This window comes from Lepisma saccharinum, chromosome 1 (genome assembly GCF_977018435.1).
Source record: "Lepisma saccharinum chromosome 1, izLepSacc3.1, whole genome shotgun sequence".
In the NCBI taxonomy this organism is placed as follows: Eukaryota; Metazoa; Arthropoda; class Insecta; order Zygentoma; family Lepismatidae; genus Lepisma; species Lepisma saccharinum.
Genome location: NC_139229.1, coordinates 4,607,118 through 4,751,296, shown reverse-complemented (window position 1 = coordinate 4,751,296; position 144,179 = coordinate 4,607,118). Strand labels below are relative to the sequence as shown.

Here is a 144,179-nt window from a genome sequence, read left to right as displayed (position 1 = left end):
GAAGGGAGTGATGTGATTTGTTACAATCATCCACTCCTAACTTTGGTAAAAGTTCGTTATATCGGAGACACATTTCTTCATTTTTACAGAAGAAACTACTTACGGAAATGAGTTTCTCTAAGGTTTCCAACGTTCGTCGAGGTATTTTCTTTCATCGTGGAATCTATTTGACCGGGAAATCGTGTATTTTTCAAGACAAATATCTCACCGACGCCATTGCTTTCGCTACGTGAACCGGATGCTGCATATGTTTGATGACGTAACCTCCCGATCAGTGTTTCCAACCACTTTCTTTTTAAACTATGCTTGCCTACCCTAACCAAACCTAACCTAACCTTATCGAAAATGGTTCGTGGGGTTATCCGTGAATGGTTCGTGGGGCTATCCGTCAGCTACCCGTGCATAATGTACAATTTTTCACACGTGACGAACACGATAGTAGGTATTTTTGGGTGAAGAAGGTTGGAAAGACTGCATACCTATAACTTTGCCCGACATATTGTGTGTTACGGAAGCGAAAAAAGGAATATCAAAAACGACTCTCTATGTAAAAAATTGTGTTTGTTTTCGTGTAAAAAGCATAATGGTACCTTGAAGTATGTTCCGCAATACACAATTGGTAAGTACGAACCATGCAAAACACAAAATATCCAATTGTAATGTGTCTCCGATATAACAAACTGTTACCCTAACTTTTTCCTGACTAAAGATAGGTTGAAGAAACCTTCACCATTGCATTTCTCGTACAATTCCAGCCTGATTTGATCCCAGTCTGACTGTCACGCGGGAAACCCGGGGTGGGTGATCCAAGGTCGGAATTTTACCGGCTCTGTCCCAGCATAAAGCGGCTCTAGGGCCCACCCAGCCTCAAAGCAAATGGTACCATGGGCGAAGGGAGATAAATGTGGCCGCAGCGTGGTGCTGATCACATCACCTCTAGAGGCCAGCATAGTCTGCATTTTACCTACCCACTGCCCGCTTGCCCGTGAGGACAGGTATACCTGCTAGCCTGCCCACGGCAACGAGTCGACTTGCGTCTTTACCCGGGCTCTTCGTCTTCCAGGCGCTCTGCGCTTACAAGGTAACTGGGCATTCAACAAGACCCGGGCGCCTGCAAAACCTGCTGAAGGAAACAGCCCTCCGGCAGCGTGTCGCTCCAGGCGTTTCATCACCACGTGGACAGCTTCAGCCAGTGTTGCCTACTTACGTAGCTCGTAAATCCTACGAGGTCCTAGGAGGAGCTCTCTCCTCCAAGGAGAATTTATATACTTAGCGATTTCAGTTCAGCGTAAGCAGTTTTTATCTTATTGCCAGGAAATGCACGCAGTATTACAGCTTCATTTATTTAAATGAATGATCGAGCAAACAAAAATCTCCTCACTGAAAACTAATTGCTTTTCATTGCATGGTGCCTTAACCAGGCACGCAGTGGCGCAACCAGAGGGGGTAGGGTGCATTGCTCACAACCTTGGACGGAAATTAAGTCTAGCGGAAGGGTCAGGGTGGGGGTCAAACATTAAAGTACAAGAAAAAACAGACTAGCAGAATTTAAGAGTAGCAGGGCTAAAGGGTACTCAAGATGGAATTAATTTTCATATTTTTCTTGCATTTTTCTTCCAGACGGCCAAGGGCACCTGCAGAGGGGGAATGGAGGGGTAATTGCAACCCCTTGATTTCAAATTTTATGAAAGTAGAAATATATTATAAAATATTATCCAGTCTCATCAAGTTCAATGCCGTAGCAAAGGGGTAGCGGGAGTCGGCCCTGAGCGCCGAACGATCTAAGTGAGAAAAGTTTTAAAACAGAGAATGCTATGGCGGCCCGTGATATTATTTGCTATTAATGTTGGTTTGTTACGAGTTGGATGAATTGATTATGTAATACGTCGCTCCATGTGAAAAGAAAATATTGTAGATGGAAATTTTACATGCCATATGTCTGTACATTCGGAATGCATTTATCATGCATTTATCATATCTTTCTTTCAAAAACAGTTTGTGTGCTTGTTTTCCATTATTAGCTAATGTGAAATTGACGTGTTGAAAAAAAATATTTTTAATCCTCTGTTTCAACACAAATGCGCGTGAGAACCGACTTCTACCCCCTTTTTGCGTGATTTATGAGGATTATAATGCCTTTCATGCTACTTTATTACTATTATTGTGATTGTTGTTGTTGTTACGTTTATCCAAGTACTTGCCCCCCCCCCCCCCCCAAACGAGGGTAACGGCAATGGCCCTGGCTGGCTACGGCCCTGGTGTTCGCAGTAGAACAGTGTGTTGTTCGACTCGCGACCTCAGCGTCGAACGTGACATGTTTCAGTCCTGTCCTATATCACTATATATACGTATATTGGTTGTTTACGACATATACTTATGGATCCTGTGCCACAGAAAACCTATTTCAATGTGTGTGTGTGTGGGGGGGGGGTAGCAACATTCGTAAATCTAATTTCATTGGTGATGTGGCTTACGAAGCTTAGAGTTCCCTTTTTTAAGTAGTGAAAATCTATTGCAGTTGGCAACACTGCAGAACGGTGTGGGCCCGGTGCAGTTTCTACTCGAAGCAACTACGTCATGTAGAGGGAGGGGTCTGCAGTTGATGGAAAGAACGAACTGAGACCTACTAGGTATCGTAAGACTGCGGGTACCCGCCGGGTCTACAATGCCTGCCAGGAACGATCTGTGCAGGTGGGCATACAAGCTGCTCAAGCGAGGGTGTTGCGCAGGTTGCATGGCATTTCAGGAGCGATGTCTCGCGAACGGGTCTGCTCCAGGTCTTGTGCAGGCCTTTAATCACCTCCAAGATGGCCAACATCGAAAATATGTGCGGCCACAATCTAAATGTGCCTTAATGGCATGGTGATATATGCACAGGGATATTTACCTGTATAGCTATATTGTATTCGTTTCTGCACCCCTGAGTAACTGAGTTAAATTTTACATACGCATTTACGAGCCCTCTACTATGACAATGGCTGAGGGCCCCCTAAAGGCTTAGATGTTTCCGGCCCCCCTCCCCGCACTGCGGGGTTTTGCGGCTTGTAGATCTGGCACTGACTGTGTATCAGAGACAGTTTCATATTTTCAAGAAATGTTCCGGTCAGAGCGTAGCAATCCAACTTACATTTGGAACACTTAAACAGAAATTTCACCAATCCACTCTCTGCAGCATTTTCAATTTGATCCCTCCATTCCTGCGAAATCGTCTTTGACACATTTATTGTTCCCGGTCACTAAACCATCCTCCTGCAACTCACAGAAATAAACTTCAGGCCGAAAAATGCAGAAATGCTGAATATATCGGAACACTGCCCAACTTTCATCCTGGTTCACAAGCACTTATCGTTACCACACTACTAGTAGAGAGAGAGAGACCCACGCCCACCTTCCAAACAAAATCCAAGTAACACGTGACATGCAACGAAACATCGTCTACAGTAAATCACGCCCCGTGACGTAACACCAGGATTGCCAACCATCAATCTCCAATACTTCAAATACCGCTCCAAGATACAAACATAACGTCACAACATGCCAAATTCCGTTCACATTTATTTGCAATTCTTCCATCCAGTCATGACTTACAAAACCAGTACCTTTCTACAAAAACATTAGCAGAAGCAATGGATAATATACAAGTCCACAGTTTAGTTCATACCACAGGGAGATGGCAACGGTGAAAATGGTGTAATAAATAGTACCACCAAAAAGCTCTCATTAACTAACTAACTAACTCTCTAGCCTTCTTAAACCCGAAGGTTCATGGCTGCAGCAACACAGGCCTTCCATCTGTCCCTATCTTGAGCAAGATCTATATACTCTTTTCCATCTCTACCGATTTCCTTTAGGTCCATCTCAACGTTGTCCCTCCATCTTCGTCTTGGCCTTCCTATAGGTCTCTTACCATCAGGTTTCCCAACAAGAATCCTGTGAACTCCTCCTTCCTCTCCCATTCGTGCCACATGGCCTTCCGTCTTTCTCTTAATTTAGCAATTACTAAATAATAGTCACTGGCACAGTCAGCACCTCTATGTGTACGGACGTGAATTATACTAGTATGCCTTCTCTTATCAATGAGAATATGATCTAACTGGTTATGAGTTTTACCATCTGGAGAAGACCAGGTATATTTATGGGTATCTTTATGTTTAAAAGTGGTACTTTTCACAATTAAATTCTTTGAGGTTGCAAAAGTAATCAATCTTATACCATTATCATTACTTAATTCATGAAGACTTTCTTTACCAATCGTGGGTTTAAATGTCTCTTCTTTGCCAATCTGTGCATTACAGTCACCTAACAGAATTTTCATATCATACTGAGAAAATTTATCAAAGACCTGTTCTAACTCTGCATAAAAATCATCTTTAGTATTATCATCTTTATTTTCCGTTGGTGCATGTATGTTTATTAAAATAATTTTACACCACCTACCCTGTAAAACTGCATATGATATCCTATCATTAATAAATTCTACTGTTTTAAGAGCCGAGATAATTCTATTATTTATGAAAAAGCCTGTTCCAAAATTATGATTTTCAGTACCACCATAGAAAAAAAGTATAATTTTTAGTTTTACAATTCCCTTCTCCAGGCCACCTAACTTCCTGGACAGCTACTACATCTAATTTATACTTGACTATCTCATTAACTGTACACTGAAATGCCCCAGGCCGATAAAGGCTCAGAACATTCCAGGTGCCTAATTTGATATCCTTATTCCTAATGTAGATCTTATCCTTAGTCCAGGGACCTCCCAAAGTAGTCCCCACCCGGAGATCCGAACGGGGGACTATTTTACCTCCGGAATATTTTACCTTGGGAACATCCATGGTCTTATATTGCTGTTTCTTAACATGTCTTTTTACAATGCAGAGTTGTCAGCTCTACGGCTAACTCCCAATATGAATGGAGGACCGCACCTGTCGTTGGTCAGCGGATCCCTCGGATCTAGCTGGGAGGATCACATTGTAGTCCATCAACCATACCCCACTTCTGCCGATTGTGGGACGCTCATAGAGCCATGACAGGACAGCTCTGTAAATCCCAACAGAGCAAAATATTGACCATTTCATTCTGTTGGTTGACTAACTGCAGTGAACAAGTCACTGGGCGATGAGGTCGTCACATTTACTAAGAAACAGAATTTTTGTACTGAAACAGTTATGACTAATTTTATGTAAAATATACTGTTATAACAAAAAAAATAATTAAAACAACATCAAATTACAATTACCATTTTTGTATGTTGGAATCACATTCAACATGCATGGAAAAGTTTTATTGCATTATTTGCTCTCATTACTCCACTATAATACCTTTCCGCGAGTTAACAACAACAGAAATCGTTCGTATGGAATATAATCTTTATAAACGACGCGAAAATTTACACTTTGTCAGGGAGATACGGAGGATTAAGGGTATCCCAAGAATCGGTAAGGATGGGCAGGAGAGAGGACAGACCAGTTCTCTGAATTATTTGATTGATTAATTGAATTACCTTATTTTACTTCGCTTTTCTGCCACTTTTGGCTAATCTCGACGATGAGAATGGTGAGAAGATGAGGTAGATGAAGGGACAATCACAAACAGCTAGGGACGACACAACACGAGCCCCACAGAGGATTGTACTGGCTGCGAGCCCAGACGCCAGAGCCTCGCTAGTCTTCAAAATGAAGTACATTGAAGGGAGGTTGACATTTTGGTGTATTCTGAAATAATTACCTCCTCCCCTGAATAATTCAGAAACCTGGTTTCTGCGATCGAAAGAACAAATACTCGGCTCTATACATGTAAGCGATGCTGAGTTGGAAACACTTTTGAACTCGATGCCAAAGTAGTTTGAGGGAGGCAAGAAGCCTACATTGCTACCAAGGTCATCCATGCAGCGAAGTTGTTGGTTTCCTGTCTTCAATGAAATAAAGCTCGAGTCATTTGTCACGAGTAAAACAATAATTGTTCATTTATGGTTCGAAAGAAATGAACTTTTCGTGATGGAAATTTGCCTTCAAGAATGTTCTGAGATATTTCTTTGTCCAAATGTAGGTACTTTATTATTTCGTACTGTTATCATCACTTGAATATAATCACCAGGGCCGTATCAAGGCTTGCGGAGGCCCCTGGGTAAAATGTTTTGTGGGGGCCCCCCATTTTTTTTATTTTTTACTAGGAGCTTTATTAGCTCAATATGTTACCCACCAATTTTCTGCAGTTGAAATGGTAGACGTGATTTCAGATTCAGTAGTCATTCACAATCGAACATATCGCAGATAGGTTTGCAGGGAGAATAGCGCAGGAAAATAAAGTTACAGGATGAAAATTGTATCGCTATAGCAGCAGTAAAATTCTGCGTCTAAATGTCTACAGTATATTATGAAGAGTGAACACCGTAACTACAATATATAGTAAATACTAAGGGAGTTCAGACGGAAACAGAGAACTGAGCAGTAGACTGTACTTACGTACATTATTTATTATAAATGGTATTATTTACCATTAAGAGTAAATATGCACTACATATGCACGGTCCATCTACTGGACAATTACCGACAGGTTCATTGAGGAAATTGTAGTAACTACACTTTCTTCAAGAACATTCCCAAAGGCATAACACTTACAGTAGACACAGTTTTCTTGCCTTTTAGCCGAAAATTCATCTACTATATCATCGAAGTCCAATTCACGAAGAAGTTCATGTTCAATGCTTAATAAACAAAGATTGGATAAGCGATCCTGTCCCATGGCAGCACGAAGCCTGTTTTTCATTAATTTCATTTTTGAGAAAGATCTTTCTCTGCTGCAATTTGTTACCATTAAGACCAAATACATTCTAAAGAGAATTTCGACATTGGGAAATGTACTGCGGACGAAAACACGAATTGTGAAAAAACACATTCTAATGATAATTTTTCATGTTTCTGAAAGGTGTGAGGTGCATTTTCCTACCCTGTTTGTCATGAAATGATACAAAATGAATTGCAAAATGCGAAACAGACTCTTAAACACGAAATTTACCGTTTATATACAGACGCGACACTTTCTGAAGTCCGAAGTATCCTGTGAGTTATGCAATTCACGGAAATTTGATTAATTCTGCTGTAAATATTTGAGAAGCAAAAATGGACACCTTTGTACAGGAATAAACTTAATATTCTGGTATTTAATGTGCTATTAGAAGGGATATGTTTGTTTTGTGTAATAGTGCAGTTTTTAAATCAAATTTCGGATTATATTCACATTTTTAAAACCAAAATGTCATTTTATATACCGCCTTTCCACCGCTATAACAGCGAAATTTCATTTTATTTACCGCTCTTAAACCCGAAATTGGCTCTGTTTTTGTACCGATATTTTTTTTTTATTTAGCAAAAATATGTGCCTCTAACATTATATATACAGTTCCTGATGTTTGACATTGCTACAGCTTAGAAATCACAGTTAACGAAAGAAATTTATGTACTTCGTAGGATTATGTATTATCTTAATCGTATCTGAGCATTGATTGTTTGAATAAGTGTGCCTTTTTTTCCGCACCACAGCCAAATCAATCCATGGTATAAAGTATACTGAGCTTCAGATATCTACAAACAGATCAACTGAGAGCTGTGCTACAATTGGATCCAGAAGAGTGTAGACATACGACAAATTGAAGTTTTATTTTATTTTTAAAATACAACTTCTTATGTAATTTTTCACAAGCATAGCCAGCTGGTTAAAAGATTTTTTTGGTGGAGGCCCTTCACAGTTTCCTTTTGGTGGGGCCCCCGGGGCAATTGCCCCAGTTGCTCATAGGTTAATACGGCCCTGATAATCACCGAATTTCAACCATTTTATGTTTTTATGTGTTTATGTTTATATTGTTGTTTCATTGACCCAGCCAGATTTTTACCCCCCCCCCCCCATTCAGCTTTCTGGTCCCAAGGGCGTCTGCAGATGCCTATGCGAAATACAGGTTGATCAGTTTGGGGGGCCCAAATGTCAAAATTATCTCTATCAAATCATTAAGGAAAAACTTTAATACGAATAATAAGCGTCGGGTGTTCCATTTACAACGCAACCAGGAGTTGGGGATAGTACAACTTTGAACCGGAAGTGGTACACATGTAATCCTTATGCCGAATTGAAGCCTTGTTCATCAGTAGCGGCTCGTGCCTAAAATAACAGGTGAAGAAGTACATTTATAGGCAATGAAAAACAAATAGTAAGTTGAACTGAATCATGCTTGACTCACCTACGTTTTGTAGATTAAAACGATCCTTCTATCTTTCAGGGCTGCAAATCTATCGATAATGTCTTCATGGAAGGGGTGACGTTCAATAAGTTCGTTCAAGAGCTCCTTTTGGATTGATACGTTCGCCAAAGATGAAAGTCGGTTCTGTGATGTAGCGCTTTTTGAGTAGGTTTTTATTCTCTTGAGGCACGAGAAACTCCTTTCCACTGATGCACTGGTTGAGGGTATTGTTTCGACCAGGGAGAAGAGTTTGTAAGTTTCCTCGAATACATCTCGATTTGCCCTCAAAGAATGAAGAACTTCTTCAGGTGTGCAATTTTTGTACTTTAAATGATCATTGTAAAAAAGAGACAGCTCATTTTTAAGGCGCTGAGGCTTATTGAATATTTGGGGATAACACTGTTGTAGCTGGCATAGTGCATCGGAGGGGAAATTAATGGAATGTGTCTGAAATTTCGATGTGTCTACAAGACAGAGGAACTTCAATTTGTCACAGTCTTGAAACCGAACAGTTATTTGCATCAAAATATTATCAAGTATTTCAAAGTAAAGGATTCTATAATTAAGGAAAACTTCTGATTGTTCCCTTCCGGTAGTCACACTCGTGAGTTTGGCTGTGTTTTCAAACAATGTACCGAAATATTGTTCGTTCCTTCTTGCCGTTAGAATATCAGTCGTACTCTTGATTTTAGCCACGCAGAAACTGATGTCCAACGATCTTTTCTGAAGAACATCGAAAAGAACGTCAGTCATACTAAAAATGTCATTGAAAACTACGGCCAGGAAAGTGAACTGAAAACTGTTCATTTCAAGAAGAAAACCTTTGCTTGATCGAATGGCCTTTTCATCAGATTCTGGATCGTCCATAATTATTTCAAATACATGTTTCAGCCTGTCCCAGTCTTCAATGATCACACGAATGAGTCTGGAATGGGAACTCCACCTCGTCTCAGTTAAAGTTCGAATTCTTTTGGCCAAAACTGAATCAAGAACATGCGTTCGTTTGGCAGATTTGTGAAAAAAATTTGGAAAACCACTGATACTCGCAAAAAATATGCGGCATTTTGAATTGCTATTGCAACTTTGTTTCAGAACTATATTTAGCCGATGGGCTAAACAATGGACAAACATTGCTTGAGGTGCTTTATCCTTAATTCTTTTCTGCAGTCCGTTTAAGTGCCCTGACATTACACTTGCCCCATCGTAGCATTGCGCAACTAATTTACGTTCATAATCAAACTCTTTCAATACACCGTCTAACAAATGAAAGAGTGTTTCTGCAGACCTATCAGCACTTACGTCAAAAAAACCTAAAAATCGTTCAACCAGTTTCCCCTCTTCATTAACATATCTCACAATAATGGAGCACTGTGATATCTGGCAAATATCTGTGGTGTCATCCACTTGAACAGAAAAAAAAACTGAAGCTTTAATTTCATTCCTAACATATTCCTGTAAGTACTCAGAAATGCATGCAATGAGTTCGTTTTGTAATGTCTTAGAGTCACCACTGAACACGTTTTTTATTTTCTTGTAATGGTTCTGTATTTCTAACGAACTTCTCGATATTAATAATGCAACAAGTTCCTTGAAATTCCCACGATTAAGCGAAGACACGCTTTCGTCGTGACCCCTGAACGCAAGTTCTTGTTTACATAAATACAGCGTTGCGTCAACTATTAATTGTAGGAAAAGCCTATTTAATCTTACATTTTCATTGAACCGTACATTTAAAAGCCTACTATTTTCTTGAAGGGCATCTGCTATGGTATTCCTGTTTTTTTCAAAAACTTTGAATTGTAATTTACACTTTAAATGTTCCACCGAATCATTGTGCTTATGCAGAGAACGCGTTACATTGACAAAATCGTTATACCCTTCTTTATTCCACACATTGTATTTGTTACTAAACAGTAAACAAAGCCAGCAGAACAACGATTGCAAATATCGACTACTACACAACCAAGGAAAGTCGACAAACCAGGAACTTTTAAATTTAATATTGTACGATTTCCCTGCCTTTTTGTTCTCTCGCTTAACTGATATTTGAAGAATGTCAGTGGGCCGCCCACAATTTAAAACGTCTTTTTTGTCTTCATCCGTCCATCTGGAAAATGGTGTCTGCAACAAATTACACACTAAGGGCCGGTTGCACCATCTCCGCTTAACGTCTTATCCCCCACTTAACACCATTTTGCGGTTGTTCAATGTCCGCCTAACGTTACCTAGCACTTAAAGTCCCGTGTAACGTAAGTGGCGGTCGGGGCTCCGCCTAACGCGTTAAGTGCCAGGTAAACATGGAAAAGCAGTACACTGTGCAGCCAACAGATACGTGCAGCACCTAGTATAATCTGTGTTTACACTTTTATAGTTGATAAAATGGCAAAGTCTCGATCAGCTGTTGCAAATTGCGAAAGTTTGCTGCATGTTTTGCATTACCAAATAACAGCAAAAAAGGGCGGATTTGTTAATTATCCCAGGAACGGCAATAAATAAAGCAACGTTTGTAAATATATGTGTAGAAATGAATATTAGATGGTCATTTTCGTGTGTGTTCCGAAAATGTTGTATATTGATATTAGCATTAGCAGTTTCACTGTAATTTCGTATGTAGGATTTGAGTGCATGCGGGTACAGAAAATAAAACCAGGTTAAAGTAATGCGTTTGATGCTTGCAAAATTGTATTAAAATGCCGTTCCAAATAAATGAATGTGTGTTTGCTGTAACAATTTTTTTCAACCAAACGCAATACACGAAATGTACACCATGCATCAGTTGCTTTTTCGCAATCCTGGTAATTTCTAATCTTTAAGATTAAAACACGTGTAATATTAGAGTCACTTCCGTCTCCATTGGTGTGAATGTAACATTGCAAATAAACAAGTAATGTGTTGTTTCCGAATAACAACTGGCAAAGAATGCACGTATAATATTTAGCAGTAGCTACTCTTACCGTCCAGTTCATACATATGTACGTACAAGGAACAATTTCCGAATGGTGGTGTGTTTTTTACAAACACACACATTTACAATAATAACCTTGCAAGAAACTACATACCTAGTAGTACATAAGACGTAATACCAATCTTTTAAGAAACTTATACATTGTATATGTGTGATTTTGTATGTTAACTTCCAAAATTGGCAAAAAAAAGTTTACTGTTAATAAGCATCCTTACGATGTTGACATGCATGTACAAGGAACAATTTCCTACTGGTTTTGTACCTAACCTAACCAACCCTACCCTAATATTCATGGGAGAGCATAAGACGTAAATGCAAAAGTTTTTTTTCGGTATTTACTACTTAGAGGAAACGTTTTATGCAAAGTAACATATTTTTCATTACATTGTGCGAGATTTTGTACTTTAACTTTAAAACTGGCAAAGAATAATAATAATAGAGACAGGTACAGCAGTATCTTTACGGCGTTGATACGTATATACAAGGAACAATTTCCGAATGGTGTTACGTTTCGTGGATACAAAGAAAATGCACCATTGTAATAAACCTTGCACGAATCTACATGCCTGAAGATGCATAAAACGTGCACTCAAGTTTTTTCTGTTGTTTTTTTTTAACATTCATATGCAATACAAAATAACTGGCCTAAAAAGACGAGCGGCTAGGGGCAGCATTAGCACCTTGGGAAATACATGCTAACAACACCAAACCTGGCCTGCCTAACCTATCCACGTAGGCATATAATAGCATAAATAAGCATGTAAATATGTTTGGCAAATTATAATTTGTTTATTTAAGCTATTATATACATACGTGGATAGGTTAGGCAGGCCATGTTTGGTGTTCTTAGCATGTATTACCCAAGGTGCTAATACTGTCCCTATCTGCTCGTCTAAAAAGGAACACAGCTTGTACGTATATACAATGTATATTTTCCTGGTGAATATTACTGTTTTTTGTAAAGAAATATATACGTTCTTGCATTACACTAGCATATAACGTTGCACGTAACTAACTATCTGAAAGTATATACAGCCTGGAGTTTCTTATTTTTTCTTAATAAGAACAAATGCGTAAATACAGTACTACGGTACTTTACATTACTATTTGATTCGTCCTTTTGTGCTAAGATGATAGTAATTCCCAAAATGTACCTTGTACATGAAACCGTTGATTAACGATTTTTTTTGTGCTATTCGAATTTGTTTTGAATACAAAAATTTAATTTTCATCTGCATCGTTAACCAACTTTCACAAAAGCTGCATTATAAATAAAGAAGAAACCTATAAGATGGTCAACGTTGATAATACTAATACTCGCTATTCGCTAAAGAAGGGGTTACGGATTGATAAATTATTAACAGAAACGAATGATAAATTAGTAAGAGCAGAATAGAAGATTGCTCTTCTTTCTGAACAAAATTATCTTGTTACACAATGAATGTTTTCCACCTAAACAAGTAAACATATCCACCGAGTGTAAACCATGGGTCACAAACGGAATCAGAATCTCAAGTAGAAAACTAAAAATGCTCCATTCTGAAAGTAAGGTGAATCCCAATCCATCTTTTCTGAAATATTACAAGAGGTATAAGCAAATATATAAAAATGTACTCCACCAATCAAAAATTAATCATAATGACCGTAAAATCAATAATTCAAACAATAAATGTAAAACAATGTGGGAAATTATAAGAAATGCATCAACAAAACACCAATCTTTAGGTAATAATATGGTGATATGCATTAATGGAAAAGAAGTCCAACATCCCCCTAATATTGCGAATGCTTTCAATGAGTATTTTGTAAATGCAGTTCCAAATAGAAGGAATGGGTTTATGGCTGCTCCAGAAGAATGTTCTACACACATAACAGTGAATGACAAATCCTTGTTCATTTCCCCCATTACTGAACAGGAATTAAAGATAATCTTCAGGCGTATAAAAAGCAAACGATCTTCCGGCATTGATGAAATACCAGACTTCCTAATTAAGAAATGTTATAGTTCCCTATGTCAACCATTACTACATATAATAAACAATTCCATTGAACAGGGTATTTTCCCAGACAGGCTAAAAATAGCTGTTGTTAAACCATTACTGAAGAAAAATGACCCAAAGGATTTATCAAATTACAGGCCCATTTCCCAACTCTCAGTCTTCTCAAAAATTATTGAACATGCAATAATGATGAGAGTAGAAAATTTCTGTAGTAAACACTCAATCTTAAGTTTGTCGCAGCATGGTTTTAGGTCCGAACGAAGCACAAAAACAGTGTTAGCAGACTTAGTAGAATGTGTCACACAATCTCTGAATAATTGTAATCACACGGTAGGAGTCTTTTGTGACCTATCAAAAGCTTTCGATTCTGTAAATCACGAGATATTGCTGTGGAAACTTCAAAAACTTGGTATTCGTGGACTACCACAAAAGTGGTTTCAATCTTATCTTACCAATAGAAAGCAAATTGTAGAAATCGCTCGCACCACAGCAAAAGGATACGTAACACATCAACACTCCACCATGAAAAGTGTAACATGTGGGGTGCCTCAGGGAAGTATTCTTGGCCCTCTTTTGTTTCTTATGTACGTAAATGATTTACCAAATGTTATACCTGAGGCAAATGCAATATTATATGCTGATGATACAAATATTATAGTAACAGACACTTCCAAAGATGCTCTACAATCTAAGGCTAATAACGTATTAAACAAATTAGATGACTGGTTTTTAAATAATAATCTACTCCTCAACAGCAAAAAAACAAATTACATTACATTTTCTACAATCCAAACCAGAAACCAAATAAGCCTCAATCTAATATCTGGGAATACACAACTAGAGCCTAACAAAAATTCAAAATTTCTGGGTATCATTCTGGATGAACACCTTAGCTATACAGAACACATAAACACGCTACAATCAAAATTAAGTAGTGTGTGCTATGCCCTTCGAGAAATGGTAGACATCTCAAGCACCGAAACTGTAAAGTGCCTTTATATGGCAAACTTTGATGCTTTACTAAGATACGGGATTATGGTTTGGGGTAACAAGGGCCACTCCAATGTCCTTTTTATGCTTCAAAAAAGAGCTATAAGAATCATAGCTGGAGTAAAGAAAACTTATTCATGTAGAACTCTTTTCCGTAAACTTAATGTGTTAACTCTCCCCTGCATATACATTTATGAATGCTTAATTTATGTTAAGCAAAATATTTCCAACTTTGCCACAAATGAGGAAATACATGGCCTAAACACAAGAAATAAAGACAAACTTCACATAAAACACTGCCGCCTCAACTTATGTAAGAAAGGTCCCTTAAACTCTTCCATAGATCTCTACAATAAACTACCACAAGATGTGAGGAAAGAACCAAACTTGATGATATTCAAGCACAAGATAAAATCAATGCTTCTGAAGCATGTTTTTTATTCTATACATGGAAGCGGCTTTTACATAAGACAAATGTACATAATGTAGTATAATCACATATTATTCTTGTAAAATTAAATGTCAAATGAAAGTGGGTAATTAGTATATCTTCTCATGTTATATTTTTTTGTGATTTTGATATAATAGCAGAGTAAGACCCAATTTTTTACAATTTTTGGCTATATATTTTGTATTTGTAAAATCTATTAATGTACCTGTATTGTAATGTAAGTATTGACATGTCCTATATTACCATGTACTGTAATTTGTACACACCGGTAGTCCTTGGACGCAAATAAACTAAACTAAACTAAACTATTCCGTATATTTACACAAACTCAGATATGTCAGCCTTGCATTAAAAATTGAATAAATGTAACTTGCATTTGTTACGACTTCGTAAAATTTTGGTCACTCTTTAGTAGTGTTTAATATTTTTAAAAAAGTGACCGTATGTCTTACTGAAAGATAAGACGAGGAATATTCTTTTTTGCATTATGTTAATTGGAGTACGTGAAAAATAAATTGAAAATTTTGTAAGCTTCCCACTACTTCGAAAGATTACGGGTTATATTGTATCAATTAACATACATTTGATATTATATGAGAGTACGACACATGCATTACCTACTTCTATCAGCTGTTTCATTTTATTGCAATAAATATTTAGTTTTTTAAACATATTTCAGTTGAAAAAGCATGCATTTGGAATTGACAAGCAGATATTAGCACGTAATAAACAAACAAAACACAATCGAAAACACAACTTTCTCCAGTTTCTGTTGCCAGGTCGTACGGCAAGCAGGAGAAAGTTCCACCTTACAAGGCCGAGGATAAAAATGCTTGGTGCAACCCACCGCCGCCTAAATCTCCCGCCTGTCGTTATCCAACACTTTGTAAAGTGGCAGATTAAGTGGCGATGGTGCAACCGGCCCTTAGTCATTTACTGGGTTCATTGTAGAAACCACAGCTCAACACATGAACACAACACACGATAGGAAACGCGAAACACACACGCGGAACAAGATCTCGCGAGAACGCAAAGATTTTGCCACAATCACTGGATGCAATGTTTTCTCCGACGAGAGAACTGCTTCACGTAGAAGGCGACACCCGTTCAAGGCCAACGCTAGGTGACGTCACCGTTGCCATGACAACCGGCTAAGTTTTCCGCAACCTGGCGGCGTTTTCTCTTGGGTTGTTTTATGCTACGACGAACTCTTCACGTGCGTAGCGCCGAGCGGCGTATTATTGAGTATTATCGTGTGCGTTCTGCTGGGAAATAGTTTCATTTAACAAGCAAATGAAAAATGTCAATATTAATTTGAAAATTAGGTGAAAACATCTGCACTTGTTGCACTTGGCCAGCCGCCACTGTTGTTCATGTTGAGATAATCCACGTCGAAATTCGTAGAAAATCATTGCTCGAAAATGTTCTCGAGTTAATTCCATTGTTGGCCTCCGATGAAATTTTTAAAGCATCAGTAAGCACAACGTTCTAGGTACATATACCACACAAATGTCCAACTTTACGATGGATATATTAGATGTTACCTAGCAACATTAGTGTTGCCATAAATAGCAACCTACAGTATGTACCGCCATCGGACAATTCGACGCCCCACGCTGCCTACTAAAATTGACTGTCCGACAGCACCATTTGTCCGACGACCAGAACCCGCCCGACAGACCTATGGGAAGCCCACACCAAAACATCAGAAGCCTTCCAGTGCTCCGCTGATTCGACAGGATGACTGCCAACTGCCCACTGCCATGCTGACGTCACCTCCACAGAACTTACTCGACGTGCTTCAGATGCTCTCAATGCCCGACGTATTACCGGCACTCATTGTGCTGCTTCAAGGTCTGAACACAATAAGGCAGACGTCTTCAATCGACCAGCGACAAGAAGCCATTGCAGCTCTTGCAGCTCAAATTTGATGTTTTTTTTTTTGTTTGTGATGTTTGTACTGTATGTTTAGGGAACAACAGAGATTTTTCCTCCCTGCGACAGTATAATAATTATATATAATGACAAGAAATTCCTGTAATTAGCTAGTATAATGAATAATGAGATTTCATTTTATGAATAATAAAAACAATTTATGTTAAAACCGCCCTCCCAACAAACAAAAATAAAAGGACAATACTAATATTTTTCAAGGCAATGTTGATCTTCAACCAAGTGTTCCGTTTTTTGAAAAGACTTCTCCAGGTTGAAATGAAGCTTACATTAATTATAAACATTGACATACTTCAATCACAACAGTAAAATAAATAATAATATATAATTACTACGGTTAAAATTATTGTTATACACTAATAATATATACCTAATTAAATAAATTTTATTATTATTGTTGTTGTTTATTATTATCATGTTATTCGATCCACAAGCCGAGTGAATATCCAGCCAGCACAACTATTTTCCACTAAGCCTAAGACAGAAGGTTGTTCGCTTTATATCTGACCATTTTTGATGGGTAGTCAGTCACCTTAAGAGATACCACGCCACCACCACCGATCATGTTCTATTGGACCCCCAGCATTGTGGACTATCACCCGGCATCGCAGTTTCCATTGCACCAAGCTCTGGCGCAGGACAGGCATGGGAATTCTGTCCCACTCCTCCCTGCAAGCTTTCCATAGATGATCCAGGGTGCACGGGCGGCGATATTGAAGACGACGTTTCAACAGTACAAATGCGCAAAAATCCATTGGACTGGCATCTGGGCTTTTCACAGGAATGTCTTCAAACGGAATGACACGAATTCCTAACTCCTCTGCCATTTCCTGATAAAAACGTAGTGATGTTCTGGCGGTATGACTCGAAGCCTTGTCCATATGGATCATCACCTGGTTCGCGTCCATTCCATACAATTGTGGGATGTCTTTCTGATGATAGATAGGTGTCAGAATGGAGTCTTGGAAGTATCTGGCATTCACCTTCACGTTTTTGTCCACCTTGCGTATCATCAACTTACCCCCATATCCGAGTCCCGTCACAACCATAAAGCCACGAGGGAAACTTTCCCTGCACTGACCAACAAAGTTGATGCACCCCTTGCCGTCAATGTCACGGTATGTGACACTTTGCTTGCAGCCCTTCTCCTGGTGGTTTTCGTGGGTGAAAGTTTCGCAAGCAGAGCTTGTTGTGTGTAACGGGCCACAATAGCTTTCGCAGTAGTCACCCCCAGTGTTTCACAATGCATATGTATGAAAACTTAGCATGGAAAAGGGCCATTACGTAACCCTCCCAATACCGGTTGATTTTCGGCGCCATTTGATAACATTCACTACAAACACTCACGCACCTACAAGGTCAGACACAACACTGCTCCCGCCAGCAGACCCATAGTTCTAGCATGATACGCCAACTGGCAGCACCGAATCGACAATGGTCAGATATAAAGCGAACAACCTCTGTACTTTTACTCAAAACTTACATTTCATAGTTACTATACTGAAATGCACAGTGATTGTATTTTGTTACAAAATTTTGCAAGTGTCATTCAAGAAAGGACTTTGGAAGTTAGAAAAAATACTGACAAAGTTTATATTGTGTGACCTCATCTAAAATGATAATTTTTTGAATTCTGAAAACTGTGGAACCATTTATTCTTTAAATTAAATAGTAGAATATGAAAAAAATTCCTGGTACCTGTATTTTTCACTCATTTTTTCGATCTATTGCATATTTTACATTAATTACTCTATTCGAATACAACCAAGTGAACTTTATTTCTTTTATTAACAATAAAAATAGCATACTTCCTGCTTTTTTGCAACTTGAAATGAAGGCTGCCAATTTCCAGAGGTGGGATGAGGGGTCGACTGACCTACCGATGCCCATGGAAAGAGCGCTTATCAACAACCAAAAGGCAAATGCATTATAATATGATTATAAATAGATCAAACTTTTAAATTTAATCAACACATGTACGTTAGACAATTATAATTTTCGAAACATGTAAAATATTTTCATTTCATTTGATGAAGTGCCGACTGAAGAGCCTACTCCCTCGTGTTTGTGTCCAATCTTTTCGCTTTACTGCCTAAATCCACTGATCCTTCCGTATCGGGTCTGTCTGAAAACTATTCATAGATACCTGAGAACAATTGTTTGTTCCCTCTCATATGTTGAAACCAAAAGCCGTATCTGAAGACACTGCCTTTACACCTATAAATCCAATGTTATTCTTTTCAAAACCGGAAGTGCAGTCCGTGCCAGTGCCAAGGAAGCACAGAAATGTAAACATCCGGTGAATAGCGCCCATATCTTTAAACCGGGGAACAATAATTGGATTTCATTAGTGTCCACACAGTGTTGCCAGATGTAACAGAAAGTGTAAATGAAATTATTTACAAAGCATGAAAAATGGCACATAACACACATGTACGAACATACAGTCTGTAATTTTCAGATTGGTTAGGTGGATTAGCTCTGCATCTATGGCAGTGAAAAAAGAAAAACTTCATTTACACTTCCCGTTACATCTGGCAACACTGCATGGACACTAATAAAATCAAATCATTGTTCCCCGGTTCAAAGATATATGCATGAACAAGGCTTCAATTTGGCATAGGGATTACATGTGGACCACTTCCGGTTAAAAAGTTGCAAAGGTAAAAAAGGTAAAGTGCTCCCCTGTGCTTAGCACCACGCCATGAAGGCGTATAGGGGGTGTGGGGGTAACGCCCCACACTTTCTTGATCCAGTCGTGAATGGGGGTGATGTGATCAGCATCACGCCCCTGACCGCCTTTACCCCCCAGGGTTTCCCCCAGGTACCCATGTCATTCGACGCTGGGTGGGCGCCGGGGCCGCTTCCAACGTTAGAAAAGTTCCCGGATTTGAACCGGCCGGGGATCGAACCCGGGACCTTGAGCATGGTAGTCAGACGCGTTACCGACTGAGCCACCGCGGCCACTACTTTAAGTTAAAAAGTTGCACTATCCCTAACTCCGGGTTGCGTTGTAAATGGAACACCCAATAGTAGTGGTGGTAGTAGTATGTTTACAAATATTATTATAAACTAATAACCCAATTTATCAGATATGCTAGGGAAGACTTTTCAACTCGATCCACCGCACGAATGATTGTCCAACACAACTGTTTTTTTAAATATTTTTTTGAACATTTCCATTTTCGGGATATGGCAGAACTACAGATTATTTACCTTCCTTGGGAAAAGATTAGATACTTCCATATTAAAATACATTTAATATGCAAGTTAAAATTTTAAAGAGATTTTAATTTTTTTAAAATGATTTTAATACATTTGATTTCAGCGTCATCATTGGGAAATAGCTGAACTACAGATTATTTACCTCACTTAGGAAAAAAAATGGATACCCTCATGTTAAAAGTGAGATTTTAGTATATTTGATATCAGCGCAATCATCGGGAAATGGCTGAACTAAAAAATCATGTACCTTCCTTTGGAGGTATCATGAATGTATCATTTTCCAGAGAGAGGTAAATAATCTATAATTCAGCCATTTCTCGATGATGACGCTGGAATCAAATATATGAAAATGAAGCTTTTTGCATAGAGGTATCCAATATTCTTTCATGGGACATAAATAATCTGTAGTTCTCACACTTCACGATGATGGCGGTGGAATCAAATTATAACACCATTAAGCCTTGTTTCCATGATTATGAAAAAATATAAATATGCTGACCAAGGAAGTAATTTATTTTATTAAAAACAAACTAAACGTAACGTTTCAACCTTCTAGCAAGGTCTTCATCAGACTCTGTATCAAATACAGAGTCTGATGAAGACCTTGCTAGAAAGTTGAAACGTTACGTTTAGTTTATGTTTTTAATAAAATAAATTACTGCCTTGGTCAGCATATTTATATTTTTTGGAATCAAATATATGAAAATTACGCTTTATACATGGAGGTATCCAATCTTCTCCCATGAGACGTAAATAATCTGTAGTTAAACCATTTCCCGATGATGGCGCTGGAATCTAATATATTAAAATCACTCTTTTTAACATGGACGTATCCAGTCTTTTCCCAAGGGAGGTAAGTAATGTCCTTCAGCAATTGCTGGAGAATCAACTATATTAAAATCACTGTTTTCAACATGAAGTATCCAATCTTTTCCAATGGGAGGTAAATAATATGTAGTTCAACAACTTCCCGGTGATGCGGCTGGAAAAAATATATTAAAATTATGCATTTAACATGGAGGTATCTAATCTTTTCCCATGGGAGGTAAATCTGTAGTTCCCCCCATGCCCAAGTGAACCCCCTCGTATTTCCAAATGCAAAAGCTTACTGAGGCAGAATGATAAAAGAAGCCCTAACTAACTCTCTAGTCTTCTTAAACCCAAAGGTTTATGGCTGCAGCAACACAGGCCTTCCACGTGTCAATAGCATGGGCAAGATGAATCCAATCTTTTCCATCCTTGCCGATTTCCTTTAGGCCCATCTCAATGCTATCCCTTCATCTTCGTCTTGGCCTTCCTACTGGTTTCTTACCATCAAGTTTCCCAACAAGAATTCTGTAGACTCTTATTTCCTCTCCCACTCGTTCAACATGATCTACCCACGTAAGTCTTCTTGATTTAATCATTCTAATAATATCTGGGAATTAATACAAATTATGTAGTTCTAAATTACGAGGGCCGTACCGAAAGTAACGCAAAAGTGGTCATAACCTCTTTATTAACTGATGTAGATCGTTCAAATTGCACATGTAGTTGGAGTGACTCTTCCTCTATACAAACCAGCTACTCAACATAGTTCCCATTTAAAGCAACGCATTTGCACCATCGTTCAACCCAACTCTGGTTCCTGGAATGCAGCCATACCATCAACAGCGAGAGGTACATTGAGACACTCCATAAGCTTAGAGAAGCCATTAGGAGGAAGAGACCACACAAGAATCTGAAAGCGATCCGCATTCACCATGACAATGCACGACCACACACCTGTTTGGCAACAAATCAGGTGATTGGCAAAATGGGCTGGTCCGTGGTCCCCCATCCATCGTACAGCCAGATCTGGCACCCTTAGACTTCCACTTGTTTGGTCCCATGAATGACAGTCTTCGGGGACAATGATTTGATGACGCAGACGAGGTGAAAGTGGCTGTGAAGAAGTGGATGTCTGACAGTGCACACCGGACATTTTTCAAAGAGGATTCTAGAGTTGGGTTCCAGAATGGCGGAAATGCATCACTTTAAATGGAGACTATGTTTAGTAGCTGGTTTGTATAGAGGAAGAGTCACTCCAACTACATGTGCAATTTGAACAATCTACATAAATTAATAAAGAGGTTATGACCACTTCTGCATTACTTTCGGTACGACCCACGTATGTAACCTTCTCCACTCACCTGTCTCCTCATCCCTTTAAGTTCCAAATACTTTCCTAAGGATTTTATAAAAGAAGCCCTGGGGTAAAAAAAACAAAAAACAATAGGGATGATGGATTTCAACTTGTTGACAAATAAAATCGCCTTTGTTGAGTGGACATGTTTCGGCCATACTTGCGTATTCTGGACAAAACAAATCCAGTTGATGAAAATGTGAAATCGACACAGTGTCACTTGTAAGCCGGTTCCTGAATTCCCAAACCAAGTGACATCTTCAGATAATTCCTGAGGATGATGGCTATGTCAGTTCTCAAAACGTTGAACACAAACTTCAGTCTTGCATGGCTGATTACTCAAGAATCCTCTGTTTGAATCCATACTTAACCCTTTCCTGACGTGCAATGGGGTTTTGTCCAATAAGATAGGCAACTGTCATAGCCTGCTCTTCGCTATGCACTCACATTGTAAATGAACGACTGGCTTTAATCACACCGCATCTTTTCTGCATGTGTGTTGTAACCAACTTTTTCAAATTCTAATTGTTACATGTTACGTTTTATTTGTTGCTGAATTTTACTTGTACTCATGTCGAATTATGTTACACTTACGCTAATACTCTTGAAAATAGCATTTATCAATTTATGTGAACATTGTGGAAATTCTCTACAAGGATCCTGCTTCAGATTTTGCAGTTCGCGACGATTTCAATCTGAAGAGGAAGTTTTTAGGTTATTTTCATTAATTATTTCTATATTACCTATTGAAAATATGTTCTCAGTAACATTTATTACAATATATTTTAATTTTTCTCTTTCAAAAATCTGTTCCAAAAAAAATTCGGAAATATGTATAAATTGTAACATTATATATCTGTGGAAAAAATGATATTTGGTAGATTTCAGAAAGATTTGGAAAATAATAACAAACTTCTTGGCAACACATTTTCTATGATTTTCTGAAAGACAGTAAAAAAAAACAAACCTGGTGTCAGGTGAAAAACATGGTATTTTCAGGCCTGTCAGCAAAGGGCTGGTCACCTTCATTGGACACACACAAAAAAACACCCTGTATTCTTTTAGGTAAACATATTTTATTCAAATTAATATAACAACTGTACAGATGGTTATGTATGAGTTGATTCAGCCTCACATATATACTTTACACAGGCACACCCAACACACATGCACACACATACAGTATGTAAACTCACAAGTACACATTATATTTAATCTTTTTTTTTACAAACACATGTCCAACCAGTCGCTGGCAAAAACTATCCAGTGGCACTTTGATAACGTGTTTACAATTAACACGGAAGAATAATTGACGTGGACCGAGATGTCCATTCCACAAATTCACAGCTTAAGACCAGGAAGACGACAAATCTAATTAGTAATAGGAAGAACATTTTGCTATACAAAATAAGAAGGAAAAAAGGAGCTGTAAGAAAAAAAACATCACTCACTTCTAATTAAAATTTATACAATCTAGAAAAAGAACATTTCATTGGCAAATACTTTCTAGAAATGGATGGACTCAACTAATACAAAACAACAATCCAAATATTAATATCAAAGATGAGATGACTTTGTCTTAAGGTAACTCACGCTCCACTCATTCTCAACGTATGTCCATGTTAGAAAAATCCTTTTAACAATTTAAAACATGCATCGCAAGTTTTGAAACACTTTGTAGTTCTATTACGAGAGAAAAAAATGCGATAGAACAGTATTCTAGACTTAAAATTGAGTAACAGTCGTTGGATACTGAATAAACAGTTTGCTCCATGATCAAACTTCTTAAAAGCATGTTGGAAGACTCATTCAGAGACAAAAAAAAGATCTGGAAGTCTCAATACGATGATAAACCTATGAGATTACTAATGGCAATGAGGATAGCCAAACTATCCACTATTATAGTTAACATGGTATATTTTCTTACATATTTACAATATTTGTTCTTAACCCAAGTTAACCTTCAAAGCACCCTACTAATAAAATTATATAAACAGATCATCTTGAAATGGCACTAACATTAAAAACAACCACAACCATATTCTGTACACGAAAACCCAAAATTAAAAATCTGAGCATTTTTATCGTTATCTTACGACTATCATAGAGTATGCTAACAGAGCATGCCTAGCCTAGATTCACACATGGTTTACCAAATCTGCTAAACCAGGGAGATGAGGGAGCATGAGCCATCTTAAAAGATGTAAAACTGTTTCTCCAAATCGTTCATAAAAGGGGGCAATAACGTATAAAGTACCGTATATAAATCTGTATAAGGCCATCAAATGATTTAAACGAGTATTCTCAAATCTCGAGATTCTCAGAAAAAAGTCACGAAATATCAGTCTCCAAGCCACGACGTGTAAAATAAATTAGTACACCTACAGATCTGCTAATTTCTATCAAAGTTTGTTATTGTTAAACAAATTATTTTTTATACATATATAAGATGCAGTTAACAGGACATCACTGCGATGTCCTCTCGTCTTCGTTTACCATTTTAAATCTATGCCAAAAAAAAAAGAAAACATTTTCCACTGCAACGTTATGTGTTCAAAAAATGAAACTGTAAAAAGATTACATTCTACATCTAATACGTTCACTTCGTTATTGGTTCAGGCACTTCGGAGGTATAAGGTACAAGTCCTTTGATTTCTATCAACATTGAGACGAAGCAACAATATGCAATGCACGCTCATCCCCACAAACTTGGGCCTCTTCTGGATTCTACTTTCACCTACTAAGTCTACAGACCTCACACAAATCTTTCGTATCACACTGTAACAATGGCAAGCAGCGGCATTTTCAGATGGGGCGAGTGAAGTTGGCCGGGAACATTCCTTTTTCTCCGGTGCTCTCTTTAATTCCCATTAGCCATCCTTCTTCCTGCAAGTACACCAACAGAAAGGTTGGTTACCACATGCATGTGACGGCAGTAACATTAATTTACTATTCTACTTGAGGCATCTTAATTTTATCATTTTGATGCAGACTGTTTATTTTTAATACATGCAATAAAACTTAAGATATGTAACGGAATATGCATAACTGAAAAAAACACCATAAAAAAACTGCAAAGTTTTTAACTTTTAACATTCCACAGTTTGTCAAGTTTTTAAATCTTATACGTACTGCATTTTGGAACTTTTATTACGTAATGGAGTGCAATCAATAGGACTAGGATTTTCATAGTAAAAAAAAAAGTAAAGCTCTCTCCTGTGCATAGCACCATGCCATGAAGGCGTATAGGGGGTGTGGTCAGTCGTGAGTGGGGGTGATGTGATCAGCATCACGTCCCTGACCACCTTTACCCCCCAGGGTTTCCCCCAGGTACCCATGTTATTCGACGCTGGGTGGGCGCTGGGGCCGCTTCCAACTTTAAAAAAAATTCCCGGATTAGAACCAGCCGGGGAACGAACCCGGGACCTTTAGCTTGGTAGTCAGATGCGTTACCGACTGAGCCACCGTGCCCAACCAGAATTTTCATGACTTAGCATATTTTCTTTGGTAAGGATGATGTGTTCCATACATAAATAGATTTTGGGTTCAAAAGCGGTAAATAAAATAAAATTTCGGTGTTATAGCAGTGAATAATCACATCAAAAGTGCTATATAAATGACATTTTGGTTTTAAAATTGTGAATATAATCCTAAGTTTGATTTAAAAACTGCACTTATTACACAAAATAAACTTATCCCTTCTAATAGCACATTTATGAAGTTACCAGAGTATTAACTTTATTCCTGTGTAAAGGGGTTTATTTTTGCTTCTCAAATATTTACAGCAGAATTAATCAATTTTACCGTGAATTGCATAACTCACAGGATACTTCAGACTTCAGAAAGTGTCGCATCGGTATATAAACGGTAAATTTCGTGTTTAAGAGTCAATTTCTCATTATTTCATGACAAAACAGGGTAGAAAAATGCACCTCAGACCTTTCAGAAACATGAAAAATAAACATTATAACATGTTATTTCATATTTCATGTTTTCGTCAAAAACGAAATTTGCATGCCTCTAGTGATAGAGCATATTATGATAGATTACCATTGGAAATTTGCTATTAAAATCCACTCTTCGCCGTATAGTTAGGCAACAATCTGTTTTCATGTTATCCACAGCCAAACTCCGCAATATGCTGCAAATGATCTTTCAACAAAAAACAGTCAGTAGTGCAAACTGCAATGTTAGTTTGCAAGGCGTGAATGCCACAAAGCACCGAAGTGACGCGAAAGTGAGCAAGACCACACAGATCACACCACTTTGGATTGTACTTACAGGCTTCTCTCTGGTACAGGTAACAGAGGCACCAGACATTTTGCTTTGTTTAGAGCTTTGAAAAATCACCATGGACTTGGAGGAAGGGAAATCGACATAGAGTACGTTTCAAATACGTTTGTTATTGAATTTCTTCATGACCAAACAAAGCAAATACCTCTGTGTGGCATAAAAATCCTGTAAAACCTTTAAAAATACATAAAAACCTAAAAAAAGGCTAAAATAGGTTCTAAGAAGCAAAATAGGTATTTTAGGCACTTAAAACTTCATCAGTTGTTGCATTTTTTGACGAAACGATGACATAACTTATTATTTCTTACATACCTGTAAAGGAAAAAATAGGTTCAAAGCCTAAAACCTGGGGTCTAGTGATGAGCAAGATTGAAACAGATTGAGACAAGCCCTTTCTACAAATACAATTTACGTTTGTATACTTTTGATGGAGCACTTATCATCATTGAAACCTTAGCACAATTGTACAGAAGAGCTCCTTTACTTGTAAGTAAATGATTTGCATTAGGACATATTTCAACAGAGAGGAGAATATTGAAGGAAAATTTCAGAAATATTTTGCGAAAAGTAGACTCCTCAAAGAAGAATCCTTGAAACTAGTTATGTGCAGTTTTTTGGGGGGATCTGGTAAAAAAAAAAAAATTCCTGGCCCGATCCATACTTTATGAGTTTAAGGTTTCCAAACAATCTTAGAATTTAGAATGGCTGTGCATTAAGAGTGCTTAATTTTCTAACCTTTCTTAGCACTCTAACTGTTGAAAGTATCTTGGAAATGACAAGTTCCATTCCAGAAATTGTGAAAACATAATTTCATGGAAAAATAGCTTGTAGAATTTGAAGTTTTGTCTGTGTCTCGAAATTGTGAATATTGCCCATACCAAAACCTAACTCTGGACATGGTGATCTTTACCAATTCTGAATGCTTGGATTTTTTTAATTGCTGTCCAGATTCCCTCCCTCCATCCAACCCCTTTCAAAACACATATTGTTAATGATTACGAGTTTTGAATATTGAACTCCAAGTAATGATTTAAAAGATAATTTTTGAATTGAAAATGTGTCATTTTAACATTATTTGCTAATATTTCTAGTAATATAGCATATTTACTGTAAATGTTATTGTGCTCTACACTTTTCTTATACAGTGAGTATATTGTACACAATAACTGGAAAAACTAAACATGTATTGTTTAAATATGTTGAACTTTTCTCTGCTGTGGCTGTTCATGATTTAACCATGCATCAGAATTCAAACTCAGTATCAGCACAATAGGTAGCTATGGTGCTATATTGAAAAGGAAATTTCAATTTACATATGCTGATGAATAGTGTTTATGTTCAAACAATAATAAATACCTTTATAATTATTATATTGATAAAAAACTAGAGATAAAAGTTACAAGAGCATCAATTATGCATTTGTTTAAAAGAACACTTATAACATATAAATGTTATTTATATGAATAAAACATTTCTATATTATCTACTTGTGAGGTAGAGTAAGTCTTTTTCTTAATATTTTTACATGCATCAGTTCTACATCTGAGTATACTCAATATGTCAATTTCTTCAACCAGGTTTACAAGATGGCTTCCATTCTTCAATTTTTAAAACTCCACATACGGTTAATTCACATCCAAAATGCAGAAGATATTTCTCTCACTTTTGTCTTATTTCTCAAAACATTCATTTGAGGTAATGCAATATTCATCTACAAGCTTGATAATGCAGATGCAAGCAGATAATAATTTCCTGCTTCCAATTTTTAAACTTGGCACTTTTCACAAGTTCCAAATCTTTTTTAAAGATTATGCCATTATAAAAGCATTTTTAAGCTTCTGTTATGAACAAAATGTCTCTATATAGTTTAAACAAACTATTAAAGATTAACTTGCAAAGCATAATCTTTCAAAATATCAAGATTTATACAAATACACTGGTCAACATGAAATTTGTTACAAGGAATGTGAATGGTGTTCTAAGGTAAGTCGATGGTGCTGAATTAAAAAATGAAATCAGTTTTTCCTATCGGGCTCATTTTTCTTGTTACACACTAACCTGTACCTAATGCAATTCATGAAAATTCTGCCTATTGGGCTGTGGTTTAACCTATAATTACTCTACAGATATTGTTGAATAACAGTCATTATATGACCATAGAATGACCAACACGTTCCTAAGGCCAGGGACTGCCTTTGATTAGGTTGTGATTCGAAGTTTCAGAATTCGTGTGTAGTGTTAGTGCATAAGAAAATGTCTTGTACCTGTGTAAATAGCCCCAATTCGTTTTGTTATATATGTGGAAAGTTGACATTTAAGTCACAAAAGCGACGAATTACCCCTCTTTTAAAGAAGTGCTACGAACTTTATTTTGGGTGTAAAGTTGGGGACCAAGACAAAACATACCCCCCCCCCCCCAATATGCTGTTTGACCTGTGTTACACTTCTGACAAGCTGGTTAAAAGGATCACGTCACATGTCGTTTGCTGTTTCCATGGTTTGGAGGGAACCATCCGATCACACAACAGACTGTTATTTCTGCCTAACCAAAATAGCTGGAATCACGTCGAAAATAAGGAACACTGTGCAGTACCCAAATTTACTATCAGCCATGAGACCTATATGCCACAATGAAGAATTGCCGGTACCAAAGCCTCCTGAGAATGTGACTGAGTAAAGATGAATGTCAAGACCAACACGGGGAAGAAAGTGCAAGAGGTGAAGAAACTGCTGACCCAACATTTAAAGTATCTGGTTCATCAATGGAGCCACACTTTTTGTCACAAGGGGATCTGAACGATCTTACGCGGGATTTAAATTTGTCTAAGCAACAGTCTAAACTTTCAGCATCGCGACTGAAAGGTTGGAATCGCTTCGCTTGCAATACGAAAGTGTGTTTTTTTCGTGACCGCCATACAATTTTCTCAGAATATTTCTCCCACGAAGGAGACATGGTTTTTTGTAATGACATCTCATCCGTTATGGCATGAATACAGTTCACACGATTGGCGTCTTTTCATCGATTCCAGCAAAGGTAGTATGAAAGCTGTACTTCTCCATAATGGAAACAAATTCCCATCAGTACCAATTGCTCATGCTGTTAACATGAAGGAGACGTATGAGAATTTGAAACAGCTTCTGACAAATATCCAATATGAGAAATACAAATGGAATATATGCGGAGATCTGAAGGTAATTGCAATTCTGCTTGGCATGCAACTTGGGTACACAAAGCATTGCTGCTTCTTATGCGAGTGGGACAGCAGAGACAGAAAAAATCACTATTGTGGGAAAAAATGGCTTCTTCGCAGTGAATTAGTGCCTGGACATGTGGCGAACACTCCTCTTGTTGACCCCAAAAATGTGTATCTCCCTCCAATGCACATAAAATTGGGACTAATTAAAAACTTTGTGAAAGCCATGGACAGAACTTCACGTGAATTCATGTACTTGCAACAGAAATTCCCAAGAATCAGCAAAGCCAAAATTAAAGAAGGAATATTTGTAGGGCCTCAAATAAGGGAATTGATGAATGACGAGAATTTCATTCAACATTTAACAGATGTTGAAAAAATTGCATGGTTGTCTTTTACAAGTGTGTGTAAAAACTTTTTAGGCAACCAGAAAGCATAGAAGTATCGCGATATTGTGTATGGACTAATTAGATCATACCAACGTATGGGATGTGACATGTCTCTAAAATTACATTTCTTGAATGATCAGCTGGACTTCTTCCCAACTAACCTTGGTACCGTTAGTGACGAACACGGTGAACGGTTTCACCAAGACATTGCTCTAATGGAAAAGCGGTATCAAGGCAAATGGAGTGCCGCAATGCTGTCCGACTACTGCAGGAACTTAACGAAGAGATGCTCCTGAGGCAAAGTTTCTTAGGAAATCGGGAAGGAAACATTTTTAGGTATGTTTATACACTTTCATGTTACTTATTTACTTCATTCCTTCGTATACTGACACAGATTTATTACCTTTTACGTTTGTAGCACTTTTGTGAAAGCGAGTCCTTTCGACCAATACATATAGAACATAGGCTGAGGTAGGAAAATACAAAAACATTTTTGCAGGAAATCTGAGCCCGATGGAGAAATTCTGAAATTAGATCTGCATTCAGGGGCTCAGCAACTTCTAGAAACAGCTTGTTTTGTTGTTGTAACATTCATTTTTTGTAGACCAGTGATATCAATCCTTCACCAATAGCCACATTTTTACTTATCTTTCATCCATCATGAGATTCCTCAAAGTCACAGACAACTAGTATTAGAGCTAGTACTAGTTCAAGCCAGATTTTTTAGTATGCGTTATCTTCAATTGTTTTTGTTTTATATTTTTGTCCATAAGTGCTTAACAGCTTGAATGTTTGTGTAGTAAATGTACATATTTGCTCTGTTACAGCTATTTTACTATGTATATCACAATATACTTATCTAATGATTACAATTGCCATTTTTTGAACGTTGATACAAAATACCAAGTATGACATCATATTATACATTGAACAATTTTAAAGAGTTGACCTTTGTATATAAACCTTGATGCCAATGCAAATGTGCACAATTTCAATAAATTTAATTATAAATTTGAATGTATCATATCTTTCTTGTCTGAAAGAACACATATGATTGAAGATATTTGTTTTTCATATTGCCAGTCAAAAATAACTGTTATGACTAAATTATAATAAATATTGCACACATGTGGAACTTTGAACTTAGCCTAACCATTTTCAATTGTTGTTATGACAATGTATTATTTTTATTGTCATAATGAACTTTTGTCTGTTCAAATTAATTTATGCAAAGTATACATCATAAAGGGGTGGGGAGGGCACACATTACTTTTTTTGTTGGGAGATCGTTACACCGGACTATGGTCGAGGATTCATGTTTCAACTCTGGATGACAAGATTTTAAGCGTTGGTTGGGATATACATAAAAGACTGTTCCAACTCAGAGTTCGGATTATTCTTTTCAATTGTTGCTGTTCTTGAATTCAAGTCCACCTTTTGCTTAGATAGGCTAATCTGGACTGGGCCTACAGTTCAACGTGGGTGCAGAAGTGTGCATCCACTGGGTATCAAACCAGGAACCTATGGATTGTAAGGCAGAAGTGCCATGAAGTGCCACTATGCCATCAATTGATAAACTAATGTAATAATGAAAGAGAAAAATACATCCTTTCTTTACCTTAGACCTTACCATTCAGAGAAAAATTAATGAAAACCAAAGCTCATACAATGTTTGTACGAGAGTGAAATCTTACTCATTACTTTGTAGTACGTATGTGCTCAAATGAACTGTACTGGATTTCTCGGCTCTTAGTGATACATACCTGTTCCTCTGGGTCTTCATACTCAACTACTCGGACTATTTCACCAACATCAAATGACAACTCGTCTGCATCCTCCTGATTATATTTGTACGTGGCCTTCACTCGGTACAGCACCCCAGGTGGGAGATTGTCTGTTGTGGCACCTGAAGTAGAAAGAAATAAAAGTTACTCAAATGAGATTGTTACTTATTAACTAACTTATAATGAAAAATAGATTCTTACTTTAAAAAATTTCAAACATAGATACATTAACTTGCTGAATTTTCATTCACCAAATGTAACTCTAATGAAATTGTTAATTTTAGAAATTAGTTGTCAAAAACAAATAATTACAAGTTAAGATACACTTCAAAATGCTGAAATCAACTTGCTTCATGCTAATCACTTCAAAACAGTCCACTATGAGCAAACTACAATATTCATTTACATCTACAAGAGAAAGAAAATTACAATTTGTTAATGTGTGTGTGTGATCCTACTTACCTACGGGTATATCATAGAGTTCTTCAATGTTTTTACGATCGCTATTTGTAGTAGGGAGTTTAGCATTACCATTTTGTGTTGCTGTATTCTGAATCTGGGAGTTTACCTCCGAGTTCTCCTGCTTAACATTTGTATTGTTGACCTCTGTTTGGGCCGGAACCACTAGAACATCACGTGACAACAGAGGTTAGACACATTTTCTGATAGTATGATTTGTTTAAAACTACTATGACTGAATTATGTATTCACACTATTGAACAAAAGAATATCAGTAGAAATGCTACAGAAAAAACTATTACTTCATTTGAAATACTAATCTCAAGATTGTTTGCAATTAAGAAAATACAAAATGTTAATTAAAAAGGTACATCATAAAATAGCTAAAAATGAACTTACAATTACATCATAAAGAAGAAAAATATGAAATATATTTCTGTAAAAATAATAAATTGTGTGTTTCTTGTTCACAAATAAACTTCACAGGAAAAAATCTACGAAATTTGCCAATTTGAGCATCTTACGTGGAGAGTGTGTTAAAAATTTGGTAAAATACTTTCAGTTTACACACAATGAACACATTTGCTTCAGGGGCCTGGGGAAGATGTCTGAAAACATACATGAGGAATTTTCCTGAGATCAAATATGCAAATGAAATGCTCTGAAGTATCACGAGAACTTCTGGTTTTAGATGTGAAACAAGATGAATACACATGGTGTTTGTTACGGCTTCTGTCCAATTTGCTTCATCAGTGTGAATGAAAAATATGATTTGTCAAAGCTATTTGGAGGAAATTTAACATTTTTTTGATCATCACAGCTGTCTGCTATAGATCACATGCCACAGACTAAATATTTATTATATTTAGTTCAAGACTTTCAGCATCTATATGAACCTCCAACACTCACTCAATAGTGATAAGGTATACAAACCACAGATAAAACCCTATTAAAAGGTTTTTCACTCCATGTAGTTTATTTTATTGTACATTGTATGTTTTATGTAACTATTTCCACTTATTATACTTCTTTATCCATTAACATACCTAAAGATTAGAAGATTGATCTAAAAACATTATGGATGAAAAATGTACTTTGAAACACTCTTCTAAAATAAGCAATTTGATTGTAGCTAATGTTTACAGTTTTCATAAGTTACCATTATCAGTTAATAAACTTGGCACATACTGTGTGCATAATATTGTATGACCTCATATAGTGAAAAACAAATTGTATTAACTCACAGTAATGACATGTATGTTTAAAAAGTATAATTATTTAATATTCTCCATTCTCTAGATGGTTTTCATTGGTAAGTGGTTATTAAAATTTGAGCTGAAAGTTAAAAACTGTTAAATATTATATTCATATTGTTGATTTCCTGCAATTGCCACCTTAGTGTATAGTGTGTACTACATTTGAAAATTTAACATTTGATTAGTGTGTATGCAAATTTGTAATTGTAGCGAAAGGGGTCTCTGAGTATGATATCAGGTGGAGGCACATACTGGTTCAGATCTCACTTAAAACTATAGGCCCAGTCCCGATTAGCCTATCTGAACAAAATACTTTTCAAGTAGCTATAACTATCCTCACAATGCAGAGTCAACAACAAAATTCTGGGGGCTTCCAACAAGAATCGAATGGGACCATTTTCATCAAAGGCAGGAGGGCTAACCATTTGCCTGCACTAGCTACATGCGTGAAGTAATTTTAGGTGATTCAAAGTTACAGATACATACTCACACACTCTAGAGAAGGTTATACACTGTAATCTTGATTGTATGCGTTTCAGGGGACTGTGGCACTTTACCTAATACATCACATGACAACTTTTGCACCAATACTGCATAAATACTTAAATAGAGTGGAGGGACCTTTACATTTTTGAAGGGACAGCAATGAAAACACTTAAGAAATGGAAAATATTGGAAAAAATTGGGGTACATCAGATACATCTGTACTGTATCCACCTTAAAACCACTGCATTTTATGAGATATTCACATTTTATCATTAATAAACTCCAGTGCGAGCCTCAGCTACTGGACGGGTCACAGGTAGCAGAAAGTGAAACCTCCCTCAGATATGAGGAAGGAAGGGGGGGCTGCAAATAAGGGGAAATCCAAATAAGCAGTCCCGGACCGAGGCGGCAAGGCTATCAGGGTGTGGAGGGTGTGGAGGGTGTCCAGTGGCATGGACATACTCTGCAATTACCAGATACCCATCGACAGCCTTGCGTCATGGAGAATAAACACTGCCAGAAAAGTGTTTGCCCAGAGAGGCTACGTGAGTTGGAACCCTGACAGAAAACAAGAGTGTACCTGAGGTGTACCCACAGGTGGCAGCTCCACCACTCAGGTGTAAGCTGTGATAGGCCCGATTAGCCGACAGCCGACAACATAAACAATTTGAGATAAGAAAGAAGCAAGCCAGACTGGAATGCCGACCCAGCCAGAAGCAGGAAACGGCAAAGGATGATGATGAAGTGTATATTTAGGATAACCTCATGTGCCAAAAACATACTTGTTGAAAGCATAAAATACACAAACAGCATGATAAAAGACACTAAGAGTTTGTCCAAACTTTCGACTCCAATCAATCATATCAGGGATCTTCAAGAGATGGCAAAGGGGATGGACACAGTTGAGGTTCCGCTAGTGCTAAAACTCTTAGTGTTTTTTATTGTGTTGTGTGTTTTGTGTCATATTCAACAAACATTTATCTCATGTTGTGTAAAAGTTGTCAGCTCTCTGAACTTGAATAGTGATAAATCTATGTGAAATCATAGTGGCCTGCTGAAATGTATAATACACATAGCACCATCTATTGATGACTTTTTATAATGTAAGTGTTTCCATGTTTCTAGGGCCATGGGTTTAACCAGTAAACGAATAAGAAAATTTAACGCCCCCATTTCTCCCCCCTTACGGGTTGAATTTCGGAAAATCTCTCCTCAGTAGGTGCTAACGTCATAACGGAAAGTCGTCAAATAACATGGGTACCTGGGGAAACCCTGGGGGTAAAGGCAGTCAGGGGTGTGGTGCTGATCACATCACCCCCACTCACGACCGGATCAAGAAAGTGTGGGGCGTTACCCCCGCACCCCCTATACGCCTTCATGGCATGGTACTAAGCACAGGGGAACCCTTTACCTTTTTTTACCCCCTAAACTTTCAGTTTCTACGTCCAGAGATTTAGGCTGTACAATGACGAGTCAGTTACTGAGGAGACACTATAAGATGAGGAAAAATGGGAACACCTGTATTATTAACATATTATACGAAGAAAAAACTATGCAGTTAAATTTCTTGGAACTTATGCAACAGTATAATTTTAAGCTGCTAGCTTGTAGCAAGTAAAATTGGAGCAGTTAGCGCATTTTCTCCTTATTGCATCACTCTCTATAAGCGCAGATCTTGAAATATTAATGCATACTTTCAAATATCGCAAGAGATACATATTAATGTATTTATGCTCAACAACAACTTCATAATACAAACACTGGCGCTACAATACCTTTCAAAATGTTAACTACACATAGTATTCAGTATTTGTATCTTGCTGTATGTAGTATGTAAAATTATCTAAACACCATTCACTAATCACAACTCCAGAGCAAAAATACTGAAGCATAAGTTTGCAAAGAATTAACATAAATGTTAAGAAAATGGTAGCAATATGTGCAATCTGCATGGCAGATGTGTGAATTGTGTAGTTTCAAAAATTTTGGCAAAAGGTATTTGATGAAGACTGCTGCTTAATTTGTCTATTGTTTCAACAATAGGGAACATATTAATTTCTTTTACACTATTACACTTTTACACAATTCCAATACTGATATCCTACTATTATAATGTTTATTTTTAACCATTTTTTAACACAAAAGACAACATAATGAAAATATAAACTACAGAAACTTACAAAATTAAATTTAACAATATCAAATATGAGTGATTCTTGATGTTTAATAAAAAATTAGTGTTCATAAGATGCAAAATCTTCTAAAGAAAGCAACATGCAACGTTAACTGCAAACTATGTTAGCTAGATCCATAAATGAAGAAATGCACAAAAGAAATGCATGCGCAAATTATTAATTTTTTGAAGAAAAAATGTGACACAGACTTTGTATTTAAAATTCAGATGAATATATTACAATGTACTACTTCATTCATTGCTATGTGCCTGTACTTTTTAATGAAGCATTGCACAAATATTTTACACTGAGTTTTTAAGTATATATTCCATTAGCATGTTTTCCTACAATCTCGACTGACTGATGTTACACACAAATTACGGAAGATGTACCCTAACCAAGTTAGTGATGAGAAAATGAATTTCAAAAAGCATTTGAGAAAGAGGACATATGATGAGAGAGGTATCACACAATTGACAATAACACATCTTCAATGTGCAAGATGTTTGTTGCTAGCCACTTCATTCTGACTTCATAGAAGTTCCACTTAACAGTCACTCTTCACATTTCTGCTGCAATTACTGGCTATTACACTATATATTGCTAATATTCATCTTTCTCCTCATATTTATACTATTTTACCACTGAGTAAATTTTCTTTACTGTCACTCTGTAGTAATATATTAATATATTTCTGGCTCTAATAAAAAATTGATGCAATCATACACACCTAATAATTATCTGGTGATTATTAACTGATCTACATAAAGTCTCAATTTAATTGATATGTAAAGAGAAAACCATCTTAAAAACTTAACATTAGCATAGACATCTCTATTTCAACTGGTTCTGCAAGGTTGATTATATTTAATCTGGTTAGTGCATGATGACGAGCAGTAACCAGTGAAATATCATACCACTCAAAAGTAATGTATGAGCAACTTGGGAGTAAAACATAACCCACCCACTGTTCAAAATTGAGTTAACATTGGATTCAGTTGCTATACAATAGTGAATAAAGTTCCTTCAATAGCTGCTGATGTCCAGAAACACATGGGAGCATCTGGGAAACCCATAAGCCACAATCCAACTTTCACCTACGTTTTTCTCAGTTTCATATTCTTGTGAGTTATCAAGTTTTACTCTTGAGCCACTCGTGTAATAGTATTTCACGAGGTTAAGAATTCTTAAGTAAAAAAAAATATATAACATGAGCACAAAGCAATGACAAAAAGAACTGTGTCACATTTCTTTCTCTTCTCTTATTATTGTTGTTAGTGTGAGCTATTCAACAGTGCAACAATACAAATGTTCATTTTGCTTACCTTTTGTTGGAGATGCTGGAGGGTTTATCAAGCTATGGGGAGAGAAAAGAAGGAATTAAAAATAATAAACATTTTTTAAGTAGCTGAATGTTATGTATACAATATTATATTCAAACACAACTACAACAAATTGATCACAGAACCAAATTGTACACAATCTAAATGCATAACCAATAAAATTTTAAATTACATTCATGCTTTTGTGTGGAAAATCTCTCTTTCATATGCTTTCCAGTTTTCATAATTCAAGCAAATGCAATAAGGTGACTTGTCTAATAATAAGCACTAACTCTTAAAATATTAGAGGGCCTCCCCGATGGTGCAGTGGTATCGTCGTCGCCTTGTAATCAAGGTGTTCCGGGTTCGATACCCGGTGGAGGCACATGTGGTTCGGATCCCACTTTAAACTGTAGGTCCAGTCCCGATTAGCCTTACTGTGAATAAAGTGGACTTACAACACCAAATGAATCAATCAAAATATTAGAATTAGTTCTTCATTTTGACAACAAAATGCCCAAAGTTTATACCCATAGATGGAGAAAATTTTACAAGTAGTCAATACAATGTCAATCCTACACCTAATAACTTCACAGCCACACTTCTTTAACAAATGCTTACTACTAAAATTACAAAATATCATAATTCACCTTTTTGTGAATTTGCTAAGAGTATAACTGACACCACAACTTTGATGTGTTTTGTGAACTTGCATGCTTAAAATATTGGGAAAATACTCCCAAGGGATGTTCTAGACCACATTTTAATGATGTCAGTTCCCTCATATCTATATCATAAGAATCAGTAAATTTAGCAAAAGACAAGAGTTATAAAAAGTCATAGCTCACATTTTTATGCTTTACACTCTTTTTAAAATGTTTAGGTAGAGGGCATTCCATTGTCATGGGTGGGACGCACAGATTACATTTTTGATACAGTTTCTGTGGAATGAAATATGAAACTTAACACTGTTGATTAAACATAAGTACCCTTAAAATACTTGCCCACATTTATATCTATAAGTGAACTATTTTGTGTCACGGGTGGGAGTATGGGACAGATAAAACTCTGCATCATTACTTAAGAAATTTATTTTAATTTCTGTGAATTGCCAAATGATGAAAAATAAATTATTTAAGACAAAGAGAGAAGATAATTGACCTTTGAATATTCTAGTGGATTGAGGGGGAATGTTAACAGTTAAAAGAGAAATTAATTGTGTTTTGGTGTTACGGGTGGGATGCAATAGAAAACAAAAGTAAAGCAAAAAGTTAAAATAAACGAACAATATGTAAAATACCTTCTAACTCGATTTTGTATAATACTTGCATTTTTTATACAAATGACAATTTTAGATTGTTTACTTACAAGATAAATGTAGTGCTGTAACTTTATTCTAATTTTAAAAATTTAGATTCAGGGGCACTTTTGATATGCATGCCCCATAAATGACCATCAAATTCTACAAATAAATAACATTGTTTCATCTCATTTATAAAAACAAACTAGTCTATCAAGAAAATGATATCTGGAGATTTAACAATATATTTCACCAATAAAGAGAGAAGAAATATGAAAGGCAAATTAAAAGAAATGTTCATGTGCCACTTATTGTACTTGAAATATTAGAATGTACTAGTAATTACTCTCCTCAGATATTGGGTGCACTTTGTTACCAGACCAATTTAAAATTTTGCATGCAGACTTGCATACACATGAATATGTAGAAACTATACAATAATCACCATGACTAGGAAAATCTAACTACTAAATTATAATTTTTTGAACTGCTCTGGCTCAATTGTTGAAAGATATAGTGCTTATTTTAACTGTTAAATATTGCTAGTAAACTCATTCTGTACTTTTATTTGGTAATGAAATTGACTACTTGAACACTTATTTAAAACTCAATAATTTTTCATTACTTAGCATGTCTATTGATTTGTTACAAAACGTCCTTGCACGGCCATCATTGACATTCCTCCTTGATAATTTTACTGATAAACCGATGCACTAAGATGACCATATCAGCCGATACTGATAATGATACCAATTAATCTATCCCATGTACAAAGCACACCAAGTTTGTTGTCAAGCAATTCATTTGAAATGTTGAACTACTTCAAGAGAAGAAAAAGCTTAACTGTTAGGCATCGTCTGGTTTACTAGACCAGAATCTGATAATATTTTGTACTCGAATACGTAGATATGATACGAGAAAACAAAGATGAAAATTAACTCTCGGGCTGCCGAACAAAGGAAGAACGTACAGGAAACTCCTACATAAACATTCCATACAGATAAATTTCAGGCATTAGTGTCATTAGCAACAGAATGTTCAGAAACGAATATGTGGGATGAAACAAATTGATGGAATAAGAAGAACCATGCGATTTCTCAATATCACATTGAAAGCAAAATAATGTCTGCGCATGAAAAAAATGCAAACTTTTTGGCGAAAGTTCTGTAATGAAATCAAGGAAGAGGCATTATTTAAAAGGGCAATTTTAAAAATTTGTACAAATTATTATATACTTACTTAGAATTTGGTGATGATGGGCTTTTAAGAGGTTTCGGAGAAGGTTTCTTTGTGTATGCTCCACGCTGACTCTCATTAGCTAGTTTGTCTACAATGGCCTCAAGCTCTGTGTACACCTACGACATGGAAAAGTGCGATTACACATGGGAACACAACTGAATTATCTACTGTAAACAATGGCAATATTAATTTAATGACAGTAGGGTAGCTGGCTATATATCTGTTAAACCAGTGCATTTGGATAACATGTTAAAACTGACATGAAATTCACAATCATGGTACAAGGAGCAATTTCTAAAACAATCTTCCATGTTGTAGAACAGAGACTTTATTTTAGCAAGCACAACTAGACTTCAAAGAAATACTACAGAATATTCACAAAATGGGTGTACCCCTCCCTTTCTTATTCTCGACACTATGGTGGTCATAGCTGAATGCTTCATATGAACACATACTTGATGGTTTCAGAGTCCAAAACATCAGTATGGAGACAGTAATTTTCACAGCACAGATGAATTCTACCCCTTGTTCTGGCAGATGTTTTTCGGAAATAATCCAGGCTAATGTGGGTGAAGGCATCTACCACAGCAGCTCATGACTGTTGCGTTGTGCAATACCGGTTAGTTCTGACTTTGTCATTGATGAACCCCTAGAGGTGAGGTCGGGACTTCTTGGAGTCTAGGAAAGGTCTTATTCAGGTGTGTCAAAACATGGTGCAGAATTCAGCTGTGCTATGAAAATGACTGCCTCCATAACAATGATCCAGACTCTTGAACTGTCAGGTACGTGTCCATATCATAGTGTTGAAAATAAGGAGGATGAGGTACACCCACCTTGTGAGCACTCTGTATAATGTAACCACTTTTTGTTCATAATATGTATTATTCTCTAGATAATAAGTTTATTTTTGCTTTATATCTACTTTCAATGTATTATATGTATGTTGATATTTTTACATCATTATCTATTCCCGTAGGTTAACTGAAAAAATGAGAATGATAATTATAAGATGGACTTAACAAAGGGGCAAACACAAAGAAACACTCATGCTCCAGAGGCCAGGAATTGAACCTGGAGCCTTCAGACAAGAGATCATGAGCTGCCAAGGTAGTAATAAATATTTTACACCCGAGACAATTATTAAAAAAAAAAAAAAGGTAAATTGTTCCCCTGTGCTTAGCACCACGTCATGAAGGCGTATAGGGGGTGTGGGGGCAACGCCCCACACTTTCTTGATCCAATCATGAGTGGGGGTGATGTGATCAGCATCACGTCCCTGACCACCTTTTCCCCCCAGGGTTTCCCACAGGTACCCATGTCATTCGACGCTGGGTGGGCGCCGGGGCCGCTTCCAACGTTAGAAAAGTTCCCGGATTTGAATCGGCCGGGGGTTCAAACCCGGGATCTTTAGTATGGTAGTCAGACGCGTTACCGACTGAGCCACCGCAGCCAATACAATTAATACAACTTCCTATGTAGACACTTGAACATTATAAAAATTAAATTTGTTCACAATAGGCATAAATATTAGGATATAGATATTACATTGCAATTATGCAACAAAAGTGTCAGGCAAGGTTCGTAAAAGAAAACAGCTTACAAACAAAAGAACTGACTGCCATTACACTGGTATTGTACACAAAAAACAAACCTGACTACACTGAATAGTACAAGTGAACTGGCCCTGCTTCCCTGACCCTTACCATCTGCTTCCATTTCATCCATTTAACTCAGAATGCAAGGGGGGAAACATTAACTTTTTAATTGTTTGTGTGCTGTCTATTCTTCTATGGACCTGGTCTTATGCAGGTAAGAGTATGCAGCAATGTTCAAAGTGTAAGAAGTCCTTTGCATGAATTCTATATATGGTATGCTTGAATATACAGGCTATCTGATAAAGCAATACCTATTTTTAATTTGGTAACACATAACGTGGAAACTATTGTATAATGGTAACTACCACACAGAATGAAACCTAACTCTGTACCATTCATGTTACAGGTATCTGAACAAACGCACCATCAACGCTTAGCACAGAAGAGTGAGCAAGAATTGCTGCAAGGTACAAGGTATGGAAATTGGTAGAGGATTATCTTTTTCCATCCAACCAAGATTTCTGCAAATTCGATGTGGTGGTTTTACTGTAACATAGTCCTCAGGAAAGCTTTGCTGGACGTAATGAGGCTTCTAGGAACGGAAATTGAATTCTTTTTCAAAACAGTCTCGTTGGCATACTGTGTTAGCTCGCTCTCTCTGCTGGCCTGACTGATGGACTTTTTAGGGCTTCTTTCAAACATTTCCCACACGTGTGCAACATTCTCCTCAGACCGTGACATTATGGTCGACTAGTACATTACGCATCCAACACAGACACTCTTCTCATCAATATACTGTAACTTTTTTTTGATGATTTTGGGATTCAGCATTGCATTTCGATCATTCTCAGATCTCCACCAATGCTGGACTAGAACTACCCATTTCCATATCTCACACCTTGCAGCAATTCTTGCTCGCTCTTCTGTGCTAAGTGTTGGGGGCGTGTTCAGTTACCTGCAATTCCCTGTGACAGTTACCATTATACAAAGGCTTCTACAATATATATTAACAACTTAAAAATAGATATTGACTTATCAGACACCCTGTACATATGTGACTAGCATATATAAATAGAGATGTTATTGAAGCTCCTTTGTGGCACAGACTCACACATTTCTCTGACAACAAAAGAAGCCGTTCTGAACAGGAAGCTACTTGAAAGCAATAGCGTCGGACTCAGCCTATAAACCAGAAACCAGCCATGATGGAACCCAATCACTACCTGACAAGCCTTGGCCTTCAACGGGCTGTTGCACAGTGGAGTTTTGTTTTGTGAATGAAGAGTCAAACCTGCTAAAATTTTGCAAAAGCTAACAGAACAATTTGGAGAACATATTCTGTAGGAGACACAAACAAATGATGTGTGGGTGTGTGTGTTTCAAGAAGGGTGCGAATTTATTTGTGACAACTCCGAAAGAGGAGCCTTAGATGTCATAGTAGTGAATAATGTTAATATTTGACCTGATGCTGTGATTATTTAGTAGGATACAAACACTTCCTGCCCTTCTGAGCAACAAGTGTTGGAAAACATCATAAATATTGGAAGTATTTGTTTTTGTTATTTTGCATCGTTCTCCTGCCACTTCTGGCTCATCATGATGATGAGGATAAGTGATGACTAGATGAAATTGATGAAGAGACATGCAAAGAATATCCATGCCAAGACCTGAGTCTGGGAACTTCAGTGGCAAGATTAAAAGTTGGCCATCTAACATGTCAGCCACTCGGACAACGTAAATATTAGAATGTCTGTGCAAGGTATTTGCCACAGGAACTGTTGTCGAAAGGAGTGTTTTCCCCCACAGAATAATGAAGGGCCACCACACCTTTCAGAAAACCAGGATTTGTTTGATTTGGCTTATTTTACTTTGCTTTTCTGCAACTTTTGGCTAATTGTGAAGATTAGGATGAGTGATGATATGATGAAAGTGATGAAGGGACAGACAAAGAACACCTATGCCCAGGCCGGGATTTGAACCTGCAACCCCCGGCCTCATAGCACAAAATAAAATGTATGTGCTACAGTGAGTCAGATGATAGTACAAATTCCTCTACTCTACCTGTATTAATGGATTGGTATGTTCAGGATGATTTGGGGTGACCTTTGGAGAGGGGAGGGGGCTACAGCCCTAGGGGCTCCACTGGGAAGGGCCACAACAAGAAATAAAAAAGATATTAGAGAAAATATAACTAAACATTTGACATAACTGGGTTTTAAAATTATAATCTTCACCATCCAGACCTGGGTACATTTATGGTAAAAATGCTGTAATGTTGAATAACAAATGCTGTTAGTTAGTCAATTTTGTCTCTTGCCCATTTTTTAAAAAAAATTGGGTTTCGCCATGAATGATCCTCACATCATTTATATTTTCTCATGAATCTGTACCAAGTTTTCTATAATTTTAGAGATACAGAACTACATTTTCCCACAAATAATTTTTTTCAAATGTAGAATTGAGTTTTCCCCCTTGAAACTATAACACATTCTGCCATCTATGAACACGTAACAAAACTATATATATATATATATAGGAATGTCTGAACTTTGATTCAGTTTTATGCTATATGGCAAGGTAAATCATCGTTGTTCCTGTAAAAAAAACAATTTCACAAAAAAAGGCACTTATTTACTTCAAGTGTACAATTGTTACTAAATGATCCTTTAATAATGAATGCAATAAGCTCAAATCATTACACACACGTGAACATTCACTTACCTTGGCAGTTTCTGCATGGAAGACTTGCTCTGCAGCAAACAGCGTTTGGAGATTTGTGACCAGGAACAATACCCTCGAGTCGTACAAAGCTGGAAGCTCATCGTGCAATTCACTGTTGAGAACCTCGTATGTCCTTTTGGCATCCTCCATCTGCTCCTTTGACTTGGCAATTTTGATCTCATCCCTCTTCTTTGGGTTGTTTTGCAATGCCTGGAAATTGTGCCTCTGGCTGTCGTAGTCAACCAATTTCCTTCCTCTCTTGTCAATCTTTTTCTGTAACAAAATAATGATATGTTTAGATTATTTTTCAACTCAAACTTCACATTACATGTAGGTATGGAAATTACTGCAAAAAAATTAGACCCATTGGAATTACAGAGGAATGCAGATTTTACATTATCCCACGTTACACATTCATTCTTGATGGTCCCAACAAAGCAAAATGTTATATAAAATTTTGCTTGGTTTTACATTTTCCCACATTTTAAGAATTTTCAGCTTGGTCCCCTAAAAAACATAAAATCGAGATTCGACTGTAATTTGATCACAAAATCACAATTTCTGTGTTTTTTTTAATGAATCAAGTAATAAATAATGAAGTATACACTGATAAGCAGGGCTTTGTTCTAACAGTACACCGAACTGGCACCTTTATATAGGTTAGAATAAAACAAATACAATTTTATATAAAGGAAAGAAATATATGTATGTGTGTGTGTTTTGGGAGTGACTACATGGATGCAAGATCATTTATGAACATGACAATATTTTGAACAGTTCTTATGATGACTACAATAACAAACCAACTTGAGAAATACTGGAATCTTTCTTTTCAGAAAAAAAGGTGATAAGTGTGTATGAAGTAACTTCTACCACACAGAATTATAGAGTAAAAAACAATTTCTAAAATTTTCACACAACTGCCACATTTGTCATGAGAAAAAATATTCAGAACCCTAAAAAGTATAAATACAGTATGTACTAAAATTTTAAAAAAGGTAAAAAATTACTACACTATTATTGAGGTATTTACGCCATGAAAAAATGTGGAAATAATTTTCAGAATAAACCTGCAATTCTTTGCTTCATTAAACTAAAATTTCGGTACAAATAATGTTTATTTTCTTACACCACTTCAAAAATTACATTCGCTTTCATCCCACATAATAGTTAGTCTCTTAAAAAAATTTTACCGCATTTAATAGCAAGAAATAAAGTGTAGTATTTGAAAATCATGTAATTTCTTTTGTCACCACAGTGTAATGAACTATTGACATCAACACCACATAAAGTATGAATCAGTCTCAAGCAAAACAGTCACTCTAATTCAGAAGATGGCAAACTCGTCAGCAATGGCGTGTCCAAGATTTTCGAAAGGTGGTGGAGGGGGGGGGGGGTATTTTGCCTTATTTGCTATATATTTCAGAATTTAAAGATATCAACGATTAGATGACCACTTACCCTCATTTCTGGGAACTGGCTCTGGTATGTATTCAATGGTATTAACACTTGGTCTCCTAGTTTATGACTGAAGTCTTGCCACAACATTTCTACATTCTGTGCTTGTACGTAAAACAACTCACGTCCTACCCAATTATTTTCATATATTTCATTTATTGAGTCCATTAACGTCTTACTGGCAGTTTGTACAGCTGCAAAACAAAATGCACTAATTACACAACAAATATATCTTGATACATATACATGCAGTCATTAAAAAACATGTAAGAAGGTCACATACTTTTTAAATATGAAACAACAATGTATGGCATAGTGTTCCTTGGCAATATACAGGGGAACCCTGATTTTATATTCCTGAATTTAAATTTCAATCTTCATGGTCCAAATAGAGGAACATTAATAAAATTTTCTTGGTTTCTACATTGTTCTGCATTATTGAATTGAGGCAAGTTCACTAGCTAATCGTGACTGGACCTACAGTTTAAAGTGGGATCCGAACCACTGTGTAACGTTCTTCCACCATGTATCGAACATTGGTCGCCTTGATTACAAGGTGACAGCGTTACCACTATGATGCCAGCAGGGAGGCATCTTCATGATCCCAACAGTGCAAAATGTAATAATTTTTTTGGTATTTTACATTTCCTGGCCCCCCTTTTTTTTACTTTGGTTTCCTGAAAAAATATAAAATCAAGGTCTAACTATAAATTTTTAAAATATTTACAAAGCAGAAGAAGCCAATTATAAAAAAAATTGGCAAACCATGATGGAATAAAAGTAGAATCTGTGTCAGTGATAAAGGTAAAGTTCCCAGTGCATATAGCACCGTGCCACGAAGGCACATTTAGGGGCATGTGGAGGTAGTGCCCACACATTCTCGATTTGGGTTATTTTGGAGGTAATCAGCACCACGTTTTGATTGCCTTTAAACCACACGTACCCACTGATTTGAGGCTGGATGAGCCCAAGAGCTGCTTTATGCGGAGACAAGGCTGAAACAATTATGACATATCACCCATTGCGAGAATCAAACCTGGGTCTCCACGTGGTAGTCAGAAAACCTACCGACTAAACCACCGTGATACACAATTTTATTTTTGTGAGAGCTGGACCTCGTCCTTGAGATTTTATAAGATTTTGTGTTTCTCCTCGTAGGTTATTGAACAACAATTAATTTTCATTGATTGTAGAAAACTTCAATGAATCAAAACAAAGCACTGTTCTAGAATCATTTCATACTTTTCACTTCTATAAATTGTATGTAATGCTTCAAATTAATTTTCTCAAAAAATATTTCTTGCTCATGTATTTGGAGGAAGCATAGCCCCATTAGCCTCTTCCTTAGGGGCACACCATAGACCTGCATCGTGTTTGGAAAATGGCTGTCATGAATTTTTCTCTAAATATCTTGAAATCTTGACTTATACTAGCTATATTGCAGTCTGACTGAAATTATGCCTACTGTGGTGTCTCTTTGTGCACATTGCAGAAAATTTCGGCAAAGAAATCTAATAGAAACACCCTCTCTCTCTTCCGTGCACCAAAAATTGTGTTTACTGGTATTGTTGTAAGATACTTGTGAGAGATGTTGTTAGCTTTGCGGACATTGCAACTGCAATTAAATTTTTTCCTATTGTGAGCAAAAGTTTTCCAAGATGTGTTCATGATCACTTATTCTAATTTCTGAGAACTGACTCTGGTACGTACAGGGTGAGGCAAAAATCAGGTTACAAAGGAAAATAAATATGTGCTTAGAAACATGCACACGATGGATATGTAATGGTTACAGTTACAGTACATGTTCAATACGTGCATCATCTGCATGAATTCGATGCTCCCAGTTGCGTAAGGCATCTGCTAGTGCAGTGGGAGAGATTTTGAAAGATGGTGTCTTTCTTTGTGATGGTCCGGCCCCTTAATTTTCTTAGCACACATGATGGCCTTCGTGCATTCCCACAAGCAAAAGTCCAGAGGTGTTAGGTCTGGTGATGGTTGTGGCCATTCAACAGGAGCTCTGACAATATCACCTATGTAACATACTTTTAGTGGCTGCGGTGGCTCAGTCGGTAACGTGTCTGACTACCATGCTAAAGGTCCCGGGTTCGATCCCCGGCCGGTTCAAATCTGGGAACTTTTCTAACGTTGGAAGCGGCCCCGGCGCCCACCCAGTGTCGAATAACATGGGTACCTAGGGGAAACCCTGGGGGGTAAAGGCGGTCAGGGGCGTGATGCTGATCACATCACCTCCACTCACGACCAGATCAAGGAAGTGTAGGGCGTAACCCCCACATCCCCTATATGCCTTCATGACGTGGTGCTAAGCACAGGGGAACACTTTACCTTTTTTTTGTAACATACTTTTGTGTCACCCTGTATTTATGAGTCCATTAATATCTTACTGGATCAACAACCGTATTAACACTTGGTCTCCTAGTTCATGACCGAAGTCTTGCCCCTATTTTACATTCTCCAGCATTATACATTGAATCCTGATGGTCCTAACATAGCAAGATGTTATAAAATTCTCCTCTATTTTTATATTTTTCCGCATTTTAAGTTCTTTCAGCTTGGTCCCCTAAAAAACGTAAAATCGAGGTTCCACTGTATTTGCAAAATGTTTGTGTGTGGTGTGTATATCAGCAAATCATGATTTTTGAACAAATATGGCATCACCTTAAGAAGTATACACATGGTATGTCCATCTTGGGAGTTCTGATTTTGAACTCTTGCTCAGAATAGGAAGAATTTTAATTGCAGGTGCAATGTCCACAAAAGCCACCTTGTGACAGACGAGGTAGACAAACTGCAAAGGAACTCTTTGGAGAACAGCCAAATGATTCCGCACATGCTTAGTGCTTGAATACAATGTTTACCAGTCTAAATTCTGCCTACAACATAGCCTTTTATAACTATTTTTAGGGACACTCTCTCGCCACATGGAGCCTAAAGTTCATACTGAAAGTGCAGTGTCTAGCTAAAGGACAGAGAGACATTGTTGTTAAATCATGGCAATTTCATTTTCTTTGTATTTTTATTTGTTCCTCAACCTCATTAGATTAATTGCAACAACAAGGATGAATGATTAGATAAAAATACATGAATGACGAACACAATGGAACATGCATGTCCAATGCAAGTGTTGCCAGTGTAGGCGATTTGTTGCAATATTATTTGCAATTAAAATAAAGAAACCAACGAGTTTACAAACTGGACACAAAGTACGAACCTTTAGTGGAGACACACATTCAATGTGTCCAGTCACTGCAGATCGTCTCCACAGTCACAAAGCCATAGTGAAGCTATTAAGTTATAATAATAATAATTCATAATGATGCTGATGATGTTTAATATACTCAAGCTACCACCTGCAAAAAGGAAAGGCTGTAAATTGTAGCTTTCCTGGCGATGTGATTCGAACAAGTGTTCTCGAGTTACCAACCAGGTTAAACTGGTGTTAGTGTCCAACCTTTTGAGCACATACATTGCTCTCATCTTCAGGAAATATTGGTTAGAGACCAAGGGTGAGGTTAAGTATGGGTGTATTAAAGAGGTGGAGCTTAGATCCTGTATGCGCTCAAAACATTGGATGATAACGCTGATTTCACCTAGTTGGTAATCTGAGAACATTTGTTCAAAAGCAAATGCTGTGAAGTCATATGGAGGGGGGAAGTAGATATCACCTACAGCTGCCTATAACCCCCTATGCAGGTTATGCCTATGTAAAATATTGTAAGGGGTGATGATTTATGAGAATTTTCCCTACTTTGAGACCTGCTGCCCTCTCCCACTCAGAAAAATCCTGCAGGCAGCCTTGTAAATGCACGAGACAAAAATTTGAGATGAGAAAATATAATTTTGTGCAATATCTATTATTCATTATATTTAAATAGTTGTAACTTAACTGTCCACAGTTTCATGTAGATTGGGGCACTAGAACCTAATGTTTATTTTGTAAGACAAATTAATATGAAAACTTACTAATAGTCTTGAACTAGAGGAATTTCACAATGTTTTAAACGATTCCAGCTGTTTGGAATGCCTTGTTTACACACCGTGCAAGACTTCTTGACCACACAAGTTGTAAATAAGATAAGAAACATTATCAGTACCAAGAGATCTTTGAACTGCTCTGGACTGTCAATCTGGTTTGGGATGTAATCACTATGAGCCAGAAGCAAAAGAACCGGAGACAAATGAACTAATTTTATTGTTGAGAAAAAAAAAAACATCCTGTTGCAAGGAACAAATACATAAATGTGCCAAATTCTTAAAATTTGGTAGCTTCATGAAATTACCATCAAACTTTTACACTGCAGTATGTTTAAATTTCCAGTCCATATATAAAATGAATTACTGAGTGATCACGTCACATTCTTCGGTTTACCTAGCATTGTGAGCATGCAGAGAGTTGAAGTTTGGGGTGGGCGGTAGACCCCCATTTAAGAAAATACTCTTTGCATAATGATCGACCTCAACCTCACCAAAATAGTTCTTCTTTCACATTTCACCTAGGTGTCATTAAAAATAAACATGCATGAATATAAGAACTACAGGATCCTTCTTTTCCCTGTGTGCGCTAGGCAGCTGCCCAGATGCCAACTCCCATCAAATTGCAGGCGATATCTCCGCTATGGAAACCGCTAGCTTCGAAATGACTTCAAGTTCTCAGAATTATGGTTACAATTATATATACACAATTATATATTTGAATTCAGCATGAAAGTTCTATTAGGATCAGTTTCATTTTATTGACCAGTGCAATTAATTCAATGTAGAGTTATCAAAATAAAATCACATGTGTTAAACTGAACACCTAGGAATGTTACACAAAACCTCCTTTTGCATTTTTCAACTCTATGTAACACAGGGAACCATGGTATTTAAAGCAAATATTCATGGCTTGGTAATATGTTGTACAGTGAAAAATGCATCTGATGCAACAAAAAAAGGCACACTGGAATCAAATGGACATCCGATTTTAGCCATATTTGTCTTACAAAACTGGACTGGGCCAAGCCTCTATTGGGCTTATGCTTGTAGGTCACAGGATGTAATACAGCTAGAAACATGCATGATTGTCAGTTGTTGAGACACTCTCTACAGCCTCACTCCCACATACCTTCTCAGCACAGGTGAGAATCATCCAACCAGTTACGGGATGATGTGTGGTTAGCACGAGGAACCCCCCGGTCGTTGTTGTAACACCTTGTGCACATCTAAATTAACTCATTCCACAATTTTCAAGCTTGAATGCTAAATCTCACGTCAAACTCCAATAAATAAGAAATAAGTTACCTACCTCTTATACACCTAATGTAATTATTAAACTCCTTCTGCAACCTATTAGCTGCATTCTGTTGCCTTGAGAAGTTTTGCAAATGTTCTTCAAAAATATCATCAACTGTCCGATCTACTTTACCGAGGTTTTGTAGCACCTGAAATTAAATAAAAACACAAGAATTACTAAAATTCTCCTCTAGCATTGTCCTAGCACATGTCTAAACAGTGCTCGAAGTGGAAATTGTTAGGTGGGGGATGCTCCTATGTTTTAACATGGAGTCAATGTGACAGCTGGGGGGCGGTGTATTATATCATTTTTATTAGTCAAGGGGAATACCATCTCCCCACATTCGACTCCACTTCAAGCACTGCATGTAAAAAAATATAAAAGCAGTAAGGTATGGGTTTAATTCCCAATGCTAATTTAAATCATTTAAAAATATATAAAGTCTTATCTCCTTAGATTATTATTAACAATATAATTTGTTAAGCCAAAGTAAAAAATGCACTCCTGTCCTTTTTACACTTACAGACTCCCCATCAGCGCCGTTTACTGAATGATTTCAATTATCTTTACAAAACTGTCAATGGCAAAATCAGCTGCAACACATTTCTTCAAGAATTCTACTTTCAACTGCCTATGCGCACAACATGCAACACAAATCTATTTTACACACAAAAGCCTAGACTAGAAATTCAAAGAAGATCGTTCTTCAACAGACTTCCCACTCATTACAATGACCTCTCATCAAGTGCTGATGTATTTTCCCACGAAGTACACCTTTCAGTCTACTATAGAACATATGTTGCTAAATAATATTAAATTGTGCCATCTTGGACTTATCTCTATTAATCTTTGGAATATTTTTATATTTGTTCTTTTCATTATTCATGATTTCTGTGTAAAATGGCCACATGCTGTATCTGAAATTTTCTCAATAAATAAATGATATATTTGTGGAGCAGGTGCAAATTATTTTATTTTCACATTTGTACACTCCTGTTCATACAAAGTGGCACATTCTTCAACTGTTCGACCCTACGAAGTGTGCCACGTAAACACGAATGTACAAAGAAAAAGTACTGCTGCAACATAATGGAGTTCTCGTAATGGAGAGCTGGTTTGCAACTAGGTCATGGGTAGATTAAGATGGGTGGGACCACCCTCATAAGTTTGAATGAATCATCAAATAATATACAAGTTAAGAGTATTCACTCTCCCTGATATGCCTATACTGTTTAAAGAACATTACAGTGAAAGCTTGGCCTTCCTGAGAGGTCATCATTAGCTGACTTGTCCACTGCCAATTCTCCCCAATAAAGTGGTTACAGTGAAGGCATAAATACTGTTCTCTTGCGGGGACTTATACCTTCTCACTTTCAAAAGGGGTGCCCACAGGGGTTTTTTATGGCACAGGTTGCGCCATCGAGATATTGGGGGGGATTTTTCCCTTCAAATAATATAAAATTCAACATTTATATCTTCTAAAAAAATATGTAAAAATTTTACACCATAAATGCACCATATTTAATCCATTAGATGAAGAAATGAAAGTGTTTAGGGCATTATCGAAAGGGGAGGGGATATTGAACTCATACATAATAGGCCTTAATTGAGGGGGATTCTGAATTAAACTTTTGGGGGGACAGTATCAAACTCTAGGTCTTAGATTATGGTGAGTGCTTTAGTTAGAGGGGGATTGAGCATTAAATTGAAGGGGGGTATCCTATTATTGTGTATTACTATTGTCTTAAGACTGTTGCGGAAATTCTGGTGTGGAAACTGAATTTTTTTTTTGGAGGAGGCAATATCCACTCTTCAATATTAACAGTAAGTCTAAAATTGGCATGGAAATTTTGATGGTAGGATTGAGTATGAAATTTAAAGAGGGAGTTAGAAAGCTCTTGATAAAGTGTTAAATCATAGATTGTCAAGGGATTTCTGTAGTGGTGAGAGAGTTTGAACGTTACATTTTGGAGATCTATGGTCTATGGCTGCAGCAAGGCAAGCCTGTCCCCTATCCTGGGCAAGATCAATCCAATCTATTTCACCCTTACCCATTTCCTTTAGGTCCATCTCAACGTTATCCCTCCATCTTTGTCTTCGCCTTCTCCTACAAGTCTCTTGCCATCAGGCCTCCCAACAAAAATCCTATAAACTCCTCTTTCCTCTCCCATCCGTGCCACATGACCTGCCCACCTAACTCTTCTTGATTTAATTATTCTAATAATATCTAGACATGATTACAAATTATGTAACCTTCTACATTCACCTGTCTCATCTTTCTTTAGGTCCAAATATTTTTGAAAGGATTTTATTTTCAAATGCTCTTAAATTATGTTCCTCTGTTAATGTAAGGGACCTACTACAAGCAAAATCACTGTTTTGTACATTTATACATTTTATAGATAAATTGGATCAGCATGGAGAAAATACAGTGGTTAGGGGGGGATGTCTATGCAAATTATCCTAGTGGGGCATGTTTTATGAGAATTTTCTTAACTGGGGGGATATCATCCCCCCACTTTAGCCACTGCTGCCCCCCCCCCCGAGAAAAAAAATCCTGTGGACTGCCTTGTCGATCGCCATAATTGATTATTTATGACGTTTCTGCTGATATTTCTCGATTAGAACACTGTACTTAGGTAAACTCAGAAGAACACTAGCATACCCACAAGCCAAGATTTTAAAAGGGCGTTTGCACGTGCCTTGGTGTTCCCACTTCATTGGGGGGGGGGAGGGGAGGGTAATGGGCCTCGAGGGAAAGTACAATGCCGTTTCACAAATCGTCAGGCGGCACCTGAACCTAACATGACGAGCAAATGTTTCTCGCACTGAGCACGAGTGGCAGCATCTCTCTCTCTCTCTTTTTTTATCGCGTGGTGGAAAAATAACGGTTTGAGAACAAGTTGGAAGGCGTCCTTGTTCTGACGTCACACGATCGACAGCGGGGACCTTATTTGGATGCATGCAAACAACAGGTTGCTAACGCCCCGTCTACTATTCGAGTGGTGGGAGGATAGTAGTGGTATTTACCCTATTATAAACTCGAGAAAGTACGAGCCCCCCTCAAGCAGATTTGCTACACTTAAAACTTGCTCAACATGCCCATATGAGCTTTTTGCTCAAGTGTGGAACCCTTGCCTAATCCAAGATTTTTGTAAAAATGCCCTCATGGATTCCATGAGAAAGTACGAACCCCCTCAGATTGATTTGTCTATACTTACAAAAGGCACTTCTGTGAGATTGTTGTCCATAAACCTGTCAAAAATATGCCCCTTTTGGGCCATACTTAAAACTAGGCTATACCCACCTATATACACCCACACCCACCCACACCCACCCACGCATATTTACTTCCGGTCCACTTCCGGTCCACTTCCGGTCCACTTCCGGTCCACTTCCGGTCCACTTCCGGTCCACTTCCGGTCTACTTCCGGTCCACTTCCGGTCCACTTCCGGTCTACTTCCGGTCCACTTCCGGTCCACTTCCGGTCCACTTGTGGCCTATTTCTGCTTTTTTTATCCAGCATAAAGTTTTGAATTGAATCCCAAGAAATTGTATATAAATACCAAAGCCAAAAATATTAAGTGTATACACACATACACACGTACACACACACACACAGCACAGTGTTGAACCCAACTGATATTTTTATCCAGCATAAAGTTTTGAATTGAATCCCAAGAAATTGTATATAATAAACAACAACAAAAATGCCGAATCAAAAACATTGTAATCAGTGCAATAAAAATATATCCAGCTCCAATTGGGCCAAGCACCAAAGGAATTGTAATCCAGACAAATGCAGAACTCCCACAATAATTTGCCACAAATGCCATAGAGAATATAACATGGAATATTTCACATATAAACATAAAGATACTTGCTCTGCACAATCATCAACATCTGGTCTGAAAAGAAAGCACGAAGCACCTGTTAATGCCAGAGCAGCAAAGCAGCCACGCCATGAACCTATCCGTAGCAGTTTTAACGGCCAATTAAGGGATCACCGGTTTGTATCAGAGCCAAGATGTGGCATTGAGAATTTCTTGAACAGTATAAATTCTGATCTGCAGGCAATTCTTAATGCACAAAATGGATCTTATAAGCTCTCTCTCAAATTGTTTGTACAATATAAGAAACCAAACGGCACAAAATTTACACAGCCCCACATAACAGAAACTCTACCGGTATATTCAAATGCAAATTTGGACAGAATAATAAGCAGGTTGATAGATCAATTGAATATGAAACACTCTGAATTTGCGGCAAAAGAGTCAGGATGGAGCCTGTGCGGCTCTCCACACAAGTTATATGTTAATATTTCCGAATTCAGCCCATTAAAAGGTTCTACATATCTGCCATTACCTGATAATATTAAAAACAGAAGAGCCGTAGTTAATATTGAAAATACCGACCAGAAATGCTTTTTGTGGTGTATATTAGCTGTTTTGTTTCCAGTTTCAAGAAATCCTCAGAGAATAAGTTATTACAAACAGCATGAGCACGATTTTGACGATGCAATGGAGGGTTTAGAATATCCAATGTCTATTCCGAATATTGATAAATTTGAAAAAAGGGCCAGGCACATCAACGGCAAACAATTATCTATTAATGTATTTATTTGTTCCACTGGCAATTGCCCGATAGCACCTCTCAGAATCAGTACAATTGATGATGAAGCTGCAATTCCGATTGATCTGCTCTTAATTGAAGAGGATGATACATACCATTACACTCTAATACATAATCTTCAAGCTTTAGTGAGAACACAACTAGACAAATCCAATACAATATTCAAGTTGTGCAGAAGATGTTTAACTGTATTTGATGGTCAAAAAATGGTAAATGGGATTCGTGAAAAAAATGCAGAAATTGCAAAAAACAAGTTAATTGAGCATCTGAAATATTGTGGCAACCATAAACCTGTTCATATGGTGATGCCCAATCCAAGTGAAAATTGCAAATTCAAAAAGTATGAAGCCTTGTTGGAACACCCTGTATATATTGTCTGTGATTTCGAATCGAACCTCAAATCTCTTGCATTCTGTAGCCCAGATCCAGAAGAATCTTCAAGTACACCATACCAGCTACATGAACCTTCCAGTTTTTGTTATATGGTTGTACAGGATGGTGTTGTTACTAAAGAATATTCATACATGGGACCAGATGCCATCAAAGAATTTGCACATAGAATAGAAAATGAGTGCCGTGACATAGCATCTAACATCTTAATAATATCAAAGCCTATGTTGCCTTTAACAGAGGAACAGATTGAGGATTTCAACAATACAGAAAAATGCCCGGTATGTGATTCTGAATTTTCAGATACAAATATCAAGGTACATCACCATTCTCATACAGATGGTAAATTCTTAATGGCCCTGTGTAATAGCTGCAATATTCAGATCAAGAGACCAAAATTTGTCCCCATATTTTGCCATGGAGCATCCAATTATGATTTCCATCATTTGATCAGGTACGAGGGGTTTGAGAAGCAGAATTTAAATATTTTAGCTGAAAATGATGAGAAATATATATCTATTAGCAAGATAATTAAAGTTGATGGTGTTCCTATTCACATAAGATTTCTTGATTCTTACAGATTTTTATCTGCTAGCCTGGCCACACTGACCACTCAATTATCTGATGATGACTTGAAAATCACACGTGCCTCGTTTCCAAATCAGGACCTGAAATTAATTAGGCGGAAGGGTGTATATCCATACGACTATGTTACAGGATTTTCTAAATTTGATGAGTGTTCCCTGCCACCACAAGAAGCATTTTATAGCAAAATCAGAGGATCTGGAATTACTGATGAAGATTATCACCATGCCAAATTGATGTGGAAAAGTTTAAAATGCAAGACATTTGGTGATTATCACATGGCTTATTTGAAACTTGATGTGACCCTCTTAGCTGATATAATCCAGACATTCAGAAAATCTTCAATGCAAAATTATGGACTGGACCCAGTGTATTTTTTCAGTGCTCCGGGCCTAGCATGGTCTGCAATGTTTTTCAAAACTAAAATGCAATTGGATCTAATCCACGATCAAGAGAAGTATCTGTTTATGGAGGAATGTATAAGAGGAGGGATGGTGCAATGTTCCCAGAGATATGCCAGAGCAAATAACAAGCATATGCCTGATTATGATCCAGCACGGCCATCAAATTATATAATTTATATGGATGCAAACAGCCTCTATGGTCACGCCATGATGCAAAAACTGCCATATGCAAGGCTTGAGTGGGTTAATAATTTCAATATTGAAAATCTTCAGGATTTTGATGACAGTGAACATGGCCTCTTCTTAGAGGCTGGTCTGAAAATTCCTGATCATTTGCACAACAAATTTTCTGATCTGCCCCCAATTCCCGAGGTTCAGTGCCCACCTGGCTCTAAACAGAAGAAGCTCATGATGACCCTGGAGCCGAAACAAGGCTATGTCATATATTACAAAACCCTCCAGTTCCTGATGAAACATGGTGTTCAAGTAACCAAAGTTGGCAAAGTCTTGAGGTTCAGGCACTCAGAATGGCTGAAACCATACATTGACACAAACACAGAGCTTCGAACATCTGCAAAAAGCGAATTTGATAAGGCCTTGTTTAAATTGATGGTGAATTCTGTCTATGGCAAAACTATTGAAAATGTCAGAAAACATACCGATGTTAAAATAATTACTGACCCCAGCCGGAGCAAAAAATTGGTTGCAAAGCCTAATTTCAATTACAGAAAAATTTATGATGAGCACATGGCACTTTTCAACATGATGAAAACAAAGATTAAGTTTGATAAACCTATTTATGTAGGGGCTGTGATATTGGAATTGTCCAAATTACATATGTTAATATTGTATTATGATGTGCTGAAACCTTTTTACGGTGATCGTGTAAAATTATTGTACATGGACACGGATAGTTTTATTCTTGAAATTCAAACAGAAGATGTTTATCAAGATATGTCACAGCCTGAATTGTTTCAATACTTTGATACCAGTGAACATACATTAGTTCAACACCACAACAAAAAGGTGCCTGGCAAGTTAAAAGATGAGACACTTGGCGATGTTATTGTGGAATTTGCTGGGTTAAGTGCCAAGATGTACAGTTTTAAAACATGTAGTGCTGTTGTCAAAAAGGCCAAGGGCATTGGCAGAGTTACTGTGGAAAAAGAGCTTGTATTTGAAGATTATAAAAATTGCATCAAATCACAGAATTCAATTAGAACATCAGAAAATAGAATTCAGAGTGAGAATCACTTGCTGACTTCAAATATTGTAACAAAAGTGGCCCTGGACCCACATGATGATAAGAGATGCATTTTATCATGTGGCACACATACTTTGCCTTGGGGGCATTGTGATTTGAAAAATGGTAATCAATGCCCAATTCCAGAGCATGATTTGAAATAAATAAACATGCCTATGAACTTATTTGGGTTCAAAAAACAGGCTATTATGGACCTGCCCACACCACAACCCTCTCCTGATTTACAATCTGTAATGTCTAAACTGAGTGGCTTGTTAATTATTCATCTGAACAGCATACTTACAGATGTTGATGAAGAAACAGGCAAAACATTGTACATATTTAACAATAATTTAAATCATTACCAATTACCTGTAGGTGGGCAATTACAATTTATTACAACCCCTGAGGGTGATGTCAAGATTTCAATAGGGAGAAATATTTATAGAATTAAGCACTCAAACATGGTTTCTGGCACTGTATATACTGTTTCTGCTGGTGACTGCTTATATATTGAGGTCCCTGGATCATATGACAAGCTTATACCTTTTTTTATAGAATTAAGAATCAGATACTCTATAATAAATAACCATTAAAAGAAAATGCCTAATGATATATTTGGCCATACAAGGCATGAAGATCACAGTGATGAGATTCTGATGCTTGATGTCAGAGTCAAGAAATTAAGAAGTGATTTACAAGCTTTACAAACCACACTCAATGCCAGTCTTCAACTAGAAATTACAAATTTACAATCACAATGCATGGACCCTCTTCTCAAAATTGATTCCGAACTCAAGTTATTGCTTCAGAAATATACTGATTTGGCAACATTAGATAATTTTCAAAGTTTGGAAGAGGCTGTAGCAGCTCTTCAAGCCAAATTTAAGACCCAGGCCACCAACTCTGAGCAATTGAAACAGCAATTGGAAGAGCAGATAAATAATGTCCAGGCACAGCTCCAAACAATTGTCAAAAGCATAAAATCACAAGAAGATTTTGATCTGGTCATTTCCACTCTGAAAGAACAGATTCAGTCACTCCAGATACCTAACCTGGATCCTCTACACAATGCCATAGCCGAGGTTAAAGAAAAAATTGAGACGCTTGAAAATTTTATGAACAACTTGCCATCTTCTGATGCTTTGAGTGCAATAACTCGGAGTGTAGCAAATATTAAGCTGCAACTTGAAACATATGAAGATTTTGGAAAAATTCAAAGTACCATAACCCATCTTGAAGGTACAATAGCAGCAGTGCAAAATGATTTGGCAAATGTACAAGAAACTCGCCTGCCTGGGATTGTAGATACACTTGTCAGTGTCCAGCAACAAATCACAAAGCTTGAAAACCTCAACACTGAATCTGAACTATCTCATTTTCATCACTTGATAGATGATATCCAAACAAAACTTGAAATTTTACAACAATCAACACCCTCTCAGGCAGATATAGCCCTGCTCCAAAATGCTATGCAAAATGTGGCTGATGCTTCTGAATTAAACAATGTGAAATTGGCACTTGAATATTTGCAAAATACAGTATCAAATCTTCCCACATCACAGGAACTTAAAAATATTAAGAGGGCAGTGAATAGGATATTGAAATCAGAAGATATCAAGAATATCCAAGCAGAGATCAAACAACTCACTCAGACAGTGGCCACTCTACCAACCAATCAACATATTAATGAACTGCATGCCCTGTTTGAGGATATCAGAAGACAAGTCCATGATCTTACTGCTCAAAATTCAAAATTGGCAGTTGTTGAAAATTTACAACAAATTGTAGCTAATATCAAGCAACAGCTAGGGACCATGGAATCCAATCAAGCAAATGCTCTGTCTGTTTTTGCCACCCAGCTTCAAGAGATTGTGCAACAATACAAGAAACTTGTTGTGGACATAAAGATCAAGCCAGGCCACGATGATGTTGTTAGGACCATCAATGAGCACCTTGAATCTGTAACAAGCAGATTGCTTACAGCAGAAAAAGAAATAACAGGCATAATCGAGAATCCAAAACATACAGTAATTCTTGAATTGTACAGCATCCCCAACAAAGAATATGATTCACCATTTACACCAGGTGGCAAAATATATATGCTGTCCCCTGCACAATTTTATTACCAGTTTTTTGTTGGGGGCACATTGAGACCAATCAAGATCAAATATTGGCATCAGCCACAGGCACACCACTACCCTACCTTATCAATAACAAATGCTGAGAACAAAGTGAAAATCACCAGTGTAGAATTGGAGGATTTTACAGATCCCAACACATTAGAAACAGCCTATGTTGAAGATGATGGATTTCTGGAATTTAAAATACAAATAGGGGACAAATTATATTTAGAAAATCCTGCAGTATCAGCTGCTGAACACCCCATAGTTGCAATATTCTTGTTTACATATTATGTCTAGACAAATTATTGTTGATGAATTACACAGACAGGCCAGACATAATTTTAAGAGACTCCCAGTAGTCACAAAGGGTATAGATGATTTATGGCAAAGCGACTTGATTGAGTTGTCAAGTGGACAGTTGAAAAACTTAGACAAAATCAACAAGGGCTACAAATATCTACTCACTGTCATAGATACATTTTCAAAATTTGCCTGGGCTGTGCCACTCAAATCCAAGACTGGAAAATGTGTTACAGAAGCCATCAGGACAATCATCAATCATTCAGGAAGATCCCCGCGCTATTTGCAAACAGATAATGGCAAAGAATTTTATAATTCAGTGTTTCAACAATTTATTAAAAGCCAGGCAATAAAACATTACTCGAGTTACAGTGATCTCAAAGCCTCAATTGTAGAGAGATTCAACAGAACCTTAAAAAATCTTATGTATAAACAATTTACACTTCAAGGTAATTATAAATGGCTTACAATCCTTCCAGAACTTCTACATAAATATAACAACTCTGTCCATTCCACAATCAACATGAAACCCTCTGAAGTAACTTCATCTGATGAGCAAAAATTGATCAGGACTGTTTATTATCCTAGATACCAGGCAACAACAAGAAAGGCCAAATACAGGGTGGGTGATCAAGTAAGAATCAGCAAATATAAGCACTTATTCAAAAGAGGCTTTACAAGAAACTGGAGCACCGAATTATTTACAGTGGTTCAAGTTAAACCCGGGACCCTTAACACATATATAATAAAAGATCACCGAGGAGAAATTCTCAAAGGCAGGTTCTATGAACAAGAGCTCAGCAAAACTAAACAGCCTGACACATATCTCATAGAAAAAATTATCCGCAGAAAAGGCAACAAGTTACTTGTCAAATGGCTGGGTCATCCAGAAAACAGCTGGATCGATGCAGACAAAGTGATAATATGAGCACCTGGGATGTTATAAAAAGGCTGCCAGAACCTGAACAACAAAATAAGAGAAATGGCAACTTGCTGCCTGATAATATTAGGTGTCTTATTGTTGGACCATCTGCTTGTGGCAAAACTACACTAATGGTTGATAATTTTTTATTGGCACCCAACTGGTTAGACTGGAAAAACAGGCACTTGTATATCTTCTCTAAGAGCTTGGAACAATTAAAATATCAGCAGCTGATGAAGCTATATGATGGATTGGATATAGCCACTTTTGAATCAGATGTTAAGCCACTCCATGAATGTCTCGATAATTCTGTTGTTGTGTTTGATGATGTTATACTGGATAATCAAAACAAGGTTAGAAATTTCTTTACACAGGGGCGGCACAAAAACATTGATTGCTTCTACCTGGCACAGACTTTTTCTAAAATTCCGAAGCAGCTGATCCGAGACAACAGCAATTTTATATGTGTGTTTCATCAAGATCATACCAACCTCAAACACATACATGATGAATATGTAGGTGGGGACCTGAGCTACAATGACTTTTCCAAGTTTTGCAGCAGGTGCTGGAACCAGGACAGTTATGGGTTTGTCACAATTGATATGACAAGAACACCTAATAGTGGCAAATACAGAAGTAAAATCAACGATTTTCTAGACGTAGAGACGTATATAAACAACCATGAAACGACCAATCATTGATGATCTTAAGTTAAGAGATTATCTTGTAAAAAGATTCAAGGGATGGAAATCAGAGAACCGGGGAATTTATGAAAAACACAAACAAACAGAACAGCCTGTAATTGATGCTATTAATAATTTAGGTAAGAATATCAAAACTGTTACAGAGCAAAATCAAGATTTGATCACAGAGCTTGTACCTGTAGCTGCTAGGAACATATTAGATTATCCATTCACCCCACTTTCCAGTATTCATACACCTAGTCCTGTTGCTCCTAGAAGAATTGAAGCTACTCAGGATCCTATTGAATTGGGTCTTCTTGCTCAAAAATATTTAACCACACCTAAAGACAACAAAGATGAGGTTTTTGGCTTATATGCTGACACAGAGCTTGATGGTAGCATCATACATAGAATTGGCAATTTCAGAGTAACATTTATGGGAGATGATATAATTGTATATTCAGAATCTCGTCTCGGAGAAAAAGGTGGTTTTGTTAAGTACCCTGGAACACCTGGGTTGTGGGAACTGATGACTAGGAAAAGGCCTGGCAGCTATACAGATCAAGATTATGAACATTACAAAGAAATATTAATAAAATCAGATGCTCTATACCAGAACAATGATCCCACACAAAAAAGAGTCAAGTCGAGCAGTGGGGCAAAGTATAACAACTTAATCAAGCCCATATGGTCACAGATCAAGACAGGTAGTGGAATCAAACAATACAACACCCTGCCTAAAGAATTTGTGTGGGTTGATGATGTCAGGAAACTTGTAGATAGGTTGCTGGTGATAGCTGGGGAGGAAAATGCTGGGAACCACAATTTTTACAATGAAAAAGTTGGAATTATGGACATGATAAGCACCAAATTGTCTAATTTTATAGTGAATGACCCTAAGGGGATTGGATATCTCATAAAAATTATTAATACTCTACCACCTAAATTTTGGAATATTTCTGAGGGTCGGGGCCTGGTTAATGACATTATAAACAAGTTGCCATTTGAACTACATATTCCAGGCTATCAGTATTGTGGTCCCGGTACAAAATTGGATCATAGATTAAACAGAGGGGACCCTGGTGTAAATCCCCTAGATGCTGCTTGTAGAGACCATGACATAGCATACAACACACATTCTGATCTTGACAAGAGACATGTTGCAGACAAGAAATTAGAAGAGGCTGCATTTGGTAGATTTGTAAGCAAAGATGCTTCTTTAAGTGAGAGAATATCAGCATTGGGAACCACCATAGCTATGAGCACCAAACAAAAACTGGGGTGGGGGTTGTGAACATGTATATAATAAACCTACAATGAAGGCCAAGGGTGTTATGTATCAAATACCTTATGCAGGTCTTAAATCTCTTAAAACTATTGACAGTCTTTTGACCAAAAAGCAGCGCAAGAAAAAAAGCTCTTGTATTGCAAAGGGACATGGTATGAAATTGTTGCTTAGTACCCCCCAATTAAAAAAATTACAGCAATCAAGAAAAAAATTGCATACAGGGGGATTCATATTTACTATCCCTGCCATCTTAGCTGCTCTCGGGGCTGTGGGGAGCTTGGCCGGGGGATCAGCTGCCATAGCAAAAACAGTGATAGATGCCAAGAAAAATAGGGCAGAATTAGATGAGCAGAAGCGCCATAACCTGGCCATGGAGAAAAAAGGCAAAGGTGTTAAGAGAGCCATGAGTAAGTTTAAAAAAAACAAGAGCCGCTTACAAACCAAGATATTGAAGCTTTAATCAAGCCACTGGGCATCAAAAATTTTAGAGGTGTGTACATGTCTGATTCTTTACCGGAACAACCACTCAACAAAGAGTGTGGCATTGTTAATTTGGATGAGTACAAAAATCAGGGCACTCACTGGATCTGTTATCTTAAATATTTAAACGATGAGGCATTTGTATTTGATTCATTTGGAGGTGTTCCACCTGAAAATTTAGTAAAATATCTAAAATCAGCTAATCTTTATTACAATAATGCCCGTGTTCAAAACTTCAAAGATGTTAATTGTGGACATTTGTGTTTATCTGTTCTCAGATATATGTCTCAAATAAATAAACCATCAATTGAAAATTTTCAAAAGGCCTTGTGGTATCTGAAACATCATGGGGGTATTCCATCTCACCAGCCAAAATTCAATATTGAAACTCAAATTGCATGATGACATAGTGTATCCCAAAACAATAGCTCTCAGGGCATTTTATGGCATGTACCTAATCCCTAATATTACACACCACAACAACACAATTGCAGTAGGGGATCAAAAAATTGTCATCACTCCAGGGCAGTATAATCTGTCAACTCTAAATGCTCAATTACCCAGAGGTATAGTATTAACTCAAAATTCTGTCACTCACAGAGTAGAGATTGTATCTGCTACAGAAACAGTGCATCTGGGTACTATAGGAGAGCTGTTAGGATTTGAGAACAACACAAAACTTGAACCGGCCATCAAACACACTGCTATGAATATACCCAAATTCTTAGCCATAGAGACTCTGAATATTCACTGTAATGTGGCCGAGGGTATGATCACCAAATCAAATGGCATAGGCACTCACAAACAAACTGGCATCATTGCAACATTCAAACCTAATTCCGAATTTATGGAGCCAATCATCTACAATCCATCACCAACATTATATTTTCCTGTGTGTCATAATAGAATAGATTACATTGAATTGATGGTCACTAATGAAAAAGAAGAATTAGTTGATTTTGCTGGAGCCACAACAACTGCAATCATAGAGATTAATATTTAAATAAAAATACATACAATGGAAAATATTGAGAGTTATGAGCTACAATCATTCCCTCCAAACAGGAGGACATTTGCAAATTTAAATCAACCCAACACAGAGATTGAGGTTGATCTTGATGTAGGGGATGGCTTTATACACCCCCACAGAGCAGATCTGTACATCAAATTTGATGTTGTAAAGCTCGATGGTACAGATTATCCGGCAAATTCAAATATAAGACTTGTAGACAATTTTGTGCCGCATCTGTTCTCTGAAATTGAGATCAGAAAGCATGGCGTTGTTATAAACAGAGTGGATTATCCCGGCATTACCTCCACGGCTTTGGCCACATTAAAATTATCCAAAACCGAGGCTCCATACTACAAAATAGGGGGATTTGAGGCTGGTGATAAAATATTATCTAAAAATCACACTGTACTATTTCCCATGCGCCTGTTGCCAGGATTCTTCTCGGATTACAAAGACATTATGTGGAAAGGCGGGTTAAGAATTACATTTAGAAGAGCTGCAAATGATAATAATGCTTTGATGAGATACAGCACATTAAACTCTACAGGGGAAGCTTTGCCTAATACCTTACCTGATGCAGGAAAATGCATTATTCAGACTATGGAGTTAAGAATCCCAGTTGTTGAATATGAGGCCAGTTACGCTCTTAAACACAAAGCAGATATAGTAAAAAATCCACAGATTCCTCTGCAATTTTATACATATCAATGTGTACAGAAGCCCGCAACTGGTTCTTATTATGAGTTTGATGCTACAAATTCATTCTCCAGTATACAATATGACATGCCTGATTTTGTGGTGGTACTGTTTCAGACTGGAAGACACAACAATCAGGAAAAAAATTCAAGTAAATTTGATAACTGCAACATCAAGAACATATATCTTAAAAATGGCAGAAATGAGGTATTCCCTAGAGAAAATTACAATTTAGACATGTCCAAGGATGATTTTCTTAAATTATATGAGGCTTTTTCGGCTTTCAAAAGGGTTACTACTGGCAGTACTGACATGTATTATTCACCAGATGAATTCAAGACACAGAGACCCATGTTTGTAATCAACACTTCAAAAAGGAAACAGGTTGTGGTGAATGACAGGACAAACATTAAAATTATCTGTGAATTCCATGAGGCATTACCAGATGACACCATATGTAGTGTCATTCTCATAGGGGAAAAATCATATGTTTATGACGTAAGAAATGAGCGGGTCACGGAGCAATTCTAGAAGAATTGCATTGTTTTAATAATAGATAAACAAATTGAATGGTATCCAGTTGAACTTAAACCGGAAGTAGACCGGAAGTAGGCAAACCGGAAGTGGACCGGAAGTGGACCGGAAGTGGACCGGAAGTGGACCGGAAGTGGACCGGAAGTAGACCGGAAGTGGACCGGAAGTGGACCGGAAGTGGACCGGAAGTGGACCGGAAGTGGACCGGAAGTGAATATGCGTGGGTGGGTGTGGGTGGGTGTGGGTGTATATAGGTGGGTATAGCCTAGTTTTAAGTATGGCCCAAAAGGGGCATATTTTTGACAGGTTTATGGACAACAATCTCACAGAAGTGCCTTTTGTAAGTATAGACAAATCAATCTGAGGGGGTTCGTACTTTCTCATGGAATCCATGAGGGCATTTTTACAAAAATCTTGGATTAGGCAAGGGTTCCACACTTGAGCAAAAAGCTCATATGGGCATGTTGAGCAAGTTTTAAGTGTAGCAAATCTGCTTGAGGGGGGCTCGTACTTTCTCGAGTTTATAATAGGGTAAATACCACTACTGAGGATGTCCAGAATTGGGTAGATCGCAGCACGCTTTGCTTTTTAGCGTTCCGAAAGATCTACGCTTAGTGCTCCCCCGAAACGCCTGCTTTCTGATGCAGCAAACATCTTGGCAACAATCGCTTTCACGAATTCATGGTGTCGTTTCAGTGTTGCAGACTCTTACAGGATAAAGTTACCAAACACTGACGGCGCAAAACTTGATATTTTGTTACTTAGCGCCGTTTTTGGCTAATGGCGACGATGAGGATGGGTGATGTGATGATATGATGAAATGAATGAAGGAAAACTCACAAAGAACGTCCAGGTCGGGATTCGAACCTGGGACCCCTGGCGTTCTAGCGTGCCAGTAGCGCCAATTTATATGGGACAGAGCACTCCCAATAATTTGTCGTGTCATTATCATGAATTATTATGTATTAGTTATCGTGATTCGTGGTGGAATGCTAATTAATTCAATTAATTGAACTCTGTAAATAACATATTTTTAAAAGGATGCATTGTTGGTGCGCGTTAATATCATAGAAGAGAGTTTTGTGAACTTACAACTCAAGTGTTTGAGCCTAAATAAAATCACGGAGGTCGACGTGACGGCGCAAGAGGAAAAAGGAAATTAATTGAAGCCCACTTTATGGACAGAAAAGCTAATCGGGACTGGACCTACAGTTTAAAGTGGAATCCGAACCACTGTGGCATGTGATTCCATCGCTATCGAATCCGGGACTCCTGGATTACAAGGCAACAACGCTACCACTGCACTATCGGGGAGGCCCAAGAGGAAAAAGGTGAGTGGTGAGGCAAGAGGAAGTACATACTTTCTGGGGGGAGGGGTAGTAGTTACGTTTAGCATACGTCAAAATACAACGCAAAAATGCATTTGGGTTAAACGATCTTCATTTATTTAGTTTTTCTTGTCTTCTGAGAAAATGAGGGGAGAGGAAGTCACATTTAATGCTTGAATTCCAACATCAAAGTACAGGTGGGAGTTGGAACATTTTCCCATATATTTTATAAGGCTCAATTAGTAATTCTAGTGATAACCGTTCTGAGTTGGCAACCACGTCTTGCACGCAAACCCGTTTCAGTAGGCCTCGCTTTCAATTTACACAACCGCGTGAGAATCCTTTAATGCATGCATTCACGCTGTCTCCGACGAGGAACCTTCGAACGTACCCCGACAGATAAAACTCCCGCGAGAGGGAAGGCGGCTCTAAATATGGAACAGCATAAACAGGAAACGCGGAAGCTGAGAGAGGAGAAAATCTCATTAGGACCTTGACACAAAGTGCCTGTTTGACCCTGGCTGTGCGTTCTACTTATTTTCCTCCAAACCTTACAAGCGCAGGTCGAAATCGAATGATTTATCTTCATCTTGCAGGTTCATCACAAAATACAAGCGCCGAGCCATAACGATTTGGGCGTGTTTACAAAATCAACATTGAGATCGCAACTGAGGCGCGGGTGGAAAGTAGCGGATCCAGATGTTTCTGTTGGGAGGGCAATTCTAACTTAAACTTGTAGTTTTATGAAAACAATATATGGTACTGAAAAGACAAGGACGTATTTAGGGGGCTACGGGGGGATCAGGACCTCCCGAAAGACTTACTACGTACAAAAATTAAATAATGAAAAATAACTAAAATTAAATAATAAAAATATAATTGTTGATTAATTGAACTTATTGGAAGGCAAGAATTGTATTGACATCATACGACTTTGAATGACAGAGTACCAAAGAATATTTATGCAAGATTTATTACTACTTATAATAATAAAAAAGGTAAAGTGCTCCCCTGTGCTTAGCACCACGCCCTGAAGACGTTACCAGGAACTTTATTTTCCGTCAACTGGATGTAACATCCTTTCTTGATATTCAATAAATATTCAATTCTTTATCTATTTGACATTAATTTCCTTCCTAGGGCTAGTGTTTTTTGTTTTCTTTTTACAAATTTTGCCAACCTAAACTATACGTAAGCTAGATAATGAATATGTGCTGTTATATCACTATTCTTATACAGTCTTTTAACCTATTCATGTAAAAATATAAAATTGCAATATTTAATTAATTTAATTATAATTATTATAATTTAAACATTATTATTATTATTATTTTGAGGCACTTGGTTCGGACCCCTCCCCCCGAAATATATTTCTAGATACGTGCCTGTGAAAAGAGGAACCAAGCTGACTTAGAAATTAGCGCAATGTTTTGCAAAAATAAAGGTTCAGGACTACAATAGATAGTTAATATTGCATGCCGTTATTATAATTCCTCCTACTGTCATGGCGAACTGAATGATAAGACGAGGAGTAAAGTGATACAAAGAGACAGAAACATATTCTCTGAAGAGCCTGTTAACTTGGTGATAAAAAAACAGAATATTTGAGTCTTCAGAAATATTAGGCAGAATAATATATATACAAAAGTGGTAGCTGGGAGGGGCGATTGCCCCTATCGGCTCCCCGTGTATCACGGATAATCATAATATACGAATAATTCGGATAGAACAGATTTGATAAAGGATTTGTAGAAAATCCGTACAGTGAAATACGAAAATGACGAATAAAACAATATGTGGATAGCCCGTAAAACGGATAAACGATAGAACTGTCCGGATAATGCACACACTCGGATATCCGAATATTTGAAATGCAGCAAATTATCCGATATTCGGATAAAATTTTATCCGGATTCGGCCATCTCTTGTATCAAGCAACTTGAAGCCGCCGGCCTTTGCGACGCGTAACGCTTTACGAAAATGGGGAAGGAACACTACGTTCGAATCCTTGACAAGGTATGGGTGATTTTTCTTGTATTTATATTCTCATCCATTCTACTCACTTCCTAAGACACTTAACGTAAAATAACTAACTATAAACGATGTTTGTTTTTATATTTTATGTCGCTTTCACCGCTCTAGGTTTATCACGCCGGGATTGATTTATTGATTTTAAAAAAATCGGACCGTCGGCACGCATAGTCATTTTACACCCTTCAGCGTATGCGGGGAAGATCCCTTTACCTAAAACCCTTACTCAAAACTAAAAAAAAATGGGTGTAAGCCCCTTGGGAAAGTTTAGAAATGCAGGTTGTAAATGGACCTGCATAGGACAAACACAACACATTAAAAAAAGGTATAAACATTGGCTAAAACACTGTCATCGTCTCTCTACATAGATGACAAATCGTTGAGGTAATGTCTGAGGCAATTCAATTCGGTTCATTGCAGAAGAATGTGCCCAACACTTAAAAGAACATTGCAAGTACGGCACAGTGGAGGCTCCAGTCATTGCGGCAAATGACGATGTGTGAGGCGGCAGAGAAGGGATGGAAAGGAAGCGAAACACTTGCCCAAAGTGCTCGCCAGGACAGACCCAGTGAAGAAATAAAAGTAGGGGAATGTCTGAAACGACAACTGACTCCTGCATTATAACGCCAGACATTAGGTTATCAACTGCATCCCCTTTGAACGACACCTCCCACAGCTCCTTTTGTTTAAAATCCTCCATATGTTCAGAAGGAGCTACGGAAAACAAAAGGTCGGGAAAAAATGAACAGGAAGGCGATTCAGGATGACTCACGGAGAAGTCTGGATCGGGCAAATAAAGTAGGTGCCTCTTGGGCTGACCGCGGGATCTTCCGTACGAAGTTCAGTGCCCAGGCAGAAATGAATGACTCACACAAGAACAGCTCCCAAGGAGGTCAATTGCTCATGTTAACATGTTGACTTAACGAATCTGTAACACTGACATAGAACAGCCTTCGCTGTGAAGGGAATACGGCTATTTATCAACACTTTACAGGAGATTCCAACATTGTATTGAACGCAATACAATGAAAATACTGTATGGGATCACAGTTCATTTTGTTTACAGTTTTGCAAGGTGTACCTTTTAGGAAGTGGTTCCAAACTAGGGATGGCCACAAAATCCGGATTTCATATTATCCGATATCCGAATATCCGGTTATTATGATATCCGGATAGAACAGATATGATGAAGGATTTGTGGAAAATACTTACAATGAAATACGAAAATGACGAATAAAAGAAAATAAAAGCCTGAAAAATGGATAAGCGATAAAACTGTCCGGATAATGCACACATTCGGATATCCGGACATTTCGGATAATCCTAATATACGGATAGTTAGGATAATTTGAATATCGGATATCCCATTCCTATTCAAAACCCTCCTTCCACTCAGCGCAATGCAAGGTTCTGCGAGAACTATATCCTCCACGCGACGCCATTATATTCTGAAAAGTGAAAATATTAAAACTTCGATTTGTAGTAAAATTCTACACTACAGCTAGCACAGGTATCAGTATTGCTTCTATATTTTAAAAACAGTACCAAAAGGAGATCTCGAAAGTTTAGTGGTTACATAAGCCTATCAAACTATTGCGAATAGCGAAAACCATGCGAAGATTTACGTCAATGTTCTGCAAGAAATTCTAAGCATATGTAATTTTTCAGATTTTGTAATATCATAGAGGAAATTTCAAAAACGATTTTGCTCGCATCGGCCGCAGGTCCAACCAAGCGTTAGAGACATGTTCTGCGTTGGATTTCTTTGAAGTAATGGCCCTGAAGTTTGATCCAAGTTTGCAAGATATGACCCACACTAAATATCTGGAAATTCACGCGGCCGACCCAAAGTTATTTCACTTGAAGCATTTTCTCCCAAGAATACAGAAAGAAATGAAGGTCGACAGTGTGGCCAGGTGACAAGTGTAGGAACGCTTCCACGGACCGACTCCCACAGGTTACTTGAATGGAATGCATGCCACAACAGAACAAACGTGTTAAATGTTAAGAAGCTATTTGTAAAGAATGTGCTTCAAGGGCGAAATTAAAACAGTCAAGTGGTAAAGAAAACGTGGCCAGGCGATAAACTATTCAACTTAAATACAAAAAAAGACCATTAAGCTTCCAAATTCAACGTCCCATCGCTCGGTCCGTTAAAGAGCATGGGCAATGATAGGGTTACTAGGGCAACTGTTTACTGAAGTGTTGCTTACAAGCAGTATGTTTCGACCCTTCGAGGGTCAATCCTTGCAAGGTGACATTTTCGTTGTGATCCCCGTACTCTAATGGTTAGAGTTTCGCGGTCCCGGCTTCGATTCCTGGTGGAAGTCCCGGAATTTCGGTATTGACACAGCATCGTGAGGACACTGGGGATCTACTTGAAAAGAAGAAGTAGCGGGTTCAGATCTCGAAAGATAAAAACGACAACAAGCGTTCGAATCGCCCTGGCATGGGTTGGCAAATTACAGAGTGGCATTTGTGAGTAACCCTTTGTCAATTTCATCGTATCATCACTCATCCTCATCTTCGTGATTAGCCAAAAGTGGTAGAAAAGCGAAGAAAAATAAACCAAATCAATCAACTGTCGTTGGGGCTCCATGCCCAGACCACGCGTCACCCAATGAAATAGCTGATTGGCAGGCCCTGGCTCTGGGCTGTTGCGCCATAGCAGCGGCTTCTCATTTTAATATTTACTTTACGCCGACTATTTTGTGGGTACGTAAACTATTGCGAACATCCAGACAACAGCGAATGCAAACCACACGCAGATTCATGTTTGTTCGATTTCAAGTCCAGTTTATGCACAGAAAGGCTATTCGGGACTGAACCTACAGCTTAAAATAGAATGGATCCTCCACCATGAACCGAACTCGCGACCTCTTGATTACAAGGTGACGATGTTACCACTATGCCATCGGGGAGGCATCAAAATTCGGATAATGCTCTAGAACAGGGGTTCCAACACTTTTTCGTTTCACGGCGGCCTTAGCGTTTCAAGATCTTTCCGCGGCACCCAAGTCAGAATGTAGGCCCAATCTATCACTTGCAACGCTCAGTGTGGTTAGATGCTTTAAATTAAAAAATGTACACATATTTCATATTGAGAAATATTTTGCGTGTAAAAAGTACTACTAAACAAGCACATATCTAGATTGATGCGATGGTCCGTGGTCCAATTCTAAAACCATACGTAGACTAAAGTGTCATTTCAGTGAAAATATTTCGCGGTGCCCCTGTAAGCCAGTCACGGCAATCCAGGACACACATTTTGGGAACCACTGCTTTAGAAGGAATAGTTTGGAATGTATAGCGGTTTTCCGAAAGGGGAGAAAAATTAGAGAACTGCTTCGATGGCGTCGACTAATGGTCTAGCCGCACCGTAACTTGTCTGGTCAGTCATATGTTCTCGTAGTCGCTATGAAGCCAAGGTTTTGCCTCATCTCCTCCTCATCGCTGTGATCAACCTAGAAAGGTAGAAATATGTAAACAGAATACGCGTCACGCGCAGATCCTCGAGACGAGGAGAGAGGGTGAACTAAGGAACTGCAACATTGCACACACTTCCAACAATAATAAACGTGTACGGATGGTTGTCGTACTGCTAATTGTTACCCCCTCCTCTCTCTCCTCACAGAACTCGCTAGTCACGCAACCACTCCAAGGCCAGGCACGCCCATTTCTACTCGCCGTGTATCGGAGGTAACCTTGGATCCACCCTGACTCCGTATCAGAAAACAGGAACACCTTCCACATCACCCGAAATAGTTCTAGCCTTCACCGAATCTCTCTATAGTGTGCGAGGTGTAACATTTCCCCCCTCAGTTAGCCAGTCGTTAATAAATTAAGCTGACGCTGCTTCGTTTTATTTTAAATCGCATTTCTGCCACTGTAGCTTTACCTTGTCTCTGTTATCTCTGGAGCAAACGAATTAAAACAAGCCTCTGCGCAAGTAGTGACGCGGCACGGCTCCAGCAACGAACACGTGAGACGGAACAGGATTGCGACTGCGGTTACTAGCCTTCGCAGCAACGTGCACTGCTTCGCTCTGCCCACTCGATTGCCCCACTTCTCTGACGCTATGCGCAGCCTTGCCCCAGAGACCATTGGGACAGAGTTATAATAGCGAAGATGAGGTTGAATGGTGATAACAGAAAATGGATCAAGCCGGGGCCGTAGCCAGGCAGGGGCCAACAGAGGCTGATCCTAGCTGACACCGTCGTCAGCCCACCTGAAGTTAGGTAAAAGCTATTTAGTAACATTTGCTTGCAGTGACGAGTGAAATTGTAGACATATGCTCGTAACTTGATGAAGGATAAATTCATAGAACACTAAGAGCAGTTATCACGTTCAATCATCTTGTTTTTTGAGCCGAAGTCCAAGTAGCGGGATGTAATTGCAAGATTCTCTCGGCTTCAGTTATGACGGGGCGGAGGGGTGCACGCAATGGCTTGTTTGTCTACTTCCATATATTCATTGCTTTAACCATCGGTTACATCTCGTTACTGCTAAATGTGTGGATGAAATTCTATTAGCAATCAATTAACACTTCTATATGTTTTACGGATGCATTTGATTGTATTTCAACACTTCTCGGTGTGCCATAAGAAACTTATAGAACCTCCAAACACACCCGCACTTTATTTACCTTCATTTAGTACTGTTAAAACTTTTTGAAAAATTGACTTGGGTTTATAAAGCTCCCCCCTCGATAACCAATGAGCCGCACTGGAGATCAATTCTAGCAACGGGCCTGGATGAAAGGGTCAATCGCTACCGTACCTGGACGACATAACACAATGCCCCACAGAGGATTGTAATGACCAGAGTTAGGATTTTTAGGTGCGCACCTTTTTTTCGTAGTGAAAGTGAGACCTCTCTGGAAGGACTCAGTGTGAGAAATGTTGCCTCAATGTGAGAATGGAGCTAATTTTCCAGCACCTTTTTTCCCCTTTTTTGATAACCTTTCCCCTTACCTCCCTTTTCTGGGACATTTATCTATTTCCCCCCTTTTTCGTGTTCTTAATCGCTTTTCCTCCCCTTATTGTGTCCTTTTACTGGTGTTGTTAAATATATTTCCTCAGCAAATCATTGAAGTTTTGTTTTCTTTTTTCGCGACACTTTTCTCTTTAAGATGTTTTCACATTGTTAACTGAAATTGAATGTATTTAAACTGTGCTTGATTGTTGCCTATTTGAAATCAACAATGGAAAGACCGTTACTGATATGCACCAGATCGCCGTTATTTTTTTCCTGCTTTTTCACTCTGTTAGATCCTGTTAGTGGATGTACTTTACCATGCCGAAAGTGCCCAGATCCCGATTTCTCAGTCTGGCTCAAGACTTTAAGCACGAGTTCATAGAAAGTGATGGAACTGTTATTCGATGCACGGTTTGTGTACATTAGATGAAAAACACCAGAGAGATCGCATCCAGCAACATATTTCCAGCTCTAAGCATCAAAAGAACAAGAATCTGCAAGGAAGTAAATCTCGGCAGCCTCTCTTACGCAATGCATTTGAGCAGTGTTCTTCCAAGAACCAAAATTTAAAGGAATTTAATGTTGACTTGTGTGCATCTTTTACACAGGCGGGGATTCCACTCAACAAGGTGAACCATCCGGCCTTGAAAGGGTTCCTTGAAAAGTACACACGGTTGTCAGTGCCCCATGCGAGTACGTTAAGGAAAAACTATATTGAACCTGTGTATGAAGAAACTGTTCGTAAAATTAAGGTGAAAGTGTCAGATTGCGATATAGGTGTCATTTTGGATGAGACGACAGACTCAATGCAACGATATGTTTTGAACATTTTGGTTTTTCTCTGACAGGTGAGGAAGTTACTAATCATGTATGAGTTGCAGAAAACCAATGCCAGTACAGTGATGCAGTCATTTATGGATTTCTGTCAAAAACTGTGGCCCGGTGGAATTCAGTTCGAAAAAGTAGTAGTTGTAGTTACTGACCAGGCTCCCTACATGCTTTTGGCATTTAACCAATTGAAGCCGTTGTTCCCTAAGTTAAAGCATGTAACCTGTTTGGCTCATGCCCTTCACAGGGTTTCTGAATCTATTAGGAATGAAACAACATTGTAAATGAGTTCATATCTGATCTGAAGAAAATACTCCTTAAGGCCCCGAGTTGCATTCTTGCCTACAGAGAAACTATCTGCCTGCCCCTGCCACATTTCCCCATCATTACTCGCTGGGGATCATGGATTGAGCGTGCTGCATTTCTGTGTGAAAATTTTGAAAAAATTAAGGAGTTTGTGCTTTCCCTGGATTCAACCGACGCAGGTGCAATTTCCAAGGCACAGCAACTTCTCCTCCCAGACAATATAGATGATTTGCAAAAAGAACTATTTTGTGTACATTCCTACAAGTACCTGTCGACAGCCATCAAAAGCTTAGAAGAACAAGGCGTCAAAAAGGAAAAACAATGGGATATCTTTACTACTGTGAGGGGGCAGTTAGATGGTTTTGCCAGAGACAAACTTGAGGCTAGTCTTGACAAGAATCCGGATGTTGTGGAAATTGCCACTTCCAGAGTTACCATTCAGAGTGAATACTAAGTTTGCCCCACTTGTTTCTGTGGATGTAGAGAGAAGCTTCAGCTTATATAAAGACATTTTATCTCCGAAAAGAAACAAACTCACTTTTAAAAATTTAGAAATACAACAGCTTTGAATTTTTTTTCCCCGACTCTGGTGAATAACTGTAACACAACCTGTGTGTGTGATGTGTACACAGCTTCGAGTGAATAGCTTAGACTAATAAAATAGGAGGGAAAGTTTTAATAAGTAGTATAATTATCAGCACCTTTTTTTGCCCCAATCAGCACCTTGTTTGTCCCTTTTTGGGTCTTATTTTAGCACCTTTTCCCTTCCTTTTTCCCAATGAAATTTTCCCCTAAAAATTCTAACTCTGGTAATGACCGTGAGTCCAGACGGCAGAGCCTCGATGGTCTGCAAACCCAGGGCGTACTAAGTGGAAAGGAGGCGTCTTCTTGGGTGTCTTCTGGATGGGTCACCCCTTACACCCCGAATCTTTGGTATAGGATGGTGCGAAGTATCGAAAAACAACACTATGTTCCAGGTATATCTGGAGCAGGCGAACGAAAACAAGTCTCTCGGCAAGTAGTGACCAATGAACACATGAGAGGGAACGGTATTGCGTGCGTACTGCTTCGCTATGTCCCTCAATTCCAGCCCCCCTGATGTTATTTGCAGCCTTGCTCCAAAGATAACCGGGACAGGGTATACCGGTCTTTGAGGCGCTGAAAAAGTTTGAATACTAATCGCATCAGTACTTTTACTACGGGTGAAACCCTTGTCCAGATTCTGGATCTGTGCCCACTCTGCGGGCAGAGTCGAGTCAACCTTCACTGGCGACCCAGTCTGGCACCAGGCGCTTCAGCGAGATGTCTCAGCTGAAACGCCAATTAACGTCCGTCCGTCTGCCCGTTTGGAATAATTTGCACTGACCACGACTGTTTAAACGACTCTCGCATGCCGGGGGAACAGCACGCACGTCCAATGCCAACCAAAATAGTGGGACAAATTATTACTACGTGCAGGCAAGAACAAAACTGATTTCAAAGTTGTGGATTTTGGATATCAGCTAGCCACCCCCCTATACAGTCATGTTCATATATATTTCCAGGTTGCTGTTAATGGGAACGAGCCAAAGGTGACAAAGTAATAACTGAATGTTTCTTTTAAGCATCCTTTATTATTAGATGGGCTGTTCGAGACTGGGTCTACAGTTTAAAAGTGGGATCCGAAAAACTTTGCAATGAGCCTCCACCGGGATCGAACCCGAGACACGTTGATTGCAATGTGCTGTTATTGTTATCAGAAGTCTTACGAATTGTTAATACTATACAACCACGGAAGATGAGCCACGGAGGTCGGCATGAGAGAGAGGCAAGGCAAAAAGCAGGAAGGAGGGAGGGAGAGAGGAAGGATGAAAGAGGAAGAAAGAGAGAAGACAAAAACAGGTGGAAGGAGGGAGGGAGAGAGGAAGGATGAAAGAGAGAAGAAGATGAAGAAAAGGAAGAGGAAGAAAGAGGAATAGGAAGACAGAGAAGAAGAGGAAGAAAGAGAGAAGAAGATGAATAAAGAAAGGAAGAAAGAGAGAAAGCATACATAGGGTGGAAAAAGAGGGGCAGAATATAGATATAGGGCACAGATAAGAAGGGATCGAAGACAGATAAAAAGAGAAACAAACCGGGAGATGCAGGAGGAGGGAATGAGACAAAAGATGGGGAAGAAGGAGAAGGCAGCAGAGAGAAAGAAAGGATAAGAAAACGAACTTCTCCAACAGCCTGGCCCCATTTCTCAAGGAGCCCTCGACTATCAACTAATGTACTGGTCTCTCTTATTTAGGTTGCGTCTGCTTCCGTCAACCGCTTCCATCGGTCAGTGAACGAAAACAGGGACTTGGGTTCATCATCTGGCTGCGGAGGCTCGCCAACACATTCATCCTCCACCCACAGCATCTGCACACAAGTCTGATAAAATCTGAGCGCTGTGGAAGGAAGTCACGTGTTTTTCTTGTGCATCTCTGTTACATTATTAAAATTTTGCATTCCTCAATGTCATTACGTGAGCATAAGGGTGGGATGTATTGGGGGGGGGGGGTGTCTTGAAGGGGAGACACCAAACAAGACACTCATTTTGTTCTCACGACGATAAAAATCAAAGGAATACTAGACAAAAAAAAATGGTTACCACAGATTAACGCACAATTGAATTTTGAAGTAACTCGTTTTTACGTTAGTTCTATTGGTTAATTTTTAATTGGAGTCCAAACTCGGATATCCATAATTTTTGAAAGGGCGAGGAGACAAGTGAGTGGAGAATGTTGCATACTGTAGAACTGTACAATTTGTATTCATCTCCAGATATTATTAGAACAATTAAATGAAGAAGACTTAGGTGGGCAGGCCATGTGGCACGAATGGGAGAGGAAGGATTACAGGATTCTTGTTGGGAAACCTGATGGTAAGATACCTGTAGGAAAGCCAAGGCGAAGATGGAGGGATAACGTTGAAATGGACATAAAGGAAATCGGTAAGGATGGAAAAGATTGGATTGATCTTGCCCAGAATAAGGACAGATGGAAGGCTTGTGTTGCTGCAGCCATAAACTTTCGGATTTAAGTAACCATACTTCTTCATCCGATAGTAGTGTTTGTAAATGCGAGTGGAGAATCTGTATCGTATGAACAACCGATCTTTCACAGATAACGCAGATCCACACCCAGTTAAAGTGTTCTCAATGGCACGCAAACCGGCTTTACAGATTCCGTCCACATACTGAACATCGTCGGTGGAAAAGAAAGGACGAAGGAAGAAGGGAGGGAGTGAGATAGAGAAAGGCCTTGACGCTGATGGAGTGCTGTGTCTCTCTGGCCTTGCTCCCGAGGGGGCGACAGGAGAGCTTGGACGTCTCCCAGCGAGCACCGCCGACGGGAAGAATCCAAACTGGATCCCCTCCAATGCGCGAGAGTCTGCTGCAGATCGGAATAACCACTGCCCAGTTCAACGACTGAAGCCTTTACTTTCTTCGCCCGAACACGTTTTGCCACCGAGGAAAGGGAATCGACCCTTTCAGCATTGGCATCCAATCTTGATTTCGAATGCCATCAACTCCTCTGCCGATAGGAATCATTACGGGTTACAGCAGATGTAACAACAGATGCTAAAACCTAAACAGACGCTAGCAAACACCAGCCACAGAAGTAACCTTTAAATAGTTGGTCTGAGACGTGCAAATACGCCCTGTATGTCAAAACGAATTTAATTTCACCATTCAAATCTGACGGCTCACCAGATCCATTTTTTTTAAAATTTCAACTGTGAAAATTTTATAAAAATAGAATTAAATTACATTGGGTGTTCCCAATATTTCTATTACTTGTGTTCATAAGAAACATAAATGCAAAGCAAAGATAAGGCAAAATACACTAGGTTGGCCTAACAGGCGCCAAATTTGAATACGTGTCATTTGGGGCATTCATGCCAGTGAGATTGTACAATTGGTTGGTTATGATGGTAATTTTTGTATTTATTGTAATTAATAAATAACTACACATATATAATCAACAAAGAAAGCAGTGGTTCAATAACAAAATAGTTTCTTGAATTTTAATGATAATGTGGGGCCTGTGAACCCCCTTGTGATCTTGTAGCAACAGGTTTCCAGTTGGATATTTGCTTTACTAGTCTTTCTTCGGGCATTCTTTCAACTCAATCTTTGAGCTTTGATATACATTCTAATATTCCTATATTTTATAAATATATCCAGGTCTTCGTTTGTGTTTATTCACTATACGCCATTAGACTGTCTCGTTGGATCGTCGTCTTCGCCTTGTAATCAAAGGATCATAGTAATTCGGATCCCACTTTAAACTGTAGGTCCAGTCCCAAATCCTAGTAAGTTCCGACGACTGTTACGCATTCTGCTTCTGTCGCAAAAGTACAAACTACGCCTCCGAATTGCGCGTGCGGTTGTCGGACTTGATTCTCAAACCAGTTTCGTTTAATAGGATTTCTAGGTGATTGACGGCGTTGCAAAGCTGTCGCAAGTCCACAAACACAGCAAAAAGGGCTTCCCTCGCTTAGCCTGCAGTGCCAACCGACTACGACATTCGAATCTGGTGTTGACTGTGTCAACACTTGTCCGAGGAGATCAGGCGAACCTTTTCCCCTCGTAATGATGCCAATTTGCTGGATTTTAGACACAAAAAAGGGGTTGGTTGCGATATCAAATATTGTTTTAGGGTAATCAAGTGCAAAGCTTACTGCAAGGGCTACTGAGTCACTCCACATTCTGACGGATGCGGCAGTTTTAGACTTTTTTAGTTGACTTGTAAATTACCACAGGCGTGCCCAGGGGGAGCTGATGGGGCTGCAACCCCACTGAGATTTTGAGAAAATCAAAATTTTCAAATGAAAGCTGTAAACAACTCGGGAAAACCAAAGTGGTAAATACAAACTCCCGACTCAGATTACCTTTATTGTCACTGGACAACTTTTAAGACGAAGGTTAAAAATAGAAATTACGAAATAGTTTATAGTGTGCAACGTCCACCCCTTGGAACACAGCTATGTAATATCCACCTTAACAATCCCAACCCCCTTAAAAAAGAAAAAAATCTGCGTGCGATAGTGTAAACGGCACTTGGCTAGCTTTAACCAACTGTTGAAATTAAAGTTTTAGTGAAGTTTAGTTTAGTAAAGTTTTAGTAATCTAAGTTTTCTGTTTGACTATGATATTATCTGTTCAAGCCCACTTTATTCTCACATACGCTAAATAGGACTGGACCCAGTGATTTATCCACACACCCATAACATCCCTTCAAAATATCCTCAACATCCCCCTAAAGTTTTCCACATTTCCACAAAGACCAAACTTATGGTCATTTTACCTCTAAATGTACACTTAGACTCCCATAAATACGAAAATTCTGGATAAACCCCTGACAGAACCTACATTTAGAGATGGAATCCAAACCACTGTGCAACGTGTCTTCATGGGTTTCAAAACTGGTCCCTTTGATTGCAAGGTGACTGTATTTTTCGAAACGAGACTAAGAAAATAGACAGACCTCTGTAAATCGAGACAAGCCAGACACACACTGCAAAACAAGATAGGCTATGTAGTATGTGAAATGTAACATACGCCAAAATTATTTTATCATCAATATTAAAACATTCTAGACAGATAGAGCTAACTGATTACTTACAGACGGGTCATATAGTGTTAAAGTTAATTAATTTGTGTCAACTGTGAACCTGTACAGCATAGTGTAAGTAAAGTCGAAGAGAGGCGTCAAACAGAAATATGTGATTTAGACACGTTGATTATCTTAATGAACTCTATATGCTGCGAAAATTTGTGCTGTGTACATACGTTGCTGTATATTTCTAGACTCTAGACAAAACGAGATTTGCCCTTCTAGATCGAGAGACTGCTAGTTCTCGCGTAGACACTACACTACCCCTAGTTGATATCACCAAAGAGAAGAACATGGTTATTGGAAAATGTGGAAAAGGCGGTATCTTTAACCAAGACACTCCTTTCGATGTCATTCATCAGATAAATGTGACGTCATCGAAGACCGTCCCCTAAACATGACAACACATTCAATGAAATGCAAGACTTCATCCATATCACAGAGCACGACAAGTAACAATCACCTTGAAACAATGCGTTCCAAATTCTTAATCAACCTGAAAAATCCAGGACCGAACAAACAGGGGAACATAATGACCCCCTTGCATTGATTTCTTCGGAACGTCGGTCTCAAAACTATCAATGGCGTCATTACATTATTTTTACATAACATTATTATGTAACCGCTCTGAAAACCAAGTCACAGCCCATAGGAGGAAGGCACGGCGCATGCGCAAAGTTCGAATGACCTATACAAGAAGGACACCACACAAGAACCTCAACATACCGCATTCCACGGCAAGGGAGTTCTCTGCTTGGTTCCTCCTCCTTCTTGATATACGAACGTGTAATATCAGAGCGCTACGTTTCACAACCACGGAGGAATTTCTGCGGTGCCGACAGAGATACGGGGCTCTGACTAGGGAAAGTACTGAGATTTGCTTTCAAAAATCGATGAGATCGAGAGAGATACTGGTAAACTGTTTCTTGTCGACCTGCTGATTTCCTTTATTTTACTTCGCTTTTCTGCCACTTTTGGCTAATCGAGAAGATGAGGATGAATGAAGGGACAAACACACAAGGACAGCACACATCACGAGCCGCACGGAGATTATACTGGCCTGAGCCTCGTTAGTCTGCAAAATGCGGCCCAGGGTGTACTACGTGGAAGGGAGGTTGACATTAGGGTGTCCTTAGTAAGGGGTTGGAAGAAAGAGTGAGATGAAAGAAGGATTTGATTCGAAATTTTTGCGTTGCGCGATGGGAATTATTACCGCTCCTCCGCCCCCATCCTAATGGTAATGAGTAGGGCTAGGATTTTGATGCAAATGCATCTTTTTTTTTTGGTAAGGCAGAAGCATTGCATAAGACCCCGTTCACCGGGAAATACAAGCGCAGACGCCGGGCCGCTTGCCGCCGAGTCTCGTAGCGAATGTCAGGGAATGCTCTGTAGATAGAAACGTGTTATAAAGTCAATTAATTGGGATGCCTTTGTTAGGGTATTTGTTTGCATTTTTTCACCCTTTTTGGAGTAAAGGTCATTTTTTTAAACTTTTTAAACCGTTTGTCATTTTTCGGCCTTTTAATTACATGCAAATGCAACCCTTTGAAGGAGAGAGGTTCCCTCTTATTGTGTCGGTGGAAGTCGAGAGAATTTTTTCCGTGTACAAGGCCCTCTTGTCCGACAACCGACAATCGTTCACTTTTGAAAATTTGCATATGATTTTCGTTGTGTACTTCAACTCAGTACTTAAAGTGTAAAAGATGGCAAAAAGTGAACTTTCTTACTTGTACTACCATACGCAATGAACACGTGATAGATACTGTAACGTTAATTTGTAATTAAATTTTTGTTGGTAATTTATAAATTTGTTTTACAAATCTTTCAGAATTTTTAGGTCATTTTTCTAAGTTTATAGAGCATTTTCTTTCATGTATTAGGTCATAAATGCGTTTTTTAAAGTTCATTTTTTGGCAATTTTAAGGTCATCAAAATCCTAGCCCTAGTAATGAGCCTGCAAGACTAGTTTTCAAGATGAACTACGTGAAAGATGAAATGGAAAAGAAGTAAGAAAATAAGTTAGTTGGATCATTCGCTGTGGCCCTTCTGACAAAGAAAAAAAAAGCATAAAAGGACAGATGAGGGTGAAGAAAAAAGGAAAGAAAACGCAAGAATCCGCTATGAATTTGTCCAAAACCCAAACATACCGTCGTGAAGTTAGTTCCCGAAAAGACAAACAGAATCGTTGTGAAGTTATCCCCCACTGAACCTTCTGTAGAAGAAGTATTTGCAAATAAGGCCAACATCTGTCGAGAATCCTTCAAGACCCCAAGGCAGTTTCTTCCCCGATCTTCTACCACCATCACTGATATGCTTTAAATGGGTGTAGAGGGAGAGTAGTCATCGGCTGACAGATGCAAGCTGGAACTGTGTCACTTGTCGCTTGAACATCGCTCAGACTGGACAGTTTTCTCAATATCATGCATCTCATCCCCTCGGTCTGCGCGGTGAATGCTTGCTTGTAGACTGAATGGGTCCGTATCGTTTGTCTAGCGGGTGAACCTCTGCTGCCGCTTGTCCCCTGTCGCTTTGGTCAGAATCTCCCTATCCGACAACTGCATGTGTGAGGCAACTACGGCACCCACTTTCGTGCTTTCCTTTTAAGAGTTCCTCCATTGTGACAGAGCTCCGCCACTGGTGAGGACACTTTGGTTTCCTTGAAAGTGACGTGGTACCTTCCCCTTCCGCCTACGGCTACGCATAACGTTCCGCCCTTAATCGCACGCTGTTTCGTATCAAGAAACAAGTGGGAAGGAAAATTGGCGGAGTATATGTGTTTGTAGATAACACTTCTATTGGGTGCCTGGCAGGCTGCCATTCGAATCGCATGACCGGACAGGATAAAGGGAAAATCTCCCATTACGGGCGTCTGCTTCTCGCGTAATTTAACAGCCGAATGACACTTCCTGGCTGTTCCTTGCAGCGTCCTTCGGTAGGTACTGTGACAACGGAATTATCTTCTTCAAAATGCTATAGCAGAGTCTGAAACTAGTATTCCTCGCATCACAACTGGGTACAAGGTAGGGATGGCCAAACTGATCCGGATCCGAAAATTCCGGATCCGGGTCTGAAAGTTTCGGATCTGGATCCGGAACCGAAAATCCGGATCCGGAACCGAAAATCCGGATCCGGAACCGAAAATCCGGATCCGGAACTATCCCAATCCCATTATAATATTACCACACCTTAAAAGGTATTATGATCTTCGATTACAAAGAAATTTTTCATTTTTGTTTCGTCTAAAAATCTGTTCTAGGTGGAAACCCCCCCTCAAATGTCAAGATGAGGACAAATTGAAGTGGGGATCTGACCCCTGTGTTCCCCTCCGATTTCCATGAAACGTGGCAGGTGTATAGAGGGGCCCAAAGGAAGAAATACGTGTTTTTTTGTTTCAGCTAAAAACTGTTTTAGGGGCCAAATTCCCTCAAAGGTCAAGATGAGGACAAATTGAAGTAAGGATCTGACCCCTGTGTCCCCCTCCGATTTTCATGAAACTTCGCAGGTGTATAGAGGGGCCCAAAGGAAGAAATACGTGTTTTTTTTTTGTTTCGGCTAAAAAACTGTTTTAGGGGGCAAAACTCGCCTCAAATGTCAAGATGAGGACAAATTGACGTGGGGATCATCTGACCCCTGTGACCCCCTCCGTTTCCCAAGAAATTTGACAGGTGTATAGAGAGGCCCTATGCCCCCTGTTTCTTCCTATGCCATATTTACGTGGTTTCGGGGTCAGATCCCCACTTCAATTTTTCCTCATCTTGACATTTGGGGGGGGGGGCCTCTATACACCTGCCAAGTTTCATGGAAATCGGAAGGGGAGACTTAGACCTCCCTTGTAAGTGTATTAATTAATTACAAATCGCGCACGCGCGCACACACACTATATATATATATATATATATATATATATATATATATATATATATATATGTATGTATGTATTAGCAGGTAACAATATGGTATAAGCACATTCTTACTTTCCAAAGAAGGGCATGTGGAATGGCAAAACGGATCCGGATCCGAAAATTCCGGATTCGGATCCAAAAGTACCGGATCCGAATCCCAAAGTTTTGGATCCAGATCCGAAAATTCTGGATCCGGATCCGAAAATAGTTTGGATCCGGATCCTTAGGATCCGGATCTGGCCATCCCTAGTTTCTGTGCTGAAGTGCTATTTGGTTCGTTCCCATCGACAAAATCTACGAATACATATGCATCTGGTCTTACCAGCAACTTTAACATCTCTTAAAAACACTTATCTATCTTAATATCTCTCTCACGTGATAGAACTCCTACATCAAGTCTTACTATGAAGGTATTTTCTACTTTTGGGATTAATCGCGACGATGAGACTGCATGATGAAAATTTAACGTTTAAAGCTAGTTTTAAGTTCTCAGAATGTAAGTAACAATGGTTCTATATTAGCATTCAATATTAATCGTACATTATGGTGGTCTCGTCGGTAGGGCGTCTGACTGCCATGCGGGAGATCCGGGTTCGATTTCCGGGGTGGTTGATCTAAGGTCGGAACTTCTCTGGTCTTGTCCCCGCATAAAAGCGGCTCCGGTGCTGAACGCAGGAGGGTACAGACGGCCAGAGCGTGGTGCTTATCACATTACCTCCAAAATGTCAGAGATCGAAAATGTGTGGAGCCCTACACCCAAATCCCCTACATGTGCCTTCATGGCACGGTGCTATATCCCCGGGGAACTTAACCTTGTCCGTATATGAAGAATAATTTATAGTAAAATGAGATGTGTCTCGTAGGTTCGTCCGTCAACTCACCATCGGGGGAAAAAATGAAATTTGTCGAGCTGAAGACGAGAGAAGGTGCTCTTTCGAATAAGTATGGGTAAAAGCACTAGACAATGGATAATGTCCAATTAACATAGCTTGATAAGACGACTAGCGATAAACAAGGTTTGTGTCAACAAGAATTTTGTTGCATTCCACCAACATGAAAAGGAAATACATTGGAAGAAGAAGCTCTCCCGGAAGCAGCCATCGAACGGGTGACGAAGGAAGTAAGGGGAGAAACCTCTCTCTGCAATGCCCGTTATCGCCACATGGTGTCACGTGACACATACACCACGGTGCAAAGATTATGTCAAGGCTACGAATAAGTTCTACTTTTGTCCAGTGAATGAAGCCAAGCTTAGCAGCTCCTGATTTGACGTTCGCATTCTTCCATTGCATTCAAACACTATGAAATAAATACTAGGAACGATACCGTACTACTTACACCTCTTAAATTGCAGAATGTGCGAAGGAATTCGCAAGTGATGAATATGTTGGGTTAGATATGACACTTGGCATTATTATCTAGAAACAAATTATGCTTCCAGAGCTAATGGCACCTCTTGCTTGCTTGTTCCTTCCGGTCGCTACATGTCTACAGAAGCAAACTATGAACTACTGAACGCAATACAGCGTTTCAAATGGGCTTAAGCCCCTTCAAAATATTCTCGATCTCTATAATATATTACTTACAAAACAGATTAATTTGCGCCAGACGTGACAAAATATGCATTTGAAATCCCAAAATTGCATATTTTCGCATAAGTTAATTTTTACCGTTCTTGGCGAACATGCATAACAACCACATATTTTGTTTTCTAATTGTCTTTTAGATTTATATTACCGAAATATGTCATTTTAAAATAAGTACATTTGTATTTTTTTACTTGTTATATTACGTCGCATTTTCCTCTCTTTTGGCTAATGGCGACGATGAGGTATGATTGGATGAAATTGATGAACACCCATGCCCAGGTCGGAATTCGAACCAGAGACCGCTGGCTTCGTAGCTCTCTGTGATACAACCACTTCGCCACAGATGTCGCCTTACACATTTCTAATTTTAGCATAATCGCCACAGGCAGAAAATATATAATAAGGTTGCCTGACCTGCAATAAAATATTAAGCACGCTACTGTATGCAATCAAAAATTGCGTAAGGAAAACCTCAGAAACCAATTAACACGCTCTACGTAATCTACTAGGCAGTGGTGTGCCCAAGGGTGGAGTTGGTGGGGTCATAACCTCCCCCACCTTTGGCCCAGTATTACTTCTGGGCACGTCACTGCTGCTAAGTCTCGATACTATAGCACGGCCGAAGAGCTACCCATTGCCAAAAAGCAGCCGTGCCGTTAGTGACTGGAGCGAGAGGCCGAATAAAGCCCCCGGGGGAAACGAACCGGCCACGCAGCTTGGCCAACAGCCTACCGAGATTCGTCGCATTCCTGACTGCGTCCCAAAGGCTCCTTTTTTTCTCCTTTTTTTCTTCCTCGCAGTCTGAATCTTCCCAAGTTCATTGTTGTATCACGTTTCACCGAGAGGTGATCAACTCTTCTCTTCTCGGGAGGTTCTTTCGCAGGGATCTTGCTTGATTTGACTTTTGTGTTACTTGGTGTAGCTTTTCCGTCACTTTTGGCTAATCGCGACGATGAGGATGAGTGATGATATGATGAAGAGACACTCACGAAGACCGCCCATGCGCGCTGTGCTAACCACTACACCTCGGAGAAAGACAGCAGGGGACTTGAAAGCATTTTACCGGCCATGTAAAATTAGCGGCCTGTTTTCCACATTTAGCAATCACGATTATTTTGTTACCGCATTTGAACTTCACTCCTTCCTTTATTTATTGCAACTATGCAGTCATTAAAATTAATATGCATAATGCAATATTGCCATTTTAAAAGTTACAACTCAATACGCAAATTACTGTAAATGTTTAATAAAACAGTAGTTGTCAGTGAAACACTACAACCCGCCTAAAATTGTTCACGAAATCCAATTTATGGTCAATGTGGCACCAATCATGCCTTTACACCTCTCTAAGAACAGTACTTCCTGGTTACTGCTGTAAGTTAACAATTAATAACAAGCCTAAGCAACATATTACGTTCATGGTCATACTTAAAGTGTATTTAAGGAAGAAAAGTGAAGGAAATACAAACTGAGCAGTGCAATAATGAGGTAGGGGACAACAATTTTGGGGTGGTAAAAAAATAAAAGATCGTGGGCAGGGTGGAACGCTTTAATCCTATGGTTGAACTTGATTTCATGACTTAAAAGAAGCATGGGCCTCTTAACAATAAATAAATAAAATTACTTTTAGACGTAGACCTAGGGGTCCATCCAGAATTTTCCATCCGTGGGGTATATGTTCTTTAGGGAAGGGGTATGGGTAAATTTGGAGCCAAAATCACCTAAATTTGGGCATTTGTGAAAAATTGTAGGGGAGCGTTGAGGAAATTTTGGGAGTGTTAGGGGGTGTGTAACATAAATCACTGTAGCAGATGATATTCAATTTGAAGTGTGGTTGGCACAGAAGAGGAGCTATTGGGAAATAATCAGGTTGTATAGGTCCTAAAGACTACGCCTTCTTGCATTAGCGGTTAACCTAGGTATAAAAATGCTTAACTTTAACCAAATTAAAAAAAAAAAAAAGAGTGCAACAAGACAAGCTGACAACCCTAATTGACCCAGTACCAACGGCTTTGGAATTTCGCAATGACAACGGATGGGCGGGGAGAAGGACCAAATAACCAGTAATCATCTTCCGAGAACAGACGCGCCGCAGCGTCTTGAATGAGGAAAGGAATTTGAGGAGGAGAAGCTATTTTCTGCCTAATTCTGGTGGTCGATGGCCTGGTGACCCACAGCTGGGAACAAGCACGACAGAGCCAGATGCCGTTAAAACGGGTTCTCGAGTGACAAACATAACGCGAAGGATGATCATCGGCCAAGCATGACAACCGCACGACGACACTCTGTGGACTGTTCAGGAGCTGGGAACGGATGCTGCGTGAGCGACATGTTCTAGTCTTCTATCATCATCTCAGATTCTTCACGTTAGGGATCGTCAGCATAAAAAATCGAAAATTACTACACGTTCAACACTCCTCTCATAATTTCACGCTTACACATTTATAAAATTCCCAACACCGGTGAAAGTGCGCTGAAAATGCTGGCGTCCGTGGTCTAGGGCAGTGGTTTTCAACCGGCGGGGCCGCGTCAATGATACCGGACCGCGAGAAGTCCTCCTGAAATTTGCGATTTGCAGCCTGATCTGGCCACTACTTAGAAAGATGGCCTTTCGTTCGAGTTTCCAATGCGAAGCGTAGGTTTTTCGAAAGAGGAGGGTTACGTATACTTATTTTAGTATTCGGTCCTCATTTGGCCATATTTCCTGCCTTTGGCGTAGTTTTATGAACCCAATCAACCTTTGGGCACGCCATTGGCGATAACAGAAAAAGCTTTCGTGATATTGTTGGTTAGCTATAAATCAAAGCCGCTGAGAAGGGACTGTCGCCCGTGCAGCCTCCAAATTTGAAATACAACCATGAGGCAGTTCTCGAGTTTGGGCCGGAAGGGTGATGGGACCTGCAGCCCATCAAACGATCTAACGTTAGCGTAGCTTCCCGCCCCGAAATTTGGAGGAAGATGACGGACGGATGGCACCGTCAATTTAGTTTCCGCAGAAATTTTGGTCAAATATACTGAAGTGGAAATATTCTGATCAATTTGAATTTTCCGGTGTCCGAAATGAAACATTCGAATGAAAATCAACACAAAATTAATTTAATGATACCGGCCAGAGGAAACTAAAAATATTCCATTAGATCCAGTTGCTGTTAACCATTTGAAACTAAATTTTATGTTTGTCAGTGACGCTCTGTAACTATAGGCGATTGTTCCTACCACACGGTCTGTTCTTGCCAAAAGTACGTTTGGTGGGGGCATGGCGATTGTCAGCTGTTGCACAAGCAGTGATTAATCCACACACACCCAACACCCCCCCCTCCAAATTTCCTCAACAGGCCCTACAATTTTTCACAAAGGCCCAATTCATGGAATATTTTACTTTAAATATCCCCTACACCCATTTAAACACGAATTCACATCCTAACCCAAATGAAAAATTCTGGATAATTTCTCATCGACGCGTTTACCCTAAAGAGACCGAAATGGATTAAACACATTCTGAAACAGTTCCAGACATGCGTGAAGAATTAGTTACAACCCGGAGGGTGCAGCTACAATTGCTTGCCCGTAGAGAAGGCCCGTTGCACTGCCATTGTCATGAATTACGCATAGAAAGTACACTTTCCTCCGGCCTGTCACCAATACCACTTCCGAACGTTATCGTTACAAGCCCAGCGCTTGCTCGACACGCTGGAAAGTTGATCTGCATTCACTTTGTTTGCAGAGGGTGGTGGCGTCTTCTTGAACAGTTTTCTAGGTCGCCCGATTTCTATTTGTTCCCAGATTCCTTTATCTCCTATTGAGGAAGTCCTCTGTGTCCGAACATGGCTTTCGTTTCCCCTTTGGGAGATAGGAAGACTGTTTTTACTTCGGGGAAGATATGCATTGCCCACATGTACTGTGTGCAAGATGTTGCATTGGTCATAGGGAGAGCGGAGAGACTCGTGACTGAGAAGTCTCGTTCTCAGTTTCCCAAATTTACAATAATTATCTCGGTATTTAAACTGTGGTGTATATGACCTGCCAAGGTCATTCGTTTCCTGCCTATGGAGGGAGGGGGGGGCGCATTTAGTAAAGGCGCCTGTACCCCGACAGGATATTGGTAAATAAATTTTATAGTGAGGCCGGGGAGAGGAAAAGACAGTTTTAGCACACAAATGAGAGACAGACTTGAGCGAAAATTGAGTTGATGTTTTAAGTCATTTTATGCACAGTAAGGCTCATTGGGATCGGAACTACAGTTTAAAGTGGGATCCGAACCAGTATGTGCCTCTAGCGGGTATCGAATCCGGGACCGCTTGATTACAAGAGAACGACGCTACCACTGCGCCAACGAGAAGGCCCACATTGAGTGAAGACGTGTGTGTTGTGTGTAAGAGCCCTAGACAGGGCATCAGGAGCCATATGCACCGAACCAAGTATGTGTTTCCAGGGGTCATGCATGTAAAGTCCAATAAACCAGTTGAAAGGGTTTCCGTCTAGTGTTAATTACGATGGTCATTCAGCCAAGGCTGTCCTAATTAGCATCGTGCAGAACTAGTCTCGATCTCGTATACAGTGCTCGAAGTGAGGGGAACGCGTGAGGATGCGTCCCGGCCAAGAAAACTTTCATGAAGCATCTCCCCCAGTTGAGATAATTTGTAGTCACTGGAACTTCTGGGTTGTAGTGATCCCACTGAGTCAATGGGATTGTTACAACCCTCAAGTGTCCGTGACTGTACAAGAATCCCCCATCTATTGAATTGTCTCCATGTTGACACATATAAGCATCCGTCGACCCCCGTGGCGGAGTGGTTAGCACAGCGCGCTATGACGCCAGGGGTATCGGGTTCGAATCCCAGCCCAGCCACGATTGTGCGAGTGAACCTTCATCCATATCATCTCATCGTCAATCATGCACATCGTCACGACTATCTTAGAGGTGTGGAAGAGCGACATTAAATAAGAGAAAATACAAACATACTAACGAGCAAAATGAAATTCTCGGTCCGGTCACGATTTCACACTTGTTTCCTTCTCTATAAGTTCTCTTCTCGTCTCGATTATCAAATGGCAGTTTTGGACTGTCCCAAATTTCGTAGTTTACTATCAAAATCTAAAACTATACTATCTCTTGAGGATAGTCTCTATACGCTACTTACGCTGTAAAGGGGCACTCAGCGCACATAAGGACAAACGCAGGACAACACGACCGCACAGATGATTACACGGGGCTGTGGGTCCAGGCGCCATAGCATCGTTGGCCTGCAAGAAAGCAGTTACCGGAGTGTACTACGGGGAAGTGAGGTTGACGTTTGGGTGCCTTATCAGAAGGTCACCACTTACATCACCAAATTTCGAGACCCGACCGAGAATTGGTCACGACCAAGTAGTCAACTTCACGAGGAAAAAAAAAAACTTTAAAAATAATACACAAAAGAGACTTAACAATGATTCTAGCCAATTAGTTTCGCACACACAGAAAAACAACTGCCGTGAGTGTACATACAAATACGTTTGCTCCCCCTCTCTTCCATCTGTTCATATTGATACGGACGAACACAACCATCATATAACGATACTTTCCCTAGCTTCACTGTTTGCAACTGTACGTACTTCACATATACCAAATGAAATAATGTTCTTATGATAGCATCTTTCGTACTGTTCAGCACTGTTCCAAATTTTATTCTGTTGTTTTCACAGCATCTCTTGATAGCCTACTCATTATTACAATGAAAATAAAGTTCACAAAGCCCAAATAACAGTAAACCCTTCGGGGTAAAAGAGGAGAGAGTACAATAATAACACTACATTTAAATTGCATAGCAATGAAAATGGGAGAGGCCGGCGGTATTATGTCATAAAGTAACGATTAGCATCCGGAATGAAGAATGAGTTGCGGAAACAGGTCCGTGCCCTTCACGCAAATTGCCCGTCTGGGATCTTGAAGGAGAGAACAATTGAGAACGGCAGGTAGTAGAACTAAATGCTATATTGTACAGTCACGGACATTTCTGGGTTGTCACAATATCACTGAATTTCAATGGCAACATTACAAGCCAGGTGTTTGATTGATTTTACTTCGCTTTTCGGACACTTGTGCCTAATCGTGAAGATGGGGATGAGTGATAACATGATGAATGGACAATCACAAAGAACACCCCTGGTGCCAACCACGCAAGCCAGGTGTGAGGTCTTGTAACGTTGTCCTTTCCGAAGACATCCAAATGTCAACCTCCCTTCCATGTAGTACACCCTGCACTGCATTTTGCAGACTAACGAGGCTCTGGCGTCTGGGCCCATGGCCAGTATAATCCTCTATGGGACTTTGTTCTGTGTTGTCCATATGCGATTGGATTTCATGTTTCATCTCTTTCATCTTATGTTTATGATTAGTCAAAATTGGCAGAAAACCGAAGTAAAATAAACTCAATTAATCAATGAACCATTTATTTGAGACTGACCGATCGCCGGAGTCGCTTTATGCAGGAGCAAGGCCAGAAAAAATCCGACCTTTGATCACCCACACCGGGAATCGAACCCGGATCTCCCGGGTGGCAGTGAGACCCCCTGCCGACTGGACCGCGACATCTGGACAAAAATTCTGCATTTTTTTAAAAATGCATAGCTAATATGTTAAGACGCGTTGCCCCCATAAGTGACCAAAGGGCGGTATTTACCACATGTGCACGTGCGGCTGTGCGGGACATTTGCATAGCAGAAGGTTAGTGGCCACAATATTTTTAGGAGTGGACTAGCAATTATTCACGTGCACATGTCCTACGCTCACGCCCTACATGCAAAAAAGGGCGCTGCACGCCTCCACACACGCCCTCTGAGCGGCCAACGCAGACCATCTTCCGCGCTGCTTATCTTGACCGGATTTCCAGTCAGTGAAAGGATATATGGACCACACTGCGAAGACTTGGAAGCCAGTCCTTTCATTGGTTGATCATGAAGGCACGTAGCCAGGGGAAGGGCTATTATAAGTAGTAATACATTTTGCATAAATCTTCCTTGGTACTGATCACAATATAATCCTTGCTTTCTAATAAGTTCAGCGGAAATAAATGACCCTCGATTAAATAAGTATATTTTCATTATTTAATTTTAGTTAATTTATTATTTCATTGTCTTCATTGTTTAATTTTAGTACTTATTAAGTCTTTCGGGGGAGATCCGGACCCCCTGGACCCCCCTTAAATACGACCTTGCCACCAACATACTTTCAGGGGGTATGTGCTCATATTCTGGCACCTTTAAAATAAACCAGGATCAGTTACACTGGAAATAGAATGCTTTGAGTTCCATTACTATCAAAATTAGCGAAAAAAAAAATAATATCGACTAAAATATTCCGACCATGTTTCTGGACTCATTCTCGCTAAAACCGAGGCACCTGTTAATTAAAATTAATAACAGAATGGGGGAACTGTTTCACACGCCTAACAACAGAAATGACTCAAGAAGTGCAACCACACCTGCTTCAGCGCATCAAACAGGTGCATTCATTTTCTTGTGGCCAAAGTGAACCAGTTTCAATGGCAAAAAACCTCAACCTCACCACGTCAACTGTTTCTTTGCTTTTCTTCTCTTTCTCTCTCCAACAGTGTTGCCACATGAAGGAAAATTTCTCTCTAGCAGGGAAATTCTGACTGAATTTTAAGGTTTTTTTTTAAGGGAAATTCCATGAAAAATATAAAAATTTCAGGGAAATATGAAGACATTAGACTCAGTATTTGTTCGAGTTATATCTATATAATCTTATTATTATTATTATATTAGCTAGGATTTTCATGACTTAGCACATTTTTTTTTTGGCAAGGGTGATGTGTTCCTCAATATATATAGAAATTCATAATATGAAGAAACTAATTGAATTTCGGTGCTTTTTAAGGGCATATTTGGTCATTTCTACGTGATGGAGCATATGTTGATAGATTTTCGGTCATATTCAGCATATTTTTGCTTTTTCAAGGAATTAAAGCAATTTTCGAACAGAATTTGTTCCTATTCCCATGTTCACTCAAGTTGTTGATTTTTTTTACAATTATACGTCCCAGTTTATTTCCAGAAAAATGAAAAAAAAAAAACAGTCTCCTTTTCTAAAGTAATAAATCAGAAAATGGACTTCGGCCCAAAATAACTCTGAGCAAATATTTGCTTATTGTTGAATTTCTTCGCTGTTTATTTTCTTCAAAATTATGAGAACATTGTAACTCAGGGCTCATAAAGTGAACTAAAAATAGTATGTGAAAATATCTCAATGTTAAATATTGGTGTTTGAAACAGTTCAGTTGTAAGGGCATATTTTTCAAACTATAGTGCAATTTTTTTTTAAAAAAAAAAATAGGTCATAAGATAATTTTTTATTTTGCATATTTTGGTAATTTTTAGGTCATAAAAATCCTAGCCCTAATTATTACTATATGATTTATCTAGATGAAGGAAAAAAATTGGACAAAAAGGGAAATTTCGCCCCTTGCAAAGGGATATTGTACCCTCAGATTGTGACAACACTGCTCTCCAAGACTTTCTCATAATACCCGTCGTAGCCGGCGGATGCATTTTCGGAATACCGTTACGCCACTCGACTGAAGAACCTGCTTTGTCACTGTGTGAAGCATCGTGGGCAAAAGCCACAATACACGTTCCAAGAAATGCCCTTCTCTCTTGTTAGGCAACGTTACTTCACAGCGGTTATTGTTATTATTCTCCATTTTCCTCGCTGGGTTGGTGACTGGTCTGCCATTTTGAAGCAGAAAAGTTGTGGTGAGTGGTGACTATGCTTGTTCCCAGTGGCGGCGATTGGGTTACAAAGCTGAGGGGGCAAGGTACCACACTGGGGGGAAGGGGGGACAGTTTACATTCCCTTGGTAGGTAAGGTTTACCTTAGTGCGGGGGCAAAAGTGGCAAAAAAAAATTGGGAGCAACTGCCCACCCGCCCACCTAGACCCTAATCGCCGCCACTGCTTGTTCTTTACAACAAGAGCAAATCCTGAGTTTTGTCTCATTCGCCAACAAACGTTCGATAACACCCCGCTGATTTGATGGACAAGGACGTTTCAATGTTTCAGAATTACGAATTTAGAAGTTTTCATAAGCATCACCTAACAGCTATTAAAAGGGCAAGCCTTAATTTCGAAGATTCATTTTTCAGACTTTAATTCCTATTAAGAACTAGTGATGGAGGAGAGGAAAACACAGAGAGGGGGAAGGAGGGAGAGAGAGAGACAAAGACATCTTTATCCTCTTCTTTCTTTCATTCATTCATTCTTTCATTTTTAGATTTTACCATCTCTACTTTCTATCTGTTTTCTTTTCTTTCCTCTCCAGAAAGAATTATTGCCTTCAAGCGATCAATGTCAATAAAAAAAACACCTCACATGATTCATTGGAAAGAGTTGACAGTTAATGTACAGTGGGATCCATGAGTATTACCATGCTCGTGCACTTTATTTGTCCCAATAAGAGCTTCAAGCATTAAAAGAAAACTCAACACAAGCTGTTGACAACTTCTGCACCAAAATATATAAAAATCCATTGCTTAAAAACACATAGGATGTAAGAGAAAAATTAATGAAAATAGTCATGGACAATTTGCACGGTAATACTCATGGATCCCACTGTACCAGGTCCAGAGCTTTCTGGAAACAGTATGACCATTCTCTGGTTGGGTAAGAGGGAGATACGAATTTAGAAGATGGGAAATGTTAGTAAACTAAATACAAATGAGAATATGTAACTGTGAGAAAACATATAACAGACATCCTTACAATTAAATCAAGCTGTTTAAAAGTAAGATTCAATGGTTAATTTAATCAAAATTGGGTTGAATGAATCTCAACCAGATTGTCAATTATACGTAACTTAATTGCTTTGCTTAAAACTAAAGCATTTGTTGTGTCACGAAAATGTGACAGATGTGCATTGAGTAAGAAAATAAACAACAACAAAAAAAGACAAACTAAAATTTCATTACACGGACCCAAGCTTTAAAAAAGAGCACAAAATGCTCGCGTATTTACTGAGAGCACGATATACTGTATGTTCATTATTATCTAGACTGGTTAGGCAAAATCGAAAGATTTCAGTCAACATGCATTTTATGGGAAATTTCTGCTTTTTGCATGAACTCACACAGAACTGAATGTACTTTTAAAAACTTACTGTCGCTGGAAGAGCTGCATTGTAATTTTTTCCCTTACCTGCAAGTAACAAATAAAACTATATTAAAATAAATACAAGCTAAGTCTAGCGGAAACAAATTATAGTTATATACAATTGTAATACAATAATAATAATAATTATAATTCATATTAGAAACAGACTAGTATCAAAGAAAGTACTTATGGAAAATTAATAACAAAAACTATGGTGCCTGTATGTTGACACCACAATTGGTGTACCATAGCACCTTGGAGTGAGGCAGGTGGTGTTCAAAAGCCATTGGTACACCTACACCACACATGTTACCCAGTGTTTGCAATCGAAAGAAGTTAACAAATACTAACAAGAGCTGTCCTCATTGAAAGCTTCCCAGTATTTTTGATTGATTGATCGAGTTGGTTTATTTTACTTTGCTTTTCTGCCACTTTTGAGTAATGCGAAAATGATGAGTGATGATGATATGAAATTGAAAAGGAACACTCGCAAAGAACACCCATGCCTAGGCAGAGATTCAAACCCGGGACCCCTGCCGACTTAGCAAGCTGTCATCACAATTCCGGCACGAAGCTGGGCCAGGTATTTTTTTAAAAAAAAATCCTTCTGATGAAGAAACACCATGAGATCAGAGAATGGAGAATCAGGATCGCATTTTAAATTCCCAGCCGTCACAGAGCCGTAGCGGTGTGAAAGTGAAACACGTTGCTCACCAGTGTAAAATAAAGCTAGTCGAAAGTTACGTGTGTTACGGAAAGGTTGCTGGTTACACTTTGGCGCGCAGGGGATGCGCGCAGCGAACGAAGTAACGGCCGCGTCCTGGTGATGCAACAGCTGATAAAAAAAAATTAAGAGTAACATAATTACGAAGTTTCCATCTCTCAATCTCTCTGGATTTCACAAGCGAAAAGCATGAAAACAATAAGGGAATTATGATTATCGTAAGAGCTAGCTTATTGCGTCAATTCCGATTAAATTGGTTTCTTGGTTTTACAGCACGCAACTTTCATACTCAACACCTTTTAATCTCGCGAACACACACACGCACGTCAATATGTAGATGCACACCCTTCCGCGTAGTATAATTCCTGTTATGTAATCAAGGGTTCCTGGGTTCGATTCACGGTGTTTGCGCCCTAGGCAGGATTGTGATTTGGTGTCCTCACAGACCAACAATACGCAACTAGGACCGAATTTAAATTGTGCGGGGGAAAAAAGTTTCGGTGCTGTTGCGGAACCAAATAGAACCCATTACAATGTATGGATTCCTAGATCGTTAACAATCCCAGGGTTGGGGTGTTAGTCCAGGAATTGTAAATAAATTCAATTCCCGTCCGGGAGAGAAAATCAGCAAGTGTAAATGGGTTCTAGGCCGTTAAAAACCTTTTTACGTTTAAAGTATTTCAATTCGGTCCAGGAACCTTTCTTCCGAATGAATTTAAATACGGTCCAGGAACCTTTTTTTTTTCTGGATGAATTTAAATACGGTCAAGGAACCTTTCTTCAATGAAACAATGCGCAACTTAGACCGAATTTAAATTATGTGAGAAAAAATGTTCAGTCCTATTGCGAGACCCAATAGAACCCTTTAGAATTAATAAGTTCCTGGACATTTAACAACCCTGTATGAGAGCAAATTTTTAAGCAGGGCAAAAAATAAATACTATAGTCTTATTCAGCGGCGTGCTTGTATGGGGGGTTGGTGAAGGGTCACTCATAACTAGACCTCGGATTTTTAGGTTCTAAAAAGGTGTGCTTTTAAGTTCCTAAAATAGGCTCTAAAAATCCTAAGTCAGTCTCGAAAAATCCTGAAGTGGGTTAAAAAAAACTTAATATAGTTGAAAATTCTTGAGAAATGCTGATTAGGTATAGTCATCGGCAATGAAAGTGGGACACCTATATCCTCAAATACGCACTATCCTGCATAATGTTATGTGTGTTGCCTAACCCTAGGGCGATGGCAGAACTTACCATTGGAAATTTGCTATTAAAATCCACTCTTCGCCGTGTAGTTAGGTAACAATCTTTTCTCATGTTATCCACAGCCATCTTTTCTCATGTTATCCACAGCCAAACTCCGCAATTTTGTCTGTGAGGATCATCTTATATGCTGAAAATAATATTTCAACAAAAACATAGTCAGTGGTGCAAAATGCAATGTTGAAATGTTATTTTGAAAGGCGTGAATGCCACAAAGCACCGAAGTGACGCGAAAGTGAGCAAGACCACACAGAGCAGACCACTTTGGATTGCACAGGTAACAGTGGCACCTGATATTTTGCTTTGTTTAGAGCTTTGAAAAATCACCATGGACTTGGAGGAAGGGAAATCGACAGAGTACGTTTCAAACACGTTCGTCATTGAATTTTTTCGTGACCAAACAAAGCAAATGCCTCTGCGTGACATAAAAATTCTGTAAAACCTAAAAAAAGGCTTGATTTACGCGCATAAATCGAAAAAAGGTTCTAACAAGAAAAATAGTTTTTTTAGGCGCTATAAAACGTCATCAGTTGTTGCGTTTTTTAACTAAACGCTGACATAACTTATTATTTCTTACATACCTATAAAGGAAAAAATAGGTTAATAACCTAAAATCCGAGATTTCTAAATAAAGAACACAAAATGCTGGAAAATATTGCAAAATATAGGATCCACCGCAAACAAAAACAAGCATACCGTCGTATTCACCCCCTTTCGAAAATCCTTGGGGCGCCACTGTACTTATTTTCAAAACTGATGCCCACCGAGTGAAGGGGGAACACATCTTGGTTGTCGCTGAGCATTCTAATTCTTCTGCGCCTACCGCTCTCCCTTTGATTTCGTTTTTCGTACCGGACGCTAATTTATGAATGCCAATTTGTGCTGGTTCCTGCTCCGAGCGCAGTCTCGACGCTCCGAATACCGATGCACAAGGCGCATTGGACGAGAATTCACAGGCAGTGATGCCGACTCCGAAAGCGAAACTTCCCTCAACCGTACGCAAGATAACTTTCCAAAAGCTTGTTTAAAATCCAGTTTATGGTCAAATAGGCTAATCCGGACCGGACCTACAGTTTAAAGTGCGATCCGAACACCTGCGCAGTGCGCTTCCACCAGGTATCGAACCTGGGAGCCCTTGATTACAAGGCGGCACGTTACCACAACGCCACCGGGAAGTCCGAATGATTTGGGTGTAGAAGCACCCTTCAAAGTGTACGAGGAAAATCCCCTCACAGAAGGAAGTCCAAATGTCAGCTTGCTAGATAGAATATATAGGAGTACGTATTTGGATTTCTTGCACTTTACGTCGCATTTACGGTGAGTAATGATTACATTAAATTGACGAAGGGACACGTACAAGAACACCCATTTCGGGACTCGAACCAGGAACCTTCGGTAGCAAGCTCTTGACACACTCGACCGCCAGTTGTACTTGTTAGTGCGTTTGTGTGGATGACAGAAAAAAGTCTAGGGCAATGTTTCTCAACCATCCGGCCCTGGCGTCAATTATAACGGGCCGCGAAAGATCTCCTGAAGTTTGCGATTAGCAGCCCGAGCTGGCAACCACCTGGGTAGATAGCATTTTGTTCTGGGTTCACCAGTGATACAATAAAATTCCAAACGTGAATTACAATCGTGGCGCAGCTCTCGACTAATGACCGGAAGGATGAAGCGACTTGCAGCCCAAGCTGGCAACACATATTAATTCATGTATAAAGTTCCAAAAATAGAAAGCTATTCACGAGTAAAATTGCTGAGATTGGGGCATCGAACTTTATAAAATGAATTTACCGGATCACGGGCTCATGAATGTTGAGAACCACTGCTCTAGAGGCATAATATCAGGAGAACGTGTAGGCCATCAATTTGGAAGATCCTTCCCAATCCAGCGGTTTGGAAACGTGCTACAAGTATCGACGAACACTTTAACACCTCACAAAAAACTAGAAACAGACATTATCCTCCGTTCTTTTCTGTGTGTGTGTGTGTGTTTGTTCTTAATAAAATCCATTTCAAGTCACATCCCGAAAATTTTTGGTGCGAGAATTTCTTAGGACATGATTCTCGGTGTAGGGAAATCCCCGTCACTCACCCACCCAGCTTTTACGGGTAAACTAACTACATATATTAAATTATATAATATTGGAAACAAAACGAAAGGAAAATGAGCCCAATGTCCCGAAATTCGCTATCAGATGCCAACACTGATCCACGGCTGGGTGCCAGCTGTTTCCCTTCATCCCTGTCTGAACATGTGTCTCCCACTCCATAACATCGTGGCCTCTTGGTAGTGCATGATTTATTTTTGAACACTTTTTACCGACAACTCGACGGAAGTTATCTCTGTCAATGATAAACAGAAAAGCATCGTAGAAATGGAGCAGATAAGTACAACGTGGGCACATTTCGGTCAACTGGTATCAACATAATTACTGTTTTCATCTTGCTACAAACCTAGCAGATAAATTTACGTGGTAAAATACCTACTGTTGCGCACTATAAACCCATGGGTCCTAATCCTAAAGGCACAGCACAACAAAAAGTACAAAAGCGGTGTAGGGACTGACGCTTCTCGAGCTCCCAAATGTTAAAATCTCTTCCATGCAAAACATCTTGAACTGTATTTTCCACACTAACGAGGTTCTAGCTTGTTGACCCACAACCAGTATAACCTATGTGGGGCTCGTGTTGTGTCGTCCACATATATCTGAGACTGTATCTTCAATCCCATCGTCGCGATTAGCCAAAAGTGGCGGGAAATAACTGAATCTATTAATCTTTCCTCTATAACTAGGGTTACGAGATCGCTGTAAGGGAATTGTAGGACATGCTGTCCCAAAATGTAGAACATTAAGTCAAAATGTAGGACACAAAACATTCTCAATAAATAATACATATTTCTATAGAACACGTTAGAAAGTAGTTGAAAAATGACACTTTTCAGTTTTAAAAAATGGATTCTTAATGAATTTTTAAATGCAAAATTTCAAAACTTGCAATCACACTAATCAATGCACCTCTTACTACATGATTTAAGTGGTACTTCTCAGAGGAGACAATTTTTTATCAAAAGCTCAGGTTTAGTCAAACTATATTTATGTTAGAGTGGACAGTCAATTTGAAATTAGGGACCAGTACCAAATGAACATTTTACAGACTTCATGAAAAAATAATTTCTCTCGCGAGTCTGTTGTGCTGATGGTAATGAAAGTACTCTCTCAACATTTGAATTATGACCTGTAATGGCAAACAAATATTCAGCAATTAAAGTAATTTAAAATGGTTTGTGAAGTTTCATCTTGGGTAGTTCTTAGTTCAGTAACAGGGTGTCTACCAAAATAACACATCCAGAATTCTTAAATTTTTCTGGACTCTTCTAGACCTTTTTTCAGTTTTTCTTAACGTTTATTTATTCGACCCCTACTTAGGTAAAGCTGGAAATTAGTAATTAAGAAAATAAATATTTATTTAATAAAAACCCTACCAGAGGGACAGTTAAGATAAAAACTGAAGCTGAATTTAAGAAGAGAATTAGATCTCCTTTCTCGTATTAATGCATCCTGAACTGTGTTTGGCAGACAAGCGAGGCTTTGGCGTCTGGACTCAAGCCAGTATAATCTTATGTGGGGCTTGTGTCGGTTGTCCCTATATGTTTGTGACTGCTCTTTCATGCATCTTATGTTACCACCATTCATCTTCATCTTCGCGATTAGCCAAAAGGACAGAAAAAAGTGACGTAAAATAAACTAAATCAACCAATCAGTCATTATGATAGCAAAAATTCTTGACCACAAGAATAATTTATTGCATTTTTATTGACTTCTTGACCTACTTGTTGATTTCTTTACTTTTTCTTGACTTCCATGACTTTCTTGACTGGCAAGACACACTGAATATCTTTGCTTTCTATACCTCTGCTTTACAATAAAATTATATTGAATAAGAATGGGCAACACCTTGTTCCATCAGTATAAACCCTAAGGCAAGAAATTCTGCTCACGCATTGAACAGTGATGTTATCAGAAAGTGGTCCCAAAACTTTGTTCATTAAGTGTTTCCGTTTCCCCCGTTTGTTTAATAGCAGGACAAACTTTTTTCTTTTTGTTCCATGACTGAATCAAAATAAATTTCACCATTGAGTTTGGAAGCGCAGTCCATAGACTTGTAACTTTCATGATTTTCTTCTGTTACCTATTTTCATAATTAATATTATGTAACGCTCAAAATGTAGGATTTTTATGAAATTTTTCAAATTCCTTCCGGACGCCGGACATAAGGCTAAAATGTAGGACATGTCCGGGAAAATCCGGACGTCTGGTAACCCTATCTATAATGTTTTCTCTAGTTAATATGAGATTGTATGAGTATTCAGCGCAGTACCGATGTAGAGGATATGGGACTATAGCCTCCAAAAAATTAATGAAAAAAATACAATTTTGAGAAAAAATTGAGGTTACATGCAAGTTATAGGTACATACAAAATTTATAACCACGGTAAGTTTCAATCCCGTCTCGATAGCAAAGAAAAAGCGGTCATGGAATTCGAAGCATTAACCACGTGTCAACCATGTTCGATAGTTGGCTTCTGTATTTTGGGATGTAAAGCGAATACTGCTGGTGCAATACCTTGAACACGGCACCACAGTCACAGGGAGTTACTATGCCGCCAATTGAAAAAGTACGCAATCCTAGTAAAATGAAGAGGCGCGGAAACCTTGCCCGGGGTAACGTTCTATCAGCATAACAATGCGCCAGTTCACACATCCCAAATTGCAGTGGCCGCTATACACAAACCACACCCACCGTATTATCCGGACTTAGGCCTCAGTGACTACCACCAGTTTCCAAATCTAAAAAAAAACGCCTGCGTGGGAAGATATTCAGAATTCTGAAGTGATGGATGCTGTAAACGTATGGCTTCAGTAGCAGTCGGAAGATTTTTTTCCGTGCCGGAATCGAAGCCCTAGAACACAGATTGGAAAAGTGCATTGAAGCTGCAGGGAACAATGTTGAAAAAGAAGAGTAAGTAAATGACCATCTGCCAAAGGCTTCTAAGTCAGGGGCAAAGCATGCTGATCAACCCTCGTATATATTACTGTAAAAATTATTTTCCTAATTACTCCTACTGTGAAATCGGTTGCAAGACAACACGATCATTGGCTAATTTTTATATGAATTCTCACAACCTGTGTTAAGCCTGAAATACAGTATCTTCAATTGTTTTAAAAGTTTAATATAGAACACACACTACAGAAAATCTTACCTATAGAGTAGCCTATATCAGCCTCCTAAATAAAATCCTGAATATGCTGGTGTTCAAGTGCTTTGCCATTCGCGTCAATTGTTTCATGTGCTATGCTACGCGAAAGTAATCAAAATTAATAACGTGCACAGCTTGCACATCCATACTGGAACGGCTGCGAATTGGAACAGCTCATTAGAACCTGGTAAATAGTCGCAGGCAACGCTCCCTGCAGAACGATAACCATACATTTGGCTGCTATTGTAACGGGCATGTATGGAAGACTTTCCCTGTACCACGAATTTTTTCCCACGCTCACAACTGTAAAACAAAAATTGCAGCGTTTGTAGAAGCACATTCCCATGCAATGGTTATCTCAGTGACCTCATCCACTTTATTGGACCAAGCATATTTATTCTGTCTAGAGTGTTCTTATGAATAACAGTTCGTTATGCAGGGGGGAAAAATGATAAATTTATCGTGTGATAGAATACAAGTCGCATTGTGTTATTCTAAATGATCCAACATGATTGAGTAAGTTATATTCGGAGTGTTGAAGGTAGTGGAGATGAAATTATTAAGGACTATATTACGAATAATGAAGAATGCTGAATTCGAATACAACCAGTTCCAGTTTAAGTGGATCGGATATCTCAACGTATAAAACAGTTTTATCCTAAAACTTTGATTTATCACCACGCAGCCCAAATCGAACGACAAAGAAAGCCTACAAGTTCAGGGATGTCTTCCTCGCATGACGTAAACAGCCACTGCGAAGAGATTTTCCGAAATTCAATCCCAAAGGGGGATATTGATACGTTTACAGCCCAAACCCATGGATTTAAAAAAATGAAAAAACATTGTAAACAGACGTCCTCGAAAATTGGTGTTATGTGTATTATACATTTCGATATGGTTGCGTTTTTGCGTAGATCTATATATTCGATATAAACACGCCTTCTTATTCTTATGGACGCTAATTTGACCCCAACTGCTCCTGTACCTACTAAACTAATGAAGAGTAAGTTAGGAATTAGGAAGATTGAGTGTGTTCTAATTCCACTTTATGCACAGTATGGCTAATCGAGACTGGACCTACAGTTTGAAGTTGAATCCGAACCACTAGTATCGAACCCGGAATCCTTTGATGACAAGGCGACGACGTGACCACTACGACATCGGGGAGGCCCCGAGTTAGGAAGAGGGTAAGAAGGGAATAACAACGGACGTTCGAGTCTTTGCTGTAAGTCCACTCTTTGCAAAGTATGGCTAATCGGGACTGGGGACACAGTTATAAAGTGAAATCAGAATCACTAGGTACCTCCACCGAGTATCGAGTCCGAGACCCCTTGATTACAAGGCAAGGTTGTTACCATTACGGAAGAGGGTGACATGGTTGATTGATTTGCTTTTACTTTTGTGCTACTTTTGGCTAATTTGCGAAGAGTGGGATGAGTGATGATATGATGAAATTGATTAATGGACACTCACAAATTTCCATGCACAGGCTGGGATTCGAACCCGGGTCCTCTGGCGTCGTGGCGCGATGAGAGGGTGGCATGGGAATTGCAAAGAGGGGGTGGGGTGACAAGGGAGCTACAGACTGAGAGAATGGCGCTAAAAGAGCAGGAAAAGACGCCAAAGGAATGAGTAAAAGAGGCGAAGGGATTGATTTCAGGTGAAATTCTACACCAAATAAACACTAACAAAACGTGGAAGAATAATGCCAGGTAAACGTTTCATTTCTTACCGACGTGGCCTTCATATCATTAGTCCATGCCAATACATAGTTCTACGTACAGAAATCCAAACACAATGGTCAATGGATGCTAAGATATGAAGAAGTAAACTCGCTCTTTTGTCTAATGAGGATGAAATCTGAAATTTCAATCCTTTTGACTGGAAACCATAGTTTCCCTTTCCCACAACACGCAGGCTATTCACTGAGAGACCTGTAACATCGCTTTCAGACGTGTGGTTTCTTCGAAGTCACCCCGCTATCTACTGGCTTTTATTGTCGCATGAAAGCATAAACATTTAATCATGGGAGACCTATACATTGTTCGTTCCTTCTAAAAATCCTGGCATTTCACGCATAAACATGAACAGCAGGCACAAGCATTACATAATGAACTGGTTTAGTCCTATAAACTTGAAATAAGGCACCTGACGAGCTAAGAATGGAAAATAGTTTTTATTTGTTTTTAAGGTATTTACATTAACTTCCCAATTTACAAATATACATACACATACGAAGTTGTGAACAACAAATTGATTTCAAGGATTAAATTAGAGTAGATTGCATGACCGATTACATCGTGTGGTCAAGTCCCGATCTTGTAATCTAAAGTTCTGGGTTCGAATCCTTGCCAGAGTGTTCCTTTGCGATTGTCCCTTCAACAATTCCATCTAATCATCACTTATCGTTACCGCCGTGAATAACCTACAGAGGAAATAAATACACAATAAACGAAACCCGAGTGTACAATATGTAATGACATTTGATGTCCGATTTAATGATTTTAATTGGTCAATGAAATTAAATAACCATGCACTTAACAAGGCTTTGATCTTTCTTTAGTGAAAAATTATTGGATAAGTTTCATATTAGAATTAAACGTCATAAAATTCAGATTTAATATTTTAATGGATAATATAATATAATAATAAACTTGTTATATATTTACCCAAGGTTCGAAATGTTATTTCGAATATTCACGCCTCCAAAAATAGTCCTGAACAACACTTTCGAGTGCAAATAGTTTCCTTACAATTTTCATGTTACAACAATAAAATGTTTTGTGATTACATAAGTCTATTAAACTATTGATAATATCTAGACAGCAATGAAAGAAAACTACATGAAAATTCACGTCAATGCTCTAGAAGGAATTCTAAGCTGATGTAATGTTCCATATTTTGAAATATCCAAGAAGTTTTTCGAATGGAGAGAAAAATTTGAAAAAAATCGCCCATTTGCATGCCAAAGGTCCAGCCTAGCCTTAAGATCTACTACATCTGGAGAAGAGCCAGATGTACGCTTGGTGGTTTATGTACGCAGATCTTGCCAGAGCAATCTCAAAGACACCGAACTGATGACTTGTTTTTTTCACCCTAAGAAGCTGGCAATTGCCATTCGAGCATTCCTTGTTTATTTCCTGGCGTGCTGATTCAAAACATCAAAAAACAGGGCCTCTGAAAACTACCATCATCTTCTCCCCAACCAAAAACGCTCCATTACCCAGCATTTTCTATAACTTGTAATGTTAACATCGATTGGTTCAACTTTTATCTGGCTTTACTGTTATAGATTGGAGTTTGATATTTGTTTTTCCCATGTTCTTTGCCTTTTTGGCAGTATTTCTTCACCAACTTCTTAACGTGTTAAACGCGTCAAAAGCTGAAGGAAATTTTTTTTTCTTCCATTAAAACTTGAAGGAAACTAGCTTCCCTTCAATTAAAACTTGAAGGAAATTAATTTTTTATTCAATTAAAACTTGAAGGAAATTATTTTTTTCTTCAATTAAAACTTGAAGGAAACTAACTTCTCTTAAATTAAAACATGAAGGAAAATTATTTTTTCTCAAATTAAAACTTGAAGGAAATTATTTTTTCTTAAATTAAAACTTGAATTTAAAATTAGAATTTGAAGGAAAGGATTTTTCTTAAATTAAAACTTGATGGAAACTAACTTTCCTTCAATTAAAACTTGAAGGAAATTAATCTTTTATTCAATTAAAACTTGAAGGAAATTAATTTTTCCTTCAATTAAAACTTGAAGGAAACTAACTTCTCTTAAATTAAAACATGAAGGAAATTATTTTTTCTCAAATTAAAACTTGAAGGAAATTATATTTTTTAAATTAAAACTTGATGGAAACTAACTTTCCTTCAATTAAAACTTGAAGGAAATTAATATTTTATTCAATTAAAACTTGAAGGAAATTAATTTTTCCTTCAATTAAAACTTGAAGGAAACTAACTTCTCTTAAATTAAAACATGAAGGAAATTATTTTTTCTCAAATTAAAACTTGAAGGAAATTATATTTTTTAAATTAAAACTTGAATTTAAAATTAGAATTTGAAAGAAAGGATTTTTCTTAAATTAAAACTTGATGGAAAGTATTTTTCTTAAAACTTCAAGGAACTTTTCTTAAATTACAACTTGGAGGGAAGACATTCTATAAAATTACAATTTCAAAGGAAGGAATTTTTCTTAAATTAAAAATTGTGGGAAAGGAATCTTTCTTAAATTCAATGCGGAAGAGAATGATTTTCTCATAAATTAAAAGCTGAAAAAAAGGCGTTTTCTTGCATCAAAGATTAACGAAAATGAACTGTTCACAAATTAAAAAGCTGAACTATTACCTAATCACCTATACAGACGGAAAATTTTACGGGGGTCACAACCAGCTGAGGTGGTCGAACATTACAATAGAGTTTTATGCAATCGCTGTGGGAATTTCAATTCCATCTCAAGGATCCCTGAGGAAGTCACAACTTCCTCTCACACCTCTCCCACGGAAGACAAAAGCTATATCCCCCATGAACTCCACCCGTAAGTCATTATTAAGATTCGCGAGAACCTCCCAGTGAGTGACGTAACCCGTGATGCGATTTGTCTTTGCGGAGAAATTTACGAACAACAACAACTTACGTGCTATACTTAGCCGTTACGTTCGACGCTAAGTCACATGATCGGCTTGAAAGAGAGGTGAAAGTCGAGACGAAGGATCTTGGCGAGAATGCAACGACCTGCTAGACACGCAGAGGGCATTATTTTAGATCCCAATCAAGGCTCCACCATTGCATTGAACTCTTACCGGCTTTATGTAACGTGTCTCACAGAGGTACAGCACTGTCGCGAAAGGATGCTTGTCCCTTATTTTAAAACTTGATCAACGCCAAAACAAATTGGAGCTGTGTTTAAGGCCAATCTAATTTACCCATTCTTTCAACCTGCAGAAAACTGTTTAAAAACTTAGGCATATTATCCTTACCACGCTTGTATATACTTCATCTGCTGGTATATGTAAAAAACAGACAAACAACTCCTCACATAAATACTATACAAGGAATGGCAGAAATCTCACAACACACTATTTGAGAAAGGACCAAAATACACAGCTGTTCAGTGTTTCAATAATCTTCCAAGAGACTTTAAAGCAATACATTCAGCTACCTCATATACAAAGCATGTGAAAAAATACCTATTAGATCACTGTTTTCATTCTGTTAGAGAGTACCTGGCAATAAATTGCAAATTGTCACATCTTAAATGATCTTGATTTTATCTATTATGTGTATATACATTAATGTAAACATACCTTGTAACTAACATTAGCGAAAACTCCAAGAATCCTTATCCAAATCAATTATAATGTAATCATTGTATTTAATGTTAAGTATAATATCTTCACACATAAATATGCTTGTACTTATTTGAAAATAATTATTAACTGTAATCTAATGTACTGACATGGTCCATACCTTGTGTAGAAAACAACCAGTGTACAATGGTCAATGGAATGAAATGAATCATATCATATACGCTAAATTTTCATAAATTAAACCAATCACAATATATTAGACCAGTGGTTCTTAATTTTTCTGAGATCGCGGCATACTATTTTTTTTCCTTTTAAGTTGATGCACTTTACACATTACACAATATGAACCATTCAAATTAAACACCTAGTAATAATCATAAACAGTACTAGTTCGATTATGTCTAGGCTCTTTGATTTAATCTAGAAACAAATATATACGGGTCAGTCTGTATTTTAGGTCTTCAAATGTCGCTAATTGTTAGGTCTTCAAATGTCGCTAATTGTTACTGATTGATTGACTTGGTTATTTTTACTTCGCATCTCTGCCACTTTTGGCTAATCGCGAAGATGAGGATGAGTGATGATATGATGGAGATTCACAAAGAACACCCATGCAAAGAACACTATGGTTACACGTGAACATATTTCATAATATGCTATATCAATTAATTAAATTGATTGAAAAAATTAACCATTAACGGAAGCATCGTAACCCCTGACTCCATTACATATAAATGTCACTTATTACTTCAAGGTCGAGTTATCTCAGATAGAGTTATGTTGTTTTTTTTACATTTGTACAACATTTCAAATCTCATTCTTTTAATGTCATGTTTCTACAATCTGTTCCCCAGTGGATGGGCCTGTTGTCACTGGCTACGCCGAAATTTCATCAGGTTTTAACGGATGTACTGATTGAATCATTGATTTGGTCTATTTTACTTCGCTTTTCTGCCACTTTTAGATAATCGCGAAGGATGATGTGATGACATTGATGAAGGAACATCCATGCCGAGGACGGGAATCGAACCCGGAACCCCTGGCATCGTAGAGCGCTGTCCTAACCACTCCGCCACGGAAGTGGCCTAACTAATGGAACTTACCTCAACTGATCTGCATAAAGCAAGTAGTCAAAATCTCACCTTCGTTCAAAGTTATTTTTGTCTTTATCTGAGCTAACGGTAGCAGCGAGAAGCTAACCACACTTAGAATGGAAGCATTCAACGAGCAGGAACACGGCGCAGATAAACACGGAAGTCACACAATGCTTATCTGTCCACCATTGATACCCATATGCTATAAGATGATCTGCTGAATGGAAATTAGACGCGACTGCAATGTATTGAGCACTAAGCAAAGACAGTTTGAAAATTAAGACAAAAAGCGAGATCTGGTGTTTCAAGTTTCATCTCCTTCGACACTTCAATAAATTAGAACACAAAACGTATGGCAATCTCCTTCTCTCTGTGCCATTAAACTTTACTGTACAATACGTTCCGAGAAGTTCGTTAAATGCTCTCAATAATTTGAGACCGCCCTATTTGCTTATACAGAATGTCCGGCTTACAAGATAAAATGAAACAAAAATTAATAACTTTAAAGTTTTTAAAAGATATTTCGTTACTGTTTATCCTAACAATACAATAACTCACAATGATTTTACATACGTACCTACACACACACACATATAAGCTATATATTACGTAAGGTATGTACAGCATTGTGATTTACTGTACTGGCAGAAACGCTAAAGGAAATATCTTAATAAAGTTTATTAATATTTGTTTCATTATGGTTTTTCAGCCAGATACCTCATTTCTCCATACAATATATGGTTTATATTTGTTTAGGTTTGGTTTTCTGTTTCCTACAGAGAAACCAAGTCCACATTATGCACATATAGGCTAATTGGGACTGGACCTACAGTTTAAAGTGGGATCCGAATCACTTGTGCCTCCACCGGGTAACCAAACCGGGATCCCTTGACCTACAGAGAGAGTAGTAACAGAGAATAAGTATGCAGTGCCATAAAATAAATATCTAGACAACAGCACGTGTACAACCGCCTCATTTATTAGTGAGGTTATTTACTTGTTTATAAAACAGTTTCGTCTTAAGTACAGTTCGATCGACATTATTAGATTGTTTTTTAACAGAATTTTCTATGACCCCTTGCAAATTAGTTCTCAGTGAAAGTAAAATATTTTCAAACTAATTTTACAAAACATTGTAACGCGTGCATAAATTACACAGTACCATTACATTCGCTGACTGCAACTCCACGCGAGATTCTCCAATGCACTAAGAATTTTAAACAGAACCTTCTTTTCTTTTTCCAGATTCAAAATATCGGGACGTAAAACAGGGAGCATTTTTTAATCTGGCGTCGCCGAAATGGTTATATAGCAAGAACTTCAAACCTAAGAGGCCCTGGCTTCTCCAAATGAGGCAGAACCGCCGAAGATTCCAGTCTATGTATACCATGAGAAAAATTGCAGTAATCACCATCGGCGAGGAAAATATTTCTAAAGAATCTCCCGATCACTTGGCAACACTGAAGAGGAAGTTGGCCGGACCAGGGACCTGAGCGAAGTGAGACGGTATGCTACAAGAGCTCGCTATTCTTATACCCCGAGACCTGCCGGGGCGGGCAATTTTAGGCGCACACGAACCGCATGGAGCATCGGCGTACGGCTGGCTCGACTCCAAAAGCAGACTCCATGTAAAAATACTGCCAGGAGCCGAAGTCGAGACTTCCTCGCACGTCCCACTTTCCTCTTCCACGAGCTCAACGACTCGCGGCGATGAGGAGGGGCCGTGGGCGTCTGCCTCGCTCAGATCCTATCGTCTTCGGTGTTGGTGGGTGAAATTTCATCACTTTTAAGGCACAAAAAGGCAACGTATGTCTGTCTTGTTACTCTTATTTGGCAGTGACGACAGACCCGTAGACTAGACAGGTGTTTCTCAACCGCTGGGTCGCGAGAGGTCCTCCTGAAATTTGTGACTGATTTAGTTTAATTTGCTTTGCTTTTCTGCCACTGCGAGGATGACTGGCGATAAGATAAGATGGATGAATGGACAATCACAAACATATAAGAACGACGCGACACGAGCCCCGCAGAGGATTATACTGGCTGCGAGTTTAGTCGCCAGAGCCACGCTAGTATGCAAAATGCATCCCAGGGCAGGCACGTATCCAGGAATTCCTTTCGGGGGGGCTGAACACCATTTTTTAAAGGTGTATCACAATTGTATGTTTAAGGCCAGTGGTGGCGATTGGGTTCCGAAATGTGTGTGTGTGGGGGGGGGGGAGGAAAGGAAAGTTTACTTCCTCTCGGTAGACAAGACTTAGCATTAAGAGGCCATAGTGTGATAGCGTGGAGGCAAAAGAATGGGGAGCAACTATCTCCTAAAGCACTGTTTAAGGCTGTCATTTTAATCAGAACGTGAAATCGGGACATTTTCTACCACTCAACTCCTGTTTCCATGCATTCACATTTTGTGCCGGAACCATCTCAGTATGTGTGTTTGTCCATTTCTTCTCATGAGGCATCAAAACATCTATGTACCAGAAGTGTTTTTACGAAGGTGTTACACGTGTTACACAAACTGTGTGCTGGTAACTGGACGCAGACAGTTCTCGAATATTTCTCTCTCGTTCGAGCCTGAACACCACTAATGTATCTTGTCCTCCCATATTTGCAGCTCTTATTATAAGAGCCGAAACCCACCAAATTGTTCATATTGAGGCCTAAGCACTCGCAAATGTCTGTTGAGTGCGTGTCGAACCCAGTAGCTTTAATCAAAACTATTTTCTTATGCCATGAAATTCTCGGACTGCATACACAAAATTTGGTCCTGGCACAACTAAATCATCAATCAAAACTTTGATTTTCAGTTGACCCGTGCAGATTTTTTTCTTTTTAAAAAAAATCGCTCCAATGCCCGACCCGATACTGCCGAAATATTCACTTTAGAGAGAGAGACCTTTGATCTCTTTGTCTTTCGGCCAGAACTACTCGTAGCACTACACTGAGGCTCCGGAAGTTCCGTTGTCGTCAATGTCTTTAGCTTTGGGCCCGAACTGGAACTAGAAGTAGACTTCGTTACTTTACTCTTATAAAGCAACCAATAGACACTGACTGATCACTAATCGACTATACGAATTGTCACACTTACCTCTGAAGTCTCAACCTATTATCAACCCGAAAATTGAAGCCGCGTATTAATATCCTTATTATATTCTAGAACGTTCCGCAGATAAAACGATTCATAAATATTGCCAGTAGTTCGACTCCTTCTCTTATTCAAGAACGTTCCCTCTCGCGCTTTCCAGAGATTAAAAAATTACAATGAATCCGAATCGCCCTACGAGCGGCGCTACCTTTGTTGTGCAGCTTCCAAATGCTGACAAGTCTCTACATGGTGTTCAAGTTCGCTACGACAACACCGAAAGCGTAAGAAAAGATTACGTGCAATATTATCAACAACAGGGTTATAGAACATTCTCCGTCTTGCCTTGATAAGTATTTCTCTCCTAAAATTATCGTCACATTATTGAAGAAGACAAAAACCTAATTTTATCAGTGTATACTGAAAAAAAATCCTGGGGAAGCGGGGGGGGGGGGTGTCTCGAGCCACTTGATCCCTACCTTGGATACACGCTATTAACAATAACAGGCTTACAGAACATTCTCCCTCAAATTATCATCACATTATTCAAGAAGCCAAAAACCTAAAACCAAAAACCTTTTCTAACGTTGGAAGCGGCCCCGACGCCCACCCAGCGTAGAATGACATGGGTACCTGGGGGTAAAGGCGGCCAAGGGCGTGATGCTGATCACATCACCCCCACTCATGACCGGATCAAGAAAGTGTGGGGCGTTACCCCCACACCCCCTATACGCCTCCATGGCGTGGTGCTAAGCACAGGTGAACACTTTACCTTTTTTTACCATCAAAAGTATTTTGTAGTGGAAACGTTCTGAATATATGGATTTTTTATGGGTTGAAAAATGCAGTATGCATGAAAATCAGCACTTACCAAATTAATTTAATCGTGTTTGCCTGAGGAAGCACAAGATTTCATTAAATAAGGCGGTCGACAACTAATTTAAGAGTAATTATATATTTGTCAACAAGCCTTGGCATAATCGGATCATTACCGTTTATGATTATGCCATTATTTATTAATTAATCAAGGGAACGTTTTAATGAATGTATAAAGTTGGAACATTGGAAAGGTATATACGAATAAAATTGTTGGTACATCGTAATTTGGACAAAAAAAATTACCAGAGTCGCTGAGCTATACTCAGGTTCTTTTCCAATAAACTATTGGGAAAACGTCAAATTTTGATTTAAGTCCACATTAAGCACAGATGACAGGTTAGGTTAGGAGGTACTTGGTAAAATGTGAAATTGAGATAAAAGTATGCAGGGCAAAAAAATTTCGTAGACACGTTACATCAGTCACATGGTCACTCATCTCTTTCTAAGAATTGCTTTTAGTAACAACTGGCCCATTTTTTTTAAAACTATCCCAATCTGCAATTAAAGTAAAAAGGAAATGACAAATTAATCAAAATTCAATGAAATAGGGGTTTTAGACAATAAGGACATAATCCTATGGCCAATAATTTCCCTACATATCTCCTCTTTTCGCTGTAATTTATTTATTTATAAGGCTCATAAAAACTAACGTCATTCTGTGGCACCCAAATGATAAAAATATGGAGACACAATAACCAAATCGAAAACAATCCCACTCGACTATGACCTCCTCCAATGTTACCACGAGGGAGAAATATTACAAGGAAAAAAAATACCAGGGGTCAAAGATGAGACACCTGGGAAGGACCTTGGGCCAACGGTACTATCTCTGCGACAGAGAGGCCTCGGTCTTCAATGCAGAGGTTCCCCTAACGGCATCAGGGTAGGCCTGCTCCCATGGCATGCTGCCTCACCTTTCAGGAACACGATTCCTTCCTCCATTCTCCATGAGCCTTGGAGGTCACGGGGTCTCTTGCACGTTCAACGACTCCTCTCGGTACTACCTCATCGCAATTTGGCTCCTTGGCCAGCAATTCCAACAGCCCGAAAGTGTCAGAGTTTTTTGTTGTGAAGAAAAATACACGTGTATGTCATCCACTAAACTTACAGAAATCACCCAGGGTAGTATAATATTGAAACTAAGTGGAATAACGCCGTAGTATTACATCTATAAGCCGCATCTTTCAGTTGTATTCTTATGCCAGGCTGTCTCAAATAGTTTTGGCTTATAACTTTTTAATGATGCATTTCCGGACCGGGGTCCCTTATCTCATAATGATAGTTGGGCCAATCTCCATCCACACTTCAAGTTTGAATCAAAGTCACGGAAACACCCCGTATATCTGGGATTGACCATTCATCCACCTTATCGGGCCTCCCCGATGGCGCAGTGCTGGCGTTGTCACCTTGTAATCACCGGTGGTGGCTCATAGAGGTTCGATCTCACTTAGGTCCAGTCCCAATTAGTTTTACTGTGCATAAAGTGGTCTTAAAATACCAACTCAATCATCCACAATATCTTACCACCATTCATCCTCATCTTCGCGATTACCCAAAGGGCAAGAAAGTGAAGGAAAACAAACTAAGCCAATCAATCGTCATTGTGATAGCAAAAATTCTCAACGACAAATATAATTTTTGAACTTTTTCTTGACTTCTTCACCTACTTTTTGATTTCTTTACTTTTTCTTGACTTCTATGACTGACAGACACCCTGGACTATATGTGCTTTCGGTGCAAGTCATAGCACCCGCAATGTATTCATCTCATATTGAAAACATCTCGCTCTGTGGAACAGAGCAACAAGATCTTCCTAGGAAGACTGAACGCTCACGAAACACTCATGAATAGCGCCTGCACTTGTTTATCCATGACCCCATTGAGGAAACAGGTAAAGAAACATGACGCAACCGGTTGTTGTTAATGTAACCAGCCTTCGAAAGACGGGCACAGCTTTTAGCCTCGTCCCAAGCTCTTCCTTCCTGCAAGAAGGAATTCTCCACAGAAATTGTGAACGGCTGTGATTTTTTAAAAATAAATAAATAGGCAAAAGGAAACGTATGAAACATGAATATAAAGCACAGTCAACTGCAAAGATAACGGTAGGCAAATTACCCATCATTGTTTTTACAGGGGTACAACAAACTAATTCAGGCGCCAGCCCCTTTTCTCACGAGCCTGCCCTTCTGTTTTTTTTTTGTACATAATTTATTAATTAATACAAGATTGGTAAAAAATCATTAATTCTTGCGTTCGAGCGGCCTTCCTAAAGAAGGCTCAACTGGTAACAGCATGAATAACTATGCAACAGTTAGCAACAGTGAAAAAAAATATAATGGCATGTTTGTAATTCTGATTTAATAATACACGTGATACAGAAAACACAAAACATTAAAAAAACTATAATTTTCTTTGTTTTCATTGTTGACCATTTCAGCGTAAAATGGCCACTAGTGCTGTATCTGACATTTTCTCAATAAATAAATAAATAAACATGCTTCTTTTTTTCAAAAGGTAATTAAAATTACCAGAAGAGAACTCGAAATATTAAAAATATATATTTTCTTAGCACTGAATTTAGAAATTCAGGCGCCAGGTGAAAATTTTCAGGCGCCATATATGGATAATGAATGATAGTTCCCTGATAACAAAAGAATTTAAAAAGTCCCTTAAATCTACTTTTAAGACACAAGGTGTGGTGGACCAATACCAATTAGCTATTGAATTCACTTCTCTTTTATTGAAAATCCTATGTTTTTTAAATTATGGAATTCTGTTGACATTAGCCTCTGTGTTTTTATTGATATCTTTATTTCAAGTAATTTCAATTCACCATATTGTGGAAAAAAGGACAATGAAAATGGTAATGGGCAATTCGAATACTATTTCTTTTGCCGTTGGGTGTACAAGACAGAAAAATTAATACTAACATATACGAGGGTGTGTAAAATAAAAATCTTAATTATCTTTTTGCTTCTTGTTCTCGTAATTTTTACATGTAGGAATCCAAAAATCTGCCATTTTTCAACAGAGCATCTTTTCCAATGCCAAGTTTCTGAATACCCCTACCAAAATACTATTTGTGGTACGCGTACGACACTTCTTGCTGTGCGAAAATCTCTCCAGCATTTCTCAGCGAATTAACGTCGTCAAACACCCTCCTACATTCGGTTATTATATTTTGCTCCATGAAGCTCGTTTCGAAGCTGCCTGCCCTTGGAAAATTTCTTTTTATCCTGAATGCATATGCAACAAGGACCACACGCTCGCAATTGCCACTAATGGGTGGATAAAATTAATTAGAAAAGTTTCTACTTTCACTGAGAAGACTATATATACTCTGTCTTTGTAGAGAAGAGAAGAAAGCGAGTGGACTGACCTAAGCAGTGTTCGCTGCTGTAAGCGGCGGGTAGCCGGTGCCATGTACTTACTTCCCCTCTCGAGTCACTTCTTGCGCAGAGGTTCTGTTCTTGACCGCTTGCTTCAGAGTGGAGTACTACATCGGACCACTTTCGAGCGTATACAATGGAACATCATTTTAATGTTACAATAATCGTAGACACATAAATGTAAAATATCCGCCTTGGCAGTTTCAGCCCACAATCATCTATTTCAGTTTCATATATCACTGTGTATTGGTAAGATAGACTAAACTACATTTTAACGTGGAGATGATGACTATGTTCTCTACAACAGTCAAGTTAGGGTTATATGAGTACTACTGGGCTTCGATTATATACCGTTCGTTTGCCTGTTCAAGCGTTATTCGCTCGAGCGAAACAGCTATAAATTCCGTACGCTATCTAGCGTCGTCCGTGCGAACAATTTGGCGCTCGAACGTAATCCTCTTCCTGCACCACTGCACTCCAGAGATTTCCGGGACACAGTGCAATAGAAAATTTTACTTAGAAGTAATAGAATCAAGTTGGTCGAATTGCGGCAGTAGGTGAGGTAAGTGTAGACGTTCCTTTGTAAGTAAAACAAATATTTTATTGGTCTTACAATTACAAATCATGGAGATATTAAAATTACTCAATACTTGTCCGAACTATCTTTAACCGTTGGCGTTGCTGTGAAGCATTAACAATGTGAACACAGGAGGTTTTGAAGAATACACGATTGAATATTCGTGTGTCACCGTGGAACTGCTTCGGCCTCAGGCACCGTGGGAGCCGAGCCACGACATTCGCGTACGAAAAGGAGCAAAAGGAAAGAGAAGCGGTGACAAAAATAACAAGCGGGGTAATTCCGTTCCTCAGAGACAAGGGCTTCCTTTCACTGGAGACGAGATGTGCTCCCGGCCAGGCTGTGGGATTCGCCAAACTCAACTGGAAACACAGCGATCACCTGTTTCCCCCTTTAGAATTACGAGCATCCTGAATCAAGGAAGTAAGCAACGGAACGAAAGGACCTACGGGACGTAAGATTTGCATGTTTTTGGCGTACAGTTCGTGGATTAACTTTGCAAATCATCAACGAGGGGGAAGGGTGGGAGGAATTAACTATACAGCGTGCATCGAAATACAAAAGTAAAAAAGTAAAGTGTTCCCCTGTGCAAAGCACCACGCCATGAAGGCGTATAGGGGGTGTGGGGGTAACGACTCACACTTTCTTGATCCGGTCGTGAGTGGGGGTGATGTGATCAGCATCACGCCCCTGACCGCCTTTACCCCCCAGGGTTTCCCCCAGGTACCCATGTTATTCGACGCTGGGTGGGCGCCGGGGCCGCTTCCACCGTTAGAAAAGTTGAGTTAAATATCAGGTTACATAGGAAGTTTCTGCCTGAGTGAAGAAGATGCTGAGAAAAGACGAAAGGGTGGACGTGAAGTTCCTGAGTGGGCATCGCGGTCTCCAGACCTGACCCCAATGCATTTTTTTCCTTTGGGGTCATTTAAAGGCGCTCGTCTACTTAGTTAAGATTCAAGGTTCTGGAGAAATGGAAAAGTCGCGTCAACACATTGAAGATATACTATAAATCCCTACGTAATTTGACTTTTGACTCACCCTATAGAGTAAACAACTTATCAGCTTTATTATTAAAAAAAAATATTGTGGCGCTGTCGTAGTGTTAAGAAAATGGCGACTTTCACAGGTGCAGAAAAAGCATGCTGTGTCTTGAAGTTCCCCAGACCTTACACCCCTAGACTTCTGCATTTGGGGCTCTGTGAAAGACGAAGTCTATGTGCCACCTATACCACAGAATGTGCAACAGCTAAAGGGGAGAATAAGAAACGCCCTTGCTTTGGTGGACGAGGAGTTCTTGGGAAAAGTGTGGTAAGAACTAAAATTTCTATGGGATGTGTGTCGCATAACTGGTGGAAACTTGAAGTCTTCCTGATTGATTAGTGGTTGTTACATCACTTTTGGTGGCAAGTCAGTAGCATATCTCTTTTAGTGTGTTCCACCCTTTTCACATTATTTTCATGATGAGCAAGGTTGCTGAAAAAATGAGAATACAGAAATTAGTACATACACCTTAAGAGGGATTCAAACTGAGAACACGTGGGTCGCAACGTCCTACGCAATCCACTAGACTGGCGTACCCATACAAGGTTCAGAAAAACTAACACAAGCAGCAGTTATAATTCAATTCAGTTGGTATGACTTTGGAAAGTAACACTTTCTTCTTGAACAACCTCTTAAAACTCATGGGAATCTGCCTCAACTTGCCATGGCATGCCACGAAAAAGTACTCATTATAAACAGATTCGTGATGTCTTCCAGCGAAGCGAAGCAATGGTGGCATTCATCCAACAATCAAAGGAATTTCAATCGGTAGATACATCTCCAAGCGAATACCAGCAACAGGGATCCATGATTGGGGGAAGGGGTCAATTATCTTAACGAAAAATTCATCCAAGATCTGTTCTCACAACCAGCATTATTAATCTTAGAAGTTCGAGCTGTATTTATTAGTTTATTACGTAACTGGGAGATGCTCCATGGATACTGATCAGACACTGGTAAAACCGAGATTTAATTGATTACATTTTTAAACTGACCAATCTGATTTCAGTTCCTCCCATTTCTCCCCTACAAATGGGGCTGTGCTACCAGCGTGGACAAAATGCACAAAAGTCCCTTAACACACCCTTCAAAATGTAAAGGAGTCAGGCTGTGTACAAATGCAAATGATCATAATAGACCCTAGCTAGAGGGAACAATATTGGTGTGTTCCAAGCGGACGTTCGCCATGTTGGTGGCCGCCATATTGAATTCAACTCAGAATTTTAAAATGAGTAGGGGGCGATGTGATATATCAAATCAAGCTAAAATTCCACGAGAAATGCAGTGGTGAATGTTTTTTCGATCTATCTTTAATCAGGAATGATTCATAATCAATATGCCCCCCCCCCCCAACCTGTTTCTATCGTGACCAATTGTACCCAGACTAACGTCACCACGTCAAAGTCGAAAGAATACAAACCCATACCACAATTCAAATTCAGCATTGATAATACATCCTCATGCATTTACTATCTTCCGGGAAGAGTAAAACCTAACCTACGCCGATTCGGTAACCAGATGTGAATATGGCGCCAACACATTTCCAATATATCCCCCATGTACGTATCGCGGCCACACATACCAAATAAGTCTACCAGAACTGAATTACATTACAAAACCGGAACATACATGCATATTTCTTTGGGAGCAAGAGCTACCAAAATGGGCACGCCGAAAGGTGATAGAGAGCACGTAGCCAAAGGAAAGTGAAAGGACATTCTCCTATGTAGATGCCAGCTTGAGGATGATCAGTTTGAAGGTAACAATCAGAGTCACGTGGTGATATAAGGAAATGACGCGCTCTCTGTAGATATGTTGTTCCATTGATTGATTTAGTTTATTTTACCTCGCTTTTCTGTCACTTTTGGCTAATCGTAGATGCGTATGAGTGATGATATGATGAGACATTCGCAAAGAACAACCATGACCAGGCCGGGATTCTAACACGGGACCCATGGTATCCTAGCGCACCGTGCTAACCACTCCGCCACGGAGGTTGGCGATAGCTCGAGTATGCTACAGCTGATTAGGAAATGCAGAAAGTAGAGGAATTGTCATTTTTAAATCACTGAAAAAAGACGATATACAGTTGGATAATCACTGTTTCGAATCTTTACACATCCCAAATATAAAATTATATCTCTAATATTTTCATCGATTGATTCAGTATGAATGAAAGCAAATTAAAATCAAAGTTTGTGACCTTTTTTTCACTTTTCCCGAACACATTATATATTTTAATATAAAGGGTTTATAGTTTTACATTATACACTAAATTCCGGCCCTAGTTAACGACTTAGTAACACCAGTATCAGCACCGTATTGGTCTACAGAAATAAGCAACTTTAGCTTGCTCTAAAGCCAAGTAAGCCATACGCCTACTTTTACAAGTCTGTGATAAAACTCACTTGCCTTGTACTAATGCCACATTCCACCTGTCTCATGAATAGTACTGCTTGTATCCGCCGACTGCAAGTTACCAAATGGAGCAACGGATGAGCCACTCCTCCTCAGTTCAAGCACCCCGTCTACGACTACCTTTAAAGGATAAGTACGTCCAAATTCTCTCAATCATTACTCACAATGGCATAAATATTTAAGTACAGAACGTTTATTCCCGAGTATTTTTTGGAGTAATTAAATCATGAAGACTAAGACTTAGGTAAACAGGCCAAGAGGGACCAATGAGAGAGGAAAGAAGAGTTTACAGGATTCTTGTTGGGAAACCTGACGGTAAGAGACCTGTAGGAAGGCCAAGACGAAGATGAAGGGATAACGTTGAGATGGACCTAAAAGAAATCGATCGAGATGGAAAAGAGTATATAGATCTTGCTCAAGATAGGAACAGATGGAAGGCCTGTGTTGCTGCAGCCATGAACCTTTGGGTTTAAGAAGGGTAGAGAAAGAGAGAGAGAGAGAGAGAGAGAGAGAGAGAGAGAGAGAGAGAGAGAGAGAGACTTTTTTTTTTGGAGTACCGACAAAATGGAAAACTGTCAGGGCGCAAAATATTCAAGAGCAATGAAGGACAAGAAAATGGAGAAGAAACGAGTTGGGGCGTGTTTCAGGAGTGTATCTGTTAGGACTAAAATATTCAATTATACCGTGCCGCAGGAGGTTCTCCTGGACTTTGCGACTTGCAGCCCAAGCTGGCAATCACCTGGTTTTTGAGTTCAACTGCGATAACAAAAAATGTTACTAAACGAAACTTTGGAACTAAAAGATTTTATTAGATCCAGACGCTGTAATTAAACCAAATTTTAAATTTATCAACAAAGGGAACTAATACTCTCTATGATATAATTTATTTATTAATATTAAATTTCAAGGGTACATGTTAATCAACGCAAAAAATTTAAAAATCATAAAGCTATTTACGAGTAACATTGTTGGGATTGGGGCATCGACTTTTTTTTTTTAAAAAAAAAAAAAACATTTTACCGGGCCGCGGGTTCACCAAGGTCGAGAACCACTGCCCTAAAGAAAAAATCATTGGGTCTCAGGCAGTTCGAGGTTGATTTTTCGTACATTAAGTAGCCTTTCAATGGTGGTCAATTAATTAAGAAACAAAACAACGATACCTTGTCCAGTATTCGAACCTGGAACACCTGGGTCCGTTGCAACCCGCCACGGAGTTGCGCTATTCCACAATGCATCAAGGTCGACAAAATAGCAAAATGGAAATATCCAGTACTTACACTTGCGACCGGCGCTAAGGTGTACTGAAAACCAAAGAATGCCACTTAATCAAGCGAACACACTTCACGCCATGTCCAATCACAAGGAATTCTAAATAACGGATGCGTCAACCGATTACAATGAGGGACTGCTTCAGAAAACTCAGGTTTGTCTGAAGGCTTCACGTTGAGCTTGTATAACAAGCATGAAGTTGCAACGAGTGCAAATGAATTGTCAATCACTCACAACTCATGATTACTCGCAGAAATGGAATGTCGTTTGTCATTGGTTCAAACACTAACAATGAAGCCACGAACTTTCGGTGGCTCAGTCGTTAGTGCGTCTACTATGCGAGAGACTCTGGTTCGATCCCCGGCGGGAGAGAACCGGGATTCTTTTTCAGCCTGTTCAAGCTGCTACTCAGCGTCGTTTAAAGTTACCTGGAGGAAACTCTGGGGGGTAAAGGCGGCCAGGTGCGCGTAGTGCTTATCACACATTCGGCCGTGAACAAAAAAGTGTGGGGTCCTAACTTCACACCCCCTATACGTCTTCATGGGCACAGGGGAGCACTTTACTTTCACTATCAGTGGCGGTTGAATTAAAATTGTTGGGTGTCTAGACCATTTTGCACCCTTTAATTAAACGGGGAAATATCCCCTTATCTAAAATTCTTGCTGAAAACGTTGAAAAAACACGGGGTGTGTAAAAAGTCCCTTGCGAAAAGATAAAAGTTGAAAGGTTGTAAAGGGACCTGCACAAGACAAATACAACACATTAAAAAAGTAAGAATTGTCTAAAAATTTCCTCACAGACAGCGCAAGAGCTAGTAGGAAAATATTCAAAAATGCTTCTTATCGTAGTTTTCGCAATGAGAAAATGAGTTTTGTAACAAAACACACACACAACCATAAACAGGATTCGTATTTCTCTTAAAACTGCACGGCACGGATAACAATAAGCCGGCCCCAGTGGCGGAGTGGTTAGCACATCGCGCTACGACGCTAGGGGTCTCGGATTCGAATCCCGGTCTGGGCATGGATGTTTCTGAGTGTCCATTCATCAATTTCATCACTCATCCCCATCTTCGCAAATTAGCCAAAAGTGGCACAAAAGCGAAGTCAAATAAAGCAAATCACAACAATGAGCACTCAGTTGAACTCTGCTTTGTCTGCCTGTAGTTCTGCAGTTCGCGTAATGCCAAAGCTCGCAGTCCAAAAGTGACGTTACGGTTGTCATGGCGACCAACAAAGCTAAGCCCCGCGACAGGTTAAGTTTGCAGCAACTTTTCACATATAGAGACCCAAAAGTACGCGCAGAATATAGTTCCGCTGCAATACTGCCGATTTTCTCACTGTCTGTGATGTGAACAGCTCGGCGGTTAAGGCAAGACTGGCACAGGAGATGCTGAGCGCTGTTCTAGCGTGGATTAATACATAACATCTGCTGCAAAGTTAACCTGTCGCGGGGCTTACATTTGTGTGCATGGATATCGCTTCCTCAGCTAGAGCTCTGCACTTCCGGGTGGGTATGTGCGGCAGAAGCTGTTGTCGACTACAATGCACGAATACTTCTCTTTTAATACTATTATACGTGATAAGGATAATTTAATAAAAACAGTTTCTACATTAAATAAAAACAGTTTCTACATTAACATGTGGTGAAGTGCCACTGTTCACCTGAACATTCGCCACTGTGTTTTGTAAAGCTTACGCATACTCTTGACGTCATCTCTCACGTACCCACCCGGACAGATGATACCGGTTTTCCTGCTACCCACAATGCAGGTTTATCGGCGCTTAGAGATGTGGGTGCACACCACGCTTCCTTGACGGCTGGTTGCGATTTTACGATCGTCATGCGATAACTTACCTGCGACTAACGACGAAATAGTCAAGTTCTTGCAGAAGGTGGTGGAACTGCGCTTTACCTTGACTCAATATTAGACATCATGTCACTTTATCAGTGTGATCCGATAATCTTCTCGCCTTGGTAATGTAACGGTTTTCGAATTGTAAAATGTATAATCACTTCTTGTGTAAAAGAAAAAGAAAGAAATGTTATAGCATACTGTTTTGTTGCGTAGCAACCAGTTGTAAGAAAACAAGTGAAAGGAGATAACAAGAACGTTTTGCATATAGTTCGAATCATCGTAATTGGTACATAATTAATGCATTTATTCAGGGCAAATAATAAGTATACTCATCAGAGAACAGTGTTGTGATTTTGAACTATATACATTACTGTTATTTCATAATTTGCTGTGAAGTAGAACAGTGATTTACTGAGTATAATGTAAAATGCTCAAGCCTCTACGACACTAGCAGTAAGGATTATTGATGATTTGGTTTATTTTACTTCACTTTTCTGACACTTTTGGTTGATCGCGAATATAAGTATGAGCACCCATGTCCAGGCTGGAATTCGAACTCTGGATCCCTGTCGCTGTGATAACCACTCCACCACGGAGGTCAGATTCGAGGCTCGTGTGCGTTCTTATAATCAGCTTGAACCAACCAATTTTTAACTAACTAACTCTAGCTCGTATAAACCCGAAGGTTTATGGCTGCAGCAACACAAGCCTCCCATTTGTCCCTATCCTGGGCAAGATCAATCCAATCTTTTCCATCCTTACCGGTTTCCTTTAGGTCCATCTCAACGTCATCCCACCTCTTCGTCTTTGCCTTCCTACTGGTCTCTTACCATCAGGTTTCCCATCAAGAATCCTATAAACTCTTCTTTCCTCTCTCATTCGTACATAAGGTATTGAAATTCCGGTTACCACAAAGATAGCAGCGTATTAACCGAGAACTTATGATTTGGCAGACCGACGAGCCCACAAAACCACATCACGAACGCCCCCTGTCGAAACTGATTTAGTAATTAATAGTCGAAATAGTGAACGAGAATGTGACGTAACTTGACAAATCAGAAACAGGTGAGTTTCGTCGAGAAGTCCATAAAATGTGAAAAATGCATGGCGAGGCACCAGTTACATTTCCGGTGTGGTAGGTGTTCTGAAAATATCACCTCGCCCTCGCAGGAACACTCAAAAGCCGAATTAAGGCGGGGGACAACTCAGGCCGGGTCTCTTCCCTGACAGGACGGCGCTTCAAGGCCAATACCTACATGGAAATTGGTTCGCATGAATTAGGCATAATGTACGTTCACTCTTGCTGCACACAATCACCACCCACTTAGCGCGGTTTCAATGACAACTGCGCCTATGGCACGGAAAGACTAACTCAGTTCATGCGTTGAAAACAACTTGGGTACTCATAGCCGGAAGGCCTTGACATGAAAACGTTAGTTAACACACAGCTAATAGTTCCTCAAGATACTTCCTCGGTTGACTCACTAATAAGTTCGTGCATGAAAATTAAAGATAACTGAAACGCAGGTTTCTATGGCACCAGGCAAAGTGTAGTGGATCACCTGTACCAGAATGTCTGGCACCATCACTGTCCAAAGATCTATCACATATTGTTAGTGTGGACCAGAAAAATTTTAGGTGGTTCATTACCCACTCAGGGCCACCCTTGGCGTTGTGGGGGAACCTATAAGTATAGTTTAAAGCACCAGACAATGGGTAATATCCAATTAACATTGCATGCTAATGTAGAACCATAGTCACTAACATTCAGAGAAACTACATTTTCTTGATATCTACGAATTCTAAAAAAATCTCCATATCCCCTCTTATCCCCAAGGTCATCAACTTTAAATTTTATTCTTTTCAAAATTTGGAATATTGAAAGATCCACCTGGGGCAAGAACCTATGCAATATTATACATCCATGTCTTCTGTACTTATGAAATTACACTTTAGGTAGAAGGAGGCTAATTAGTACTGGATGTACGGCTTAAAGTGTAATCTGAACCATTATGTGCCTCCACCATATTAGCCCGGGACCACTTGATTACAATGCAACAATGTTACCACTATGTCATCAAAGAGGTCCAAGAATTTAACCAAATCTATAAACACAGACATTAACAACATTGGGAATTATGGTAATAAATGAATAGGGTCATTCCAGAGTTACACATGTGACATTTTACAGAAATTATAAGGTTCTAGATGTGTGCTTGGCTTAAATTGGTAAATATTCATAATAAACTGATTTCACAGAATTAGAAAGTACTTTGTGGTGCCTTCTAACAAATGGGGGAAAAAAATAGTATGATGCCATAGCCTGAATGCATGAAAAGCATTAACAAAAATGTGTTATGTGTGTGTGATGCTTTAAAACTGTATCAAAGTTTATCTTCATTTGTGTGTGTACAGATGCTAATAATTTTTGTTCATGAAATATGCAAATTATATAAACTCACAAACATTTAGACCTCAACGCAATAATAATTGTCTGATTAATTCATTTTATTACTTACACGAGTAGGACCACCTTTCATGGAATGCTCCAATAATGGATATCTGTTTTTACAATGCCGTAAAATCATTACTTCCTCAATGAATTAACAGTGTTTTTGGATAGAGGAAAAAGTTACGAGATAATTGGAAATAACCATTCATTCTATCCATTTAGAACAAATTATGTGCTGCAGATACTAAGGACGAAGTCAATACGTGCTCGATTTTCATGAAATCTGCAGGAAGGAAATGTGCACCAAGAAAATATTTTATGATAAAACTTTGGAAAACTTTCCGATATACTGTTACGACTTATTTTTTTGAGTTTTCTTAAGTCCACCCTACATATCTGAAAAGGCCTCATATGAACACTCCGTGTGAGTGCATTTCAAAGAAGCAAATGCTTAACTCCTTTGCGGTAGGAAGCAAGTGCTTTTAATTTGTTAAATGTCATAACATACATTCATGTCTATTGCATATATTTATTTATTAGTTGCCAAATATAGCCAGATAAAACAATATTCTAGCAAATACATATTGTTGAATGCCCAACTTATCTGCCAAACATGAACAGTGAAACTCTTAATTTTATCCTGCCAAATAATAATGATGTTTCTATCATTAAGGGTACTGAAAATGTAGTATAAAAATACTACATGCAATACACAACCATTTGCTAAACTTCTGTCACAAAAGAATCGTGGAGACAAATGTAAAACTCAAAAGAAACTTTATAATATGATCACTACAGGAACATATTTTTGACCATGTGTACAATGAATGAATATTTTATTTCAAGCCAGAGAATTCAATATAGATGACCTAGCCTATTGGCTTTTAGTTTTGGACTACCAGCAGTGATCAAAGTAAGGCACCATCCCACCAACTAGGAAAATGTATATAAAACACACACTCCACTTGTCGCATGGCCTAAACTGTTAAACCACTTTCAAGCCCCACATATTCCCTCAACTAACTCCTTCCATTTCAAGGACTAGCTACTACATTTCAATAAAACAATTTGGGCCACAAAGGCAAAAAAAGGTAAAGTGCTTCCCTGTGCTTAGCACCACGCCATGAAGGCGTAAAGGGGGTGTGGGGGTAACGCCCCACACTTTCTTGATCAGGTCGTGAGTGAGGGTGATTTGATCAGCATCATGCCCCTGACCACCTTTACCCCCCCCCACCAGGGTTTTCCCCAGGTACCCATATCATTCGATACTAGGTGGGTGCCGGGGCTGCTTGCAACATTAGAAATGTTCCCGGATTTGAACTGGCCGGGGATCAAACCTGGGACCTATAGCATGGTAGTCAGGTGCATTACCAACTGAGCCACCACGGCCACACAGGATACCATTAAATAGTAGTATATATTATTGCCCAATATTTCTTGGGCACCTACAAGAATAAACGTATGCAAATCTCTGGTGTTGCTGTAACTAATGTTGAAACAGGATTCAAAGCAGTGCTAAGTGTAAATTTTGTCATAACTAAAGATTATTATAATGAACATGTTTTCCCACATAGAAAGTTTGGTGAAAAATGCAGGCTAGACCATGACTCTAACCCAAATCATCGGCATACTGTGTCATTGGGACAGCCCTGCAATTCCTCAATATTTAGCTTCTGCTGATTTACCTGTATGGAATTGTCTGTTAGTGCTATTGCAAATTATTACCTTTGAAACCCTGAGCACATCAATGATGCTTAGTTTTTCCTGACATAAAGCTATACGAGTCTCACTTATCAGACACCTTATTGACACAGTCGTCTATTGACATCACAATAAATTTTCTTGTGAGGTTTAGAACTCTTAGCATAAATCATGCCTCTTTGGTTAAGCACTGGAAAAGTGCAGAGTATTTACGCAAAGAGAACTACACCTAACTTGACAATAAAGGCTTTTTCCAAGTCTATGTCAGTAGATGCCTGTGTTCATTATGGTACGCGATAACTGTGACCAAAAGCTATGTACCACATGGTATGATTTGGCCACACAAAACATATTACATATGAATTTAAGTGAAAAATTAGAAGAAAATTCCTCACAGGTAAAGCAGATGAAAAATCAAGCTACACCAGGTCTAGCTCGGTAGCTCAGTTTGTAGCACCATGGCTGGAATGGCATGCCAGATATACAGGTTGAAGTTCGGGTCGAGCCAGCATTCATTCATGACTTGTTTGGGCCAAATCGTAACGTAGCATTATTATGTGCCATAAAATATGCATTACCTCACTGCCTCAGTATAATATAAGTTACTTTTCAAATGTGAAAATCACAACACAAACAAAAAAACACACTTTCATTCACTGCAGATTGGACATATGAAAATTATCAGAAAAGCATGTCTGACGTTATCCACTTTCATTACATCAACAAAGACATGCTGTGACCTCCAACTTTTCTATCCAAGAAACAACCAGTAACTTGCAATAAATTATTTAATTCACAATGACACCAGACATCCATTGCTACGTCAACAATCACTGACATCATCAATAGTAGAGAAAAGTGTTCAAGATCATATCCAAGCATTCCCTGCTTTACAATTGAACAAAAACTATGGAACTTTATAAATTAACAATGTCTATTCGCTAATATTATTACTGCAATGAAGTAATAAATCAAAACACACTGCAATTTAAGGACTAACAGTGTTCTATTATCGATTTTTTAACTTCAGCCAAAATCATGCATTTTAAAAACATGGCTATTATTTGCTCTGTACACATCTACAGAACACAGAATTCCTAATGGATGTGAACAACATATTTCCTGTCCCTTCATTATAATATATGCAATCATGATAAATACTATACAACTGCACAGGGAACTTGGTCTATAATTTTTAACAATGGTCCACTTTTACCAAAATATTGAATTTAATGGAAAAACCGATGGAGCAAATACTCCCTAATAGGCATCTGTGGAAGATATTGGATTTTAGAGGAAAACCAGACTTACTCATCAACAGCTATGCACTGGGAAAAGATATTTTGGCAACGTTCACATAAAAGCAAACCAGTGTTATTGGGATTGGTTCCAAGTTTCATATAGAACCTAAAATCGTGTGAATGCTCAAGGAATTGAGCCTGAGATTATCTTGATCGCAGTACAGTGGAAAAGCAAATGCAATTGCCTTGGAAAGTGCTATTTTCATTAGGGACACCTTACAGTCAGTTTTCACATTGTATTTTGCAAGCACATACACACTTGCTTGCTTATAGTTCAAAGCAAAGAGTCATCCATTTGGTGAGAACTGTACTGTTAGATGCTATGGTGGACAAGCACATTGATTGGTAGATTCACAATCTTGGTAATGAGAGCTCCGGGATTGAATCCCAGTGTAGACACGTTGATGTTAATGTCACCACATAGGTGTTCTATTGCGATCACTTTATTGATGTCCTCTCCTAGTAGGGCCATACTAACAACCCACCCCCATTCACAGCACAGAATGGTTATTTTCACAAAATCCTGATTCCCTGTTAGCTGCTTCGAGAAGGGGGGATTGATCCTAAGGTTGCCGCTTGCAAACAGGGGGAGGGAGCAGCAGGGGCGATCCCTACAGTTCATTTATACTTGCTTCCACTTCTCTACTTTTTAGGAGATTAATAATAATGCGCGTTATTAAATTATCAGCTCAATGTACGTACAAATAACTAGGTTAGCTACTGTCAAGAGTTGACTGGTGGCGCTCCTTCCAGCCACAGCCAAAAGACGATGAACACACAAGCTTTGCTGCCCTGCCTGAGGAACCTCGCTGGTATCACTACAAACAGATGGGTGAGTGGAAAAGGGGCAGGGTGAGGGGTTCCTACATCAGTGGTGCCAACCCCATCAAAATAGTACTAAACGTAACACAGTTTGATCTTCATTGGTCCCTAGCATCCTGCTTTTGGCAAAATGGTCAAATCTAGTATAATCTGCAAACGCGAGTCCCTGGGAGAGGGAAATCAAATTCAAAGGAATAGATTTTCAGGAAATTGAAATAAAATTACGTTCAAATTATATTTATACTTCACCAGCGGACTTGTTTCAAATAAAAGGGAGTATGTACCCACAGAGACACACTTTTTTTACAACCATGTGACAATCCATCATCCTCTATCTTTTCTTTATCCTGTCAATTTTGTTCCTGAGGAGATTTTAGAGCAGTAATTCTATAGAAGGCTGGCGGTAAACAAACCATTTTCTCAAAATGTTTCAAGTTCTATGCTCAACCCATCTCGTTTGTTGAGCCATTCTACACAATTTTGTGTAGTGAATAATAAGTAACACAAGTTCAAAACTCGAAAAATATATGCATAATTGAACTTAAAACAGTAGTTATCAGAAAAAGTAATTAATAATAAATCCTAGCACAATTTAGAAGAATTTATTATAATTTCAGAGTTTAAGCAGCACTTTTTATTATCCTCAATCCACATGACAGGGAAAGGGGACAAAATCGAAATTCTTGCAAAATCTGAAATATTGTCATGTATTTTTTTTTTTTTTTTTTTTTTTTTTATAGGTTCACGTTAAAAAATTGCATAGTTCAAGGGGGCAGGGGATTCTTGCCCTACCTTGTGTGTGGGCCTGCAGGTAACATTCTAAATGCAATGGATAGTACGAACGATTTGTGAGACTGTAATTGAACGCATTTTTCAAACCTTCCTCAGTTTACCATAACTTCTTCCTACAATTCAAAAAAGCCACCAGTCGCCACTGGGCAGTGGTAAGCCTAATTGGCTGTACGGCCACTAATTACTTAATAGGAAGGCGACAACAGCAGGTGACTGCCATAAAGGCATTCTCCACAACGGCTGTTATCATGAGGCACTCTAATCACCTTTATCCTTATCATTATGATTATGCGGAACACCAACTAGGATGACACAGTGCATGACTGAAAAATCAGCAAGCATTCTGCCATACAACTGGGACTACAATGTTGCGAAACTAAACATCATGGCAAATGTCAAATTCTGTGTATTTTGGGACCAAGTCCAGGATACTAGACTGTAGCTCGGCCAATATAACACCACACAAATGGCAAACTGGCCTCCAAAAATTGTGCTGTCTCATTTTTCCCCCTACACAATAAACAGAGATGAAGAACTAAGAACAGGATTCAACTGCCAGTCCTTGGGTTTCTTGCATGCCTGACAACAACCCTTCTCCAAACCACTTTTTCAGCTGACATTCCCTGCAGTCAAATGAAACATAAAATGAATGATACGATTTATTTTTCTTCGCGTTTCTGCCACTTTTGTCTAATTGCAAAGGGGCAAACAACACAAGCCCCAGAGAGGATTACACTGACTATGGTTCCAGATGCTGGAGCCTCATTAGTCTGCAAAATGAAGTATAGGGAAGTGGAAGTGAGGTTGACAATTAGGTGTCTTGAGAAAGAGTCACTTCTTACACCGCAAAAGTAGCAGTAACCAATGTAACAATGAAATCATTGTACAAACCTTGGAAGAAGACTTTGGACCAAGTCTTGTAATTTCAAGATTTCAGTTAAAGTTTCAATAATTCACAATCAGAATCCTAAGATTGCCAAACAGCACCTCTATGTAATTGACTACCACATAAGTAGCTCATTTGCTTTGTGGATTACAGTTATTTCCCAATGATCTAGCATAATGAAAATGTCAATCACATTAAGGAAATAGGATTCAAATTAAAATCCAATGAAATAGTGGTTGTTGAATGCCTCTGAATGAATAAATGTTCTTGAATGAGCAATATGATAGTAAAAATCCACATATTCACCTTACCTCAGTGAAACTGTATCTAAAATATTTCCGTTAGGTGACCAATCTATCCACAACAATATAGTACTGCCAATTTCTATATCGATACAAATGAAAGACTGGTATTTACAATATCTATGAACATAAAAAATAAATTTCCATACCACAAAACATTAGAAACTGAAGTTCAATATGGGTGATTTCCCTGCTATAATAGACAGATGGAACCTACAAGGTATCCTGATAGTAAGTGGGTTCGGGCAAAGACAGTATATTTCCCTTTGTAGGTAAGGTTTAGCATAGTGCGGGGGGTTGACCCCCCCCCCCCTAATTGCCGCCACTGCTGATAGCCAACAAAATTCACAAATACATTTGCATGTAATGCATTAAGTAAATAAACATAGGCCCAGCCAAATATTATTTAAGGGGTTAAGCTTGTGAAAAAGTATTTTAGGTCCCACTATGGGTAGAAAACGTAACGAACAATCATATTCTTCACAAAAATTTCCCCTCCCTCTTTCAATGTGCCTATATGTACTTTAGCTTTGTTGCAAGCACATCAACCATGTCTTGCAAAACATGAAAGATAACAAAAGAATAACCAATATCATTATAAAAGTGTGCTTCGAGAAGCATTTTGGTGTCAATATACAATTTCAGAGTCTACAATACCGGACCACGCTGCAATTTCTATGAAATTTCGCCTACTCACTAATTGTGAACTCCTAATCATGAATCTGCATGTAATAATTGGCGGTCAAGTATGGAAATCGAGAAAAACGTAACGTAACGTAACCCTACCATAAGAACAATAGCTCCACGGAAAACGCCATTTTTCCAACATGGAAGAAATCAACAGGCAAGGCAAGGTATAGTTCTCTTAGCTAAAATATTAATTTTTTCTCTGTATTTATGCTAATGGAACCTAACCTAACAGGCCTAACCTAACCTTGATGTCAGCAAGATTGTAAGGAAGACCATTAACGAATTGCGAAAGAAATATGGTTCTGAACTGCTGTGTATGGACAATCACCGTGGTAAATCGCAAGGTTATTTTACAAGTTCTATACGTAAATGTACAATTTTAACAACTGACCGCCAAATATGAACTACAGATACATCAGGACACCGAAATCCGTAAGTAGGCGAAATTTTATAGTAATTGGAGAGTGGTCCGGTATTGTAAACTCATGCCTACATTCCATCTAACAATATCACACACACATCAAAAGTGACATCTACTGTGCAAGAGGGTGTTTTTTACATTAGGAAATGAAAAAGCTGGCCCTTTGAGGAAACTGATGGAAAAAGCACAATTCACCAAGAGCCAGTTCCCTTTTCCAACTGAACCTATACTTCTTCACATTATAAGATCTTTTAGTGTTAGCCTTCACAATCGAAGTCATAATCTGGATTTAATGTGCTCATGTATACAGCACAGTGGACAAGGATACACGCAACTTTATTAAATTACATTAGAAGCACCCCACCGATGACAGGTGCATAACAAAATTTTAAAAGAAATGATATAAGTATCCACAAAATTACCCTGTTTTCATCATGCAGTACACAATTGCAAATGTGTACAGATGTTCACTTAGTTTGAATACAATATAAATGTAAATCTCATTATTCAAAGTGAACTGAAATGGTTCCTTAAAAATGCTGGAATGTTTTTGCTGAACAACCTGTTTTCCATAGTGAACTTACTACAACCCGATATATTATTGGCTACAGTCAAAAAGATGAAAGAAACACATAACATGAATATAGACATTATATTATGGATGATGCTTACTTGCAAGTAAAAGGAGGGAAAAGGAGACTTGAAGAAATATGTATATAATAAAAAGTTTTACAATGTTACAATTCAAATATGCATATGCTTTTACTTCTTTATGAGCAGTTATTGAAAGTATGACGTGTTATGACTGAGGCTAAAACTAAGCCACTAAACGTGCAGAATGCTAAAAAGCAAAAGTGTGCGAATTTGCATGTGCAAGTATTCACCATCTAACTGATGGAATAGCTAGATGACAGGATTAACAAATAGGTGAAGATTTGGATTTCAATTTAAAATCATTACACTACTCACTCTGAAAGCATTTTGGAGAAGTTTACGAAAGATCTCTGGCATACATACGCAACAACATTAGCATCACTAGGAAAATTACCAAATATACAAAACTGGATCAACTGTAAAGGCGAGACTAAATTACAATGTTCAATAAACTATTTATAACTTTATACGAGAAGTGCGAGACAATCCTATTCAATTAAAATTGTAATACGACTATCAGTTCATCTGTATCATCAAAACAAAATCTAGGAGAAAACTTATCCACAGCGGAATTGAAAAAAAAAAAATTAAGAGAAACAGATTTTGTTTATTGCACAAACCTTGTATCATATTTCACTACTGCTCAAAGGTATTTAGTATATCCACTTTGCAGTGAACAATGGGCTAAAATCTAGTGTCTCAATGAGCATCTGCAGAAGCTTTCACTTTAAAGTAGCAATAATTAAAGGGACGCCCGTCCCTTTACTTTCCACCAGTTTCGGCCGCAAAAGGTAAACAAGCATCTACTATGCTCGTGTCGTCGTGGGTGTAACGTGAAACTTAACACGGAACAAATGAAGGACACATACATCCAACGCTAGACTAAAGAAATAAGGTACTCACCTTTTCTTTCGCCCTTCCTGCATGCTTTTGCACTGTTTTAGCAATTAACGCACCCTTACTCTCTGCCATGTTGCCTTCACCTAACGCGAACGGACTGAACTTGCTTTTTGTCGAAAAGTCTTCGTGAACGACTGGCGAAGGTGGTGCGAAGCTCGAGCGTCCAATCAGAGGCCGCCGTTCAGCCACCTTTGGTCAGCGCCTTCTAGTGCGCGAATGCGAACCTAAAACCGAAGCTAATTATATGTATTTTTAAACAGAACGTGTTTTCCATGTGCATTTGTTAATAGAAACAAAATGTTATTCTTATCAAGTGACAGTTCAAGTTTTATCTGATTATTTAACTTGCCAGCAATATATCATAACGGTAGGACATTCACCTACCAAATTAGAAATCAAATTAATATGCATAGAAAATATATCTATCTGATGTTAATTAAATCCAATAAAAAAGCTCTTAAGGCAGATTTTGTAAATTACTTTTCTCGTATATGGAACTTATAAGTTTATCGATGTCTTTCGCTAAGGTATTACTTAATATAATCCAAGAAAAACAATTTTTCCCCTCTGATACTGAACTGATGACAGCTCCATCCAACGATCTCAACACATGATATACGAATCATTTTATGTTTTCAGATGACAACCTTCTTTCTATGTTCATTGAAGATATAATGTTAGTTTTACACATCTATTCAAAGAGTTTACATAATTTTAAACGTCAAAGTTGCCTTTTATCAGGGCGTGTCACTTGAATATATTTTATTTTACGTAAATGGAAAATAATACTAATAATTATATTCCACTTTCTTATATTATATTCATACATTTTCAAGTTACTTATCAATTGTGACATTTGAGATTCCTGAAATGTACGTGGGTTGGTAAGTGTAATGTCCGTAAAAATGAGACAGTAGCAAAGAGCAGCTCAAATAATGATTTTTCTACAAATACATTTTTTTAGCGTGTGAAAAAAAGAAATTCCCAGGGTCTTTTCTAAATTTCTACTTTATGCAGCCATGCGTATACACAAGAGATACGGAGCCTAGAGGAGGAAAAAATGCATTCTGTACATAGTAAACATGTCATCACTACTTTCCATAAGCCTGGCTCTGCCATCTACTGAGAGTATCAGCAATTTCTTCGAGGTTAGTACAAACTACAAAGTGAGTCCTACAGATGGCAGTGCAATGCACAACCCGTTCCTCGATTTCGAATTCCCTCATCCTGATCCTCCAAGAAAGGGAAAGTAATATAATCCCTGCGAGGTAAATCATTTTCTCTAAAGGCCCGGGATTTATCCACACTGGGACCTGACATCAAATTTATACCGGGCCGTCAGAGGTTCTCCTGAAATTGTCATCTTGTTTGAGCAGCAAATTTTCATTTAGAAAATATTTATATTTGTCACTTAGTTATATGCCCCTTAACTAAAACAAAATCGAGGACAGCCCTCTAACATGTTAAATAGAAATGTAAGTACAAATGTACAAAATTCTCTCTTGTATAATTCCGATTAAATAAATGTTGACGAGAATGTTCAACTGCTCCTCCTTTCCTTTCTCAAAAATCACACCCATGAAAAATGTTGATTGTTGCAAGAAAGATTTTACGTATGTAAAGTGACATGTTCTAACATATTTTCCATGCATCGAAACAGCAAAATAACGCGAATTTGGCATTGTATTTATAGGTAGAATGTATTTAGTATGTAAATGTATCCATCGGGGTTAGGTGGTAGAACAGCCGCAGGCTGAACCTCGCCCTTTAATAAAGGAAAATTGAATTGAATTGAATTGAATTGAATTGAATTTTAAAAATGCTCCTTTTTTTCTTTCCTGCAGGTTTTTGTGCTTAAGAAATGGCAAATACCGCGAAAATTCAATATTTCTTCTTATGGAGTTAAAAAATAAATATCTATGCCTGTATAGCGCATACGTTTTCCGGAATTTTATCCCCACCTCTCAATATTATAATGCATGTTATGCATGGAATAATCCCGAAAGGTAAGTTTGAATTTGAATTTACCACGTGTAAATGGATGTTTCCAACGATTTTTCATCTTGTATCGGAACTTTTTGAATCACCGAGCAAAGTGGCTAGGTTGTGGCGGGAGACCGAGTGTGCACCTACCGTCACGCACAAGCCGTAACATCGGTAAATGTTGCGCGGCATACGTTTTGCCTTATCGAGCGAAGTATTGCAATTTTGGCTGTGATCGGGTGATCACCTACAGTCACACGGTAACAGTCACATCGGCACTCGAGAAAAGGGAAATAACTTTTTCGAAAATGATTTCCAACGTATGAATCACGAACAGGCCTAGGTCATGTGACTTACAAATTAAAATACCAGTTTCAAAGCACAATTGTTCAGTTTTGTCATATGATTATGTGTGTGATAGAACGAGCGTGTCCTGGCCACAAGTGGTGGTACTTCGTCGTCTTACAAATTGTACTTTTTTGTGTAAGATACGAGTTATTACAATACATTGTTTGTAACTGTAAGCATGGACGTCCGCAGGATTTTTTCCAGGGAGGGGCAAGGAAGGTATTTTTTCCAGGGGGGGCAAACGAAGGCAAATTTTCCTCAAAAAATAGTGTTGTTCCCTAAAAAACATTGCTTAAATTTGAATTTATGGTGTTCATGCAATAAATAACACATATTATTGTGGCTAAATTGAAATTATATGTATGAAATACATATTCTTTGGTTGACTTTCATTTTCCAGGGGGGGCCACGGCCCCCCCTTCCCCCCCCTTCCGGACGCTCATGACTGTAAGCTGTGTGAGATTTCATTCATTTACCCAACACGGGATGAACACACTCCTGCACCTGCTTGCTTCCTTGATTGATTAATTGATTTTGTGTTTAAGTCCACTTTGTGCACAGTAAGGCTAATCGAGACTGGACCTACAGTTTAAAGTGGGGTCCGAACCACTATGAACCTCCACCGGGTGTCAGGACCAGTGGCGCAACCACATGGGGGGCAGGGGGCATTGCCCTTCAACCCTTGGTCGGAAATGAGTTCTAGGGGGGCAAACATTGACGGCCAAGTGTACCTGCAGGGAGCAATTACTGCGCAGAACTTCAAATTTTATGCAAATAAAAATACTTTTCGTAAAATTTTCTTGCTTCTTAGTCTTATCAAGTTCAGAACCGTAGCTAGGGTACGGCTGGAGACGGCCCTGAGCGCCGAACGATCTAAATGAAAAAAAAGTAAAATTGGATTATTAATTTGTGTTCTTTTAAGTCTACTTTATGCACAGAAAGGCTAATTGAGACTGGACCCATAGCTTAAAGTGGGTTCCGAACCACTATGTACCTCCACCGGGTATCGAACCCGACACCCCTTGATTACAAGGCGACGATGTTGTAGAGTTGTAAATGATATAATACCATGGAGTTCCGTGAACTTATTTGCGCCCTATTAAATTAATATTGATTTCAGCCTGCAAGTAATTGGTCCAAAAGATTTCTTGCTCACTTCGCTCGCAATTTATGTTTGTTCGCTGTAATGCATTTTAAATGACCAGACAGAGAAATAACACTTGTCTTAATTGATTTTGTTTTAAATGCATAAACAATTGTTTTGAGGAAAGGGAGTGTGCACATTTGAGATACAATTTATGTATTTTTTGCTGTTGGTTTATTGTGAGATGGATGAATTGGTTGTGTAATGTATTTAAATAATATATAATATTTATTAAATAAACTTTGAATACGTACACAATTTAGTGTCCACGGCTTGGTCATGGATGTTTACGAGTATCCATTCATCAATTTCATCATGCCATCACTCATCCCCATCTTCGTATATTAGCCAAAAGTGGCACAAGAAGCGAAGTAAAATAAAACAAATCAATAATAATAATATAATAATAATAATAATAATAATGTTATAATAACATTATTAGTAACATTATTTTTATTAACATTATTATTAAAAATATTATTATCTTATGATCGGTAAGTGGTTGCGCCTTTGATCAGGACGTGGTAATATTCATTTACATGAAACAATGTAAATTCACCACAGCGAATCAAAGTTAAATATAATGAACGTTTAATCATGGAAAGAAACACCAATTTAGAACCTCACATAGTTCTTGGTTTGTTCTGCCTGCTTATTGCTTTTACGTAACAGTAGAAAATTGCGATTGTATAGAACACTGTACTTCAGACTAAGGACCAAAAATCTTCGATTTGTTCAGACTTCTGAAAACTTTTTGGTTACAGGCTCTGAGTATATTCTATGGCTCAGGGCCAGCTATTTTAAATTCTGAAAACAAAAATTATTCTAAGGAGCATTAAGAATATTTTTAATGGCTTGTATGATATTTTGACTTTTTTTGGTATCATTTAGTTACGATTCCGAGAATAACTTAACATTACAAAAACTGGCTGTTCACCGATGATAGAGTAGTAGCTAATGCAGTCGTCTTATCATTAAAGGGACAGGGTTCGATTCCTAGGGAGAGGGGACAATTTCAGTGCATCGGACCTATGTATCCCGCTCAAAATAGCATATAAAGTTGATTATAATTGACAATAGTTAGCGACATTCTTGACAATTCATGACAGTTTTGAAAAGTTATCCCTAACGTCACATATTTATAAAGTTAGATTAAACGCAACGATGATTAGAAAGGAGTAACTCCCCAATACGAGTGAGGAAGTGATAGGAGACGAGCGAGACTATTTTGAGGGTGGAGATTCCAATTTTATGTAGCCCATATTCCCACATATAATATGCAAATTTCTCTTTTACAGACAAAAGTTCACTATCCCCTCTGCACTCTCTCGAAGAGATGTTTCTCGGAAGGTGTATTTGCTCACGCTTGGAAACAAGTCAACATCACACCGATTCACAAAAGTGGTAACAAAAATCTTGTTTCTTACAGACCAATTTCCTTACTCTCTCTTCTGTCCATCATCTGTGAAAAAGTAATCAAAGGCAGACTGTACAAATTTGTTTCACCATACTTAGGCTCAAACCAACATGGCTTTCTTCCTGGTAGCTCCTGTCTTACAAACTTGTCTGTTTTTCTCTCGCATGCTATGAAATGTATCGTATTTCAAATAATTCACAATTAGATGTAATATACTTTGATCTGGCCAAAGCCTTTGATACTGTTAGTCACCGCCTTCTGATTCACAAATTATGCAATAGATTCAACATTCATGGCAAATTTCTAACTCTTCTCACGGGTTACCTTAGCGATCGCAACAACGTGTCGTTCTTCCAGGCACCGTATCTAACTTTCTTCCTGTCCTCTCTGGAGTTCCACAGGGAAGTGTTCTAGGACCTCTCTTATTCATATTATTCGTCGATGACCTTGCCGACCATCTCACAGCTCCCTCTAGTAACAACCTTCTATTCGCAGATGACTGTAAAATTTTCTGAGAAATCTTCACTTCCGATGATACTCATCTTCTTCAGAATGACGTAACAACAATTACTTCCTGGTGTCTGACGTGGGGCCTTACAATTACATCCTGAAAAGTGTACTACTCTCACCATCTCTCTCAAGAAGAGCCTGTTAAAGTCATCTTATTCCGTCTCTGGCAATAACATCAAAGCAGTATCCTTTCACAAAGACCTAGGCATTGTTTTCGACCAAAAACTCACATTTGAGGAACGTATTTTAGGCACCACTAAAAAGGCAATGCGTCTCTTAGGTTTACTCTACCGTTTCACTGAAATTAGTGACATCTCAGCCCTCACCTTGTACTTCTAATCATTCATCACCCCAATAATAGAATACTGCTCTCCCGTCTGGTCCATGGCATGTCCCACTCACCTCTCCAGAATCGATTCAGTCTTTCACTTCTTTCTAGCTATAGTTCGATAAAGGGTTCCCTCATTGCGCAGTTTTTCATCTCCGCATCTCTTGTCTTTTCTAAACTTACAAACTGCTTATCAGCGACGTTTGCAGAATGATTTCAGTTATTTATACAAAATTGTGAATGGCAAAATCCGCTGCAACACACTTCTTGAGGAATTCCACTTTAGAGTACCTACGCGCTCAACTCACAATACAAGATTTTTTAATACAGAAAAACCTAGACTTGAAATTAAAAAAAAGACCTATCTTTTACAGACTTGCCGCACAATACAATGATCTATCATCAAGAATCGATATATTTTCCTTAGAGTTTGCCTTTCGGTCATCTCTTAGAAGAAATGTTTGTAAATAATATGAAATAGTGCCATCTCTTACTTATTTTTTGCTAATTTGCTATTCACTTTTGTTATTTTGTTACTTTTTTAAAATATGTTTTGCTTATTATTATTATTATTATCTTTGCATTTTCATTGTTGACAATTTCAGTGTAGAATGGCCAACTGTGCTGTATCTGAAATTGTCTCCATAAATAAATAAATAAATAAATAAATACATTTACTACTGGAGTTTTCACTGTTGAAAAACCGACAATAAAACGGGAGAGAAATGTTTCTGTCTATTAATTATTAAAGGTGCAACATCAGCACTAACCTTACAGAAATGAGAACTGTAGAAAATGTGATACGGTGGCTGGTTACTAGGTTTGAATCTGCGACCCTGAGATTTTTTGTTCCCCGTGTTACAACATGAAATGTTTACGAAATACAATGTCCCTTACATTGTTTTAATTAATTAGTTCACGGCCACCCAAACTACTGCCCGCGTTCCAAATCTGGTTTGTCTTTGTTCATAATATAAATTAATTAGTACATTATGCAATATATTTAGCGTAAGTATGATGCAATATGATGCACATAAAAAGTTTGGGAGTCGGTGGATACATAGTATACATGTGGGGTGGTGGGAAACTCAACGCCTAATCCCTCGCAATGACGTATCCAGGTTGTGGGTCCAGGGTTCGGACCCCCCAAAATTCCTTAATTCTTTTGTGGATTCTGAAAATAACATCCACTGAGTTATTTTTTTTAAAAAAAAAACTTTTGGTACAGTAAGTAAAGTTGATGTTTTTTTTTAAAAAAAATAATACGAGTATATATGCAGAGGTGAAATACTAAAAAGAAATACATTGCATTATGTACCAGATATTAAAAAAAACTATTGTCAATGTGTGAAACTCGATTTATAGAAAAACGTGATTCACTTCATGTTTTTGTTATATTTCTTCAACCTTGTCAGTTAAGCAGAGCTGTCCAAGTGAACCATCCCAAGCAAGTGATCTTCTAGCCGCAGTTGAAAAGAGGACTTTCTTAATTGTACTCTTTATCTGAGAAAAGTTTTTCAGTTTTACTGAAGAGTTGTCAAAGCATGCTTCTCTCTGCCCCTCCCCTCCACGTGCGAGTACGATGCACAGGACTCGCGTGTCTGCGTTGCCTTTGGATCTACTGTACTTTCCCATAAGGGGTTTGGCGCCTGGACCTACAGCCAGTATAATCCTCTGTTGGGTTGTGGGTTGTTCTTACGTGTGCTGTGTCTCCTTAGCTTCAGCTTTAAGCAATGGTATGGAGATTCTAAGAAAGTTTTATCGGTCTTAGTCTTGGTAGGGAGCTCACTTCCGATGAACGTGTTGAAATCAGAAATCAATATTTTATAAGGACCTCGAAAACCCGCGATGCAAAGGCTTCTCGAAAGGTTGGCTTGTATTCTCAGTCATTACGTTCTTCTAACTTTGTTCTAGCCATTTTATTTTCTATATTTAAATGATATGATTAAAAGAAACGGTCTTGAACAATTAAGAACTTTGATATATTAAGGAGAACCTCTTCTAGATCGTGATGTGACCTCAATGAAGCTGGTATTGCCCCAGTGTATACCTCGTACCATCACGGTTTAGTAAGAATAAATGGAATTGAATACGTCCACAGAGCATCGATTGGCTGGTTAATGTATTTATTGTTTGTGCAATTATATTAGAGTGGAGAGGACGATGGGAGCAGCATCTATAATTTAATCCAAAATGTAATATAAATTACATGAATGTATAAAAATAAAATATATAATTTTTAATTATATATATATATATATATATATATATATATATATATAAAAATTGTAGTGGATTTAAGAACTTGCCCCCCCCCCATTCCAAAATAAGTACCGACGTCCCTGTTTAAACTACATATAGAGAGATTTCTTATCATTACAGAATCTTGAAAATGATTTAATA

At 38.6% G+C, this 144,179-nt stretch overlaps 1 protein-coding gene across 2 annotated transcripts; it reads right to left on the bottom strand.

Moving 5' to 3' along the window:
* Positions 1-23,043: 23,043 nt before the first annotated feature.
* On the bottom strand, positions 23,044-136,198 carry Amph (amphiphysin). Of its 2 annotated transcripts, XM_083128690.1 has the most exons (9): positions 136,050-136,198; positions 50,954-51,089; positions 45,655-45,845; positions 44,194-44,466; positions 39,878-39,993; positions 37,342-37,373; positions 32,104-32,265; positions 31,621-31,763; positions 23,044-24,867 (listed from the first exon to the last, which is right to left on the bottom strand). In XM_083128690.1, the coding sequence occupies exons 1-9, from the start codon at positions 136,116-136,118 to the stop codon at positions 24,787-24,789; spliced, it is 1,203 nt and encodes a 400-aa protein (XP_082984816.1). In that variant the 5' UTR covers positions 136,119-136,198; the 3' UTR covers positions 23,044-24,786. The 2 variants fall into 2 exon arrangements, with proteins under 2 accessions (XP_082984816.1, XP_082984822.1); XM_083128696.1 differs by lacking the exon at positions 32,104-32,265.
* Positions 136,199-144,179: the final 7,981 nt, after the last annotated feature.

Bases quoted from the DNA above. Each gene is read 5' to 3' on its own strand.
- Amph (XM_083128690.1), bottom strand. From the start codon at position 136,118: ATGGCAGAGAGTAAGGGTGCGTTAATTGCTAAAACAGTGCAAAAGCAT. The intron at 51,090-136,049 runs GTGAGTACCTTA...ATTTAATTTCAG, and splicing joins CAGGAAGGGCGAAAGAAAAG to GTGCTACAAAACCTCGGTAA. The intron at 31,764-32,103 runs GTAAGTAGGATC...TTTCTACTTCAG, and splicing joins ACTCTATGATATACCCGTAG to GTGCCACAACAGACAATCTC.